A 144,179-nucleotide genomic window follows, 5' to 3' on the forward strand; every position below is an offset into this window, starting at 1 on the left:
TATCGTTTATGCAGCTTTCATATAGTTATAAAACAGCTCTGTCTGAATTAGCAACAAAGCTTATCGGTTAAGAGCTCATGTATGTAACTGAGTTGCTTGTTAGCAACTTCCTATATCACGGTGGGTAGCATTCACAATGAAATCGTTTTCGCTGTTGTTATAGCACTAACAATATAGCGTAATGGCTCTATAAATGAACTAACGAAGCTTTCAGGCTACTTCTGTATCTTTGAAGATTACACAACGTTTAAGGTGATTATAGAATGAAGCCAGAAATCGGCCATTTTGTAAACCACGTGCTTTTCCAATATTTTTTTCAAGGGCACGAGATGAAAGAACCATAACGCGTATGGGGCTGAAATAATGGAAGATCGTTTGCTTAGTTATGCTGAACAATCATAATTTGAATTTCGGCACTGTACGAAAACTATTACGCCAGATCTGGGCTTTTGGAAATGAATGTAGATAAACGTGTGGTGAATTTGAAATTCACCACGGGCTTCATTCTATAATCACCTTAAGTAAACCTTATACTGCTTCTTTTAATAGCTTATCAGTATGGAATGTCAAAACCGCAATGTTTACATTTGATTTTTGTTGCCGGAGCTGTGTATGAGCTATTGGTTTCTGTAATGCAGCTACAAAGGTATTTACCTGCTCTTATAGCTTCTGACAAAGCGCTGTCATTAATGCTAGCAGATAGCGTAAGAAAACAAGCCATTTAGAAGCGATATTTCTGTTGACGGCTACTGTTAAACGATTAGCAGCAGAGTAGCATCTATACAGGTGAGAAACAGGTGAGAAAAGTCGAGTCAAATACAAGACACTGAAGACGACCACACAGTTGTGGTCGAAATACGTATCTGCAAAGATTACGAAAATTAACTAGTGGAATTAAATGGACAGTACTTAATTCGTCTTAGACGGTTTAATACATTCCACTAAAAGAGCTTAATATATTTTTCTGAGAAAATGTTGCCTAAAAACAATTTGAGCGATTGATGATGCATAAAAGTTAGCCAACAGAACATGCTGATAGATGTTTGAATAATGGTTAAAAAAAATGCTGAAAGCATAGTTTTTAAGCTTTTGTGCTAAAAGCAGCATGTAGGCCTCTTTCTAACGTGTATACAGCATGAATCTGAAAATAGCGTTAGTAAAACAACCTATAGGGTATGCGAAGAAGCACATCCATAATTTTCTTTGTTATTTACATATGTCTAAGTGACGGTGATGATAGAGCAGCGGCCATTGAATCAGGAGATCAGGAGTTCGAATCTAGGTAGCAACAAAATTGATATTTGAGTTTCCACAAAAACACATTGAATAAACTCTAAAACTTACTCTCCTCTCAAATAATATTTAATCAAATTGAATTCAGTGGCTGTATAAAACTTATTTAACAGATTCAAAAAGTCTGAATAAGCGCTAGTGAAGCAAATTAATATTACTAAATAGTTCGGTATAGATTGAGAAAAAGTTATGTAATATGCTGTAAAGTAGTTGTGCAGGCACGTTAAAAACAGCTAAATGAATTAGCCAGATTTGTTTTTGAAAGGGTTGAATAGAAGTTCTTGATCATATGTACAGCACATATATTCAGCTTGAAGCCGTATAGAAGAGTTGAAATAACATTTACAGTGACATTAAATGTTAGTTGGGTAGAGACGCGTGCTGCAGATATTCGCGAACAACGTGCAGATTAACGTCACTTTTCTTGGATTATTTTAAAAGGAATTCTATTGTGGATGAAAACTATGGTTTATTTAATTTACCTATTGCTTTTTGTAGTGTGGGTGGGAATCTATTAGAAAAAAACTATTGATTTAAAGTGTGGAGTGGGTGGTTTATTGCTGATTGTGGGAATTGACGTACCGGTACTGCTGCTGTTGGAGTCGCGTTGCCTGTTGAACTCGTTGATGACGGTGGACGACACAGAAAAAAATATGAATAGTAATCGACGCGTAAATAATAAAGACGTGAAAAATTACATTATTCTGGCCGTACATCAATCTTTTCCAACAAGTTCGCCCTAAATGTATGCAATTTACATAGCATTATGACACTTATTCGTATAAAATGTGACATAATGCAATACAAATTGCATACATTCAGGTGTAGTGGCCAGCTAGGGACCACTAGGCAGATCGCGTTTCTTGCCAACCTTAGGTCGTCAAACAAAATGGCGTTGTACCTTGAGGTACCACAAAAGGTCCTGTGAGGGTAACGGGCGGGAAACTTTTAGCAAATTCCGTACTAAACCTGTGAAACACTGTTACTTAGTAACAGTAAATAAATGTTAAAACAAATATAACAACAACAAAATTTAGCGAGTACCTTTATCTGTATGATGTATAATCTAATTTTTTTGGTTGATATTTTTTGTTTAAAAATTTTGATTTTTAACCCAGATAATTCCCGTAGTGGTGGAGATGCCTTTCTCGAAACTATCGCGCCTTAGTGTAAAAGATTCCGACTGTAATAGCCTACCTTAAGGTCACTCCTGACGGAATACAAGTTTAAAAGTGCTCGCGTTTTCGGGGGCACATCACTCGATACGGAAGCAACGCACAACTGTCGTTTTTATTATTTCACGCATGCTGCGACGCAGCAAAGCTAAATCAACAAAAATGACAGTTGTGCGCCGTTTCTGAATCGAGTGGTGTGCCCCCGAAAACGCGAGCACTTTTAAACTTGGATTCCGTCAGGAGTGACCTTAAGGCGTTTACAGATGCTTGTTTTATAGATAAAATATCGATGATGATCAAAGTTACCCCAAATTGAAATTCAACAAAAAAGATTTTTAAAAAATAATTCAACAAAAAAGATTTTTCAAAAAAAATTCAACAAAAAAGATTTTTAAAACAAGTTTCAAATTATAAAATAATCAAAACAAGGAACAGTATTGTACGTTTACTTGCTAGGTGGACACGGTCGGTTAAAGTAGCCGTTCCACCAAGTGTTCGTTAAAGTAGTCGCTAGAGTATTCGCTGTCGGTTTGAGCGAGACAAAGTAAACGTCAAAAAAATTCCAACCAGCAATCTGAGTGAAAGAGCGAATATTTGTTTACCGGCAACCACGTGCTTTTTGGCATTTGCAATCGCGAAGTCGAAGCAAATTCTGCTCTTCCCTCCTATGAGAAATCCCATTGCTATCTGTCAGAGTTTGAGTGAAACATGGCCGCCATCTCCTTCTCTCTGTTGCTCTACTGTAAAAACCCATACAGAACTGTCATTGTTTGTGTGAAGAATTTTGCTTCGACTTCGCGAATTTTTGGCGGACAAAAGAATGAGCACGTGTCCCAGTAGGTGAGGGGTAGTTAGATGTATTCGATATTTATTACCTGATCGTAAGATATAACATGTTTAATACTTGCCCTAAAAAAAACGCGAAAAAAATACCTACATTATTTCATAAAGTTCTGCGACTGTAATATTGAAGAATTAATTTCATTTGGCTAAATATTTGGAATCTTTGAAATTAAGCTTTATAAGACATTAACATTGCCGATTTTTTGCGCTTACTCGAAGTAGCTGTAAAAGTAATCGGGAAAATCTTGATATCGAGTAAATCCACAATACTCGTTTTAAAAATATGAAAACGGTATTCATATATGTACCCATATACGGATGCTATTTACGGGTGTTATTTCCATGCTGGCCTCATACAGGTACGAATGTGGAGAGCAGTGGAGATATTCAAAAGGGGAAAATGAATCAAAATAAAATTTCGGAATACTTACCTGTATCGGATTTGATGATTCATACCTACACACTTGGCGGCATCGGCATAACCTACCCGATGGTTTTCATACCTTTTCATCTGATACATACCTGCCATGACAACAAAAGTACTATAAATAGCGAAAACGAGCTTGGGTTGGGCAGATTCGATCTGTGCTGTGGATTGAAGTAGTTCAATTGAAGTACCTCCATCCGCAGACCAGATCTAGGCGGAACACACTTCTGTTAAACATTTCTTTATTCCTAATCTTTGGATAAACTTCTTTATTATACATAGGGTATTTATGTACTTAACTGAATATAGTGTTCTCATAGCTTCCTCGATTTCATCTCTTTCATAAGACACCAGTTTGTTGTTTTCCTTTTTCTCTGCACAATTGCATGCCGCACATTTCGTTTCTGGTTAGCTATTTTGTAAGTGGGTGCATTCAAATCGCTCTCTGTATTGTTTATTCCATTCTTTTTTAACTAACGTTTATCTCTATACACAATGCTTGTATTCTTTTTCACGTTTTTAAGGTAAACTCAGAAAACAGCTACTACAATACAGCTTTCGAGAGCATGCAGCTACATTTCATCTTTCATGGATTTAAAGCGTTCTAGTAACACGACCAATCCAAACTTTGTTATCAATTCTTTATCATTCTAACGTGCTCATAGTCTCCTCTGTTGTCAATGAATATAAACTTGTGTTTAACACACATACGACTTTATTCTGAAGTATTAGCGTGAGGTTTTGATTATCTTTACAATTGGTTTATGAATCTAGGCTAGTAGGGTCATGATTATGATCTTTCCATCAAATAAATGTTCAATACTAGATTTACACAATTTGCACCTAAAATTAAAACATTTTTGATCTGTTATCATTAAAGGGCTGTCAGATCTAATATGCTTTTAGATTTTTTGTCAGGATTCACCACTCAAGTCTTGAATTTTCTAATCTCTCAAAATGTGTTGGGGCCTTGTTCTTTAGATTAGTTCGACTGTTTTTATTCTAATTTAGTTTTACTGTTCTATATTGTAAAACCATTACTTTTCTCTTGGACAACGAATAATGAATTAAAATTTCGTTTAAAAGTCTGCAATCTTTTTTCGTCTGATGTGGTAAAAAACTTAAACACTGTGAAGAGTGTGGTCGGTCTATATTAGCGACAATCATGCAATTTCGGGTCGCTATTCAATACCTTGATGCTATTCTTTCTATTGTATTAGTTACAATTGTGGTCGGAGGGGTTTGATTTTTTTTCCTGGAGGCAGCGTGATATGAAGGGACCCGTTCAGTAAAAGTTTTGGCACCATGATCCATCTGGACTGTGAAGAACGTCCGCATTAGCCGGTTTGACTGCAATTTGCGCGATCGGGTTTGGCTGACTGATCGGCAAGCATTGGAAAACATAGTTCATATCATAGTTATTGTCCCAAAACTGCTGTCCTCGACAATGGAAGCGTATCGCCATTTCAATACGCTGCCCTATCTGGACCGAGCTTCCATATAAGGTGAAGGCGAACTTATCGGAAAAGCCATCACACGAGTTTTCAACATAGCTGGCTTGAAGATCGGAGAAGCTTCTCCAGCTATCTGTACTGTATCGCACGTAGACTGACTTATGGAAGTCAAGATTTCGGACTCGAACTGTGCCGGTGATGGTCAGGGTCACTGGATCGGTCACGGCCGCATTCTCCAGATTTACTTGTTTATCACGAATTTTATCCAAAAAGCAAGGTAAGGCACCTGGCTGCTGGAAGAGCGGCACCAGTACTCTATCTGCTTTCGGACCCAAACTAATCTGTTGAGCTACGGGAGGTTCCAGGCAAAAGTCCAGATCCTCGTATGCCGATTTCGGCACTTTAGGAACTTCATCGACGAATGTCTTTACATCGGCTAGGTCAAGTCCGAGCACATCTGCGAATCGAACAAACTTTTTCCTCCCGGGTGTTCCCGGTGGAGTTTTGCCCGTTTTCAGTGACGAACTTCTCCGCATTCGCTGCGGTCTGACAAAATCTTCGTCTTCATCGCCAGACGATATGCCTCCTCTTCTGTGATCCTCCTTTTCTGCCTTCGATTTCTGTTCTACACTGCAGTCTTGGAGCAACTTTTCCACTTCGGCCATTTCGACCTTTGGACTGCTTGACTCATCTTCTGGTTCATCCACCGCATCTCCGTTGACAAACTTCAGTATATCAACGTCTATTGCACTTACTTCAGCTTGACGGACGAGACTTTCTCTCGGCATTATGGCATGACCGTTCGCTAATACTTTGCCGTGATCTGTTTCATCCTCATCTTTGTGTTGCTCACTACTACTTTCGGGCACTTTTTGTTTTACCTCTTCGATATCTTCACCTTCCATTGTGACGTCCTGCAAAGTGCTGTTCGAGTTATTCGAACTCAGTCCTGTGTAAGTCGAATCGTGTGATTGTGATTCTGTGGATTGTGAAGGAGGTAGAGACTCGGAGCAACTATCGCTGTCGATGTTTGTTACTCCTAGGCCACTGGGTAGGTGACCATTTTGAGACTTGCGTCTAGTTTGTCTTGTTGCCGTTGCAGTAACTGTTGCCGTTCCTTCTGTTATTGAGGTAGATGCCGCTTCTAACGACCTTTTCAACGTCGCAGATTGATCAGAGGTAGTACAGTCGTAGTAATCACAGCCACTGGTCGATTTCTGTTCGGGATCTGAGCTCTCTGGATCATAAAACTGGCAGTCGGACGAACTCTGACTGGATGGACTGTGCTCCGGGCTAACCTGAGGTGTAGAGCAGGGTGAAGCACATACGTAGCCGGACTCGGGCGCTATTTCGGCGGGGGTGGCTGTGGCCGTTTCGATAAGCCGCGTATACTCGCACTCCTCGATAGGGGATCCAGGGCTATCGTTCTCGAGGCCAAAGTCGTAGAAACCGTCGGCCTCGCTGGTTACCATGCGGAGAGGCTGAAGACGCGTTACACCCGTCGCTTCGTCCTGTGATAGCCATGTGTTCTCATTTTCGTGGGGGTGGTCGGTGATCTGAGCAGCCTCGTCTGCAGTTCCCTGCAAAGAGTATTTAACCCTAATTAGTTGCGACTAAAGGCTAGTTGTTGTTCTATTCTAGGATGATACGTGAGTGGTTTACTTTTTGGAATATTCGGTTAGTACTTCTACCGCAGAATGGTTTGGTATTTGGTGGTTGTGGTAGTGGTGGTGAGTTGGATTATGCACACAGTTAAGACGATGGCGTTCCGACGGTAGTTCGCGGTGTTGGGCGCCAAGATTGGCGATTTCAGGACAGCCCAGAAGATGGTGGCAGAACATAGAAAGCAGTGCGAACATGCGAGAATATTCAGCGGTTTGGTTCAATTTTGAAAGGAATCACCGCTTATCTCGAACCAGAAAAGAAAAAGAGAGACAGTAAAAGAAGGAACATCAATTCGCTACAATCAATCTGATCGACTTATTGTTCTCGGCTTGAACCGGTTGGAGGTCTGAGCTAAGGCACTGCAAAAAAAGCAACCAGGTAATGTTTTTACGAGATGTGGATTAATTGATCTGTATTATTGTTTCAGATGAAGATAGCGAGAGGAAAGGCAATGATTGAACTAGCGGGAACTATGCACGAAACTCCCAGCAGATTCAGGTCTCACCTGTGTGCCGAGCGTTCGTAGGCGTGACTGTAGACTACGGGCAAATGCTTCGGCCCGGCCGCGGCACGACATGCCAATCGGTAGTAGTGATGTAATGCCGCACGGTCTGTCAGGTCCTCCACCGGATGCCGACGGATCGCCTGGCGTACTCATAGAAGATATACAGTTTCTGTTGGGAAGAGAGAAAATAATGGAATGAATTAGTCTGACAGAATTTTAAAAGTTTCTTCAATAGAATATGAGAAGGTCAAACGCAAAGGGGTGTAAGTGACAAAAAGTTAGTTTTGAGAAAAACGGGAGCAAAGTTTTTCAATATTTTTTCGATTCATACAAATTGTATGGAAGTTCAAAAAATTGCTGATTTTCTGTGAATTTTCATATTTTTCTAAACAACGTACAAATTATATCAACATATTGCCGTAAAGCTCTAGAACCAAAGCAATGTTTGCTGTATTCATTTATTTAAATTACATATAAACAGATCACAGTGAAGTTCAACAATTTGACGCCACAATACACGCTTCGAGGCCGCATCACTCCATCTTCGAATGCGCACACGCTCGCCGAGTCGTTTTGGGCCTGGTGCCCACCTCGCTCGCTGCGCTCCACGCCGTCTCGTAATTGCCGTATCGGAAGCGAACACCATCTTTGCAAGGTTGCTGTCCGCCATTCTTCCAACATGCTCTGCACATCGTAACCTTCCGGCTTTAGCAACCTTCTGGATACTGGGTTCACCGTAGCGCTGGTTCATACTTCGCCATCACACACCGTCGTCTTGCACACCGCACCCGTCTCTCGAATACTCCGAGGGCTTGCAAGACCTCCTCGAGCATTGTCCATGTTTCATGTCCGTAGAGGACTACTAGTCTAATCAGCGTTTTGTACATAACACATTTGGTGCGATGGTGTTTTTTTTGACCGCAGATTCTTCTGGAGTCCGTGGTAGGCCTGACTTCCACAGATGATGCGCCTTCGTATTTCACGACTAACATTGTTATCAGTCGTTAGCAAGGATCCAAGGTAGACGAATTCCTCGACCACCTCGAAGGTATCCCCGTCTATCATAACACTGCTTCCCAGGCGGGCCCTGTCGCGCTCGGTTCAGCCCACAAGCATGTACTTTCTATTCGATGCAATCACCACCAGTCCAACTTTTGTTGCTTCACGTTTCAGGCGGGTGTACACTTCAGCCACCTTTGCAAGCGTTCGGCCGACAATATCCATGTCATCCGCGAAACAAATAAATTGATTGGATCTGTTGAAAATCGTATCTCGCATGACTCCTTCTCAAAACAAAACCAAGCGAAATGACAGCAGTGTTCGATTGTATTAGTGAGAGGCAACTGGAGTACAAGTACATGGAGAGCATGAAGAGTGTTTATCATGGCAAGTGCATACGGTTGGTCATTGACTCTTTTGTGTTTAGTGATTGTTGCGATTACCTATGAAGCAACCAGCAGGAAGCCGCCGTATTCTATTTTATCTCGAGATGCATAATACCATCCACCGTTGATTAAGCTTGGTAAGTTTGGTTCTCTTCCATGATTTTCCTCAGCTCTACGCGGTCTATACTGAACTTTCCTCAAGGTGGGGTCTGGTTGGCTTCCATCGTCAGCTGAACTGACGTAGTCATCTCCTGCGCCGCCTTGACTTTCACTGCCTGTACCGTGAACCCCCAGTAATATGGCCGTTTTTAATCGGAACACTTTTTAATTTGAACCCCGTTCGTTTGAGCATCGTTCAAATTAAAAATGATTTAAACGTCATTTAGCACGTGGGATCGAGGAAAGAAAAATGGAACATCGTGAAACGGAACGCAGAATGAAAACAAACCAGCAAAGAGAGCAGCCAGAAACCAGTTTTTCTGATGCAAATAGAATAACCAGAAGTTCAAATTAAAAACGAATCCCGTTAATTTGAATAAGGTACCGTTCAAATTAGCGGGGGTCCACGGTACTCTCAGCGCCATTTAAATGTTCCTCGTAGTGCTGCTTCCACCTTTCGATCACCCACCACACGTTCGTCCGTCAAGATGCTCCGATCCTTTTAAAAAAAGACAGAAACACCGTCTTCGACCAGAGGTCGTACAGACTGAATACTTAACATCTAGACAATCGACAGGACTGGTGTAGAATTTTTCGATCACGAAAAGCTTCCTCCTTACCGGGGCGGGAATCGAACCCACACTCCAAAGCCCATGCGTCTAGACGATTGAAGTGTGGGCTATGGACGTTGATTATGCTGAAATTGAAGAACCGGCCTTTGATCCTCAACCTGCACATTCTTCCATTGATCGGCCACCACCCGATCACACGCCTTTGCATATCGCCCATCACTCGTGTGTGTTGCCGCAGCTCTGGTAGATGGTACGATTACCTCTAAACGTGCGCACCATTGATCCCTTTCAACAAACCTTCTGCAGCGCTATGATGCCGAATCCACGGCCCTTGAGCACATCGGCGAGTATGCGTGTGCTCCCGATGAAGTTGAGAGATTTGCAGCTCCACGAACTGAGTTTTCAACCGCTAGTCACTTTTCGTCGCAGTGGTCTCCGCCAATGGTTCCGGTCCGTACTCTCTTGTTAATTATTCGTTGCGTAAGTTTTTTTTAAAGGCTGGCTTGTAGAGCCTGACACCAAACCCCCTAAAATTCCGGAGGATCATTCCTCCTTATTTCCGGTGGACCATGGTGCGTAGTTTCAATTAGAATCTCTCGCTGGCACTCGGACGATGATCAGCCGCCCCTAACATGGTGACTTGTGAGCCGTTCCTAACATGGAGAACAGATGCTCAGTAAGATTAGCAAACCCCCGCTTTCCTGTCAGCATACGACCATAGTACCCACTGGGGTGGGGGGGGGAGGGGGTTTACCCGATCTTCCCTAAGGTTGCTCGTATCCCGGCCAGCAACACGAGGAGGTAGGGATAGGAGTTGCTGGGTAAGAGGCTAAGGACCGCGAGATGGGGTCTATTTTATTCCTTCAGGTACTCTAAAATCATGAATACATACATTTTAGGTTGTTCTGATTTTATTAATAGTGTAAATTAATCATTTATTTAAATACAAAATAAGGGAGAACAAAGCGAAAATCTTCACTTCTCTGTGGGGGCTGGCTATCTGATTCTGTTTTTTCACTTGTATACAAGTTTGATAAAATTGTTATCATGGCTTGTTATGATTCGGAACAGTTTTTGCCTTTCTTGTATCACTTGTCATAAGACGAGTTTGTAGGGGAAGGAGGGGCAATATGCCCTAGCTAAGCAAACACTGCTTTATTGTCTTATTTGTAACGCTATTCATGGGTATTTTTACATTATGCATTAGTTAAGCAAGATAGCTAGTTGATGCCATTCAAAAATTGTCAAAAATCTCAATCATATTGATAATATTCACATTTCAAAAAAGTGGTGAGATTCTGTTGCCGGAAAACTCATGAGGCAAAACGCCTTTTAGCTGGCAGCTCCTAGGGAACAAAGCATTCTGGTATGGATAGCGGGTGGAGACGCAAGTACATTGTAGGTTAGTGCCACTAGGGCGTTTTGCCTCGCCAAAATGTTAGATGTTTCTTCAAAATGTGGAAATTTTCGGTTTTTCCGACCTTCCCATACACCAGGGCTGCCCAACGTACGGCCCGCGGCTAGATGCGGCCCTCGGCACAATTTTTTGTGGCCCGCGCGCCGTGGCAGAAAACACTCCATACCCGGCCCACGAGCTTCCCTATACGGCTCGAGAAGCTTCTTTTTCATAATTTATTATTAAATACCGGCTTAAAAATAATTAAGTCTGTTAATAACTGTGCTTCAATAATTCCTTTTTATTTGAAACAAAACATAATATTTTACATACTTTGTTTAAAGATAATGTGCTCATTATATTTAAATTTCCATTATTGATTCAAATTATTGGACAGTGGATTATCGAAGTAACAAACTCTCTTCACTCTGACCTCCGACAAACACGACAGGAAGCCGGAAAATGCAGTACGGGTTAGTTTTGCTGTTAGTGAGATTTTGGCAAAACGAATGAAACTATTCTAGGACGAAGAACTTGTTAAAGAATGCAAATCAGATATCCAGCTTGCCACGCTTGGTAAAGGCTACCTTACACCTCGGGAAAATTTTCCCGAGATGTAAGGTAGCCTTTAAGTAGCCTTCAAGACCAAATTCGCGAGGTGTGAGACTACCTTAATGGCGGCTTATCGGAGTGTAAAAACCAATCGATCACCGTATTTTTTGACACTAGTTGGAGGAAAACTCACTGGAGTTCCTGGGTGAGGTGAAGGGAAAATAGTCCTTTTCGCCAGTGAGTTTTCTTCCAGATAGTGCCAAAAAGTACCGTGACAGATTGATTTTTACACACCGACGCCATTACCGAGCATTGAAAGCTGCATTGTCGGCTTCATGAGCCCTAACGGAAAAGTCTTCTTCCGTAGCATTAGTTTGCCTCGGAACACATTGCGTACAAGCTCTTGCAGAAGATTTGAACACTAGTTACGTGAAAATGCCGTCTACTTCAGATTCTACTCTCTCGCCATTGATGGCAATACTGATTTTGAAAACATGGTGCAGGAGTCTTCATAAGAGGAGTTGATGATCATCTTTTAATCACAAAGAAATTGGCAGCTTTGATCCCAATGAGTGTAACGACTACCGGAAAAGACCTGTTAGGACCAGTATGAAGGAGCTGGTACGTTCCTCTAAAACTTAAGTGGCCTTACAACTAACACTGGCATTGTAAGATTCACATTGTAATAATCTAAGAAAGGAAAAGCAATTACGGTGGTAGGGTTATATTTCCCTGCGCATTGCATTATTCACCAAGAAAATCTATGTGCGAAAACGATCAATATTCTTGAAATCTGACGCTCGTCATTAATCCAATAAATTTTATCATCGCGAGGGATCCACAACCTCCAATTCTAAATTATTTTGACGGAAATGGAAGCATGGAAGAAAAATGAGGAATAACATTGATTATTTTTAAAATATATAAAAAATGCTTGCCAAATATTTGCTGGCCCACCAGCAGGTGTTAATTCTGAAAATTGACCCATGGCTTGAAAAGGTTGGGCAGTAGAGTTTCCATTTCCCGGCCATTTTCGATGTCCCGGGATTCGGGATGAACTTGTTCGTATATCCCGGGAATTCCCGGGATCCCGGGATTTTTCGATGTTCCCTTAGAAAACTTATTTTTTGATTTAAAAACGATTTTATTCAATGTACAGGGGTAAAGTTCATATTTTAGAAAGGCCAGGTAATACAGATTTCAAGTTGGAACTCAATTCAATTCAAATTTGAATCGATTCTTTCAAAAAATAACGACTTTGACAAGCAAATAATATTCACGTTTTTCTTGGAAGGTAGAGTACCCTTCTGGAATATATGATCGCCGAGTCCAAGAAGAAGGGTTCGCTGGCGGTTAAAGTCGGCCTGATTGTTTGCATTGTTTTGAATATGCATTGGGTTCAATACCCTAGTGACGAAAGATGGAAGATGCACCGTAGAATCGTACTGGGCCCATAACCTATTGGATATACGGAAACTCCCTCACAAAAAAAAATAGAGTATCCTCCAACCCATGGCAGGCTACTAATTGATACTTTTGCCAAGATCTGCAGCTCTTCCTCATTTTGAACAGATCGCTTCCTAATCTTGATGTTAATCGTTAATTTATCGTTATCGCCTAAAAAGTTAATTGTGTTCAACGTAATCGCTTGCTGCGATAAAGATGAATTACTTCATTTATTATCGGAGTTTGATAATTTAACGTAAGTTAACTCGATAATTTAACGATAATGGGGTACGCGATTAAAGCTGGTATACAATTTTGACAGAAGCCGAAAATTGGACAAATTGATTGCAGCCTGTTGACCAAAGTTGATTTTGATCGAAGCGATACACCAAAAAAAAAAAATAGCAGACCATCGGGGTCGGACCACTTGTACTTGCGCATGTGCTGTTTGTTGCACGAACGTCGATTGGAAGGACATTAATTGGATCAAGAATTGTTTTGGAGGCAAGAAGTTCAGGAGGGCTGACTTAATGTTGGGTGGCACGAGGAGATTAGCAAGGCGAATATCAGCTAGTGTACACAACCTCGCTGTAGACGAGAGATGGGTAGGCAGCAGGCGCCAAATAGATGTAGCTGATCTTGTACTGTAGATACTTGTCGTTTAATTAATAGAGAGCTGTAGCTGCTGGAAAAAGTATCAGTCAGTAGCCCTCCATTGAGTGGTATAGGGGAATTTAATATTTTTGTGAAGGTGTTCTATTAACTATCTCCGATATTTTCATGTCTGTTCTTTTCTTACTAATTTAATAATAAGATGATATCGATTATGCATCACAAAGAACCTTGGCTCCGTATACATGCCTGAGCCTACCAAATAAACGAACTAGTAAAAAATCATGTCTGATGGAAGGTATAAAAATATGATATGAGTTTATCACCTAAGTTGGGTTTCTCGTTCAAAACAAATAACTTTTGTAAGAAGAAAAATTACACTGTTTGCGAACCGGAAATGAAACAGTATTTTTTGTCCCGGGTATCCCGGGATTTTCGGGATTTCAAAATAATATCCAGGAATCAGGAAATCCTGAATTTTCCTAAATCCCGGGATTTTTTGTCCCGGGATGTCCCGGGATGGAAACTCTATTGGGCAGGCTATCCATACACTTTTTTCGCCTAACCTACACAATTTTAGATCTAGTTTTGTTACGGACATCTTAATGACGGTAAATATGAGGGAAACCACAAAAGGCGTTTTGCATCGGGGGGCGTTTTGAGGCCTCTTCCCCTATACTATTCAATTTAATTCCACTACTTTATTTTACCGCCAGACATTCTAAATACTCACGCTCCTCTAATGTGGACGTGTACTATACACATGTGGAAGTGTTGGCTTGAGAAATGGATTGCGAGTGATTTGACTATGCGTCCTGTTTGGGAATCTCGAGCTCGTTCAGTAGCCGCTAGGTTGCGAAGGCCGACGGAGGTCCTTCATAGCTTAGTTGGTTAAAGCACCAGTCTACCGTACTGTAGGGTCATGGGTTCGAGTCCCATCGAAGGGAAAGTGGTTACCTCCAATACATTTTCCAAATCAATATCTTCCACATAACGTACATATTCACATATGAGTTTTCATAACATTGTAACATTGTCTGTACAATTCAGTTTATGATTTAATGTTCCTCAATTATTAATTATTCTATTTTTAGTTTATTCATTTGGACTGTTCTGGGCTGTTCTCATACCACGTGGACAGAAGTCGCTATTGCTCCGATATACTTATTCAAAGCCAGACTTTCGTCATGGGACGTTTTGAGAGAGCCTCTCTTTTCTTTCTATTTTGTTTGCGCGCTCTTCATCCAATCGCGCATTGAAGTGGAAAAGGTACCTACTCGGTAGACACCAAATCGATGTGCTTTCCCTTTCCCACATCGGCACCAAACCGTGCACTGCCAGCGATGAACGCTTTGACTACCTATACATCGCCGATTGTGGTTAGAGCGGGTGACCTGCACATACAAAATAATGCGTGTATGATGCATGGCAACCTGTTCTCGGCTGAAAATGCACGTGTTGGATAACATGTGGCGGTGCGTCGCGTCGTTTCGGTATCGTAATAGAATATAACGCGCCCCCATCGTAACATTTCAGTTGACTTCCTCATATCACAGGCCGCCTATAAAAAATCTGTAAATATTTTACGATTATGTATTTATTAATCGTTAAATTTGTACAAAACATATGATAAATGCACATAATACAAATATATATTTAGATTTGAATGACAAGAAATCTATCGAGAGTTTAAATGTTAGGGAGAAAATTGCTACCTGTGCAGTGCACAGGTTGCACATGCGGATGCGACGCCTCTGCATTCCACTTAAAGCTTAAAATAATGTTCGTATCAAAATTTCTTTTATCGTTATTTGTTATCTATTGATAGCGATTTCTGCAAACCCTGGGCTAGCATGATAATACTTTTATGCCCAGGTAAGTCGAGACAATTTCCAATCCGAAAATTTCACAAAATTTCGAACCCAGTCCCCCTCGGCACGATCTTGTTTTGAGGCCGCGCTTCTAACTACTAGGCCCTATTGATGCTGGGTCATTAAGCCGAAACTATTTATATATTGACCGAATGATCGTCAGGCCGAATAGTCATTAGGCCAAATTAGAGAATTAGCAGTGAGAAATAATGAGTGAGAAGAGCGTTAGACTTAAGAAGTAGAATAGTAAGAAGAAGGAGGAGAAGAAGAAGTAATCAACAAAAAGAGTGAAGAAAATAAAAGATGGAAAAAGTAAGAAAGCAGAAAAAAGAAGAGAAAACAAAAAAGGGGAGAATTAAGAAAGAAGAAGGAAGGAAGATTTAAGAAATAAGGAAGGAAGAAGCAAAAAGCATGAAGGAAGACAGAAGTAGTAAGTAGGAAGAAGGAAAACTATGTGATCTAATGATCATTTGCGTCTTACATGCATTCATATTGGGGGCAGCAGGGACTATGTCCAAGGGCTTGACGATCCCTCCCCAGGCCATCTGCGAGTTGTGGCGCCTGCCTAGGATGTGGTGGGGTTTGACAGTGGGCCCTGTTAAACCTCTATAAAAAGCTGCATGTATCCGCAAGTAGGCTCCGCCAAAGCGACCGTGTGCCGTTCAAAGCGCACAAGCCCAAGTCCTGGTGTTAGGTGGGACGCTAAACAGCCCTGACACGAGGGCCCTCCGACGAGACAGGAGGTTTGCGCAGGCCCAATAAGCCGCCTTTAAAAACAACTATTACGAACGACATAGAAGATAATACGACTCGATACAATCGGCAACGACCTAGGCGACGAATAGAGGATCACGATTGGAAGCTTGGAACATGGAACTGCAAGTCGCTAGGCCTCGCAGGTTGCGATAGGATAATCTACGATGAATTACATCCCCGCAACTTCGATGTCGTTACGCTGCAGGAAATCTGCTGGACAGGACAGAAAGTGTGGAAAAGCGGGCATCGAGCGGCTACCTTCTACCAAAGCTGTGGCACCACCAACGAGCTGGGAACCGGCTTCATAGTGCTGGGAAAGATGCGCCAACGCGTGATTGGGTGGCAGCCAATCAACGCAAGGATGTGCAAGCTGAGGATAAAAGGCCGTTTCTTCAACTATAGCATCATCAACGTGCACTGCCCACACGAAGGGAGATCCGACGACGAGAAAGAAGCGTTCTATGCGCAGCTGGAGCAGACATACGATGAATGCCCACTGCGGGACGTCAAAATCGTCATCGGTGACACGAACGCTCAGGTAGGAAGGGAGGAAATGTATAGACCGGTCATCGGACCGGATAGTCTGCATACCGTATCGAACGACAACGGCCAACGATGCATAAACTTTGCAGCCTCCCGCGAAATGGTAGTCCGAAGCACTTTCTTCCCCCGCAAGAATATCCACAAGGCCACATGGAAATCACCTAATCAAGTAACGGAAAACCAAATCGACCACGTTCTAATCGACAGTAAATTCTTCTCCGACATCACGAACGTACGCACTTACCGCAGTGCGAATATTGAATCCGACCACTACCTCGTCGCAGTATGTCTGCGCTCAAAACTCTCGACGGTGATCAACACGCGTCGGAGTCGTCCGCCGCGGCTTAACATTGGGCGGCTACAAGACGGTAGACTAGCCCAAGACTACGCGCAGCAGCTGGAAGTGGCACTCCCAACGGAAGAGCAGCTAGGCGCAGCATCTCTTGAGGATGGCTGGAGAGATATTCGATCCGCCATTGAAGCACCGCAACCGCTGCACTAGGCACGGTGGCTCCGGATCAGGAGAAACGACTGGTATGACGGCGAATGTGAGCAGTTAGTTGAGGAGAAGAATGCAGCATGGGCGAGATTGCTGCAACACCGCACGAGGGCGAACGAGGCACGATACAAACGGGCGCGGAACAGACAAAACTCGATTTTCCGGAGGAAAAAGAGCCAGCAGGAAGATCGAGACCGTGAAGAGACGGAGGAACTGTACCGCGCTAATAACGCACGAAAGTTCTATGAGAAGTTGAACCGTTCACGTAAGGGCCACGTGCCACAGCCCGATATGTGTAAGGACATAAACGGGAACCTTCTTACGAACGAGCGTGAGGTGATCCAAAGGTGGTGACAGCACTACGAAGAGCACCTGAATGGCGATATGGCAGACAACGGTGGCGGTATGGTAATGAACCTAGGAGCACACGCGCAGGACATACGAATTCCGGCTCCGAATCTCCAGGAAATCCAGGAGGAGATCGGCCGGCTGGAAAACAACAAAGCCCCTGGGATTGACCAACTACCAGGAGAGCTGTTTAAACACGGTGGTGAGGCACTGGCTAGAGCGCTGCACTGGGTGATTACCAAGGTTTGGGAGGATGAGGTTCTGCCGCAGGAGTGGATGGAAGGTGTCGTATGTCCCATCTACAAAAATGGCGATAAGCAGGATTGTAGCAACTACCGCGCAATCACATTGCTTGACGCCGCCTACAAGGTACTCTCCCAAATTTTATGCCGTCGACTAACACCAATTGCAGGAGAGTTCGTGGGGCAGTACCAGGCGGGATTTATGGGTGAACGCTCTACCACAGACCAGGTGTTCGCCATACGTCAGGTATTGCAGAAATGCCGCGAATACAACGACCAGCTATGGCAGCTAATGCACGAAAATGGATTTTCGGATAAACTGATACGGTTGATCAAGGCGACGATGGATCGGGTGATGTGCGTAGTTCGAGTTTCAGGGGCATTCTCGAGTCCCTTCGAAACCCGTAGAGGGTTACGGCAAGTTGATGGTCTTTCGTGTCTGCTATTCAACATCGCTTTGGAGGGAGTAATACGAAGGGCAGGGATTGACACGAGTGGTACGATTTTCACGAAGTCCGTCCAGCTATTTGGTTTCGCCGACGACATTGATATCATGGCACGTAACTTTGAGAGGATGGAGGAAGCCTACATCAGACTGAAAAGCGAAGCTAAACGGATTGGACTAGTCATCAACACGTCGAAGACGAAGTACATGATAGGAAGAGGCTCAAGAGAGGTCAATGTGAGCCACCCACCACGAGTTTCTATCGGTGGTGACGAAATCGAGGTGGTTGAAGAATTCGTGTACTTGGGCTCACTGGTGACCGCCGATAACGATACCAGCAGAGAAATTCGGAGACGCATAGTGGCTGGAAATCGTACGTACTATGGACTCCGCAAGACGCTCCGATCGAATAGAGTTCGCCGCCGTACCAAACTGACTATCTACAAAACGCTTATAAGACCGGTAGTTCTCTACGGACACGAGACCTGGACGATGATCGTGGAGGACCAACGCGCACTGGGAGTTTTCGAAAGGAAAGTGTTGCGTACCATCTATGGTGGGTTGCAGATGGCGGACGGTACGTGGAGGAGGCGAATGAACCACGAGTTGCATCAGCTGTTGGGAGAACCATCCATCGTTCACACCGCGAAAATCGGAAGACTGCGGTGGGCCGGGCACGTAGCCAGAATGTCGGACAGTAATCCGGTGAAAATGGTTCTCGACAACGATCCGACGGGAACAAGAAGGCGAGGTGCACAGTGGGCACGGTGGATCGATCAGATGGAGGACAACTTGCGGACCCTCCGCAGACTGCGTGGTTGGCGAAGTGCAGCCATGAACCAAGCTGAATGGAGAAGTCTTTTATGTGCAGCACAGGCCACTCCGGCCTTAGTCTGATGATAAATAAATAATGCATTCATATTATCGAGTTCTTAATTATTTAGTCAAGACTTAAGTCTTATATGCGAAATAGGTACCGTGATTGCCATCCCTCCAAAAAGTTGGCTGCTTTGTCTACTCACACGTCGACGAGTGTTTGCAGAAATATTTTGTTTTTTATGTCCTTCAACATTTTTTTTATTAAAACATGTCCAAACTGAGTGGCTTCGATTTCCAATCAGTTGCTTTCTTAAGATGTAATTTCACACAACACAAATTCAAGCACAACAGACGTTTTTAAAACAACGGAAGCAATTTAATGAAAATACATGACTCTTTGACACTCGTCGCACTTCGACGAACCGCCAACAAATTCCAATCATGTCATATTGTCATCAGTAGGGCATCGCAGTTATGCTAGATGATGAAATTGTTTCAAAAAAGTTGCGCTCAAGAAATGAATTCATTTTGGTTTTTGTTGAAATTCTTTTCACGTCACAGAAATTATAATCTCGACTGCAATGTCAAGCTCAGTAGGGGCTTGTCAGCTAAATTCCTGCGAACAAACGGGCACGTACACAGTGGTTAAAATAAACCTGTAAGCAACAGGTTTGAAAATGGCAATTCGCATCATCTGCTTCCCGATCATCATGAAGCCAATTTCACGTTCTGCTCTTATTCTGCCGCCATTGTTAGTATCATTATTTATTCGACCTAATGCCGGAGTGGCCTCTGCAGTACATAACCGTCATCTCGATCCAAGCACGGTCCATGGCTGTGCATCACCAGCCACGCACTCTTCGGAGGGTCTGTAAATTGTTTCGCACCTGATGATCTACCTCGCTCGCTACGTACCTCGTCTTCTTGTGCCCGTCCCGTACCACACGTGTCCATATCTGCCCTTCGAATTACTTCCTCCAACGCGCTGTTTAATAGCAGGCGCGAAAGACCATCACCGTGCCGTAACCTTTGGCGCGTTTCAAAGGGACCCGAGAATGCCCATGAAACTCGAACTACGCACATCACCCGGTCCATCGCCGCCTTGACCAACCGTATCAGATTATCCGGCAATCCGTGTTCATGCATTAGCTGCTCTAGCTGGTCTCGATCGATTGTATCATATGCGGCTTTGAAGTCAATGAATAGATGAAGTTGTATTCGCGGCATTTATGCAATACCTGGCGTATGGCAATCATCCGGTCCGTGGCTGTGGCACGTGTCCATTACGTGAACGGTTTAACTTCTCATAGAGTTTTCGTGCGTTATTAGTGCGGTAAAGTTGCTCCGTCTCTTCTCCTGCTGACACTTTTACCTCCGGAAAACCGAGTTTTGCCTGTTCCGCGCCCATTGGGGTCTCCACTAGCCTTGCGAGCAAAGGCGTAGGATTGCCAATCCGGAGATGGCGAGTTCGATTCTTAGTCCGGTCTACGATGTTTTCGGGTTGGAAACTTTCTCGACACCTTGGGCATAGTGTATTGATTGTACTTGCCACACAAGATATATACTCATGCAATGGCAGGCATACACCCAAAAAAATCTGCACGTTGTTTCCACCTGAAAAAGTACGTAGATTTTTTCCACCTGAAATTCACGTAACTTTTACCTGATTTTCTGATAGAATTTTCATTCTACGTAAAAATCAGGTAAGTTCTACCTGAGTTTTGGATAGAATTCACCGGACACGTAAGTTTCACCTGAATTTTTCTGAAGCATTTGCAGCTACGTGTGCACGTAAAATGTACCTGAAAATTCAGGTGGAAACATCGTTTAGATTATTTGGAGTGTAGAAAAGCTTTCAATTAATAACTGAGGAAATGCTAATAGAATACTATGTTGAAAAGCAGGCCATGTCCCAGTTGAAAAGTAGAGCCATTGAAGAAGAAGAAGAACACGACAATAAAAATGCGGTGATGATGTGAACACAAAACGTTGGTACACAAAATTCAAAACGTTGGTACATAATCGCAGATGTGTATTATTCTGATCTGTCCTGTGTTTCAGAGGGCGTATTAAGGATCGAGTATGTGATCCCTAGCGTATTGCACGTGATTGGGATGTTTATTATTGATATCTATGCTCAAAACTATAAGCTCCAAATAGGAGCCAGAAAGTCGCCGTCGTCATTTTATTTCTCCAGATTCATTGTACAAGAAAATGTATAGAACAGTTTGCAATAAATTTCGAACGTCCATCTCCATGATCATTTTACCATTCCGTGTTTTCGCAATGGCTGTTCTGTGGCCAGTCATGTGAGCATTTCTCTTTTTTTATTTCTTATTGAAAGATCGCCTCTTTGATTCACACACAAATAATGCATTCTGAAAATAGAAAACCTACGCCAACGCAAATTGAAAAGGTTATTATGGCGTACGAAAGAAATATCCCTAACAGTTTTGTGATATGATAGCTTTTCCGCCGCAACCGTAGAGACAATTCAGTCCCATGTGGGTAGACATTAGAAGCAAAGATTGGACTCACTTGTATTTCATCATGTTATAGGAGTGCCAAAATTGTGCGGAAAACTCATGGAAACAACTCGTAAAAAGTAAAGCAATCGTGGTACATTCATGAAAAAATGCTCATCCGGTATAGTATCCGTTTAAGCAGGGGTGACTTTCAAACTGTTTATCGAAAAGCTGACTAAAAGAAGGCACTAGCGTGTAGGAATGGATCTAGTGAGTGTGAGACGCAAACGTGCACTTGACATGAACAGAAACGGAACAACGCGAACGGACAAACAGTAATAAGGGGAAAAAAATAAACGAAATTATAAAAACCTGATCACGTAAACCCACCACTAGACGACGTACGGGCACCAGGCGTCATGGAATCTAGAAAAGAAGAAAGGTCGTAGAAGAATGAGGAACTTGGGAAAGGTAATTAGAAAACTTATGAAAAATCGTTTAATGACGCGAAGGACAATTTATTAGGTAAAAAGGCACGGCTAAGCAAATCGTTTGATGGCTTTCGATGAAGTACCTATTACTTAATGATTAGAACAACTGATATGAATTGTCGAGAAATTCCGCCGTCTGTAAACCGCGTGTATCAAAGGTAGGTATGTATAGTATGTACTAACAGACAAGACTGCAGCAGACTGAAAGTAAACAAATGTCCACTATGGGTAAATCTTGACGAACACTTAGTTATTTATGAGTGGATGAGGAATGGAAACAAAGTACTGCACCGCGTGGTGACAATTAAGTACATAGTTTATAATTAGAAAGTCATATAAACAATTTATTTACGATTAGAAAACGTGCAACATATAAGTGCTTCGTAAAACACAATATTGCACAGGTTTTGAATTTTATGAGAACATGTTTCGATATCCAAAAAGTTCGTTTTTGGAGTGAAATGATAGCCTTTCGGTAAAACTTTGTTATACGAGAAATGCAAAAATGTAGGATAGTTAGGTACACTGCGGTATCAGTCTCAAATCTCAATGATGTGTGATGTCACGATTTCTATACAGCCGTGGACACCGTAGTCAAGTAGTAACCGTTGCATAGCAACTTCCTAACAATGTTCAATAGAAATATAGTCTGTATTTTCCGTCGATTTAGTTGGATGTTTAGTTTAATACAGAACAATTGCCGACGGTTGCAGTTCATATCTGGAAACTAAAATGGAAGTTGGTCAAGACCGCATCGTGCTTTCGTGCTGTGCGGTTCTTTCTCTCTTTGCGGAAGGAAGTTTTTAATACTACCCGAAGCTATTTTAATTTCAACGGTGCTTCTTAGCGCTATTTGTACCCACTGATCCCGTTACGATCTTTGCAAGGATCCGTGCCTTCGTTTTACGTTGGACCCGTTTGCGGAAGTAAAATTCCGACAAGCGGTGGTAATCCTGCAGGGGCGCCGTTCTGGTGAAAGCCCTCTTAGAAGGTCACGTCTCCACGCTCAGCAATGGGTATTAACAAAAACAAGAGGAAGGGAGTCTCTGAATTCTCCACTTCCTTCAAAGAAACAAGGTTTCAAGACCGTCCTGCCCAAGCGCGGAAAAATAGAAGGAAGCTGGAGAATTCAGATATTCCTTCTAACTCTAATATCGGAAATAATTCTTCTCCAATCGAACTGAGCAATCAGTTCGATTTGATTAATGATGAAATTGAGCAAATCGAATCTACCTCTAGCCCAGGTGATTCGATTCATGCGAAAAAGCAAAAGATTCCGCCAATTGTGGTATCTGTTGCCGAGTTTTCTGGCTTCCGGAATGAGATTTTGAGTAACCTTCAGGGGATCAAGGTTTCATTTCAGATTGCTAGGAAGGGTGACTGCCGCGTTTTGCCGGGATCCTTTGACGATCCCAAACGTCTTCTTCAGTATTTAACTGAGAAGCGCCATAAATTCTTCACATACGACGACAAAACTGAGCGATTGTTCAAAGTCGTCTTGAAAGGTCTCCCCAGTGATGATAAATCACTGGATGCGATTAAAATTGAAATTTCTCAATTACTTGGATTTTCACCAGTCCAAGTAATTAAGATGAAAAAGAAATCCCACTCTGGTACTTCCCAGAGGGGCATTTCTCAAGAATTTTATTTAGTTCATTTTAACAAAAGTGAACTAAATAATATGAAAAGTTTGGAAAAGGCCTGTATTATGTCTCATGTCCGTGTTACATGGGAACATTTCCGCAGGCTCGGGGGAAATTTCCAAAACCCTACCCAGTGCCGTAAGTGCCAAAAGTGGGGTCATGGAACCAAACATTGTCACATGGATGCTAAATGCATGATTTGTGGTGGAACCTCTCACGCCAAGGACGCATGTCCTGTGAGAGAAGATTCCAATAAATTTAAGTGCGCAAACTGTGGGGGCAATCATAAATCCAATTTCTGGGAATGCCCTTCACGCAAAAAAGTTTTGAATTCCCGTGCAAAATTGATGACGGGAAATTCCAATCGGATTACAGATTCGACGGGTAGAAATTTTTCAAACGCTCAAATTTCGAAACCGGTTACCGGTCGAGCAATTCATACCCACCACAATTCACAAACAAATTTTGCCGCTCGTCAACGGGTAGCAAGCACTTCAGTAAATTCCAATTTTTCCAATGTACCTACGTATGCAAACATCGCTGCTGGTAGACCAAATTTCTCTTCTCAAAATGAGGTTTATACCCATGTCCCAACGGAAAATAACGGTCATGTTGCCGATTCAGGTAGCATGACTGCTTCCGATTTTGATTTTTTAACTAAACAATTGCATCACATGATTGATGCCATGCTCAAAGCAAATACCATACCCGAAGCTGTTCCGGTTGGTCTAAAGTACACAAAAAAAAATGTTCTTGGAATCAGTTTCAATGGATCCAAATAATTGTGTGAAAGTTCTAAATTGGAATGCCCGCTCTCTAAAGGGTAAGGAAGATGAATTATTCAACTTCCTTTCAGTTCATAATGCGCATATTGCCATTATAACTGAAACGTATTTAAAACCAGGACTCTCCATTAAAAGAGATCCAAACTATTTTATCTACAGAAATGATCGTCTTGACAGCGCCTGTGGTGGGGTCGCCATTGTCATTAATAGACGTATCAAACATAAATTATTTTCTTCGTTTGAAACCAAAGTTTTTGAAACCTTGGGAGTTTCTGTTGAAACAAATTTTGGACAATTTTCCTTCATTGCACAAGTAGGCTTGTCTTTTCAATGCAATGGGCAGCAAAAGAATTTGTTGAAAGCTGATCTTCAAATTCTGACTCGCAACAAATCAAAATTCTTCGTAATTGGTGACTTCAATGCCAAACACCGGTCATGGAATAATGCTCAAAGCAATTCCAATGGTAAAATTTTATTTGAAGATTGTTCTGCGGGATATTATACTATTCAATATCCCAATGGACCAACTTGTTTTTCTTCCAGTCGAAATCCTTCGACAATTGATTTAGTTTTAACGGATTCAAGTCAGCTGTGTGGCCAATTTGTAACTCATGCTGACTTTGACTCTGATCACCTTCCTGTGACATTTGAAATCTCACAAGAAGCCATTTATAATCCAATCAGCTCTACTTTTAATTATCATAGAGCTGATTGGGATTTATATAAAGCGTATATCGATAGGAATTTTGATGTTGATATTCCTCTCGATACCAAAAGTGATATTGATAATGCTCTCGTATCTTTGACAAATTTAATTGTCGAAGCCAGAGGCATTGCAATTCCGAAATGTGAAGTTAAATTCAACTCCATTATTATTGACGACGATCTTCAGCTACTGATCCGTCTTAAAAATGTGAGAAGAAGGCAATACCAAAGAACTCGCGATCCCGCGTTGAAAGTTATTTGGCGAGATTTGCAAAATGAAATTAAAAAACGTTTCGCTATTCTGAGAAATACCAACTTTGAGAATAATGTCTCGAAGTTGGATCCCAGTTTGAAACCCTTTTGGAAATTAACAAAAATTCTTAAAAAACCTCAAAAGCCAATTCCAAAGCGCTTAAAGAGGGAAATAAAATTTTATTAACAAATGGCGAAAAGGCTCAAAAACTTGCTCAGCAGTTCGAGAGTGCCCATAATTTTAGTCTAGGTCTCACTAGTCCAATTGAGGATCAGGTTACACGAAGCTTCGAAGACATTCTCAACCAAGATAATGTTTTTGACCCTTCGTTGGGAACTAATTTGGATGAAGTGAGATCTATTACTAGAAAATTTAAAAATATGAAAGCCCTGGGTGATGATGGTATTTTCTACATACTTATCAAAAACTTCCTGAGAGCTCTTTATCCTTTTTGGTTAATTTTTTTAACAAATGTTTTCAATTGGCATACTTCCCAGATAAATGGAAAAACGCCAAAGTTGTCCCAATTTTGAAGCCGGACAAAAATCCAGCTGAGGCTTCTAGTTATCGCCCAATCAGTTTGCTTTCTTCAATAAGCAAACTGTTTGAAAAGATTATTTTAAATAGAATGATGGTTCATATTAATGACAATTCTATTTTTGCTGATGAGCAATTTGGTTTTCGCCATGGGCATTCAACCACTCATCAGTTATTAAGAGTTACAAACTTAATTCGGCTCAACAAATCTGAAGGATATTCGACTGGAGTTGCTCTTCTTGATATAGAGAAAGCATTTGACAGTGTTTGGCATGTAGGTTTGATTGTAAAATTGATGTATTTAAATTTTCCTCTGTATATTATTAAACTGATCCAAATTTATTTATCAAATTGATCACTGCACGTAAACTATCAAATATTAAAATCTGATAGATTACCTGTAAGAGCTGGTGTTCCCCACGGCAGCATACTGAGGCCATATTGTGTAACATTTTAAATTCTGACTTACTTGATTTGCCACCAGGGTGTCAAAAATCTTTGTTTGCAGATGACACAGGTCTCTCAGCCAAAGGGCGTAGCCTTCGTGTCATTTGTAGTAGATTGCAAAAAGTTTGGATATTTTCTCCACTTACTTGCAAAATGGAAAATTTCCCTGAATGCTTCCAAAACTCAGCTTATAATTTTCCCACATAAGCCGAGAGCTTCTTATTTGAAACCTTCTAGCAGACATATTGTCACTATGAATGGGGTTCCAATTAATTGGTTAGCGAAGCTAAATATTTAGGACTTCTGCTAGATCAAAAATTAACTTTTAAAAATCACATTGAAGGCCTTCAAGCCAAATGTAACAAATATATTAAGTGCCTATATCCACTTATAAACAGAAAATCAAAACTTTGTCTTAAGAACAAACTTTTGATTTACAAACAAATTTTTAGACCTGCCATGTTGTATGCTGTGCCAATATGGGCTAGTTGCTGCAATACCAGAAAGAAGACACTCCAGAGGATTCAAAATAAAATTTTGAAAATGATTCTGAAGTTGCCTCCGTGGTATAGTACCAATGAACTTCATAGAATTTCTAATATTGAGACATTGCAACAAATGTCCAACAAAATAATTTCCAATTTTAGACAAAAATCGTTGCAATCTTCTATTGCAACGATTAACTCCTTGTACCTACCCTTAGTATAAAATAAGTTAAGTTTAGTTTAAGTTGAAAACATTGTAATTCCTACATGGTTCAATTCAACCAGAGGAAAAAATTCTAACTGCCAGAGGCAATTGAAATGTATTAATAATAACTAAAAGCGTAACATAGCAAATAAGGATGATAGTGTTAAGAAAACACGGAACACCTAGTCTAAGAGATGAATGCATGTATTAGATAATTAGCAAATAAAATTAGTTAGTTTATGTATGACCTACAACGATTTACCTTGGGAAATAAATGGGAGTTATACTAAAAACGTTTCAAACAATACATCATAGCTGTAGATCTAGAAGAGGAGCCTAAGGGTCTGTCTCAATTGGATAATTAAACTGAAATTAAACTTAAAAGTGACATTTCAATAATTATCAAATAACCCTGCTCGCAGAGCAAGATTACTTTTGACAGATATCGAATCATTTTGCATCGATGTCTTATTGGAATTGCTGGATAGCACCAGCCATTTTTATGACTGGGTTATGTGCTTATTTTCGAACTGTCACTTTTAAGTTTAATTCTCCAAATGAGACAGAGTCTAAATACCCCATACTTTTGCATGATGTTGGGAATTGAGATCTTGCTGATTTTACCCCACGTTCTCTTATTCCTTAAATTGCTTACTAATAACCTCACATTAGTAGTCCTATCTAGAATTTCCAGGGAATCGAATGTAGTTATTTTTGCCCACCGCACGACAAGCTAAAATATACTCATTTTACTCCACGTTCTTTTATTTTCTAACTATTACCCTAAAAGCCAAGGTCTTCCGGAAGCATAACAAGTAAGGGACATTAGGGTAAAACCAGGTCTTGCAGCTTCAGTGAATTTGACCAGCTATGCACGATTTCCCAGAAAGTTCTACGATTTGTGTCAGAATTTCAACGCAATCCGTCTGTACAGAACCGAGATATTGAATGTATTCGCGTTATGGACAATTTTGTTTCCCATTGTGCGCTGTGTTAATGGAAATATCTTATTTTAAACATTTCTTTATGATCTTGATTTTTTCAAATTTATGAACCCTATAAAACGAAGATTCATTAATTATTATTCATTAATACATACAAAAAGCGTGACATAAGGAGGGAGGAGGAATTCCCTCCTTATGTCACGCTTTTTGTATGAAACATCTAAAACAAATAGTATAATTTCCATGTTTGGGAAATACATTTTTAAACAAGCTGCAGTTTTGCTGAAAACTTCGAGCTTATAATAAACATTATTACTACAATACTGTACTGCCATTTTACGCATAATTGTCCCATGTTACATTTGATGAGCTCGAGTCAATTTGTCCCACTAATCATGATTTCATAGTTGACGTAACAACCATTGCACTTTCGCATGAATTTCGAATGATTTAAAGACAAACATCGAAAATTTAAACATTTCAGCCCGAAAATAGGGAAACGGTTCGGCACTTCATCTCATAGTGCCATCTCCATTTCCATCCCATCAAAAACAAAGCAATGAAAAGGAATTTGGTTTGATTTTTATTGAGGTGATTTTTTCAGCAGTGAGCATGCATGTTGGCAAAAAGAAGCGACAAGATTGGTGCTGTATTTCTCTGTTTTGGGATGAGATGAATATATGTTCAGTGAGATGGAAAATGGAACAGTTCCCCTACTTAAATGAGGTTTGGAACATGCAAGGTATTGATGTGGCAGCGATTAAATTTCTCTAGTAGTCAAATTCGTTGAAATGTTGAACGGTAGAAACGTGAACTATGTGATCACGGGCAGTAATTTCAGAAGCTATTAGATCTGAAAATGTTACCAATATTTTTGAAATTTTATGAGCGTATGCAACTCTTTTTCAGAACATAATACGGATAATAAGTTTCTACCAAAAGCGGTACTACTCATAATTATGAGTAATCCCGCTTGTGACGGAAACTGAGTAAAATTTCCGTGAAAGGAAAAGATATAGTAATACAATTTTACTCAGTCACTGAGTAGATGAAAGTTGGCGTGAAGCATCCTTTTACGCTTCTCGGAAGCCTCCATCCAAGCAGTTCGGAGGCCTCTTTTCAAGAGGTTCGGAAGCCTCCTTTCAAGAGGTTCGGAAATCTCTTTCAAGAGGTTCGAAAGCCTCCTTTCGAGAAGCTCGTAAGCTGGAAAGCCGCCTTTCAAGAGGCTCGGAAACTTCCCTCCGAGTGGCTCGGAAGCCTCTTTTCAAAAGGCACGGAAGCCTACTTTCAAGAAGCTTCTTCTTTTTCTTCTTCTTATTGGCATTTCATCCCCACACTGGGACAGAGCCGCCTCGCAGCTTAGTGTTCATTAAGCACTTCCACAGTTATTAACTGCGAGGTTTCTAAGCCAGGTTACCATTTTTGCATTCGTATATCATGAGGCTAACACGATGATACTTTTATGCCCAGGGAAGTCGAGACGATTTCCAATCCGAAAATTGTCTAGACCGGCACCGGGAATCGAACCCAGCCACCCTCAGCATGGTCTTGCTTTGTAGCCGCGCGTCTTACCGCACGGCTAAGAAGCTTAGAAGCCTCTTTTCAAGAAGCTCGAAACACTACTTTCAAGAGGGCCAGAGGCGTTCTTTAAGATGCTCAGAAGCCTCTTTTTAAGTGGCTCGAAAGTCACCTTTCAAGAAGCCCGGAAGCTTATCTTCAAGAAGTTAGGAATTCTTTTTTCAAGGGTCTTGGAAGCGGACTTTTAAGATGCTTAGGAGAATCCTTTTAGGTGGCTCGAAAGCTGCATTTCAAGAAGTTTCGAAGCCTTCCTACAAAATGAACTTCAGCCTCCCTTCAAGAGGATCGGAAGCCGCCTTTCAAGAGGCTTCTTTCAAGATGCTTGGAAGCCTCCCTTCAAGAGATTCGGACGCCTCCCATAGACAAAAAAATCCTGTATGAAGCTTGATTCGCATCATACACAAAACACGTTCAATCGCACAATTATTCACAGAACCACACACTCGTGTTACTGGGCAGAAACACGAGCAAACAGGCGGATGATCATGGGTTTGATTCCCAAGCACTTTGAAGGTATTCCTCCTAAAAATGAGATGAAAAATTTATTTTTCCACTTTAGGTTTTTGTCTTCACAAAAGTTGAAGCAAAACTGATCCTTAAAACTTTGTCCAAGACGCCAAGTTCGTAATTTCATTGCTATTGTAGATTTTTATGTGGACAAATCTTTAAAAAAATCATTTTGTCTTCTTTGTTTTAATTTCATCATTTTTTGCGTGTTCTAGAAAGTTCTAGATAATAAAAGATGCTGTTTGGTGACTATAGGTAAAATTTTTATGATTTTTTAGTTATATTTGATATAACTGCAACTTGAGAAGCGGCAAGTTGTGGCAGACAATCTCATTCGCATAACAACATACAAGTATTGACTTTTATTTAATACCTGAACTTTTTGAGCGAATGTACGATATGTTTAATTAAAATCCATTTTCTATTATGCCAATCAAAAATCAATCTTCCACAGGGAATCATCTTTTCTTGGATGCAAAACAAGCGACAAAAAAGGGCCAACGACAAAGCTTTGTTTTTGTCGGAGATAATAATGACAAATATCCGAACAAACCTGTCTGCAACAAAAAAGAAAATAATTTTGTTGAAATTGTTTTGAAAACTTTTCATTCCGCTATTTTGCATTATCTCTACGGCAAATTTCGGGTTTATACTATCATAGTTTCTGCCTTCATGGAAATATTCGAGAATCTAACTTTGATTACAAAAATAGCATCGTATTCTCGGAAATATCAGAGCATGCAAGGCAAATGATTCTTTTCTTATTTTGTTTGGGTTCTGATAAAGGCTTGTCGCGAGGTGCGTTTGTCAACTCTGTTCATGACAAAAGGTTATATTGTTAGGCGTTGCTCGAATATTGCTTCTCTGATCTTCCGTATTTTGTCATTACTCTAGAGAAACTTCAAGTAGACCTTGACCTCAAACCAGGTTGGTTTTTATGTGGCCTAATTCCGCCGAACTTGTGTGCTGTCTTCTCGAGCGTGCCCGACGAGGAAAGAGGCAAAGTCATGGCCTGCTATTCACTAGTCAATGTTGGCAACCGAATCGTTATACGGATGATGGATTGCCCAATTTCTATTAAATCTCACCCTCACAGTTTTGATCGAAACTTGATGCAAATGGCTCTTGGTATGCAGAATATTACAAACTTCTAATTTTTGCTCAAAAAGCTTAGTCACAAGGAGTTGATGGACCAATCCACCATGCGTCTCCATATGATTGTATGTTCATATGAAGAACATATTTAAAGCTTGCTGGCATAAAAAGTAATAAATCTCTAAAAATAATAAAATTACGATCTTGGTGTCTTCGACAAAGTTTTTCAGGAGCATTTTAGCTACAACTTTTGCGTAGCCAAAATATTTTTGTATTTTTTTGGAAAGTGAAGAATTTTTTTTCATCTCGTTTATCATTAGGTTGAATACCTACCTTCAAAGAAACCTTACTGATGAAATGTCTGGAAGACATCATTACGCTACATCGCATAATAAAGGTTTGAGGATTTTAGCCACTGTGTGACTAAGAGAAGATATTGCAAGATTCCTCACTGAATATTGAAGCATTTTCTTTTATATGGCTGTTTGGCCATATAAAAAAAAATCCGTGTTCAAACAGAATCGGGTGTAATCACAATTGTATATTCACCATTAGTGACGGATCAGGCAACACGCGCAAGACATAAGTTTTCCAGCACCAAATTTAACGAAAAACCATGTCGGCTGAACAATCTCTGGGATTGATCAACTACTAGGAAAGCTACTAAAATACTATGGTAGTTCACACCGCGAAAATCGCATCATTTTGAAAATCGAAAATCGATTTTTTTTGCAAAGATTTTTTTTTAATTCGTTATTGCCCTCATCCGATTTTTTTTCTGGTATGGAAAGTTTCTAATTCAAAATTATAGTTCAATCATCCGTTCGATACTCCAAAAATAGTAAATTGGAATAAATCAATTTCTATCGCAGCATGATGCGGTTCGACGCCATGAGGCGAATATTAAATCAATTTAGCTTGATTCGGTTGATACATTATTAGGCGCCATCGCCAGTTTTCGCTTTTCATCAGACGTGAAGCCACATGGTTCCCATATCTCGTTATATTGTCACTATTTGTCAAGCCGGTGCGGTCATTTTTATATTTTGTCAGTGTGTTCAGCCTTGCGTGTTGCAATGTTAAATGCTTTCAGGCCAAGTTCAACAAAAGTGGAATCGTTCTATATCTAATACATACTAACCTTCGATTGACATTGTATGAAGAGTACACACAAAACCACCAGTTAGTCTACGCTTTGTGGTCCGTGAATATTAAACTCGTCTGATTATAGATCGTTGTGTCTATGCCAATATGCTATGAATATTCTGACGGAACAACTTCCGCAGCTACTAAGAATTTCCCCATCTGGTGGCTTGGGTTCACAAATTCGGTACGTGACGATGAAATTGCCGTGCGAATGTCAGACAACCGACCTCAACAGTAAAACCGTCTTCAGTGTCTCGGATTGTGGAATTAAATGGAATAGTATTTACTAACTCGTATTATGTCAGTTGAAGACATTCCAAAAAACGTTTTTTTATTCAGATATTTTATCAAGCTTAATGTAAGGCCTCTTTAGATTAAGGTACCAAAACGATGGAATGTTTGTTGAGTGAGACGTCTGTTTCTCTGTGCTATGTCCATTTCACCCGCATACTTTTGAGCCGGGATTTCCGCATCCTTATTTGCATTGTCATAAAACTCACAAAATTCGATTGTTTTCGACTAAATTGACTTCAAGCCATCGCATCCAGTGCTTCAATTTAAGATTCACGTAAGTGGTTTAGGTCCCCAATATTATGACATTTTCCGTGTGAAAATGATGCGATTCCTTAGGGCGTCCATATTATCCGGCGACTGTTGGATTTTCTAAAAATTCTGTATAAGAACCTACCCAAACCTGTTTAAGAATAAGAACTGGGCATATGCGTCATTGTTAGATTTTCATACAAAATATGTAAGCTCACAAAAAAATGTTGTAAAATGTTTGTAAAATTGTAAGGTCTCATACAATATTTGTATAAGAATCTAGCACTCGCATATGCCCAGTTCTTATACAGATTTTGGTAGGTTCTCATAAAGAATTGTTAGAGAATCTAACAATCACCCGGTTAGGTGCATGCATGTTGACCAACAGTTTTCATATTTTGTTTCTATAGAAGTACTTTTTTGCTCGATTGTTTGGCGCCTCCGAATCATCGTAAGACCTACGACGAGCATCCAATTGAAACACGCTCGCACCACAGAAATCCAAGACGCAACAGCATCACGGGAAAATCACGTGAATTTGCTACCGCTGGCTGGCTCAGTTTTGTTTCGGACGTTTGTCGACACCATTAAATTTGACGATTTTTACATTTTATTTATAGAGCACATTTTTTTTATCGAATAAAATTGCCATTGTGACGATTTTCACTTTCGATTTGGTTCCTAGTCGTCCAACTCTTTCGACGGTGTTGGCGTCAAAAGAGTTCGCATGAATTAACAGGCGCCAGATACAAAAAGCAGGATGACTCTAATTGACGTCGGATTAATTCACAAAAAAATGAGCACTGAAACAGCTGTTGATTGTATTGGCGATAAGATCCTAAATCCCATTATGTTTTATTTTGAATTCCAAAATATGTATAAAAATACCTGTCGAATAATTAAAATTAAAATGATTCTTTTCTCAAAACACAAATGTCCCATCTTTACTTGTTTTAATTAATTTGGGACAGGTCTGCTTTCATACGTAGCGGATATCATTGCTAAATTAGAACTGCGAGCGGTTATAAACCGGTCAGATAACTTTCAACCGAATTCACGGAACAAAGCGCCGATGTAAATGTGCCTCAATGGGGGCGCTTGGTGATTTGCTGTGTGTTGTAGAATCACGTGGAACTTGAAAATAGCTTAGCGAGATGGGAGAAAATAGACATTAATATTTAGCTCAATCTATAAAGCCATCATCGCGTTAATTGGCCTTTCACAAGGCACAACAGTTTATGGCGGCTCTGTTCAATTATCATAAGTGTGGAGGTAAATTCAAAGAGATGATTTCTGATAGGGGGAAACATCTGTTACAAACAAATAATCTGAGTAAATATGAGATGGCAGAGGTTCATCCTTTCTAAGGATCATGATAACCAATGCATACGAATTATATTTATTTACTGTATACTTTAGTGAGCGCGATTGTGCTCACTGTTTATAAACACAATGATGACCGTGTATAGATGGAGCTCATTAGCACCGTTGATTGAACGAGTTTCCGTCAGATGCATGTGATAATCATGTGTGAACGGCATGCGATGTCGCATGGCGCCCTTCGCTTGGCTGAAATTAGTAACGATTTTATTTCAAGATAATGAGTGGAGCCAGTTTGCTCAGCCTTTAAGGTAAATAAATAATAAATCCTCTTGGCAGCAATTGGCTTCCTTTCTGAGTTCTACTAAAACACGAGCTAGGAGTACCAATAATCGTCATTCTTAGGAGAATAAAGTCGCACCTTTAAGCTAGGACCCATTCAATTACCAGGAAAAAAGCAAAGGTCAGAAAAAGGAGGTGCCAAGGCACAGTGGAGGGTATCAAAACAACAATAAAATTTGCATTTTATTGCGATTTAGTCGTAATCTACGTAATCAGCTACGCTTCGATTACGCCATTTGTTGAAGTTTTTGTTAATTAGTACCGTAATCTGGGGGAGCATAGATCATTTTTTTGATTAGTTTGTAAATATTTCCTCCGTAAGTGAAATTATGCAGCTGATGAGTAGCGATTTGTTTGACATCAGTTCTCATCCGGTAGGCGTAAAGGTGGATGTACGGAGGCATTCATTCCACTCGAATTCGGATATTTATTTTTGTTTTATCTGTTTCCTTAATTTCCTATAGAATCAGCATGGAAGCAATGATCCAATTGCTCCAAGAATCAAAGGGACATAACTGCAGTTAACTGAATGATATTCGTTGGTCTTCTTTTTGCTTATATATAGCTCGACCAAAAATACATTTTCCTTCGAGATTAGCAAAGTTGTCGTAAGATATAACGATTATTTATCACAAGTTGAACGTATTATTGAGCATTCTGTAATTTTTTGAGTTCATTGCAGTGCTACACTCTAGATCATTGTTTGTGCGATTGGGTTTTCTCACCCTAATATTGTTAATTGACATTTTTCCGTTAGAGGTGAGCCAGCCTTGGGCTGCAAGCCTCTTTATTAAAGAAAAAAAAAAAACATTTTTTCAACTTCTCTCGTCAAAAAAACATACTATTCCTTTCCAGTGCGCTCATGGAGATGCAGAAGACTCCTCGTTCTTTTGTAGCAATGAGTGACGAACTAATTTTCCTCCCCATATCCTAATTGACAGTGAGGACGTGGCCGGCATCGTTATTGGTCTTGAATTTAAGAAACTACGAAGCATGTACAGTGAGAATCACTTTTTAGTCCCGAGAAAGCTATTCGATGCTATACGATGCTATACGATGCCAAATAACCATATTGAAAACTTTCTTTCCAAGAAGGCGATGAATGTTAAAACGCTGTTTTAAATGTAAATATTAGTTACAAATTCGTTCATACCGTCAGTGCAATTTACGCAATAAAAAACAATTTTGCTTTCATCGTGGATGTCGACATAAAAAATGATTCAAAAGCGATTTATACAGGAAAAATTAAACTGTTCCATAACTGTTGGAAAATATTACTGTGATCACAATAATGGAACACTGATTAAATTAAATTTCTTCAAATAAATCAAATTTAAAGCTTTTTAATCATGCAAAGCAGTCAAAATTATGATGGGTCGCTATGGTTTCATAATTGTGAGAGGATTGTATCTCAGCAAGATGAAACAATTTAGTTGGAATCCTTAGTCCAAGAATAAACAGTTAGACGAAGTATAACAAATAAGTAAGTAAAAATAGTAAAAAGAGACAGCTGCTTGGGTATCGAATTTGGATTCAGATCAGAATTACATAAAATGTTTAAGGTGACACGGGAAGCACAAACAATCATCAAATCGTCATCATTTCATTATTGAATGCTTAATTTTTTTCTACAACAAATATGAATTCTTAAAAGTATCACCGGCGTGTGCTTACTCGCAATCTACATGCTGATACATTTACAGTTACATCAAACAACTGAAAACCGAAATAGGCCGCTCCAAAGTTGCGAGGTGGCAATGCTAGAAAGAGACAAACGATACGAAAAATAACACGGTGTGTAGTGCCTCCCCGAGTCACCTTAACAAATTATGATTACTATTCAAATCATGAATCAAATTTATCAACGCCACATAATTAGTAGTAGAAATTTTCAAGGTAATATGAAGATGAACTGTTATTTAGTTCTAGAGTTGAATTCTAATAATAAACATATTCTTCTAATGAGTCGCGACCACGCTGAGGGTAGTCGCCTGCCGCGCCCTTTCAAACAAAACAAACCAACGCGGAATTGAATGTTTTATTATATCATCAGCATGTCGTCTGTATTAACCCTTTCCCGCCTATTGCTTTTTTCAAAGATTTCAATAGGAAGGAATCATCTTTGAGAGAAATACTAGAACAAAAGTTTTTAGGCGTAGCTAGAATTAGTGGAAAACGAGTGTTTGATTGTAAATCAAAAGTTATTTGATTGTTTTCAATACTTTAACATTTCGTACTCAAAATTGATTATAAAACGGAACCATAAAAATATACCAAACAATTCGATGAAGGTTAGAAGTTGCAAAATTTGATGATTTGATGGTACTCCCCAGACACGAAAGGCGGGAGAGGGTTAACCAGGATTTTTTTAATGTCTAATTCATACTAAACATATATAAAAGACGCATAGTGGCTGGAAATCGTACGTACTTTGGACTCCGCAAGACGCTCCGATCGAATAGAGTTCGCCGCCGTACCAAACTGACAATCTACAAAACGCTCATTAGACCGGTAGTCCTCTACGGACATGAGACCTGGACGATGCTCGTGGAGGACCAACGCGCACTTGGAGTTTTCGAAAGGAAAGTGCTGCGTACCATCTATGGTGGGGTGCAGATGGCGGACGGTACGTGGAGGAGGCGAATGAACCACGAGTTGCATCAGCTGTTGGGAGAACCATCCATCGTTCACACCGCGAAAATCGGACGACTGCGGTGGGCCGGGCACGTAGCCAGAATGTCGGACAATAACCCGGTGAAAATGGTTCTCGACAACGATCCGACGGGCACAAGAAGGCGAAACCAGCAGTTTCCTAAGCGTCTTCGGGAAATCTTCTGAAATTCCACGGGGAAGTCCTCTGAATTATCGCTAGTAATTGCTCCGAAGACCAACAAAGCCGCTGGTAAGGATGGTATCGGAGCTGAGCTCATCAAGATGGGCCCGGAAAAGCTGGCCACTTGCCTGCACAAACTGATAGTCAGAATCTGGGAAACCGAACAGCTACCGGAGGAGTGGAAGGAAGGGTTTATATGCCCCATCTACAAGAAAGGCGACAAACTGGAGTGTGAGAACTTTCGAGCGATCACCATCCTTAATGCCGCCTACAAAGTGATATCCCAGATCATCTTCCGTCGTCTGTCACCATTAGTGAACGAGTTTGTGGGAAGTTATCAAGCCGGCTTCGTTGACGGCCGCTCGACAACGGACCAGATCTTTACTGTACGGCAAATCCTTCAAAAATGCCGTGAATACCAGGTCCCAACGCACCATCTGTTCGTTGATTTCAAGGCGGCATACGACAGTATAGACCGCGTGAAGCTATGGAAAATTATGGACGAGAACAGCTTCCCTGGGAAGCTTACCAGACTGATCAAAGCAACGGTGGATGGTGTGCAAAACTGTGTGAAGATTTCGGGCGAACACTCCAGTTTGTTCGAATCGCGCCGGGGACTAAGACAAGGTGATGGACTTTCGTGCCTGTTGTTCAACATTGCGCTAGAAGGTGTCATGCGGAGAGCCGGGTGTAACAGCCGGGGTACGATTTTCAACAGATCCAGTCAATTTATTTGCTTCGCGGATGACATGGACATTGTCGGCCGAACATTTGCAAAAGTGGCAGAACTGTACACCCGCCTGAAACGTGAAGCAACAAAAGTTGGACTGGTGGTGAATGCGTCAAAGACAAAGTACATGCTTGTGGGCGGAACCGAGCGCGACAGGGCCCGCCTGGGAAGCAGTGTTACGATAGACGGGGATACCTTCGAGGTGGTCGAGGAATTCGGATCCTTGCTAACGGCTGACAACAACGTTAGTCGTGAAATACGAAGGCGCATCATCTGTGGAAGTCGGGCCTACTACGGGCTCCAGAAGAAACTGCGGTCGAAAAAGATTCGCCACCGCACCAAATGTGTCATGTACAAGACGTTAATAAGACCGGTTGTCCTCTACGGACATGAAACATGGACAATGCTCGAGGAGGACTTGCAAGCACTCGGAGTATTCGAGAGAAGAAGAAGACGGTGTGTGGCGGCGAAGAATGAACCATGAGCTCGCCCAACTCTACGGCGAACCCAGTATCCAGAAGGTAGCTAAAGCCGGAAGGGTACGATGGGCAGGACATGTTGCAAGAATGCCGGACAGCAACCCTGCAAAGATGGTGTTCGCTTCCGATCCGGCAGGTACGAGACGGCGTGGAGGGCAGCGAGCGAGATGGGCAGACCAGGTGCAGAACGACTTGGCGAGCGTGGGGCGTATCCGAGGATGGAGAGATGCGGCCTCGAACCGTGCATTGTGGCGTCAAATTGTTGATTCAGTGTTATCTGTTTAGATGTTAACTAAATAAATGAAAAATGAATGCTCCGAATTTGATGCGGAAGGTAATGTTTCCGTTAATTGTAGCATTGCAGCCGAAATAGAACCCCCTGTCAATCTTAGCTATGACAACACTCTCTATGGGTTTGAGAATGACTTCTAGACCGAAAGCCAGCGTGTTGTGCAAATAACCACAATCCTAGACTCGTCAGCCTCCCAGTTGTCGTTATTGTCAAGGACGCTGTACGGATCGATCGAAGAGTGGCGTCTACTGCCACAGCGGCTGCTGAGCAGATGCACAATAGATGAGATTCAGTTGTGATATTTGCACGGCGTCTTCTTATTATTATCACCGAAAGGAAGTGCAGATCCACGCAAAATATGATTACGGACTTGCTTCCTAGTGGCACAGATAAGACTCTTAGGTGTCTTATCGCGGGAAGGCGCCTTGTGTCCTGTTCTACCGCAACGGCGGCAAAGGTTGCCACAATCAAGCCCCTTACAGTTTCAAAACTAGTGGCCGAACCAGAAGCACATAAAAAAATCTTTCAGTGAAGGTGCACGAGGGTGGCTATAATGTGCATGGGGAAGGGTCGTTTGGCCGAAAGCCTTTTGGCCAAATGCCTCTAAGCCGAACAAACCATTAGGCCGAAACCCATCTGGACGAAAGTCATTTGGCCGAACGAATTATCCGGTCGAGTAGGTCATTTGGCCGTATAGGACATTTGGCCGAATAGGACCTTTGGTCGAATAGGACATTTGGTCGAATAGGGCATTTGGCCGAATAGGACATTTAGCCGAATAGGACGTATGGCCGAATAGCACATTCGGCCGAATAGGACATTTGGCCGAATTGGAAATTTGTCCGAATAGATCATTTGGCCGAATAGGACACTCACTTCTCACTCCTAATGTCTCACTTCACTCTGTCAAAAGTGAGAAGCACGGAGATAGAAGTGAGACGTTCCACTATCCATATCGCACTACTCACTTTTCACACTGAGAAGTGGAAAATAATTAATGACAAGTGAGACATCTCACTTTTTACACCGCATTTCTCACTTTTCAGCAGACCTATTCGGCCAAATGACATGTTCGGTCAATTTAGTATTCGGCCAAATGTCCTCTTTGGTCCAATGTCCTATTCAGCAAAATGACCTATTCGACCAAATGACCTTTTCGGCAAAATGACCTTTTCGGCCAAATGTCCTATTCGGCCAAAAGTCCTTATCGGCTATATGACACTTTCGGTCTAATTCTGTTCGGCCAAACATTTTTGTCTTAGTGGCCTTCAGCCTAATGGCGTTCGGCCAAACGGCCCTTCTCCAAAAATATTACCTGCGTCTCAAAGAGTTCTCCTCGAAGACGTACATAAATCCGCTTAACTTCTGCCCGCATTGCGAACTAACGGCAGAAATGAAGTCATCCACCTCCGTTACCTCGGTAAGTTGTTTACAATGGAGAGTTACTTCGGTGCTCAGCGACATAACTTCAACAACCTCATCCAGCCGATACCACCTGCTTGCACTTTACGCTCTAGTACCAAGATCGGTCCCGGGCCCTGATGCGTCCGATGCTTCGCACGCCTTCACCCAGTGTCGCCTCTGTCCCTCAGTTTTCTTGCAAGGTGAGGTGCGTTCACGTTTCACTTTGCGCTACTGACAAGTTACCTAGTATTTCAGATACTCCAAGTACTCGTAAGCTCTCTTCTCGTAGTAGGCCCGATTTCCACGGATGATGCACCTTCGTATTTCACAACTAAAATTATCATCTACCGTCAGCAAGTATCCAAGATAGACGAACTCCTCGATCACCTCGAAGGTATCCTTGTCTATCGTAACACGGCTTCCCAGAAGGGCTCTGTCACGCTCGGTTCGGCTCACTAACATGTACTTTGTTTTCAAAGCATTCACTATCATTGCCTCACGTTTCAGGTGGGTCTACAGCTCCGCCACCTTTTCAAATGTTCGGCCGACAATTTCCATATCTTTCGCAAAACAAACAGATTGACTATCCGATGAACATCGTAGTCCGACTGTTACACCCGACTCACCGCATAAAACCTTCTAGCGCAATATTTAAAAACAGAAAGTTCATCGCCTTCGCCAAAATCTTTACACAATCGATGCGACGATAGATGCTCTGGTGGTCTAGTTGGTGGCTTTAGTTCTCACACTCCAAAAAAGCAAAAAAAAAAAATGGTAGATGGGCGTATAATCCCAGTTGTTTTACTGTTCTTCAGCTATAGGATGGCATCATTTACAGCCCTCAAGGTGGGGGCTTGTTGGTTTACATCGTCCGCTGCACTGACGTAGTCGTTTCCTCCGCTGCTTTGATCCTCACAGCCTGTGCTGACAACGCCATTCAAGTGTTCCTCGAAGTGCTGCTTCCAACTTTCGATCACCAAACTTTTGTTCGTCAAAGTGCTCCTATCCTAGCAGCACACATTTTCTAACCTAACTGCAACTCATATGTGACCGGATTCAATCACAATCAAGTTGCTTTAACCATTTTTATCTGACTGCTTGTGCATCTCGACGCGCGGAACGAAGACTTCGGAATACGTTGAGCTTCTGATAGAGCTTACGTGTTTCTTGAGAACTAGCTGATCCAACTCCTTGAACTCCGCTTTTTTCAGGCGGCGTTTCTTCTCCTGAAAGGGCAGGTCTGCTATCTCCGTTTCCATCTACAGCGTTCCATGTTCCGCTGGGTCCATTGCTGCAGCGCGACCTCCTTTTATCCCAGAATCTGTCTGCAATCTTCGTCGAACCAGTCGTTCCGTTGACTTCGTCCTGCATACCGGACGTTGCTTTCCACAAGGTAGTTAATGGCTGCTTAAACTTTACTCCAGCAGTCCGCAAGAAGGGCTCTATCGAGCTCACCCTCATCCGGCAACGCTGCCTCAAAATGCTGCGCGTATGCAGTGGCGACATTAGCTTGTTTAAACCGCTCTAGGTTTTTCGTTTCCAGTAGTTAACTATGGTTGACATGGTAGCTCATGACAACGCCTCTACGTCCTATTTCATCAATTTTGTTTTTCAATCAAATGATCATTTATATTGCTACTCAAAGAGACACAATCCCGCAGAGGATTACCACCACGAAAAAATGGCGGCTTCTTGCACCACGGCGATTTTTTTTAATCACACGATCCATAATCGTGATTGAAATCCACATTTGGCCTGATGCCCAAGTAGTGGCTTAGGCCTTAAGGTATTGAGTATCAAAGGGAATCATGGGAACACAGTTGCAGTGTCATCGGTCCATTTTTCCCCCTAGGCACATACATATGCGTCTTTTTTTAACAGCGACGAACACATAAGCCATTTAACGAAAAACTCTCTAATGACGGTCGTGCGGGGCTTCTGTTGACAAATTGGGACAAAATGTTTTGGACATTTTGATATATACAAGAATTATAACGTAAATTACCATCAAATTGTCCTTATCACCGTTCCGGTATCTTGTTAATAGTTAGATGGCAGCTTTCGGTTTCAAATTTGGTTTTTTTTCGTTTTTTTAGGAAATCAAAAATTTAAAGTACATACACCAGCAATAAATCTGTTTGCTGAAATCCAGCAATCGTTAGAATGATTTACTGAAAACCAACAAAAGTAATGGTGTTGCTGGAAATTCAACAATTCTGATTGTCTGTCGGAGGAATTCCAGAAGGAACTCTTGGATGAATTCCAGAAGGTACTCCTGGAGGAACTTCCGAAGGAATTGCTGGAGGAACTTCCAAAGGAATTCCTGGAGAAACTTACGAGGATATTCTTGGAGAAACTTCCGAAGAAATTCTTGGAGAAACTTCGGAAGAAATTCCTGTAGGAACTTCCGGATGAATTCCTGGTGGAACTTCTGGAGGAATTCCTGGAGGAATTCCTAGAGAAACTTCTGGAGTCATTCCTGGAGAAACTTCCGGAGGAATCCCTGGAGGAACATCCGGAGGAATTCCAGGAGGAACTTCTGGAGAAATTCCTGGAGGAACTTTCGGAGGAATTCATGGAGGAACTTCTGGAGGAATTCCTGAAGGAACTTCCGGGAGAATTCATGGAGGAACTTCTGGAGGAATTCACGCGGATGTCACGCGGTACAGTTAGAAATACGCAAAAAGGAATCCTCAGGAATTCCTGAAGGAACTTCTGCAGGGATTTTTGGAGGAACTTCCGCAGGGATTTTTGGAGGAACTTCCGCAGGAATTCCTGGAGGAACTTTCAAAAGAATTCCTGGAGGAACTTCCGAAGGAATTCCTGGACGAACTTCCGAACGAATTCCTGTTGGAACTTCCGGAGGAATACATGGAGGAACTTTCGGAGGAATCCCTGGAGAAACATCAGGAGGAATTCCTGGAGCAATTCACGCGGTACAGTTAGAAATACGCAAAAAGGATTTCTCAGTTTCCGCGAGTTTGCGTTTAGGTAAGCTGCTTTTTTATTTCGAACATATAAAATGATTCTGAAATTGCCGACCGCTAGCAAGACCCTGGAATCAGGTACCTATGATCATAAAGAATTAAAAGAAAAAGACGCATTTGGATTAAATTGATTAACATATGAAAAAAAATTGTGTATAAAAATGACAGGTTCTTGATAGTATTTTAAGCAATGTCGATAATTGTTTACTGAACGGTCAGCAAACTAAAATTTGCATATTGTAATACAAACCTTCCAAAGTAAGGCGAAACATCAAAATTTTGTGCATTATTGTTCAATTTCGAATTCTGTACAAAGTTTACAACATAAGGATCTGATATTCCATGTAGATAAAGGACTTTTCAATAGCTTCCATTTGTATCGTGATGGAGGGACCTCTGCAAGTGTCGCTTTGAGGAATGTCCGGTATTGTGAGGTGTCCCGCGCTAAGGGATCTTCCCCTACTGGATCTCGGTATTGAATAATGGAGACTCCTACAAAATATAACCTGTGGGATTAATTATTAATCCGCATAATGAAATTTAATAAAGATGTTTACATATTTCGCATAATTTACAAATCTACATTTAAATTCAACCAAACCAAATTCAAACGTTGATATTAATTAACTTTCGAGGACCGAATGTTTATTTGGTCTGTTTTCTGAAGGATGCATGCCAGAAAGGTTCAAAGTATGTGACTTCTCATTCATTAAATAAGTAGTGGTCAGTTTTGTTTACATGTACTGCGTGTGCAAACCGTCAAGCTAATGGCTTTTTGTTAGTTACTCAATTGAATCGAATTACAAATTAGTATTAAAACATTTCTAACGATGCATCGCCATGTGCCAACAAGCTGAATTTATGTGAATGGTAGCCACCTTCTTCTACTTACTTTGTGTCTAACCCTGAATCACATGACATGGTTGTATGTCGTTTTTTACATTTACACTCTGAATAAGCAGGTGTAGAATGATGACGGGGAATAATTAAACTTTCTTCCTCGCCTTTAGTATACGAATTTACGAACAACGTTTTCTTATCCTTCCACTTGGTGTAAAAAAGAACTCATTTCCAAGCCGACTAAGAGTTTGTCGCACGATCATTGGATCCATCCTACTCGATAACATTTACCAAGCCAAACACAGCAGACACAGTCAAGATCATTGCCACGAGTGAACCGTGCCACTCTGGGATGGTGAAGTGATCTTCGTTATTTTCGCGGTGTGGGATTCGCCTTGATCGCAGCGTCAATTATATAATTAGAACTTCAAATGCCATATATTGTAAGCAAAGTGTCGCGACGAGGGCTATAATTAGTCGGATTGGAGGTGTTTTGGTGATCGACAGGTGAAAAACATACTTCGAATACCGAATCTTTCATCAACAGTGCATGTGATTGATCGCGTCGCGATCGATCCCTAAGGGGTGTGTGACCGGAGACGTCATTAGATTCTCTACAAGTGGCGACAGCCAGGCGGCCGCAAGACGAAATTGATTCTTTTTATCGTTCTTGTACAAGAAAGTAATGTCGAAAGGCTGAAGACTCGCTCCAACCATATGGACATTTTGAATAAATGGGTTTCTTAAATTTGAAAAACACAATAATTAGAGTAAGGAAAGTTGTATATTGCCGCATTTGGCTTTCGTGTAAAATTTTGCCTCTGTTTTTTTGAAAGAATAGTATAATTAATAATAAATATTATTTTTTTTTAAATTGAAAGCTCCATCACTACTAAGTGGATCGATCTGGGCTTCTTAATATCGAATCACCCCTGCGGGGTTAATTGACACAATTTGTTCGCGCTAGTGAAACCAGAAGCGACAAACAGTATCGGATTTTTATTTGGACTAGAATTACTATAACGACTCTTCATGGCAAAACTCATATTTTCATCCTTTAAAAAAAAGGATGAAAAGAGAATAAGCTTGTTTCTGATTTTTTGGGTTTATTTAACCTCATGTTTGCAAAAATATCGAATGAAACTGATGAGCATTTTGTTCTTTTCTTTCCAAATTTGATGAATTTGTGGAAAGGAATAAGAATACACCAGGTTCTTTTTTTAAACGGGGGATGCGTTCCGTGTAAAAAGTTTTCAGTTCAAAATTTGAAAATGCGTGTAAAAAAAGTATTTTTAATTTTTTGACGAATCATGGAAAATGGAGCAACTTTGCAAAAGTTTTTTCACGTGTGAAAACAGAACCGGGTGTATTTGGATATTTTAAAAAATGTTTGAGTGGGATGCACTTTGTGCAGGGAGCAGAGGAAGTTTCCTTCCCGAAAAGAACATAAATCAGACAAAAACTCAACTTCTTTGAATTGGCTTGATACTTTAGCCCGCATGGTTAACAGAAGCTTCTAAATTTAGTTACGCCTTTTTTATCACAGAGACAAGCATATTAATATTCATTTCCACATTTTTATTTCAGTTGCATCACATGGTGCAATGACCCATTTATTTATATCGGTGTAGTTATTCAACAGCCATAACGGGAGACTCTCTCACTGTATTTTCCGGAGCCAGTTTCTCACAGTATCCTAGAAAAAGGACATTACACTATGCGCCGTAGCAGAAAGCTTTTCCATTGGTACATTTTCACTGAAGCACATCCCTTTGTGTGTGCTTCTGCAATGCACTTGATCCCAAAATTGCACACAAGGAAGATTCTATTTTTCCCCACAAACACACCATTAACCATTGCACCACAAAGCCGAATCTCCGCAGCTCCGAAGGAAATGGAAATTCACTACATCCAACAAACACCACCCACTCGGACGATGATACGGTTGATGATGCGAATGACAAACCCGCTGAGGTTAGGAGGAGAGTTGCATCGCATCATGTGGTAGGGCAGTGACGGCAGTGGACACCAGGAGGCAGGATTGGCGTCGTACATTTTTTGCCGTTCTGTTTTTCTTCAACAATTTTAATTGATTGTATACGAATCGCTGACCCCCAATGGGATGCACCAAGAAGGCGATTATTGTCTCGCGTGTGCAAGCAAAGCAAATGCAGCGCAATAATCGTTATCTCCTCGCGCGGTGTGGATGGTAATTTAGCGATGAGTGTTGTTTGAGAAGATATGTTTTTGATGTGAGCTCGGTATCCAAAAGTTGGTTTGCTTTGATTTTTTTTGGTTTCGAGGCTAATAAAAAAGGTCGTTAAATTACCATATAGGGTATATGGTCCTAACCTTGACTTGATATGCTACTGTCCAGTACATTATTATCGTTGTAAAGCTTCTCATTTATGTAACTTCCAATCAAAAGTATGCCACTGAAAGGATTGCCTTTTGGCAAAAAATGGTTTTGATAGGTTTAGATTAATTATTAGTTTCTAGTTTCACTTCAAAGGCTGGATGTGTTGAACGTGGAATGAAAGCGCAAATAGCAATAACTTATACCAAATGATGACAAACGTTAAATTAGTTAGTAAAAGCTACTGTAACTAGTGATTTAACTCCGTAACTAGTAGACAATAGAAAAATCATTGCACTAAAAGTCCACCATACAACCCATTTTGAAAATCAATAGTTATGAGTTATTGATAAACTATTGAATGGTCGGACCTGAATTACTGCATATTCTCATACAAATTCAAACGTCGATTAATGCACATCCTTTATTCGGGTTTTGTTTTTATTGAAAATTAATATAGGGGAACTGTAGCTGGAATTCATCTCATCGCTCCGATATTCATCCCATCAAAAACAAAGCAATAATGGAAAGCAATTTGATTTGTTTCTTATTTTTGTGATTTTTTTTTAGCAGTGAGCATGTATGTTGACAAAAAGAAGCAGCAAAATTGGTGCTGTATTTTTTGTTTCGCGATAAGATAAATATATGTCCAGTGAGATGGAGATCGGAACAGTTTCCCTAGGTAATATAGACAAATAACAGCATGTGTCTCGCAAGAATAACCTTTTTGAGCAGCTTCAAACATTTTTCTAACCCATGGCAAGCTTCGACTACGGCTTTCAATTTAGCCAAAGTAGACAATTTATGCTCGTTTGTTTTCTCGACAGCATAAATGATCATATAAAAGAATCCAAGAGGTTTACACCAGGTGAACTAGGTGGCCATTCGCCAGTTCTGTTTACAGAAAACGTACGTTTAAGTTAGAAATAATTATAAATTCATGCGGTATGGAGTTTCATGTAAAAGTAGTGGCTTTATAATTATTTTCAACTAAAACGTTGCTATTCAGTAAACATGCATACAGAAAAAAAATCATTATTCAAAATTTTAGGCCATTTTAGGCTGGAATGCCAAAAATGTCTTCAATATAATCGTTATTTTGATCCTCAAACATGACCATTTAGTATGAAAATCATCTTTATAACTATTTCCTGCTTGCTTTATAACTATTTCCGGGGGTGTATATCCTATAACTGTGTCTATCAGACCGTTGTTCTAAATACAAAGTGTTAGATATGAAAGCAAAATTTCAAAAAGTTACGCTGCCAATTGCATCTTTAGAACATTGTGTCAATGCATCTTTGAAACATTAAAAAATCAAAAACATTGAAGTCGCTTAAAACCAAACTGACATTTCTCAGCATTTTGTAGCGAAGAACATATGTTTTTTTTGCACTATGAATGAAGATAGAAAGTTTCTATAGATAGAGAGATATCATTTTTAAAATAACTTAGATTTTAAAAATTGAACGAATTCAATTTGATTTTATGAAAGTACGCACAATTTTCAATGAAAATAGACACCGTTTTTTACTGTCTGCTATCGTATCTGAAAATTTCAAATATTCTGTCTTTATTCGAGTTTGTTTAACCCTTTCAGGACGACTTTTATTTTTAAGAATATTTTGGAGTACCTTGAGTATCCCGTATTCAAGACAATTGGATTTGCATCTTGCGTATATGCTTGAACCGTATTGGGTGTATACCGACGATGAGGAAAGGCTTTTTGCAATGTTCTCATCGTTGGTATACATTCCTTCTGGTTCAATAGGCATATACGCACCATGCAAACCCCTTTTTTTCTTACTTATCAAGAAAATTGGATTTGCATGATGTTTTTATGTTTATTGAACCAGATTGGGTGTATACCGACGATGAGGACATTTGAAATGCCTTGATTGATCTGATAGATATCGTGAGCATCACGTATTCAAGAAAATAGTATATGCCTTTTGAACCGGATAGGGTGTATATCTGCGATGAACTTCATACATAATTCATAGTATGAATTCATACTAACATGATCTTTTCCACTACATACTTGGTACTTCATGATGTCTACCGGGCCAAACGTGTTTTGTAGATAATGCTAGACAGAAGAATCGGCTCGGTCCATGGCTACACGTCGCCAGCCACGCAGTCTACGGAGGGTCCGCAAGTCATCTTCCACCTGATCGATCCACCTTGCCCGCTGCGCACCTCGCCTTCTTGTGCCCGTCGGATCGTTGTCGAGAACGATTTTTACCGGGTTATTGTCCGACATTCTGGCTACGTGCCCGGCCCACTGCAGTCGTCCGATTTTCGCGGTGTGAACGATGGATGGTTCTCCCAACAGCTGATGCAACTCGTGGTTCATTCGCCTCCTCCACGTACCGTCCGCCATCTGCACCCCACCATATATGGTACGCAGCACTTTGCTTTCGAAAACTCCAAGTCCGCGTTGGTCCTCCACGAGCATCGTCCAGGTCTCGTGTCCGTAGAGGACTACCGGTCTAATGAGCGTTTTGTAGATTGTCAGTTTGGTACGGCGGCGAACTCTATTCGATCGGAGCGTCTTGCGGAGTCCAAAGAATGTACGATTTCCAGCCACTATACGTCTCCGAATTTCTCTGGTGGTATCATTTTCGGCAGTCACCAGTGAGCCCAAGTACACAAATTGTTCTACCACCTCGATTTCGTCACCACCGATGCCAACTCGCGGTGGGTGGCTCACATTTTCTTCTCTTGAACCTCTTCCTATCATGTACTTCGTCTTCGACGTGTTGATAACTAGTCCGATGGCTTCCCTCTTCAGTCTGATGTAGGCTTCCTCCATCTTCTCAAAGTTACGTGCCATAATATCTATGTCGTCGGCGAAGCCAAATAGCTGGACGGACTTATTGAAAATTGTACCACTCGTGTTAATCCCTGCTCTTCGTATTACCCCTTCCAAAGCGATGTTGAATAGCAGACACGAAAGACCATCACCTTGCCGTAACCCTTTGCGGGTTTCGAAGGGACTCGAGAATGCCCCTGAAACTCGAACTACGCACATCACCCGATCCATCGTCGCTTTGATCAACCGTGTCAGTTTATCCGGAAATCCGTTTTCGTACATTAGCTGCCATAACTGTTCCCGACCGATTATATCATATGCGGCTTTGAAGTCGATGAATAGATGATGTGTGGGCACGTTGTATTCGCGGAATTTTTGCAGTACTTGGCGAATGGCGAACACCTGGTCCGTGGTGAAGCGTTCGCCATAAAACCCACCTGGTACTGCCCCACGAACTCCCTTGCAATTGGTGCTAGTCGACGGCATAAAATTTGGGAGAGTACCTTGTAGGCGGCGTTCAGTAATGTGATTGCGCGGTAGGTGCTACAATCCAGCTTATCGTCCTTTTTGTAGATGGGACACACTACACCTTCCACCCTAGCAGCACAATTCACGTTGATATGGTTGAAATAACTCGTATATGACCAAATTTAGTTGTATATGAGTATAATAGACTGATTTACAACATGTGTGTTGCTCGGGCATCCACTCCTGCGGCAAAACTTCCTCCTCCCAAATCTTGGAAATGACCCAGAGCAGCGCTCTAGCCAGTGCCTCACCACCGTGTTTAAATAGCTCTCCTGGTAGTTGGTCAACCCCAGGGGCTTTGTTGTTCTTCAGCCGGCCAATCTCCTCCTGGATTTCCTGGAAATCCGGGACCGGTAGAATTATGTCCTGCGCGCGTTCCTCCAGGTCCATCACCATACCGCCATCTTCGTCTGCCACATCGCCATTCAGGTGCTCTTCGTAGTGCTGTCGCCACCTTTGGATCACCTCACGCTCGTTTGTAAGAAGGTTCCCGTTTATGTCCTTACACATATCAGGCTGCGGCACGTGGCCCTTACGTGAACGGTTCAACTTCTCATAGAACTTTCGTGTGTTATTAGTGCGGTACAGTTGCTCCGTCTCTTCACGGTCTCGATCTTCCTGTTGACGCTTTTTCCTCCGGAAAATCGAGTTTTGTCTGTTCCGCGCCTGTTTATATCGTGCCTCGTTCGCCCTCGTGCGGTGTTGCAGCAATCTCGCCCATGCTGCATTCTTCTCTTCTACTAACTGCTCACATTCGCCGTCATACCAGTCGTTTCTCTGATCCGGGGGCACCGTGCCAAGTGCAGCGGTTGCGGTGCTACCAATGGCGGATCGAATATCTCTCCAGCCATCTTCAAGAGACGCTGCGCCTAGCTGCTCTTCCGTTGGGAGTGCCACTTCCAGCTGCTGCGCGTATTCTTGGGCTTGTCTACCGTCTTGTAGCCGCCCAATATTAAGCCGCGGCGTCCGATTACGACGCGTGTTGTACACCGTCGAGAGTTTTGAGCGCAGGCATACTGCAACGATGTAGTGGTCGGATTCAATATTCGCACTGCGGTAAGTACCCGAGAAGTGTCGGAGAAGAATTTACCGTCGATTAGAACGTGGTCGATTTAGTTTTCCGTTTCTTGGTTAGGTGTCTCCATGTGGCCTTGTGGATATTTTTGTGGGGAAAGAAGGTGCTTCGGACTACCATTCCGCGGGAGGCTGCGAAATTTATGCATCGTTGGCCGTTGTCATTAGATACGGTGTGCAGACTATCCGGTCCGATGACCGGTCTATACATTTCCTCCCTTCCTACCTGCGCGTTCGTGTCACCGATGAAGATTTTGACGTCCCGCAGTGGGCATCCATCGTATGTCTGCTCCAGCTGTGCGTAGAACGCTTCTTTCTCGTCGTCGGGTCTCCCTTCGTGTGGGCAGTGCACGTTGATGATGCTAAAGTTGAAGAAACGGCCTTTAATCCTCAGCTTGCACATCCTTGCGTTGATTGGCTGCCACCCAATCACGCGTTGGCGCATCTTTCCCAGCACTATGAAGCCGGTTCCCAGCTCGTTGGTGGTGCCACAGCTTTGGTAGAAGGTAGCCGCCCGATGCCCGCTTTTCCACACTTTCTGTCCTGTCCAGCAAATCTCCTGCAGCGCAACGACGTCGAAGTTGCGGGGATGTAATTCATCGTAGATCATCCTGTCGCAACCTGCGAAACCTAGCGACTTGCAGTTCCATGTTCCAAGCTTCCAATCGTGATCCTGTATTCGTCGCCTAGGTCTTTGCCGATTATATCGAGTCGCATTATCTCTTATATTGTTCGTAATTATTGGTTTTCCAGGCGGCTTATTGGGCCTGCGCAAACCTCCTGTCTCGCCGGAGGGCCGTCGTGTCAGGGCTGTTTAGCGTCCCACCTAACACCAGGACTTGGGCTTGTGCGCTTTGAGCGGCACACGGTCGCTTTGGCGGAGCCTACTTGCGGATACATGCAGCTTTTTATAGAGGTTTAACAGGGCCCACTGTCAAACCCCACCACATCCTAGGCAGGCGCCACAACTCGCAGATGGCCTGGGGAGGGATCGTCAAGCCCTTGGACATAGTCCCTGCTGTCCCTCTCTACGAACTAGTTGAATCTATTTTATCAAGTATTCAAACTTTGAACAATTATTATGTTTTGCGATAAAAATGTTGAAAACGAAGGATATTAGGCTTCTTTTGATTATCCAGCACCAGAAATTATTACTTATGAAGGTATAAGTAGGAACAGTGATTTTGAGCTGATTCAATGCTAATTGAATAAATAATAGAAGTAACATAGACTGAAAAAAACCTACACCATATCTGAGATTTTAATTGAATGATGAATTAATAATTTTTTTGGCAAATTGACTTAGATTCAAAGAGACATAGGATGCTTAAATTACCGATTTTTTTTTAGCAAACTCTGATTTTCATTGAATTTTTGCAGCAAATGATTAATCATTGAATATTTTAAAGTTATTTTCAGAATTAATGCTTGGCTGTGGATATACATAACGGAGCGTGTAGTTACAGTCTTGTAACGCACGGTTTCTGTAATTTATGACGGTTTCTGTAATTTATTTTATCATTTTCAGGGATTAGATGTACAAAAAAAAATCTTCCAGTCCTAGAAAAAAGTAAAATAGATTATCGAAACCGTCGGAAGAAGAATTGAACTCTTTTTTGCCGCGTTACAAAACTGGAACAGCCAAAAACTACCACTTTTTTTTACAAAACTGGAACAGCCAAAAACTACCACTTTTTTAGTGTTTTTTACTAACCCGAACGTGTGACCTTTAGCTTTCTGATATGGTCTCAAAAGATGCATGGCCTTTCCAAAAAGATTACCAAGGCATCCCAAAACATTTCAAGGAGAGGCAACGAAAATTTAAATGTGGAAAACTTAAATAATTCTTTCAGATGAATTTATTGCCAAGTTCCTTCAAAACGTACCAAAGTTTCCGAGAGTCCTAAGACATCTCTAGTTTTTTTAAGTCAGCGCTAAACCTAGATGAATATTATTTGTAATGTTCAAGTCGTCAATGGATATGTTGAAATAGCTGAAGGCCAGTTTGCGAACAGTTTACATGATTTAGGTCGACTTTTTTATGTTTATAAAATTAGAAAAAAAAGTTAGCCCCCCCTAGAATTTTTCGTTCTTCTTCTTCTTCTTCTGCATTATCAGCTAAGCTTGAAAGACGATAAATATATAATTATATATTCATCGTCTTCCAAGCTTAGCCGTATATGTTCAAAATAAAATAAGAGGCGAAAGTACAGATTTGATAGTTCCGTTAGGATACGGCAGGCATGACGAATGCTTTATAGAAGATTTATATCATCACAAATATTGCCTGCTGCTTATCGTGTAGCGAAGATAGCGAAGACAAATTCAAGGTACTATGTTGCCATGTATGTCTCCTAAAGGCAAACATGATAAATTAGACAAACTATAAAAAAATTCCTTTACAAATAATTAAAACCAAATCATTCATAAAGCTGAAGCGCCACAAGGCCAAACACTTAAGCTGTAAGAAAATTGTTACACACTAAAGAAATGAAAATAAATTGAATTTAAGTTAAAAAAGTAAAGTGTTGCAATGTATGTTTCAGTGATGCCCTCGGAGAAGTTCAATGACCAAGACAAAACCTTCACAACCTGGAATAATCGACTAATAATTATTGGAACAACCAATCTAAATGCGATCCCTGTTGAGTGAAAGATCCTGAATATAACCCTCAGGCTCTCCCTTGGCCAACGCTCAGTATGGAAGCGCCACAGAATATGGAACAGAATCGACTGAGCGTAGCGAAGCCAAATTATTTTTTGAACCACCCTAATTTTTAGTTCGATACTACTGGTTCCTGTGTTTACATTTGCTCAATTTTTAGTATTTTCTTCGGGCATTAATCGCGATTAGTGGTAAGTTTCTATTTCATAGAAGTGATTTTAGATAAGCATCCCATCAATATTTCGGGTTGCTTCTGTGCGAAAAAGTATTCGAAAACTTATTTTTATTACGCTGTGAGAAGAAGTGAAGTGCAGTGATAATCGCGTGGGGATATTAAGCTGGCACGTAACTACTAATTTATCCCAAAGTTTGAGCTTAAGTACATAGGATACAATAAAGAAATATGTTCATTATGACGGGAAGTAAAATCATAAGCTATGAACAGGTTAGTAATTTGAATATTGAAGTTCTGCGTGCAATCAAAAATATTTATTACGCCTGACGAAATAATTACTACAAGGCTACTCGAAATTAACAAGCGTGCTCTGAGAACAATAGCGGGATTAGTATAACTGGGCACTGTTCGAATAGATATTATAACATGATCCTGAAGAAGAAGAAGAAGAAGAAACGCCTGATTTAAAGTTATGTCTGTCGCTTCTGTAACATAGGACGTGAAAAAACATTATGTAAGCGAATGCCCAAATTCTTAAATGGTGCATGCAACCAACCTAAAGAGCTTTGAACAGTAAAAGGGTAGTTGGTTTCATCAATGGCTTATCAATGCAATATATTGAATAGGGATTCACCACAAAAGTTGAATTAGTGAACACAGTGTTTGGTGCGATTCAGTAGATACTTTGTACTTTATTCCCAGAAAAAGAAGCACGCGATCATTTATTGAAAACTATTAGATACAACATCTAAAGTAGATTGATACGGCGTCATTCATTATTTTACTGGAATTCAACTGAAATTCCGCTAAACCTACAGAACTTCATATTTGAGATCAAGAATAATTCTAAAAGCCATGAAGACCTGCCGTAAAATACGCGGCTATAAAATAGATTATGCTCTGGTGTTTCTCAGTTTAAAAATTTAAAAATATCTGTTCACCCAACCGGCGGCTGTTAGATTTTCCAACAATTCTGTATGAGAATCTACCAAAACCTGTATAAGAACTGGGCATATGCGAAATTGCTAGGTTCTTATACAAATATTGTATAAGAATCTAACAATTTTGTAAGCTTTTCTTACATTTTTTGGGTAAGAAGCCAACAATTTCGCATATGCCCAGTTCTTATACAGGTTTTGGTAGATTCTCATACAGAATTCTCATACAAATTTCTGAATATAGTTTGGTTTGGCCCTCTCATGTGTGTATTCACGAATATGTCGTTACACAATTTGAAAAAAAAAATAGATCAACTTTCGCTATCTTTCAGAACATATTTGAAACATTCTGGGAAGTTTTGTATTGCTCTAAGTAATGCCGAGAGACATAAGAAACTTTTAGGCTTCCTGTAAAAGCATAATCCAAAAGCTATGCAACTCAGTTTACTTAATACTTAACTTTACAACTCAGTAGTTTCAACCGAAACGAATTCCCAAATCGATAAAGATATCAGTGTGTTACGCCTGAGCCAGAAAAAAACACTTACCGTAGCTCAATGAATAATCCGATAAGAATTGCAGTCACGGTGATGACGGTACTGTGCACCCAGGCACCGAACAGTTGTCCAGCTAAACCCAACGATGATGGCGACAGAAGCGAAGCTCGATCCTGGTCAGCGGATACCCGGCCGGGAGGTTCGTATTCAGGAATTGCGTCGTCGTTTAGGTCCTCGTCGAGATTAGAACATTGCACTTTTTTTTCGTTCAGTTCAGCGTACCGGGCGTTAGCGATGTGGTCGTTCGAAGCATTATCAACACAACGGCACAGATGGCGTACAACACATTTCGTGGGGATTTCAACAAAACACAAATAACAAAAGATTTAATTAGATTATTGCTTGGGACTTCAGAGTTGTGATCTCCTATTTAGGTGGGCTGCTTCAGGAAGCTTCCACAGCAACTCTTGCGTTTTCCCAGCGGAACAGACAGCGAGAGTCGCAGATAGAATGAATAATTTTGAATTTATGGCCTCCACTCGAGGTTTCACTTTCTACCGAATTCGGTTGCTTCAATTTCGGATCTCTGTCTCTGCTGCTGATTGATTCTATTTTTAATAAAATATCTCACTTTTTGCTCGGTTGGTTTGAAATTCGTTTGCGTTATTCGATTATAACATTCAATCAATTTGAATTCGTTGTTTCAATATACACTTGTTTGTATAGTTTCCTCAATTATTCCTCTTTTGAAATTGGAACATCTTTACACCACTTTTTCGGGTTTTATTGAATACACTCTCACTCTGTTATGCGTGTTCGGATGGACTGTTGTTCTTAGATGCTATCAATTCTTTCACGGTGAGTCGAATCTGTGTGAGATTGAGAGAAAATTTGAAGATTCTGACAGATCTGTCGTGCTTTTACGGGCGGTATCGACTGAAAATTCCGACATTTTCCGTAAGGATTCCTCAAATAATGCCCAATTAGTTCACACACACTCGTATCAACCGTAACCTGAATCGCTCGTAACTAGGTCGGTCACAGAACTTCACACGCAACGATAAACACTTTTCCCCCGCACATGTAGGTGGAGTACCAATAATGCCGCCACCAGTTATAACACTTTACAATCCCTACAATAACTGGGGAATTTTGCTACATCTCAGATATCACACGCGACACTACTTACGAAAATCGGTTCTCCGAACTGGTCCAGGCACAGTTCTGGCCCTGGATGCCGTATCAACGGAACTACAGATATAGTGGAACCTCCAAAACTTGGACGCGCTTCCGATCCGGACGTCGTTCTGTGAAGAAATTTTTCTCTTCTGTACCAGTGCCAGTGCCCAAGTGTCAAGAGAAGGACGTAGCAAGGTCGTTGAATCGCTTGGTGGTTAACTACGCGAATCTCTTTCTCTCGTGAACAACGGCGGTCCGTCCATCATCGCGGTGTGGTGGTTCGGTCCATATGTCCAAGTTAGTATAAAGGAGCTCGCTCACTTGCCGGTGTGTGGAGCGCATGCGTTTCGCTCTCGCTACAAATGCTATGCACGCTCTCATGTGCTCTCCGCTGCCCCAAAATTCACCCACCTTGGCTACTATCACTGACTATCCAAAGCGTTTCGATGTGTCCCTTGGAGCGAGCGTACAGTAGTTCACAGAGTATTGTGTTTGATGGGGACGCAAACGGAATCATAGAATATTATGCATTATGCCGGTTCCTAGCATAACGGTACATATTTATAAATTGCAAACTTATATTTAGGATTCTTTTTTGAACAAATTTTGAATGCTTATCATAAGTGACAAAAAGTTACTTTTGGGAGCAATGGGTGCAAAGTTTTTCAATATTTTTTCGCCTCATACAAATTGTATGAAAGTTCAAAAAATGAACAATTTTCTATGAATTTTCACATTTTTTATCAACATTACACAAACTGTTGCAAACCTCGAGAATCAAAGCATTTTTTGCTGTAGTCAACCTAATATTCACCAAAATGTCACTTACACCCCTCTGCTCCAGACAATGTAGACCAGTAAACAAAATAAGGATTTTAGGCAATTAAGAATCCTCTTGATAATATGCAACTTGAATATTATGTTATCAAGAGTCCTTCCAAGTCCACTCTTAACCACTCTTTGAAGTGTTTCACCCGATAGGATACTCATAAATAAATGGTTCGTGTTTGTGCTAAAAAGATAATATGTACTACATTTTCAAAATAAATTTGTTTCAGGGTTAAAAATTTACTCAATAAAGACAACATATAACACTGCATTTGATTATGCAGAGCATCAATTAATTTGAATTGAATTCCCACCAAATGTTTTGTAGATTTTGTTCTTAAATGTCATAAAATTGTAAAACAAATATGATATATAGGTATGTCTCATTGACAAAATTAGTACTATTCGTATTCAAATACTTCTCCTGTGGAAAAAATACGAATTACATATATCGTGTGAAGCTGAACGCACTCTTGTGGGTGATGCTGTGCTCGTACCTTTTCGAGTTTAAAATTTTCGTGGCCAGAGACCAATGTGGCGTCAAAGCTTCCCCAATTTGATTTTCATTAATAAAATACCTCTGTAGGGTGGGAACACGCTCTCTGAGCGAACGAATCAATACGCGCTCGAGCTTGCCGCCGTCATCTGGTCCTCAGCACCCCACCGGTTCATGCCCGCAAATCTCCGTACTCACCGCCCGACGAGTTCTTTGCTTTTGGTTGTGGTGAACCAAAACATTGCGCGGCTCGTCTCGGGAACGTACATTCACGGTGGACTGGACACACACTCTTGCCTGCCTGTAGCTCTACGTATATGACTAGAAACGAGAGACGTAAATACGATGGGCCACTGACTGCACTTTCGGGAAGACTCACCAGTTTGGACAGCAGAGAGTGTGTGCAGTGCGATGCACTTAGAAAGAAGTTAGGTGGAAGATGGAGCGATAATTCTTGATAAATGCGATACAAATCGAGAGAATGAGGCCAATGAAATTATTCGTTGATTGTGTACGAGGTAACCCTGCAGCCAAGGACTTTCCTTTATCGTAATGGAACAAGGATTTCACAATTTGGTAAAGAATCATTCGGTACTTTCTGCTTCTATAGACATGACTGCAGCTATTATTTATTGTTGATTATTATTCAGCTTCATTCATTTGTGATATCAAAAATATCGACATCAACATTGTCCATATATTAAAGTTGATGTACGAAGAACGTTTCAACGCGCTTCAATATATCCTGTAACATAATTTCACAGCAGTTGTATTCCTTATAGAACGCATCGAACTTTTGATAGAAGGTTCGGAGACCATCTTAGCTCTTCCTCCTATTATTCATCACTGAGATAATATCTCGTCCACTACTACAGACCGGACTCGATCATCCGGAGTGTTGAAAAAAATTTCACTCCGGATAATCGAGCCATTTTTTGTTTTGTTCTGAAAATTTAACTTTTGCTCAAATAATCTTTATTCTAGTTATAAAATCTAATGAAATATCCCGTTGGTCGGTTTTTGGGTTCTGTCTACCGTTAGAGGTCAGCGCCGATCCGAAAAACGACGGCGGCCGCGTTTATCATAATTTTGCTCGGCGAAGGCTTTATTATTTATTACGTTCGTAACGTAAATTTAATTTTTCCTGGATATTTTAAAGACATTAACGGGAAAATCTTGTTATTTCGCCGGAAAATCTAATGAACAATCCCAGGAGATTTTTCCAAGTTTTTCGAATTTTCAACAGGAAATGCTCTAAAGTTTTCACCGCAATTTATTTAAAATTTTCACGGGAAATTGTTTAGAAGTTTGCCTATGCCACCGGGCATGCATGCTTCGAATTTTTTTTCTGGTCGAAAATTTTCCGGAGTTTCCACTAAACAGTGATTTTTTTTAAGTTTCACAAAAAATGTTTCCAACGGAATTTCAACTGGATTCTTCTCATAATTTCTTTGGATTTCCACGAGATTTTTTTTGACAGTACGACCAAACTAGTCATTTGGCTGAAAAAGCCATTTGTTCTAACAGGTCGTTTGGTCGAATAGGCCTTGTCGTCGAAAATTCCATTTGACCGAAATGGTAGTTTAGCAGAAAGAGCAATTTGGCCGAAAATGTTATTCGGCTGATCGGATTATATGGCGAAAAACGTCGACCCGTTCGGTCAAATTATTCACCTGGGAAATTTCTGGAATTTGCACCTGGTGGGCTTAATGGCCATGTGCGTCAGTCGTCTAAGCATATTTGCAAGCCATGGAGTGTGAGTTTGATTCCCGCCCTAGTAAGGAAAAAACATTTCGTGAAGCGGAAAATGCTCCGCTGGTTCACTGTGTGCTGTGTGAATGTCCTGTCCGTTGTCCAATGTGTTAAGTATTCAGTCTGTGCGACCTCTGGTCAAAGACGGTGATCATGTCTTCCTTACTTTTAAATTCTACAAAAAGATCTTCCAAATTTTTAAGGAAATTTACTCAGAATTTCAACAGTAGTATTTTCGAGATATCGAAGGAAATTCTTTAGAATTTCCATTGAAAGTTCTTAGTTATACGAAAAGCTTTTTCGATTTTTCAACGAAAAATTGTATAGAATTTTCAAGAAAAATAGCTTTTTTTCACAAGAAATCCTTTGGAGTTTCAACGGGATTGCCATAAACTGTCGGCGGCGGCGACGGCGCACACCTCTAACCACCTTTAGTCCTCTGGGAAATCTGGAGGATCCCAAAAGGTAAAAACTTCAAAATTTTATCGTTAAGCACCAAGATTTTTCAGATGCACTTGATGTTGTGGCTTATACATGTCGCCACGACATTCCATAAAATGGCCAATGTTCTTGATTTCCGTTTCCTTAGAGTTCTTTCATAAAATCTGTAACGTCGAATTTGATAATTTCGATAACCCACCCTCCCTCTTGTAACATATGAAAGGTTTATTTTTTTTGTACGGATCGTAATGCTTGGTCTGACTTCCTTATTTCCCCAAAAGCGTTACGTAATTTGTGAACAGTCCCTTAGGAAAGCGAGAAAGTCACTATAATTACTAGGTGTCTTGCACATATTGGATACGTTACGGATAGACAAGAATAATATTTCTATTTTTGTAAGATGGGTAAAAATATTACTCCGGATAATCGAGCCATTTTCTCCGGTTAATCGAGCCCCGGATAATCGAGTCCGGCCTGTATTCTAATTCAAGTAGAACAGCGTATTTTTTATTACATTCCAATACCAATTTTGGTACCTTCTTCTTCTTCTTCATTTGCATTAAATCCCCACACTGGGACATTGCCGCCCCGCAGCTTAGTGTTCATCATTAAGCACTTCCACAGTTATTAACTGCGAGGTTTCTAAGCCAAGGTACCATTTTTGCATTTGTATATCATGATTCATGAGGCTAACACGATGATACTTTTATGCCCAGAAAAGTCGAGGCAATTTCAAATCCGAAAATTGTCTAGACCGGCACCGGGAATCGAACCCAGCCACCCTCAGCATGGTCTTGCTTTGTAGCCGCGCATCTTACCGCACGGCTAAGGAGGGCCTCCATGTTGGTATCTACAGATTGATTAATTTCTATACTTGCCGATCGTAAAAGTGAGCATCACACTTGCCTACGCCGCCGCAATCCGGTTGTCCAGCAAGAGTAATTCCAGATAATATGTTGTAGTCCGTTGTGTAAAGAAATGGTTTGGCTGCCATTGTTTGTATCTGTCGTATATGTAGATTTACTATATATTCAGATGTCGGGGGCCCTCCTTAGCCGTACGGTAAGACGCACGGCTACAAAGCAAGACCATGCTAAGGGTGGCTGGATTCGATTCCCGGTGCCAGTCTAGGCAATTTTCGGTTCGGAAATTGTCTCGACTTCCCTGGGCATAAAAGTATCATCGTGTTAGCCTCATGATAAACGAATGCGAAAATGGTAACTTGGCTTCGAAATCTCGCAGTTAATATCTGTGGAAGTGCTTAATGAACACTACAGACGGCTCTGTCCCAGTGAGGGATGTAATGCCAACGAAGAAGAAGAAGACATCTGAGTGGGGATTCCAGGCAGAGTTTCAGAAAGAATTCTAGGATAGGTTCCATGGTAATTCAAATAAGAATTCTTGTTGAAATTCCAGGAGGAACTTTAACCCTTTCAGGACGGATGGGTTATATATGCCCAGCGTTTTGACTGGCTGTGAAAAATCACAGAAAAGAGCTAGGTCCCCACTTTTTTCAGCAAAAATGTTCATCAGGATGTCGGCTTCACAGGAAAAATATCGGAGGTCAAGTTTGACTATACCCCCGAAGACGCAGATATCCAAAACCTTGGGAAGATTTCGCTTCTGAGAGCATGTAGATGAATCTGAAATTTTTGGATCCTATACCCCATTGTTTGATAATTATAAACACTCAATCAAGTTAAGTCATCCTGATCGTTAGGGACAGGAATACGAGATGCTCAGATGTTCTCGAGTGCAGCCCACGGTGTCTACCAGATCAATCAAGGCTTACGCAAAGTCCTCATCATCGGCATATACGCAATCCGGTTCAATAGGCATATGCTCATGATGTAAACCCACTTTTCTTGAATACGAGATGTTCAATGTACTCTAAAATCTTCTTAAGTTCATTCCAAAGTATTTAAAATGTAAACCAAGGCTTTTGGCAATGTCCACCATATACTATAGCGGCGGTGACAGGGGTAATGAGGATAAATAAATAAATAAATAAATGATCAGCATCTATGCTACAACAAACGATAAGCCTGATGACGTAAAGGATGAGTTCTATGAGAGCCTTGATAAGGCCTACGAAGAGTGCCCAACAGACGATGTTAAGATTGTCATCGGGGATGAAAATGCGCAGATCGTAAGAGAAAATTTCTTTCGCCCTCTCATTGCTACGGAAAGCCTTCATTCCGCTACCAACGATAATGGTCTGCGACTTCTACCCTTCGCTGCTGCTCGAGGGATGGCAATCAGCAGTACCTACTTCGCACGTAAGAATATCCGCAAACACACCTGGCAGCATCCGAGTGGAGACACTTGCTCACAGATAGACCACGTGTTGATCGACGGACGACATTTCTCGGATATTATGGATGAAAGGTCCTTTAGACTTTTAGAGGTCCGAACACTATCCGAATCGGATCACTACCTTGTAGTTGCAAAAATTCGAGCGCGACTTTCCAGCGTCACGAATTCACGAAACAACAGAACGATGCGTTTCAATATCCAACGCTTATCAGTTGAAGGAGTTGCTGAACAGTACCACCAGAAGCTGGACCAGCGGATGGGAGATGTCACTAGATCTGGCGACGTCAACAGATTGTGGGAAAATATCCATGAAGTTGTGGATTACAACAATGCAGAAAGTGTTAGGCACTGTAAAGCGACGCCAACGAAATGGTCGGATTGACGAAAAGTGCCAGCGAGTGACGGACGAAAAAAAAAAGGTTGCTTTGAGTAGGCTCTAAAGTTGCTGAAAAACAGTAAAGCTGCTGGGGAATTCCACACGCTGTTCTTTACCATAGACAAAATAGAGTCAATAATCCAATGTGTAGTCTGTGTCCAAATGAAGAGGAGGATTTTGAGCACGGCCTGCGTACGAGTGAGTCATCTATGGCATCATCTTCGTCCAAAATTGGAAACAATAATGAACAGAAGAACAAATTATAAAGTGTTTGCTATCCCAGAATTGAAAAACATTCTGGAAAATTCGAGCAACAAGGCTCTAAAAATGTTTATGGTTTATGTAAACTTTATATTACATGTCAATTTTTGTTTTACAGCAGAAGCACTCGAGTTTGTTTTAGATGTACTAAATAAACGTTAAAAAAAGAGTCGAATGCTAGTGGTTCGTACCCGTTCCAACAGAGAGCGGTACAGTGTAGTAAGGGCAGTAGAGGAACGAATCCACCGCAGAAAAAAAAAGCCAACACGAAGATATTGTGATAGCTGAAGCGCAGGAGAACATGGATAGGAACGATATGCGATTTAACCTTGGGTTTAACGCAATTGTCAGTGGCATAAGTCAGTGGCAAGACTATGGTGGCAGCCAGGTGGAAGGAGCACTTCAATGATTTCTTGCTTAACTTTTCAAAAGGACCTAAGTAACATTTTTTTCACGAATTAATTTGAATAGCGCAATCAATAGAACAACATGAAAGCTATTGATTGCTGTATTCAAATTAATTCATGAAAAAAATGTTACTTAGGACCTTTTGAAAAGTTAAGCGAGATTTGTTGAACGGTGAAAATGAAGGTGTATTAAGGAGCAGGATGGACATAGTCGGCGACGGTCAAGCTGTGGAACCACCAACGCTGGACGAGGTAAAGAAGGTTTTAAAGGTTGCTACTCCATTATGACCAGATCAGCTGTTCTTGCACAGGGAACCAACAGAGATGTTTGCTTGGGACTAGCACACATATCTTCAATGTACAAGTACTGGCGATCTCACCCTTCTGAGCTTGGCGTACACAATCATGTCGCTTATCCTGTTTAACAGACTGAGACCGCTTGAGGAATCCTTCGTGGGCGAATACCAGGAAGGTTTTCGTGAGGGTCAATCAACGACGGATCAGATGTTTAGCCTGCGGGTGATCATTGACAAATTCCGGGAGTACAACTTGCAGACTCATTATCTGTTCATTGATTTCAAAGCAGCGTACGATTCAGTGAAAAAAAATGAGCTGTGGCAGATAACGAAACTGATTAGACTGATACGTGCAACGCTGGATGGCTCGAAATCAAGTATTCGGACTGTAGACGCAGTGTCAACCTCGTTTGTGACCTTAGACGGATTGAATCAAGGAATTCGAATTTGTTGTTCAACATTGCACTCGAAGGCGCTATTAGGGGATCTGGCGTGCAGGGTAACGGCACTATCATCACACGGTCGCATATGCTTCTGGGCTTTGCGGACGACATCGACTTTATTGGAATCGATCGCAGAACAGTAGTGGAGGCTTTTGTCCCACTGAAGAGGGAGACGGCGAGGATAGGCTTAACAATTAACTCTATTTTGTTGAGGAAATTATTTTGAGCTTTTTAGTGGAATGTGTTCACTTGTCATACGAGTTTGTACAATCCCATTGAATTCCACCAACTTAATTGTATCTTGACAGATACGTATTTTGACCTCAACAATAAGGCCGTCTTCAGTGTCTCGTCGTCGTCAAGTACGAGACACTGAAGACGGCCTTACTGTTGAGGTCGAAATCTGTATCTGTCAAAGTACATGGTGGCAGGTAGAGATAGAGGAAGACCTAGTGGTGTTGGTGCTGAGGTAGTGCTTGATGGGGATGTGTTTGAAGTTGTTGAATAATTTGTTTAGATTGGAACGCTTGTGACATGTGACAATGACGTTTCCCGTGAAGTGAAAAGACGTATTGCTGCTGCGAATAAGGCATTTTACGGATTACGTAACCAGCTTAGGTCCCGCAACATGCAGACAAAATTTGCTCTACATATACAAAACTCAGATTCTAACAGTGGCGCTTCATGGACATGAAGCATAGACGTTAAAAGAGGCGAACCGGAGAGCTTTCGGGGTTTTCGAGCGAAAAGTGCTGCGTACAATACTTGGAGGGAAGCTAGAAAATGGTGTGTGGCACAGACGCATAACTCATGAGCTGTATCAAGTATACAAAGAAGAAAATATTGTGTATCGTATAAAATACGGCAGACTCCAGTGGGCTGGTCATTTAGTGCGAATGTCGGAAGAAAGAATAGCGAAAACAATACTCAACAAAGAACCATATATTGGCCGGCGACTTCGTGGAAGGCAACGAACACGCTGGCTGCGAGCAGTGGAATCGGACCTAGGGACTCTTAACGTTCGGGGAAACTGGAGGAACATCGTACAAGGCCGATGATTATGGAGCTCTACAATACGCCAATAGGTGTATCGACGCTGTAGCCAACCAGGTATCCGGGTAGGTAGGTAGGTAAAGGCCTGAAATGGCTAGTACAACTGATGATTGAAGTCATATTAGCTCAATTGACCAACTGGGATATCATATCATAAGTTTGATCGTTGGATAGGTCAAAAGAACCAAAAAGGATTTGCAATACAGTCGACCCTCGAGATGTAATACAGTCGATATCGTGATGTGGAACAGAAGTTTATTGAAAAATTGTTCGGAAGGAATATTTCAATATGGCATCATTCACAGATGAAAATATGTGATTTTAAATTTATTTTCATGCACATATTTGGAGCATGCAAATAAACGTAACATTCAATCGATCTCACTATTCTTTAAAATCGAAATGAATGTAAACGGTGCTTGCTTGTAAAATTCAATCAAATTTAATAGAATATCATATGTTAATTCGTTTGATGGAATAAGCTGCAATTTTACATGTCGTTGAATTTTAAAAAATATTTGCTGTGTTTGTTTCCACGAGTCGATATTGAGTTTTAGAACATCGACTCATGGAGGGTCCACTGTAGCTTGTTAAAGAAGTGAGTAAAATCCTACCAACTCGATTGAACTGCTGGGATGTTTAGCGATGCACGCATACACCTTCAATGATTTCGTTTATAAGGTAGTTCGCGTGTTTTGATTCCAATGACGTTTTGTAGAACTGAAAATGTCTGTAGTAGCTTGTAGAAGTAATGAGCGGAATCATATCGGCTCAATGGACTTGCTGGGATGTTTTTTTCAAGTTCGTTTATTTGGTAGGCTCAGGCGTGTATAACACTTTACGGAGCCATGGTTCTTTGTGATATATACAATCAATATCATTTTATTATACAGTTAATAAGAGAGGGGAAGGAGCCAGCGTACTCGTGGTGACTCGAGGTTAGTTTACAATGTTTAGGGATGGACGGGGCTTAGGATTTGGGATAAGGAAATTTCAGCTTCTCATCCGGGCATTAGGCGTCAGTGACGATGTGGCGTGTCGTCATGCTCGAGGAATGGTTCGACTGGGAGCATCTTCCGGATGGCAAGAGCTATGGAGCTCTACGGGACAAAAAGGCAGAGACTAAACAAAAAACTTTGAAGAAAGAAGAAAAAACAAAATATTAAATTTTGATGTCAGAAGCACAAAGAAAACTATAAATGGCCTGCATATAGACAACATCACGATCTCCCAAAACACCGCGAACTTCCCTGAAGGGTTGTTTACCTCAGGCCACAAGGGTATCCAATAATTGCTCTCTGGAGGCGTCAGTTTCCGAGCAGGACCAAACTACGTGATCGATGTCATCATAACCGGCTCCGCACCTACATAAGTTGCTATCGACAAGGTTTATTCTGTACAGATGTGCGTTTAGTGAATAGTGATTAGACATAAGTCTCGACATCATGCGAATGAAGCCTCGACTTAAGTCCTCACCTCTGAACCACGCTCGCCCAGAAACTTTTGGAACTATAGAAAATAGCCACCGTCCAAGTTCGTTGTGTGTCCAATTATTTTGCCAACTTTGAAGAGTACTCTGACGGACTAATGGGAAATGCTGGGATGTTTAATGATGCATGGATACATCGTTCAGGGCTTGATTGATCTGGTAGATCACATGTTATGAACTCCAGAACGTTCTGGAGAACCAAAAAGGCCTGTAGTAGCTTGTAGAAGTAATGAGCGAAATTTTATCGGCTCTACGAACCTGATAAGAAAATTATTTGAGCTTTTTAGTGGAATGTCTTCACTTGTCATAAGACGAGTTAATACAATCCCATTGAATTCCACCACTTAATTGTATCTTGACAGATACGTATTTTGACCTCAACAGTAAGGCCGTCTTCAGTGTCTCGTACTTGACTCGAGTCAAGTACGAGACACCGAAGACGGCCTTACTGTTGAGGTCGAAATACGTATCTGTCAAGATACAATAAGGTGGTGGAATACAATGGGATTGTATTAACTCGTCTTATGACAAGTGAAGTCTACGAACCTGTTGCGATGTCCTGAAGATATCGTTCAGGATTTGGTTGATCGGATAGATCGCATGTTCTGAGTTCCAGGATGGTTTGGAGACCCTGAAATAGTTTACGTTTATTCAAAACTCAATTTTTGTCTTCTGATCTTGAAGAATTCGTTGGTTTGCTCCAGAATATTAAGGACCGTGACAATACGGTCAACATATGACTTTTTTTGTTCGGTTTTGAAACCGAAACACACTTTCAAGAACGGACTTGTATCTGTTGAATGTGAGCGAAATTATTGTTTTTAAACTGTTATAGTAACTTGATTAATTTATCTGAATTATCTGGGGGCGATGAAAGGACAAAATTGATTTCAATATTGTTGCGAGACGTTCACTTGCTCAGTTTGTCGAGCTAAGTTGATTGGTATATAACACCATGGTCTCCAAGGCTTATATTAAAGTTTTGAATTGATCCTATAGCCTCTTCGTACACTATGAGAAAGGCAAATAAATTTTTTTCGTAGTTGCACTAGAGAAAGCCCCAACGTTTATGAATTTTAAAATTGAATAAATCTAAGCAATTTTCGAACATTTGTTATAATATAGCCGTCAAGTCAAGTGAAAGAAATTGTCCACATACGCCAGGTCACTGGTGAGAACAAATTCGATGACGCAAATCAGTGGCGTTCTGTCGTGAGTGCGTTAATCAACCTTAATAGGAGCCAATTGATTGCAGTGGCAGTTCGGTGGCAATTGCTCCGTCTTTCTAAAATGAAGTTTAAACTTTCTTCCCACGAAACTAGATGCAACAAAATTTTTAAATGTGTGCATATAAAACATTTATGAAGCAATGAGTACACTTTCCACTCTATACATGTTACGCAATATTTAAACTTTGAATACAAGGAAACACGTTGTCAAGACCAAAGACCTTTCCGCCATATCGAGAAGTCATGTACCTTGTACTTCGGAGCGGTTACATACCATGTGCTTTCCCGTACTACTATTTGTGATCAGTCGACCCCAAGAGAATGAAGCCAGACTAACAGTGAGAGAACTACTAGGTATCTACCCTTGAGAATGAACCCAACTAACTAAATCGCATGCGCGCGTTCTATTCTGTTTCTCTCAGCGTTTATGTCACTGACGTATGTTCTGCCCTTCACATAGGAAACATAAAAACCGTTATGTGACGTCACTGTTCAAAACAAACCTTACACATGAGAATCATCTCTATAGATCTATCAATAGGTCTGCGTTCGTGTAATAACGAAGAGAATATGATATGAGTGAACATTTGAAGCACCGGCCTAGCTCAGTTCGGTATCAGTGGGAGACAGCTAATGTGGCTGGTTCACTTTCTATTTCACTGAGCACATACCTACTGCTCTTATTTAGCATCTGCATGAAAGATATCTGAATCCGATCGATCTACCTATGTGAAGTAATAATCGGAAGACCACAAGACTGGTCTCTAAATGCCTACAAGATAGCTTGTGAAATGTTCATCCTATCTAAAGTCGAATGGGCTTTGGGCTTCTTCAAACCATTAACATTTGCTGGAATGGGCAATATTTTTCAGGTCCTTCTTCAATATGGGAGAGAAAAACTTGGCATACTTGGCCGTTCTGAAAAAAAACCTCATAGAATATCAAGTATCCACGCTCAGCAATAAGCATTAACACAAGAGGAAGGGGGTGTTTCTGAATTCTCCATTCCTTCTAAGAAACAAGCGTTTTACCGGGATTATTTGATGATCGCAAACTTGTTCTTTTTCACAACGATTGTTCAAAGTCGTCCTAAAATATTTACCCAGTGATAATAAATCACTGGATGAGATTAAAATTGAAATCTCTCAGTTACTTGGATTTTCACCAAGTAATTAAGATGAAAAATAAATCTTTCTCTGGCACTTCCCAGAGGGGTATTTCTCAAGAATTTTATTTAGTTCACTTTAACAAAAGTCGACATAATATGAAAATTTTGGAAAAGGTCTGCATTATGTCCCATGTCCGTGTTACATGGGAACATTTTCGCAGGCCTGGGGTAAATTTCCAAAACCCCACTCAGTGCCGTGCCAGGAGTGGGGTGATGGAACTAAACATTGCTACATGTATGCTATTGCTATATGCATGATTTGTGGTGGAACCTTTCACGCCAAGGACGCCCGTCCTGTGCGACAAGTTTCCAATAAATTTATCATAATTTATCATATTAATCATAAATCCAATATCTGGGAATGTCCTTCACGCAAAAAAGATTTGAATTCCCGTGCAAAATTGAAGACGGGAAATTCAAATAGGATCCCAGATTCGATAAAAATATTTCGAACGCTTAAAATCCGCAATAATTTGCCGGTCGAGCAATTCATACCCACCACAGTAAACGAACAAATTATGCTCTTATCTCTCACCCGGTAGCGAACAGTTCGTCGATTTACTACTTATGCAAGCATCGCTGCAAGCAGACAAAATTTCGCCCCTGTTGAATGATTTTCATTCCCATATTTCAACGGAAAATGACGGTCGCACTCACGATTCAGGTAGCATGCCTGCTTTCGAATCTAATTTTCTATATAACTCTCTTACAATCTAAAAAGCGCAAGAGGTGGAGCCTACGGAAACATCCTTCGATTGCAGTAAAATTGCAAAAATATTGCAAAATACTACAGCGGAAAAAATAAAATAAAAATATAAAACTGGATTCGATTTATAGATCTATGATTGATAGTCCTTCACTCTACCACAGCACCATTCAACACTTCGAAGGGACTGCATGATGACTCACCATAAAAACCATATAATTATGCAGTTTTGTACTCGGGTTTTCTGTTACTTGATTGCACCATCACCGGAAAAGAATGTGAGTTGTCAAAACGTTGAATGATGCTAAATTAAACATGAAGACAAACTCAACTTATCTGCAACTTAATTTAAACAAACAAATATATTTTGAAAGACGCATTGAAGTTACATTGTAAAAATATGCAACTTGATGATTTTGTTTTGTGTTTGCAACATAAAGTGCAGTACTCTTTGGTTGTTTGTTTCCAAATGTCAAACACGTACTGCATTGCAATGTTAATGAAACATTGATCACAACTCGAACATTTTTGACATCTTGATGCAACTTTTTCGTGCTTTGATGTTTTTCCAATGCCTTTAATGAAACTGAATAGAAACAAGGCCAATTGGAAACTCATGCTGACTTTGACTCTGATCACATTCCTGTGACGTTTGAAATCTCACAAGAAGCCAATTATAATCCAATCAGCTCAACTTTTAAATATCATAGAGCTGATTGGGATTTCTATAAAACGTATATCGATAGGAATTTTGATGTTGATATGCTCTCGTATCTCGTATGGGCTGCAAAATGGTGGGTTGACATCAAGGAAGGGGCGCCCAACAGAGCTCTGGTCCCCACAAGTCCCTATCTCACGCTTCCACGGGTCGTCCGATGACAAAAGACCGCCAGCTAAGGGTTGTGTACTTAGCTGGTAGTGCAACCTGGGCACTTTTGTCCTTCTGACATCAGCTAGAGTGAGAAGGTACGCCTCGAGCGTCTGTTCACCAGGAGGTGCGGCTCAAGCAGCGTCTGCCTGGTACCCAGCGGCTGATTAACGAAATGCTGTATCGCTTCAGCTATACCTAAGGTGGCAGCCCCATCATCGCGATGTAGGTAACGCGACCCCGGTAAGGTAGCTTACTGAAGCCTCTCAAATACCACGAAAATGGAGATAGAAGAAAAAGAGAACGTTATTTTGGCAACCGACCCGGCAACGAAATAAGGACTATGATTGGAAACTCGGTACCTGGAATGTCAGGACCCTAAATGAACCTGGACGAGTGAGCCTTCTGGCTCGTGAACTGCAGAAGGTTGGAGCTACGAGGAACGTGGCTGCTATTCAAGAAGTCCGATGGCCTAGATCCGGAGAACGTGAATTCCGAGCCGTGGACCCCACGACCAACACTGCATTCAAGTATAACATCTATCACAGCGGCGGTGAAAAAGCAGAGCATGGAGTTGGTTTCGTAGTGATGGGCAAGCAGATGAAGCGAGTGATGCGGTGGAAACCCATTAGCGAACGAATCTGTGTGTTGAGGATACGGGGCAAATTCTTCAATTACAGCCTAATCAACGTTTACGCACCGACAAACGATAAATCCGACGACGTGAAGGACACGTTTTATGAATGTCTTGATAAAGCCTATGGAGAGTGCCCAAAGCATGTCGTGAAAATTGTTATCGGAGACGCTAACGCTCTGGTCGGTAGAGAGGACTTTTTCCGTCCCATAATCGGTAGGGAGAGCCTTCACTCCGCCACCAATGACAACGGCCTACGGCTAGTAAATTTTGCTGCTGCCAGAGGGATGGCCATCAGTAGCACCTACTTTGCACGAAAGAACATCCGAAAGCACACCTGGAGACACCCAAATGGTGAAACTTGCAACCAGATAGACCAGGTTCTGGTGGATGGGCGCCATTTCTCGGATGTTATCGATGTGCGGACATTCAGAGGTCCGAACATTGACTCTGATCACTATCTCGTTGTCAGTAAAATTCGATCACGGTTGTCAACTGTATCGAACGAAAGATCACAGCGAACGATGCGTTACAACATCCAGCGATTGTCGGCGGAAGGAGTATCGGCTGAGTACCGCCAGAAGCTCGACGAACGGATAAGTGCAATCAACGTTAGCGAGAACATCAACGATCTGTGGGAGTCGATCCATGGAGCGGTGAGTACAACAGCACGAGAAGTGGTAGGCACTGCACAGAGGCGACCCAGGACGGGTTGGTTCGATGTGGAGTGTCAGAGAGTGACAGACGAGAAGAACGTTGCCAGAAGCCGGATGTTGGCGTCGGGTACCCGATCGAATAGAGATCGGTACAAGGAAGCAAGAGCAGCCGAAAAACGAACCCACCGCAGGAAGAAAAAAGAGTACGAAGAACAAGTTATTAATGAGGCGCAGGAAAAAATGGAGCAGAACGATATGCGGAGGTTTTATGAGTCTGTCAATGGCGTGTGGAGAAAGACAGCGCCATCTCCCGTCATGTGCAACCAACAAGGGAATTTGCTGACAGATAAAACTGAAGTGGCTGCCAGGTGGAAGCAACACTTCGAGACTTTGTTGAATGGAGGAAGTGACGGTGCATCGGTGAACAGAATAAATATTAGCGACGATGGACAAGCTGTGGAGTCACGTACACTAGATGAGTTTAAAAAATCTGTTAAAGAGCTGAAAAACAATAAGGCTGCGGGGAAGGACCAGCTCCCGGCTGAACTTCTCAAACATGGCAGTGAGCAGCTTTATGAAGTTCTGCACCATATTATGTTAAAAATATGGGAAGACGAGGAAATACCTGCTAGCTGGTTGGACGGCCTCATTTGCCCTCTCATTAAGAAAGGGCACATACTGGAGTGCGCCAATTACCGAGGAATAACCCTCCTTAATTCGGCGTACAAAATTATGTCCCGTATTCTGTTCAACAGATTGAGACCGCTTGAAGAGTCCTTCGTCGGCGAATACCAAGCAGGTTTTCGTGAGGACCGATCAACGACGGGTCAAATGTTTACCCTGAGACAAATCCTTGATAAATTCCGGGAGTACAACTTGCAGACACATCATCTGTTTATTGATTTCAAGGCGGCGTACGATTCAGTGAAATGGAATGAATTATGGCAAATTATGCTTGAACATGGTTTTCCGGCGAAACTGATACGGCTGATTCGTATAACGTTGGACGGATAGAAATCAAGTGTAAGGGTTGCGGATGAAATATCGACGTAATTTGTTACCTTAGATGGATTAAAGCAGGGTGATGAACTCTCGAATCTACTGTTCAATATAGCGCTCGAGGGAGCGATTAGGAGAGCTGGTGTGCAAAGAAGTGGTACCATTATCACAAAATCGCATATGCTCCTGGGATTTGCGGACGATATCGATATTATCGGAATTGATCGCCGTGCCGTGGAAGAGGCTTTTGTGCCTTTGAGGAGGAAGACAACGAGGATTGGACTCACGATCAATACCAGCAAAACGAAGTACATGGTCGCTGGCAATCAACGTGGGTTCATTAGTGGTGGTGGTAGCGAAATGGTGCTGGATGGTGAAAAATTTGAAGTGGTAGAAGAATATGTGTATCTTGGAACACTAGTGACGAGCGATAATGATGTTACCCGCGAGGTGAAAAGGCGTATTGCAGCTGCAAATAGGGCTTATTACGGACTTCGTAACCAGCTTAAGTCCCGTATTCTGCAAACGAAAACAAAACTCGCGCTGAATACTACTCTGATTCTTCCGGTGGCTTTATACGGCCATGAGACATGGACGTTAAAGGAGGCTGATCGGAGAGCTCTCGGAGTTTTTTAGCGTAAGGTGCTGAGGACAATACTCGGTGGTAAACAGGAGAACGGTATCTGGCGGCGACGCATGAATCACGAATTGTACCAGGTGTATAAAGGGCTGGATATTATTAAGCTTCTACAACACGGCAGACTACGGTGGGCTGGTCACGTTGTTCATATGCCGGAAGAACGTCAAGCGAAGATAATATTTAGTAGAGAACCAGGAAGAGGCCGCAGGCTTCGTGGAAGGCCGCGTACACGATGGATTTTTGCAGTTGAAGAGGACCTGAGGGCGCTCAATGTTCAGGGCGACTGGAAGCGATTGGCCCAGGATCGAGTCCAGTGGAGAAGGATACTCCATTCGGCGTAGGTTCATCGAAGAGCTGTAGCCCATCAAGTATCAAGTAAGTATGCTCTCGTATCTTTGAAAAAATTAATTATCGAAGCCAGAGGCATTGCAATTCCTAAATGTGAAATTAAATTAAACTCCATTATAATAAACGACGATCTTCAGCTGAAATTCATTTTTTCACGACTTAAAAAAAACTTTTTTACGTGTTCTCCGGAGGTTCGGTTGTGGGCACTCTTTTGTCTTTGGTCTATAACTTTGGCCCTAGTTGATCTTATACCGACATTTGTATCCAGTTTTCCGCGAGCGGTAATGGCCGCCTGCTTGCCTGCGGGTTAGTCTCTGATTTGACGTTTCTGGAGGTCAACTGCACCCATCGTTCGAGCATTTTGATCAATGTGGTATATACGAAGGCTTGAATTAACTTAATCAGCAACTTCTTATTCGCGAAGTCGAAGCAAATTCTGCTCTTCCCTCCTATGGAAAATCCCATTGCTATCTGTCAGAGTTTGAGTGAAACATGGCCGGCATCTCCTCCTCTCTGTTGCTCTACTGTAAAAACCCATAAAGAACTGTCATTGTTTGTGTGAAGAATTTTGCTTCGACTTCGCGAATATGCCAAATTGGTCAGAATGCTCGGAGCGGTGGGTGCAGTTGACCTCCAGAAACGTCAAATCAGAGACTAACCCGCAGGCTAGCTGGCGGCCATTACCGCTCGCGGAAAACTGGATACCAATAATGGAAAGCTAGACAAACAACCCTACTATTAGCGAAGAAATTATATTGATTTCAACGATTTGGGAAATTTTATTGAGAATTTCGCAAATTTAACATTTTTGGACATTTCATTTTTGTGGTTCGGTTGTGGGCACCCTTGAAAACTCGTCAGAAAATAAAGAAGAAAGAATCAAACCCGCCTAGATTTAAGGTGGTTATACAACAAAGCCACAAATCGGCCATCTTGGAAACCACGTGCTTTTTTCTAGTGATTTTTCAAGAGCACGAATTGAGAAAACCACAACGCCCATGGGGATGAAACATCCGTAGATCGTTTGGTTACTTATGCTGAACAATCGACTTTAATTTCAGCATTGTGCAAACATTACTACACTAAATTTGATCTTTTGATAATAGGAGTAGAAAGCCGTGTGGTGAATTTGAAATTCACCACTTGGCTTGATTGTATAATCACCTTAAAGAAAATGAATAATTTGTTTATTCTAATAGGCAGGATGCTTTAAAAAAATCAAATCAATCCACCTAGCAGTGTTCATGCCTTTCTTGTGCATTAGGAAGGATATTGAAAACAATTTCATAAGAAAATATTAAAATTGATCTTTAGGTAAATGGATTTCTTTTTTTCCATTGATTTACGTATATTGCATTAAAATTCCGTGAATTATCACCCTAGCGGTAATGTTGCCTTTCTCGTTCATTATAAAAAAAAATATTTTGAACATAAATTTTGATACCATAGTCCGATTTGACCAATATTGAACAGAAAGCAATAGGACAGGATTCCCCATCGCAAATCGGTAAACGTTTAGTTCCAAAAAGTATGTGTACAATAACTAGACATGTCCAATAAATAAAAATATTATTTAAACTCATTATTGCTATCAATTACTGTACTGCCGTGAATCGCATATTTGTCCCATATGCATAGGAAACCCAGCAAAGATGGGACAGATATGCGATTCACGGCAGTGTATGTCTAAATAATTATAAAAACGGCATGAAAACGCCATTAAAAATAAGTTAGGGGACAACTACAGCAGCATTGATTGAGTTGTTATTAAACTGAGGGTGCCCAGGCCCACAAGCGAACCAATAAGGGTACCCAGAACAGAATTTCTCAGCCTTTTTGGAATGCGAAGAAAAAAAATCCGCTCTCAAATTTTGATGGCATTCATTATTGATCCTCAAAATAGATTGAATTGACTGTATAAATACGCATTGAAACTCATTTTTTCAATTGAATCACATTAATTTATGGCACGTTGAAAAAGTAAAAAAAAAAACTTTCGTATTGTTTTTCTTGTAAATTTTGATTTGTTCGTAGTTCAAAGTAGAGATGTCTGTTTCATTCATTTATTTAGTCTACATCTAAACAGATAACACTGAATCAACAATTTGACGCCACAATACACGGTTCGAGGCCGCATCTCTCCATCCTCGGATACGCCCCATGCCCCATGGACCATGCCGGATCGGAAGCGAACACCATCTTTGCAGGGTTGCTGTCCGGCATTCTTGCAACATGTCCTGCCCATCGTACCCTTCCGGCTTTAGCTACCTTCTGGATACTGGGTTCGCCGTAGAGCTGGGCGAGCTCGTGGTTCATTCGCCGCCACACACCGTCTTCTTGCACACCGCCAAAGATGGTCCTAAGCACCCGTCTCTCGAATACTCCGAGTGCTTGCAAGTCCTCCTCGAGCATTGCCCAGACAACCAGAATGCATGCATAATAGAATTGTTTTTCTGTTATGCGATGCCTATGCACACAAATTTCATCGCTTACCAGTCGCGAAAACGCTTTTTGCGTACAAAAGTGGAGGCGATATATGTGTATTTCTTATCCGACGTTGAACAGCAGTGTATGCGATATGCACGATTTTTATGCGAGTTTGTTCGTTATACATTGCGATGTAGTTTGTGATAACAAACTCTGTTTGATAGATAATCCGATTTCATTTGAGTTTGTTTGCAGGAATATGCGATGTCAACATATGAAGCTGGAATAAACTCGCAAAATAGCCTACTGTGCGGGAAAGTTTATAAATAAACCGATGAGCTTCGCACCACAATGCGATTTTGATGAAATTTGGATCGATAAACGATTTTAATCGTACATTCTTATGCGATGTGTGGTTGTCTGGGTGTCCATGTTTCATGTCCGTAGAGGACAACCGGTCTTACAAGCATCTTGTACATGACACATTTGGTGCGGTGGCGAATCTTTTTCGACCGCAGTTTCTTCTGGAGTCCGTTGTAGGCCCGCCTTCCACAGATGATGCGCCTTCGTATTTCACGACTAACATTGTTATCAGCCGTTAGCAAGGATCCGAGGTAGACGAATTCCTCGACTACCTCGAAGGTATCCCCGTCTATCGTAACACTGCTTCCCAGGCGGGCCCTGTCGCGCTCGGTTCCGCCCACAAGCATGTACTTTGTCTTTGACGCATTCAACACCAGTCCAACTTTTGTTGCTTCACGTTTCAGACGCGTGCACAGTTCTGCCACCTTTGCAAATGTTCGGCCGACAATGTCCATGTCATCCGCGAAACAAATAAATTGACTGGATCTGTTGAAAATCGTACCCCGGCTGTTACACTCGGCGCTCCGCATAACACCTTCTAGCACAATGTTGAACAACAGGCACAAAAGTCCATCACCTTGTCTTAGTCCCCGGCACGATTCGAACGAACTGGAGTGTTCGCCCGAAATCTTCACACAGTTTTGCACACCATCCACCGTTGCTTTGATCAGTCTGGTAAGCTTCCCAGGGAAGCTGTTCTCGTCCATAATTTTCCATAGCTCTACGCGGTCTATACTGTCGTATGCCGCCTTGAAATCAACGAACAGATGGTGCGTTGGGACCTGGTATTCACGGCATTTTTGAAGGATTTGCCGTACAGTAAAGATCTGGTTCGTTGTCGAGCGGCCGTCAACGAAGCCGGCTTGATAACTTCCCACGAACTCATTCACTAATGGTGACAGACGACGGAAGATGATTTGGGATATCAATTTGTAGGCGGCATTAAGGATGGTGATCGCTCGAAAGTTCTCACACTTAAATTGTCGCTTGTCGCCTTTCTTGTAGATGGGGCATATAACCCCTTCCTTCCACTCCTCCGGTAGCTGTTCAGTTTCCCAGATTCTGACTATCAATTTGTGCAGGCAAGTGGTTAGCTATTCCGGGCCCATCTTGATGAGCTCAGTCAGCTCCGATACCATCCTTACCAGCTGCTTTATTAGTCTTCAGCTGTTGAATGGCATCCTTAACTTCCCTCAAGGTGGGGGCTGGTTGGCTTCCATCGTCCGCTGAACTGACGTAGTCATCTCCTCCGCTGCCTAGACTTTCACTGCCTGTACTCTCAGCGCCATTAAAATGTTCCTCGTAGGGCTGCTTCCACCTTTCGATCACCACACGTTCGTCAGTCAAAATGCTCCCATCCTTATCCTGGCACATTTCGGCTCGCGGCACAAAGCCTTTGCGGGATGCGTTGAGCTTCTGATAGAACTTGCGTGTTTCTTGAGAACGGCACAGCTGTTCCATCTCCTCGCACTCCGCTTCTTCCAGGCGGCGTTTCTTCTCCTGAAAAAGGCGGGTCTGCCGGGTACCTTGCTGCAGAGCGACCGCCTGCGCTGCGTCCTTCTCCTCCAGAATCTGTCTGCACTCTTCGTCGAACCAATCGTTCCGTCGACTTCGTCCCATATACCCGACGTTATACTCCGCTGCGTCGTTAATGGCTGCTTTAACTGTATTCCAGCAGTCCTCGAGAGGGGCCCCATCGAGCTCACCCTCTTCTGGCAACGCTGCCTCGAGATGCTGCGCGTATGCAGTGGCGACATCAGGTTGCTTCAGTCGCTCTAGGTCGTACCGCGGCGGTCGTCGGTACCGAACATTGTTGATGACGGATAGTTTTGGGCGCAGTTTAACCTTCACCAGATACATAGTGGTCAGAGTCGATGTTAGCGCCACGATATGTCCTGACGTCGATAATGTCGGAGAAGTGCCGTCCATCAATCAGAACGTGGTCGATTTGTGATTCTGTCTGCAGTGGTGATCTCCAGGTGTACCGATACGGGAGGCTGTGTTGGAAGTAGGTGCTGCGAATGGCCATATTCTTGGAGGCGGCGAATCAATTAGTCGTAGGGCGTTTTCATTCGTCAGCCGGTGAGCGCTGAACTTCCCAAAAGTCGGTCTAAACTCCTCCTCTTGGCCAACCTGGGCGTTCAAATCTCCTATGATGATTTTGACGTCGTGGCTTGGGCAGCTGTCGTACTCACGTTCCAGCTGCGCGTAGAATGCGTTCTTATCATCATCAGTGCTTTCGGAGTGTGGGCTATGGACGTTTATTATGCTGAAGTTGAAGAACCGGCCTTTGATCCTCAACCTGCACATTCTTTCATTGATCGGCCACCACCCGATCACGCGCCTTTGCATATCGCCCATCACTATGAAAGCTGTTCCCAGCTCGTATGTGTTGCCGCAGCTCTGGTAGATGGTATGATTACCTCTAAACGTTCGCACCATTGATCCCTTCCAACAAACATCCTGCAGCGCTACGATGCCGAATCCACGGTCCTTGAGCACATCGGCGAGTATGCGTGTGCTCCCGATGAAGTTGAGAGATTTGCAGTTCCACGAACCGACTTTCCAATCGCTAGTCCCTTTTCGTCGCGGTGGTCTTCGCCGATGGTTCCGGTCCGTACTCTCTTGTTGACTGTTCGTTGCTTATGTTTTTTTAAAGGCTGGCTTGCAGGGCCTGACACCAAACCCCCTAAATTTCCGGAGGACCATTCCTCCTTATTCCCGGTGGACCATGGTGCACAGTTTCACATGGAGAACAGACGCTCAGTAAGATTTGCACCTCCGGAGAGGAGCAAACCCCCCCTTCCATGTCAGCCTTAAGGTTGCTCGTATCCTGGTCAGCACCACGGGGAGGTAGGGATAGGAGTAGCTTGGTAAGAGGATAAGGACCGCGAGATGGGGTCTATTTTATTCCTTCAGGTACGCGAAGTACCAATGGTACGCTTTACCCAGCATTTGCCGTGCCAAGAGATGTATATTTAGTTTTATATTTAGCACAAAACATCTTGTTACTATAGCAAACAAATGACGGTTGTAAGAATGTCAGTATCTGTAATCTGCCAAAAGATACGTAGGGGTGCAAATAATCAAACGGTGCCCACAACCGAACCCCTTTTCCTAATATTTTTTATATTACTACTCACGACTTTTTGAACTGCTAAATAACACAAACTTTGCATAAATTGCGTTGAAAAGTAAAAAGTTAAGTAAAAAGTATTGCCTCAGCGGGGGGCGGTGTCATAGTAAACCGTCCTAGATGGATCTATTTGATATTTTTCTTCATCTTTCCTATTCCTTCTTTTCTATTTTCTATATGCTTTTTTCTTAAAGGTACTCCAAAAAGACCTAAAAAGGCGTCTAAACAAGATACATTTTCACGATGAAGATATTTGGAGCGCAGCCAGCCATTGCAATGTGGCGGATATTTTCGGTATAGTCTTCCAAAATTGACATCAAACAAACTTGTAATGATGCTTCTTTTGGCAAACTCAGAAAACCATCCTTTCTTTAGTTGGATAAGTTAGTAACACCTTCTAAAGGTAGGAATGACTCTTCTAAAGGAGCCATCACAGAACATGTTCTACGGAACGCCCCGACAAAATTGTTCACGCTTTCTCAAAAGCATGCGGCGAGAAGCATTCATTTCCCACATAGGTATATCCGCTAAATGTAAACAGCTGAAAACTGAGAGAGTGGAGAAAATCTTGTTTACAGTTAAAAGGATAACTGAAACGAGCCAATTCGTACTCACGGCTCTTCCGCCCTAGTCGCCCTTATCCACCGCAACATGAACCCACATTCACGCTGTCTGAGCCTGGACTGGTAGGTGGCACAAGTGCGTCCGAGCCGAGCCAAAGCCCACAAAGTGGAAAACCGTGAGATCGCTTTTCGGTAGTGGGAGGTGTCGTCTGGAGTTTAAAAAGAAAATTTATCGAATAATTCAAAGATTTCTTAACTCTACCCTGTGTAACTGTATATTATTGTGTTCCTCGATCGCTCTGGAAGCGGAAGCTTAGTCGAGTGTGTGAAAAAACGTGCCATCAAACAGATATCTACGCAAAACCAAAATTTAGCCTTGAAAGAAGCAACAACTGCGAAGGAGTGAAAAGTCTGGGTCTTGTTTGTGCGAATACAAAATCCTACCCCACCCCATAACGTAGCTTGCACGGGATGATGTTCCTGACAAAGAAGGAGTGGAAAAATCTAGCCCGAAAGCTGCGCTTCTCCCCGAGACGTCGCTACTATGTCATCACGGCAATTGCCCTCACTGTGGTCTTCGTACTCGTGTACTGCAGCATAACATCGTCCTATTACTGCTTCGACACTGGGGTCGAATGGAAGGTGACCAAATTTGTGAGTATCTAACACGGTCTAGTAAATATGCTTTCAGGTGGAATTTCCCGGAAGGTACACTTTGTGGAATGGGAGAAGGCTGCTTGGCAGTGTGGCAATTGATGGGGCGGTTTGTTTTTCTTTCGCTTCCGGAAAAAAAATCCTTTCTCTTTTACGCATATAACAGATCCATTGAAATTCTGTTTGTGCGCGGTTGGAGGTTGTTATCCTTGAAATGAATTCCAAATAGATACGATGTTTGTCACTGTTTACAAGAAGCCGGTTATCTTGTACCTTATATCTTGGCGTGCTACACACGATGAAACTTCTTGAAAAGGCGTTGTCCGATGACAATATGTTCAAATGCAACTATCGTCAATGTCATAAAAGTATGATTGCGCACTAACCATTCAACACGGAATTAGTATTATATGCATAAGCTATTTATCTTCCTTTAAACATTCGAACTACGAGTGTTTTTTTTTTTTCAATTTCACAAATGCGCAGTATTTTTTTAATTTGGATTTAGATTTATACTGTATTTGGTATCTGTGAAATTTGCAACGTAAATTTGTGTGTAAATACGGTAAACACCTGTCATGTATAGATTTTGGCAGTTCAAACAATAAGTTCCATCATTGTTGTTGCCATAGGCCGACGTTTGCGGAGCCACAGTTCTGGTAATAGTTGGGCACCATTAATTTTGGCGTAATCGATGCATTGATAATTTCGCGTCAGCAATAAGAACTATATTAATTAGTTAAAACGTTTTCGAGCAGTTTCAAATACTTTATTACGAAATATTAAATGTATTTGTTTAATTTCGTAATAAAAAAATATCACTATATGATGTTTGCCTTTCTCGTACAACAAAGTTGTACCGAAAGGCTATCATTTCACTACGAAAACGAACTTTTTATAAAAGCCTCGGAGACCCATAGTGTTATATATCAATTCATTCGACAGGGAACAAAGCCTAGTTGATCACTATTGAATTTGATAACGATCGGCCGTTGCGTTTTAAAGTTATAAAGAAAATGGTACATCGAACCATATTAGCACCATATAAGGTTGGTGTCTTGGATAAATGCGAGAAAGGCAGTATCACTAATCGGTGATTTAAGTTGGGTTTTATATTTAAGATTTAATTCATCACTTATTTTAATTGTATTTCATCGTTTTGAAAATGCTAAGTAATTCATTGGAAAAGCCTCTACGAATTTCTTGAATTCCTTGGGAATTTCCTTCCAGACAAATAGTCTCGTAAATCCCTCCAGAGATTCCTTCGAAAATTCCTCTAGAAATTTGTTTGGAAAATTCTTCGAAAATGAATTAAGAAATTTCTTAGAGAATCCCTCGGAAATACCTTTGTAAAATACATTAGAAATTTCTGCAGAATTTTTTTCCCCAAAGAATTCTTTCAGATTTTTTTTAAGATTTCCTTTGGATTTTAATTAGTTAAATTCTCAAAAGAAATTTTAGAAAACTTTGTACGGATTCCCAACAATCATTGGGAGGTGGCGGTGAAAATAGTCTTCGACTCAAAAACTAGCTTACTTAGCTAAAATTGTTTGTTGGGATTGTTCCGGAAATTTAATTGGGAATTCCTTCTGAACTTCTTACGAAAATTTCTTCAGAAAATCATTTGGGGATCCCTTTGTAAATTTCTTTAAGAATTCCTTTTTTTTGCTTTGAAGCAACAGCTTTGAAGAAATGTGAACGTGGTTACTCGACTGAATATGTTGGAAAGGCTCATGGAGTTTCAATTTCAACGTCGGTGTTGAATGATAACAAGGCGGTTCGTCTGGCATCGTCTTTCGTAGGCGTTAAGTCAAGAACTACCAAGGATGATACTGACATCGTTTCCCGCTTCGTTCGATCTACTAAACGCCGAATCGATGTTGCTTGTCCACCTATGATTCGAATACAATCGTCACATGGGAGGTGTTGACATGGCTGATGGTCTGATTGGACGATATCGCATCCGGATAAAAACGACGAAGTACACGAATCGTTTGGTGTACCATTCACTGGATTTGGCTATGGTAAACTCGTATGAATTGTTCAAACGTTTGTATAAAATTGATACATCCTCTGTTACCGAATTTTCGGGCTGAAGTTGCAAGGGCAATGTGCACCTTAAAGCTCCGGCGGCTCCGAGACCACCCGGATGGCCACGAATAATTTCCCTTTCTCCCCCCGCAAAAATATCCACAAGGCCACATGGAAATCACCTAATCAAGTAACGGGAAACCAAATCGACCACGTTCTAATCGACGGTAAATTCTTCTCCGACATCACAAACGTACGCACTTACCGCAGTGCGAATATTGAATCCGACTACTACCTCGCTGCAGTATGTCTGCGCTCAAAACTCTCGACGGTGATCAACACGCGTCGGAGTCGTCCGCCGCAGCTAAACATTGGGCGGCTACAAGACGGTAGACTAGCACAAGACTACGCGCAACAGCTGGAAGTGGCACTCCCAACGGAAGAGCAGCTAGGCGCAGCATCTCTTGAAGATGGCTGGAGAGATATTCGATCCGCCATTGGAAGCACCGCAACCGCTGCACTAGACACGGTGGCTCCGGATCAGAGAAACGACTGGTATGACGGAGAATGTCAGCAGTTAGTTGAGGAGAAGAATGTAGCATGGGCAAGATTGCTGCAACACCGCACGAGGGCGAACGAGGCACGATGCAAACGGGCGCGGAATAGACAAAACTCGATTTTTCGGAGGAAAAAGCGCCAGCAGGAAGATCGAGACCGTGAAGAGACGGAGCAATTATACCGCGCTAATAACGCACGAAAATTCTATCAGAAGTTAAACCGTTCAAGTAAGGGCCACGTGCCACAGCCTGATATGTGTATGGACATAAACGGGAACCTTCTTACAAACGAGCGTGACGCGTGATCCAGAGGTGGCGGCAGCACTACGAAGAGCACCTGAATGGCGATATGGCAGACAACGGCGGCGGTATGGTAATGAACTTAGGAGCACGCGCGCAGGACATGCGACTTCCGGCTCCGAATCTCCAGGAAATCCAGGAGGAGATCGGCCGGCTGAAAAACAACAAAGGCCATGGAGTTGACCAACTACCAGGAGAGCTGTTCAAACACGGTGGTGAGGCACTGGCTAGAGCGCTGCACTGGGTGATTACCAAGGTTTGGGAGGATAAGGTTCTGCCGTAGGAGTGGATGGAAGGTGTCGTGTGTCCCATCTACAAAAAGGGCGATAATCTGGATTGTAGCAACTACCGCGCAATCACATTGCTGAACGCCGCCTACAAGGTACTCTCCCAAATTTTATGCCGCCGACTAACACCAATTGCAAGAGAGTTCGTGGGGCAGTACCAGGCGGGATTTATGGGTGAACGCTCTACCACAGACCAGGTGTTCGTCATACGTCAGGTATTACAGAAATGCCGCGAATACAACGTGCCCACACATCATCTATTTATCGACTTCAAAGCCGCATATGATACAATCGATCGGGACCAGCTATGGCAGCTAATGCACGAAAACGGATTTCCGGATAAACTGATACAGCTGATCAAGGCGACGATGGACTGGGTGATGTGCGTAGTTCGAGTTTCAGGGGCATTCTCGAGTCCCTTCGAAACGCGTAGAGGGTTACGGTAAGGTGATGGTCTTTCGTGTCTGCTATTCAACATCGCTTTGGAGGGAGTAATACGAAGGGCAGGGATTGAAACGAGTGGTACGATTTCCACGAAGTCCGTCCAGTTATTTGGTTTCGCCGACGACATTGATATCATGGCACGTAACTTTGAGAGGATGGAGGAAGCCTACATCAGACTGAAAAGCAAAGCTAAACGGATTGAACTAGTCATCAACACGTCGAAGACGAAGTACATGATAGGAAGAGTCTCAAGAGAGGTCAATGTAAGCCACCCACCACGAGTTTCTATCGGTGGTGACGAAATCGAGATGGTTGAAGAATTCGTGTACTTGGGCTCACTGGTGACCGCCGATAACGATACCAGCAGAGAAATTCGGAGACGCATAGTGGCTGGAAATCGTACGTACTTTAGACTCCGCACGACGCTCCGATCGAATAGAGTTCGCCGCCATACCAAACTGACTATCTACAAAACGCTTATAAGACCGGTAGTTCTCTACGGACACGAGACCTGGACGATGCTCGTGAAGGACCAACGCGCACTTGGAGTTTTCGAAAGAAAAGTGCTGCGTACAATCTATGGTGGGGTGCAGATGGCGGACGGTACGTGGAGGAGGCGAATGAACCACGAGTTGCATCATCTGCTGGGAGAACCATCCATCGTTCACACCGCGAAAATCGGACGACTGCGGTGGGCCGGGCACGTAGCCAGAATGTCGGACAGTAACCCGGTGAAAATAGTTCTCGACAACGATCCGACGGGGACAAGAAGGCGAGGTGCACAGCGGGCAAGGTGGATCGATCAGGTGGAGGACCCTCCACAGACTGCGTGGTTGGCGAAGTGCAGCCATGGACCGAGGTGAATGGAGAAGACTTTTATGTGCAGCACAGGCCACTCCGGCCTTAGTCTGAAATATTATTATTATTTCAAGACAAAATTTTCAAAACGACTTATCTGCTTTTGTACACAAAGATTCAAACGACGATTTGAGGAATCTGACAGCTCTCCCACGCAAACCAACACCACCAATAGGTAGGTGAAGGTTTCCGCTACCTGTTGATGGTGTTGGTTTGCATGGGAGAGCTCTCAGATTCGCCGAATCGTCTTTTGAATCTTTGTTTACAAAAGCAGATAAGTCGTTTTGAAAATTTTGTCTTGATTTGTAACCCTATTCAGGAGTTCCTTTGAAAATTTCTTTAGAAACTCATTCGGAAATTTAGAGGGGAAGAGGAAGGGGGAGTCTCTGAATTCTCCACTTCCTTCTAAGAAACAAGAAGACGGCATTTTTCTAAATATTACGGATTCCAAAATATCCAACTCAACGAACATTCCCATATGAACTACCGCCGCCAAGCGGATGAGTTCTGAAATAATATGATCTGCGAGAGTTACGTATTGACCTCTTGAACAAGTTTGTGGAAGACTGCAACTTTCTAAATCTCACGGATTCCAAAATATCATACTTATATCACCATTAACATCGAGCTGGTGAGCACCAACCACGCAATTGGTATGAAAATCACGACTTGCTGCTACGTTTTGAGATCCCGGTAGGTCCTATTGGAGGTCTCAATAACTCCCAAGTTCCAAAATTGTTCAAATCGGTTCATTAACAGCTGAGATTTCTTCTTCTTATTGGCATTACATCCCACACTGGGTCAGAGCCGCCTCGCAGCTTAGTGTTCTTTAAGCACTTCCACGCAGTTGCGAGGTTCTTAAGCCAAGTTACAATTTTTGCATTCGTATATCATGAGGCTAACACGATGATACTTTTATGCCCAGGGAAGTCGAGACAATTTCTAATCCGAAAATTGTCTAGACCTGCACCGGGAATCGAACCCAGCCACCCCTCAGCATGGTCTTGCTTTGTAGCCGCGCGTCTTACCGCACGGCTAAAGAAGGCCCCAGCTGAGATATAGTGATTTGAAAATCGTGTTCCGACTTTTTTCGAGGCATGGTCGTTCGTGTAAGTAAAACCTACCTCGGTAGGAGGAGACACTTCTGCTGACACCGGTTCACACCGGTTGAACATCATACCTTGAGCTATGTTTGCAGATATTGCGTTTCCAAAACAGTTTGTTGCCAGTGATGACTAAACTTCCATGAACACAAAACAATACAATATACAAGTAAAAACAACTGAAAAAACCGAAAAAGAAATGTTTTTGCTGGCCATCAAATCAACACTGAAACCCACTGAAACAAACGGTTATGATTGTCATTAAAGGTTGCTATCTGCTAATCGGAGATAACGCAGCGCAGTAATTAGAAGTCAAGAAGTCTACATGAGTTGCTTATCTTGCATACTAAGTATAGGATACGGCTTCAGGATCACCCAAACCTAGGGTGACCATATGGTATCCTAAAGGAGGACATGTCTTCCTTTTTTAACTAAAATGTCCTTCTTTTCAAGACATTTTGAGAGCAATGTGTAATTGAATCCACTGTAGAAATTTAATCTATTTTATTATAAAGGAACCAATGGTATAATATAGTATAATTAATAAGCAAACGATACATATTACGCTTCCATATTTAATAAGCAAAAGATACTTATTCAGTTTTTGCTATTCATACGCAAAGAAGTATGAACGCTTAGCAATATTTTTATTGGGAAGACAAGTCATAGATATTAAGTTGAAGAGTTAGTCTTCCAGCATATTAAGATTTTGTTGCGAACAACCAGCAATATTTTGTTTGATTGTCAATCATGCTGAAAATGTTCAGAATAGAAGATAACGAAATTCGTTCTTTTCTATATAATAAATTGTCTAATTTTTATTTTGAAGATATACATTTTTCGACCGCTGTTTTGTTCTTGAATCGACTATTTCCATTTCTGAAAATTTATTTTATATTTTTCAATTAACCTGTCCTCCTTTTTCTCATGATTGTGAAAATTCAATATGGTCACCCTACCCGAACCAAACAGAGTTTTCGACTTCTAAGAACTGCGCTGCGTTAAATATCTGTGAACAGTTTCTAAGAATTAATTAATGCAACCGTTAATCAGGGTCTTTTCGGAACTGATACGGACGTCATTTTTTATCTGGGTGCGCACTAATTTTATTTCGCTGGAAATCAGCAAAACTTTGCTCTGTCATAAGACGAGTTTAGTACAATTCCACCAAATCGTATTAATTTTACATATACGTATTTCGACCTCAACTGTAAGGTCGTCTTCAGTGTCTCGTACTTGACTTGACTTGAAGAAAACAATCCCAGCTTATGCTATTTATACTACGCTAGGTACCTAATCTAATTGCCTCATATACCTACACTAACTAATTATCTTATTGCTTAGGTAGAAACTTGAAGAGCCAAGAGCTGCCGTTTCCTTGATCTTTATTCAACAGCGAGGTTTGTACTAGGCGGTAGATTTCCAAGCTCTCAGCCACATCAAGTTTCCACGGTGTAGAGACGTTTCCTAACATTCTAATATTTGATGTCGTAATTGGGTGATTTTCCTTATATACATCACAGACAAACAGACGTAACACTAGAGAAATTACCATCGACCATGGCTTTAACGATCAATTTGAATTTGATTGATTGCGCGTTTCACAACTAGAGGCGCTGGAGTCGTAGTCCTTCGAGTTTGACACTTCACTCCAGCGCCTTTCGTCGACCGTCGTACGTGTAACATGCTCGCAAGATGGTGGTAGATGAGTTGAACGATAAATTTTTCAGAAAATGTTAAGGCTTTTACGTCTGTTTGTCTGTGTATACATGTTCTGCTACCTTAGATCTAAATTCGCAATGCAATCCCTTATCAATTTCCTTTTTCGCCTTGCTTACTTCCGCCATATGCTCTGTGAACCTTACCGCACGGCTAAGGAGGCACACTAGGTCAAATTGTTCAAAATAATAGCAGTTTTTGTTTTGAAAATATCTGAAAAATAATTGGTTGAAATGTTATTAACTTGTATGAAGGTACTACGTACTACGTACGTTATAGGAATAATAATTAACTGTGGAATATGACATTTGAATTGCCCAATATATCCATTCTAATTCCATTCACAGTGCCAGCGGCAGAGCCTCTCCGGAAGCATGTGTCCAGAATTTTGCAGTCGCAGCGGCGTTTTCTGGGACCTTCGCTGCCCTCAACCAAGCCTTGAGATTCATCATCCTAACCGGTTCCAGGTCAAAAGGCAGGACACTCCCCTAACTGTGATTGTGAGTGTATAATCCACTACAGCTCGAGGCGGAAGCATATTCGGTTAACCTACTTTGTAACTTTTCAGCAAGCAGTGCCCAATGAAAACTATGAGAAGCTATTCTGGGTGGACAGCTACTACCACAAGGAACACTATCCCACGGAGATTGAGTACGAGAATATTGTCAAGCGGTACATATCGAATAAGTACAACCTGCAAGTGCCCTACGAAAAAATCCGCACCTTGATGCGACTGACCCATAAGGAGAACTTACCGATGTTCCATCACAGCATGCGGGACAGCTGGAACCTGATTCAGAATCACGAGTTCGTGATGGCAGTTATGTTCAACGAGAACGATCTTTTCCCGTACGTGGAAGGAAATTGCGCAGAGATGTTTGCCTCGGAGAAGTTGAACGCGGTAGAGTTCGATGAGAACCGATCGTACTTTGGGAATCACATTGCACTGGACCGCTGGCGGTACCACATCAAAATGGCCGTGCTGATTCTGGATTATATGGATGAGTTGGACCAACATGGAATTCAAATGTGCCACGTTGATTTGAACCGGTTTGGGATTAACAACAATCGATTAAAATACGATGACCTGAGGTTCGTCTTCACCGAGTATACAATCAATAGGAAGATTTCAAGCGGAAGTTATTGCACGCGCGATGAGCATTGCAATTTTATGCACTGTAAATCTGAGTGCAACGTGGAAAAAAGTCGATGCGAGTCTCCGGTGAAGAACAATAACGTGCAGATTGTTTGTGATAAGGTGGGTAATGGAGTGTTATAATTGTTTAAATAGGGCCTACGGCCTAGTATAAAATGGTAATGGTAACAATTATTTAATTGAAAACAAAGTTTATTGAAAACCGTTTTTTTGCAGATATTCCTTGGATCGAAACGCTATCCTGGTATTCTGATAACGCAAAAGACACCAGATCGGCTGCATATGCTGCTGGAGCGTTGCGCGAATCCAACCCAGGACCGGGATACATCTCGATCGCGTCCGCTGGGAACGTCCGATGAGCTAAGAAAACAGTTGTACAACGAACTAACCAGTATTTACGAAAAGCTGGCGTTGATCAATGCTCCATAATTTGGATGTTTGTTTGTCATGTTGTCTGTCGATTGATGTTCGTTTGTATGAGCGATGTGAGGTTCACTTTTTCGAACCACGGACAGCTTTTATAGTGTTGTTGTAGGTGTACAAAAGCAGAAAGAGATGGTGATGATCAACGCTAATGAAACTTTTTAAAGGTTTCGGATCTGAACTCGGTATTATTTTTGTAGGCTTGTAGTGTAAAATGCGGTAAGCAAAAGTCTTGTCGTAATGTAGGTAAGATTCGAGGTTAAATCCAAATTTGCCAATAACACAATCACTTGAAATTTTGAAAGTTCAACAACTTTTTGTCTGGTAGAAATCAAATTTAATAGAAAAACCATCAAGACCAAACTGGAACTATAGACACGAAGGAATAGCATTTAGTAATTGTAACAATTTTTACTGCTAACAATAAACTGGAATTGAAGTGCAAACTCTTGGCTTTCGGACTAAATTATTTCATTCATTCATCAATTCATTCGTAAAAATTAAACTTATCTTATTCATCAAAAGTAATAACTTACGAGTAGTCGTAGGAAACTTCGCACAATTTGGCCAACAATCCAGACATTTGAAGCAGCGAGTTAAGTCCATCCACGATTTTCATGTGCGCCTCTCCAATCTCCCGGATGAAGCACAACTTTAGCTTCTCGTTCATGTTGATTCGTTTGCAAACCCTGAACACATTTCCGATAATATCCTCTGCGGCATATCCCAGTCGCCACAACTTGGCCATGACTTTGTATGCCTTATGGATATCACCCTTAATGCAATGCTCCAACATATCTTGCACCAACATTGGATGCGGTTCGTCACAGACCTTGAATACATTCACTCCACTGATGTGTCCGAACCCGTTCGCCGTGGATTGTAGATTGTTGAGCGCCTGTCTCATGTCACCCTGAGCTGTGAACACAATTGCTTCCAACCCATCCTCATCGTAACTCAATCCTTCCTTCTGACATACTTCGATCAGCTTGGCCAGAACCTGTGCGTCCGAGAGCTTGGAAAATCTCAACATGGCGCAACGAGACTGGATTGGTTCGATGATCTTCTCACTCGTGTTGCAGGCCAAAGCAAAGCGGGTCGTATTGCTGTAGATTTCCATGGTTCTTCTCAGCGCCTGTTGGGCGCCTTCTGTCATGCTGTCAGCCTCATCCAGAATCACAATCTTATGTCGTCCCCGGGGCAGTGTCACCTTTTGCTGAGCGAACATTTTGATCTTGTTTCGCACCACATCGATGCCACGTTCGTTCGATGCGTTGAGTTCAAGTACTGCCTCCCGGAAGTTCTCTCCCAGAAGGATTCTTGCCAGACAGAGGATCGTGGTTGTTTTGCCTACCCCAGGAGGGCCCTGTCAGAGATAACAAATCGAAACAAGCAAATTTTATTTAACTAGTCGGTAAGAAGAGAATCAATTAATTAGTCTTTAGTTAACCGTCATTCGGTTCAGTTGTAAGTTTGTTGGTCTTCCCAATGAATCACATACAGCGGCTGGTTTCCTACCCGTCGCACCGCTGTCAGCATCCAAACGCTATCGTATATGTAAAAATAGCCTGCCATGAGTTAACCACCTGAAGTTTGTATGGCGAAGGACATCTAACGCGGGTTTTCTCAACAGTAGGAACTTTTCACGAAAAACTATTTGGTTATGTAGGAAGGTGTCCGCTACTACGCCTACCAAATATTTTTTCGATTAAGGCGCTTATTGTCGAGATATTAAACATTATGCAACGTACACACCAGTCAAGCAGTTTGACGAACATTGACTCCGCCCCCACGAAAACCCTTCGGTTGCTGCTTTGTTTGAACGTGTGTGAAGTTGTTCGAACAACCATTTGACAGTTGGCGGCTCGGTTGGAAAAAATTAAAATGGTTTGATTTTGGTTTGAGTTGTCGGGGGTGGAGTCAAGGTTCGCCGAACATGTTTGAGCATTTGTAGTGAAGTTGCACAAACCCCCATATATTTTTTGATGGTTGATGCTCAAGTTGGCGCTTCGGTCGTTCGTGTGTGATATTGTTGGTCGAATAAATTGATTGTTCGTGCCGCTGTTGGTAAAACTTGATGGATGTTTGAACAAACGAGAGGTGGAGTCAATGTTGGTCTAACTGCTTGACCGTGTGTACGTTCCATTAGATGCCTTTCGCCATACTGATTTCCAAAAGTTAACGCCTAGTGTGCCGCTGTAAGCACGCTCAAAGCAGATGATCACCAGTCTGCTTTCAGCTCTCGACAGAGTAACAAGTTGTTTGTTCGGTACGAACCACGCGGTAGCGGTCTGTTATTTTTCAGTACATTGTCTTTGCCATCAATGAATCGCCTGCGTGAGCGTGCTTACAGCGGCACACTAGGTGTTAACTTTCTGAAATCAGTATTTCTCAAAACTAAGCACCTTAATCGAAAAAATGTTTAGAAGGCGTAGGAGCGGACACCATCCTTCATAACCGGTACCAAATAGTTTTTCATAAAAATTTCCTAATTTTGAGAAAACCCACGTTGGATGTCTTTCGCCATACAAATTTCTGGCGGTTAACTCACGCTGGCTATTTGCGCATATACGATAGAGCCTGGATGTGGCAGTGGCGGGAAGAAAATCAGCCACTGTCAATAATGAATCATATACAGTGGTTGGTTTCCTACCTGCCGCTGCCGTATCCATGCGCTATCGTATATGTAAAAATAGCCAGCATGAGTTAACCACCTGAAGTCTGTATGGCGAAAGACATGTAACGTGGGTTTTCTCAACAGTAGGAACTTTTCACGAAAAACTATTTGGTACCAGACATGTAGGAAGGTGTCCGCTACTACGCCTACCAAATATTTTTTTGATTAAGGTGCTTATTTTCGAGATATTAAACATTAGATGCCTTTCGTCATACTAACTGATTTCCAAAAGTTAACTCTTAGTGTGCCGCTGTAAGCACGCTCAAAGCAGGCGATTCATTAATTGACCTCCGTCGGCCTTCGCAACCTAGCGGCTACTGAACGAGCTCGAGATTCCCAAATTGGACGCATAGTCAAATCACTCGCAATCCATTTCTCAAGCCAACACTACCACATGTGTATAGTACACGTTCACATTAGAGGAGCGTGAGTATTTAGAATGTCTGGCGGCTGTCCCATGGGTTCGAGTCCCATCGAAGGGAAAGTGGTTACCTCCAATACATTTTCCAAATCAATATCTTCCACATAACGTACATATTCACAAATAAGTTTTCATAACATAACTGTTACCAAATAGATTTTCGTGAAAAGTTCCTGCTGTTGAGAAAACCTGCGTTAGATGGGAAAATATATTTAGCTCTTTTAGTGGAATGTATTCAACCGTCTAAGACGAATTAAGTACTGTCCATTTAATTCCACCAGTTAATTATCGTTATCGACAAGTCGAGTCAAGTACAAGACACTGAAGACGACCACACAGTTGTGGTCGAAATACGTATCTGCAAAGATAACGAAAATTAACTGGTGGAATTAAATGGACAGTACTTAATTCGTCTTAGACTGCGTTAGATGTTTTTCGCCATACAAACTTCAGGTGGTTAACTCATGCTGGCTATTTTTACATATACGTTAGCGCCTGGATACGGCAGTGGAGGGTAGGAAACCAACCACTGTATCTCATTCATTGAGGCTGTTTATAGAATATCTCAAGAGAAAGCCGTGTTCATCGAGTAAAACGGAGGAAGCAATGCTGCGTGTATTGACTTCCAACTCGGAGGATCTAATTTTTCATTATGCGGATGGAAAAGACGCCGCTGTATGCATGTCTCATGCGGGGGACTACATTCAATGTGTGCGCGTGCACGACCTACCCCCTGAGGTTACTGCTCATGAAGTAGCTATAATAGTGCTGGAGAAATATGGCGAAGTGAAGAATGAATCACATACAGTAGTTGGTTTCCTACCCGCCACTGCCATATCCAGGCGCTAACGTAGGTATATGTGAAAATAGTCAGCATGAGTTAACCACCTGAAGTTTGTATGGCGAAAGACATCTAACGCAGGTTTTCTCAACTTTTCACGAAAATCTATTTGGTACCAGTTATGTAGGAAGGTGTCTGCTACTACCCCTACCAAATATTTTTTCGATTAAGGTAATTATTTTCGAGATATTAAACTTAAGATGCCTTTCACCATACTGATTTCCGAAAGTTAACTCCTAGTGTGCCGCTCAAAGTAGACGATTAATTTTGTTCGCGAAAAATTTCCCGCTGAACTTTTTGTTGGATAGCAACCGAAGAGTAGCAGCATAGCAACCTAGAATAACAAATTATAGTAGGCATAAGTTTTCTTCAATAAAATATTTTCACCACTTCCAATGTAACACTTAACAAATCCAGACGTGTTTTCATTACCACTGCCTAATCAATACTTTTTTGTGTGTCTTTATTAGGGAGAGCTGTTACAACATCATCAAGCATCATCTCCGGGGTGACAAATGGTGTTGAGAATAGGTCGCTGTTTCAATAACTTAGAATGTTTTTAGTAGAAAAGAAACTAAACTCCTTTTGAACGATTTTGTTTATCAACCTCTTGGCCGTCAGTAACAGCAATGACTCATTCATAACTCATCGTCACTCCCGATGGTGGTATTTGAATCAATTTTCGATTTTACATGTTTTCAAATAAATATAAACAAATAATATGATTGGAATTCAATAACTTTTCCACGGATAGATTTTATAAATTTCTAGCATTTATAATTTATCAAATCCTACAAGGGCCCTTTGTTTTTTAAAATATTTTTCTACATTTAAATATGTTACTAACAATAAACAAAACGCATAAGAAACCATTTTTTGGGGAACAAGGGGCAATATGGACACTTCTTCTTCTTCTTCTTATTGGCATTACATCCCCACACTGGGACAGAGCCTCCTCGCAGCTTAGTGTTCATTAAGCACTTCCACAGGTTTCTAAGCCAAGGCACCATTTTTGCATTCGTATATCATGAGGCTAACACGATGATACTTTTATGCCCAGGGAAGTCGAGACAATTTCCAATCCGAAAATTGCCTAGACCGGCACCGGGAATCGAACCCAACCACCCTCAGCATGGTCTTGCTTTGTAGCCGCGCGTCTTACCGCACGGCTAAGGAGGGCCCTAGGGTGGTTCAAAAAATCGATTTTGCTCCACAGTGCTTATCTGATTCTTTATCATGTTTCAAGTTTGCATGCAAATTAGTATGGGGAAATTTAATTTTTCCCCATACTTTAAAATACTGTTAATGACGCTTGCCTATTATGCGCAGGTTAAAAGAAAACCTACATAGCTAAAAGGAATACTCAACAGCTTTCACCCAACGGAAAACGCATGTTGATTAACCGCCTCAGTAATAAGTAATCGATTTTAAGACAGGTTGCGAATCTTTAGTCATGCTCGTTAAACTTCACTGAAATGTGCAGTGCAACATAGTAGCCTGAATTTGTGTGTGCAATCTTTCGCGCCACGAGCAGCAATGTTGCCTGTTGAGGAGTTATGCAATTAGCTCCAGAAAACCACGGTACAGATTAAATTCGATTACTAATTATTGGAACGATTAATTGAGATGCGGTTTTCACTGAGTGAAAGCTGTTGAATACAGTCAAACCTCCATGAGTCGATATTGAAGGGACCATCGACTCATGGAAATACCGAGATGTGGAAAAGAAATTCCTTGAAAAGCTGTTCGAAGGGACCATCACAGTAACCCAGAAAATATTTTTTAATATGGCATAATTTGCTTCCTTGAGTCGATATCGAGTCATAGAACATCGACTCATGGAGGTTTGACTGTATTCCTTTCAGCTATTTAGGTTTTCTTTTAACCTGCGCTTAATGGGGAAACGTCATTAACAGTATAATGAAAAAAATAATTTCCCGATACTAATTTGCATGCAAACTTGAAACGGCTTGTGCTAAATCAGTTTTAATCCAAATGAGCTCAAATTTTCAGAGGACACTCAGAACATGGTAAAGAATTAAATTAGCGCTGTGGAGCAAAATCAATTTTTTGAACCACCCTAAGGTTTCAATCAATGGCTTGAATCGTATTGAAAATAAGGCAATTTCAATCAAATAGGAAGATTTTGTAATAGTTAATTTATAATAACTCTCGGGAAGGTAGCGGGGCAGATTGGACACCCCCATGGGGCGGAAAATTATCTTACTCGTGAATATATGCCATCGTAACCTATTTTATGGATCATCCAACAGAAATATTACCCAATTGTTTGTCATGTTTTTGTATGAGATACCTAAAATTGTGTTTGGATCATTAACATCCGAAAATCTATTTCCCTCTTCTTAAGCGAGGTCATATATGGTCGTTTTCTATTTTAATTCCATGGTGAAAAGAAGAAGATTGATTACGTAACGCCACATTTGCCACTTTCAGCCGGCCTCATACATATATGTATTTTTTTTATATGGAAGCTCTTATCCACGCTATTGGCATCGCCAATCCTTCCAATGGCTTGTACCGATCAACTTGCCAACGAGATTGCCAAATCTATACAAAACACTTCCTTTTTTGTTGCACTTTCAGCGACTTCTATGGTATATATGTAAATACTGAAACTTGTATAGCGATTTATAATACCGCCCATGATAACACGAAAATAACACGATATGAAAGCCCAGTTCGATGAGTTTGAGGTTATGTTTTTAATTTTTAAGGTGTTTGTTCTACCCCCATATAGAGTGTTCAGTTTGCAGCAACAGGTGAACATATTTAAAAACTGTTGGAAATTTTGTATAAATCAAAGATAAATTGTCACAAATGCATGCCAGAGCACTGTAAATAACAGAATTTTGCTGTGGGATGACCAATAATTTAAAAATCATCTTCTATGGTAAAGTAAAGCTTATTTTATGGGAGGTGAAACTTATAAGTTTTAATCATTTGGAAGACATTCTAACTTTTTCGTCAAATTCATGCGCTAAGAAAATAAAACAATGGTAGAGAAATGATTGAATTAACAAAAATATTGGGGGTGTCCAATCTGCCCCGGGTCCCCTACGTTTTCAATTTGCCGAAAACATGTGTTGACACTTTGGAAGTCAAAAAGTTGCACCCAAACCATTCGTATTTGCGGTGGCAATTGTTGCAACGCCGGTGTACACCTTTCGAAATAAACGAAAACGACATAAGTCATCTCTTATTCAGGCAGAATCATCAAAATAGATTTTTGAAATGCTTTTAAGGGTTGGCGACTATTGGCAATACCGCTCCAAGTCGACGTATGTCTAAAGATTTATATCCTATCGATCATAATTACTGTTAATCTCCTCAAATTATCAATGTGTATAGGCTATTGTTATATGGAAGCCTTGGTAAATATAAATTTATGCTGAAAAATGAGTAATTTTGGCTTTAAGGTTTAATTATGTAGACTACAAAATTATAAGAAAATTCAAATTTTAACTAAACCATCCTAAAATCAATATTAAATTTTCAAGAACATGTGAAGTTCTCTAAGTGCGTTTTTTAGTATAGCCCTTTTACATTATTGTTTACCATCCCTCGTAATAATAATGTAAATATAATGCTCACTTAAGTCATAACGTTGGCCCATATGGCGATCTTGCCCCAATTTTCCCTATGTTACAAAAAATTATGTGCGAAGCTTATGTGTGTGGCATTAGACTGGCCCAGTAGAGTGATTCAAATTTTGACTTTCTTGCCCCCCGATGCTTAAACGATTGCATTTGCCTTTTTATTCACCCTCCTAAATTTTTAGCTAATTTGGATGTAAATTGAGTGAGCACGCGCGGTTTGAAGTTTGTATGAAAATTGCTATGAAAACAGTAACTTTCATGAAAAACCGTTCCCCAACACTACCATTAAAGCTCTAAAAACATATGAGTACATCGGCAGCATAAGAAATTTTACAAGGAAACAGGTCGTCTTTGTTGCGAAACGATTTGATGCTCGCAAGAAAAGTTATTAAAAAAAAATACTGAATCGTGGGAAATTCGATTTAACACGTAAAAGAATAACATCAATATCAATAATGAGCATTTTTGTTTTCTTCATAACTTTGCCTCCAAACGAGAAATCGCTTCGCAACAACAACTGCCTTTCAGCTTGAGAAGTACAGTATTGACCCGATTTTGTCACTCCCGATTTTATCACGTTTTCGACCCGATTTTGTCACGTTTTCTACCCGATTTTGTCCACCCAAATTTTTTTGAAAATTTGAGTCATTCTTTTTATTTTCATAAATAATACTGCAAACATCGTTGATTTCCATGAAATAACCGCTAGTAGTTTATTATGAATGACTTCTGAGTACCTGGGAAGGATTCTATAAGCATTCTCGACAAAAAAAAAAACTGGTACCGTTCACACATTCTGCCTTTCCACACTGAAATAATTCTAAACCACTATTCCACATGTCACACACGTTATTTTTCACTACTTGTGTCCCTTTATGAATCAACTAGTATTACACGTTAACATATGGTGGGCGATTTGAAAATTTACTTCTATTTTCTCCAATGACAATAACGTGGATAACATAATAAATCAATGTACGAAAATGTAACTTTTCCACAGTTTCAATCAATAAAATTATATTGCGTAAAAGTTATATTTAAAAGAAACCATTTTTATCTTTTTTTCGTTTTCTCAGTTATTCTCATCTTAATACACCAATGAACAACTGATTTTTAATTTTTATATAACATGTCTGTTTATTCTCAGTTTACAATTTATTGCCAGAATAAAACATTTCCTGAAAAAAATATTCTATTCTTATTTTACGATTGATGAAAGAAGACCCTGGCTGTCGGGTGATTGCTGAGTTTTCCGGGGTCACGGGTTCGGCAGCTGGCAATTCATGGTAGTTTATTTTGCGAGCTAAAGCTGGAAAAGTTTCACTCTATATTATAATAGCATTAGATTACTTGCGGTATTACCTGTTATGGTTTTGGTCTCGGTTTTTGTTGAAACTGTGCCAGAAATGATTTCCACTGGCCTGGCCTACAGCTGAGGACAATCATTTTGCTGTGAAGTGAATACATAATTTTGAATTATGAATACACATCCCAATGTAGTTCAAACACTTACCTACTTAAAATTATTGGACAATATTTTTCAGCGAATGAATTCCGAGGAGAAATTAACATTTTTATTGTCGAAATTAGTTTTATTTTGAACTTAAACTGCGAGTAAAATGGAATTAACTTCTCAGTTCGCCGCTCAAATGTCAAGCTTCAACGTAAATATCAAAATAAATATTACTTTGTTGGTTGTAGCAAAATCGACATGCCAAACACGTTCGATTGTTGTGGCTTTACATTTAGTAAGAATCGTCTTGTGTTACACGTTAATGTCCCATGGATTTCCAAAAGAAAATTTATTTGCTCAGAGCGTTGCAAATTCATTGTAAATTGCAGTAAACAAAATGTGTTAGATCTATCGAAGTGATGGGAACTTCATCAAATAATTTGTATGTCAAGGAAACTGAGTTCATCATGTTTTTGCATTATGTTCGATCGTGTGGATTATTTTCAGTGAAAGGCATAAAATCTCGCTTAACTTTTCAAAAGGTCCTAAGTAACATTTTTTTCATGAATTAATTTGAACAGCGCAATCAACAGAACAACATGAAAGCTATTGATTGCAGTATGCAAATTAAATCATGAAAAAAATGTTACTTAGGTCCTTTTGAAAAGTTAAGCGAGAAATCTATATACATAATCTTAATTCTTCTATATACATAAAAATGAATTTCTGTCTGTCTGACCCTTATAGACTCGGAAACTACTGAACCGATCGGCGTGAAAATTTACATGCAGAGGTTTTTGGGGTCGGGGAAGGTTCTTAAGATGGTTTGAGACTCCTTCCCCTCTTTGGAAAGGGGACTCCCATACAAATGAAACACACATTTCTGCTTAACTCGAGAACTAATCAGAGAATAAATCAATTTTAGGCGAAACAAAGTTCGTCGGGTCTGCTAGTGATTCATATTTGTGAAATGGAATAAAAAATTTAAAATATTTTTTTTTACCCATATGTTTTCTCCATATGTTTCACCAGGGGAGGTGATAAAATCGGGATATTACTGTATTCTGTGTAGGCAATGTGTTGATTATATTTAAATAGGGTAAAATGGGGTAGCGGAATTTTGCTCTTCCTGTCATACGGCTTAGAAATTTTCAAAATAATAACTCTGCTTGATATCTAACAACAAGCTCTGCATCCCCTCTTTACGATACATACATAAAACACCCAAATACACGACGTTATTCGTTGAAATAACATTTTAAAGTCTAACTGAATTCGTCCTTTAGTAGACCCCTGGGGGTCCATAATAGGAAATTGCTTCCCTATAGTCGACACATCATTTGATTTTCATGTCCCGTTTCGGGACGTTCTTCTTTCCTATTATGGACCCCCCAAAATATTCCTATAATGGACACTCTCGTGTTTATTTTTTATAGAATTGTAAAAAATCATCTAATTTGACTTTCCATAGCATTTCCAACGAATGTAATCAAATCATAGGACTGTAAGGTAGGTTCTCCCGATAGAATTTCATAGCGAAAAGTTGACATTGTGCAGTAATAATGCAAAAATGGCTGGAGGGTCCACTATTGGTCACTTTACCCTAGTTCATGGGCCACCTCACGGAACGGTCTTCCACATAAGGGTCAGTTTTCACAGTAATTTCCATACAAACTTCAAATGACGTGTGCACAGTCAAATTACATCCAAAGTTGCTAAAAATTTAGGAGGATTATTTAAATGGCAAAAACGATCGTTTAAGCATCGGGGGGCAAAAAAGTCAAAATTTGAATCTCTTTACTGGCCCAGCCTTGAATGGGAAAAAAACATTGTCGAATTCTACGGGGCACCCCCGATGATTGTAATTTTACCCAAGTAAACGAAATTTCCATTAAGAGTACGTTTTTCACTTAAGCAGCTTCTTGCATTAGCTGGCGCATTTGATTTGAAGTTTGTATGGTGGTTTCAGCCAAAATGCATATGAAAATACACCTCCGTCACTGTCTCGTTCAGGAAATTGGTTCGGTATGCCCGATTGAGCTCAGAATTGCTACAAAGGCAATTGATATGTTTAATTCACCAGAACATTATACAAAGTTCGTTGTAGATTTCGGCTGAAAAAGTTGGGTTGTGCACTTTGGAATTCATTGATTGTCTGTCATGAATAACGTGCGCATGTTATCAAAGTTGGCTTAGATGTGTGTTGATGCGCCCGTTCCTCTCCATATGTTTGAGCGCGCGCGAAACCACACATCGCAGAATTCGATCTTTTGTTTTCTGGGCCAGTCAAGTGTGGCATCAACTAACATAGGTATAGGTAAAGTGAAAATACTTACGGCTATGATGATGTTCGGAGCATTCCCTTGGGTGGCAAAAACACCGAGCCGGCTAACGGTGTCCTCGTTTCCAACGATTTCCTCGAATTTTTGTGGTCGGTACTTCTCGATCCTATACAATATCAAACCGAAGGATGAAGCGATTGGGGATATGTAAGTTCGACATTGTTGCTTACCAGGGCAGACTTTTCTTTTTGCTGGCAGCAGAGTCCTTCGAAGAACCGGAACCAGAAGCGCCTTCGTTAATACGAGATTCAGGCATTTTTTGAAGCTTTAAGAAAACAATGTGATTATTTAATTTTACCTAAAATACAATCTGCGGACCAAAACAGTTGGTTCTGTTCTGCGAGTTGTTTTTGGCGGCACCCGGCAATTTAACAACTTTTGTTCCTGTTTGATGAAGGCGACAAGTTAGCTCATACAATTTAGAGTCCATGCACACTAGTTCCGCGGTAGTCAATATAATTTATGTCGAAGAAAATACTGAAATTTTATATATTGGAGTGTTTAATTTTGAGCATGTTTTATGATCAACTGAGAGTGTATATGTCTGCGCGTTACAGCCTATACAAATTTTAAGCCCCTTCCATACAAAAAAAATTGTCGCATTGTGTTAAAAATGGTCAATTTTGGCGTTAAATATGATTTGTGAATGCCCGTTCAATTTAATTGACCTTTCCCGTCAATTTTTTTATTCGCTCAATCGATTATTTCTGGTGGTGTGAAAAGAATCGATTTGGTTGTCAAACTGAAGCCAAAATTTCCTTTATTGTGCCGGAGCCAAACACTGAAGATTGTTATTATGTTCGTTTCAGATATTATATTGAGAAGTATAGTTTTAATGGTTTTAATTAAGGGAAACAATAAAAATAAACTTGGATTGAGTTTTGTATTCTTTGTAACAAATTATATCACCAAGGTTTTAGAGGCGTCAAAAATGTGGGTTCTTTTAGACGGAAAAGGTCAATTATTTTGACCACACTCAACTAAAATATCTTAGGAACATCATAAGCATCATCTTATGAAGCGAGAATAAAATATATTCCAATTCTCGCGCTTAGTTTCATAGGGGCGTAACTGTATTGATCGATTTCTCTTAATTGATTTTATATTTTGTTAATAACTCAATTGTTTCAAAAGCTACAACCGTGATTATTGTTTCTGGTGTAAGATACAATCATCCTTTATCACACCAAACCATTAAATCATCAACAAACGAGCGAAATTCCGTATAATAGTAAAAAGAAAACATCGACGAAGAGAAATCGATCAATACAGTTACGCCCCTATGAAACTAAGCTCGAGAATTTCATTGTCATTGTGCCTCTTATGATAATTATTGCCCTGTTATGGAATTCATTTTTGTATCTTATGAAGTTCGTAGGAGTTATTTAAAGAAAACAATAAAACATAAGACTTCTTATGATTTTCATCAATATTCTTGATGTGAAAAACTCCATAAGGGGCCGTGCATTAATTACGAAAGCAAATTTTCTGGGTTTTTCAACACCCCCTCCCCCCATGTAAGATTTTTCCCATACAAATAATTTTTTATTTATATGGGGCGTAAGAAAATGGCAGACCCCCCTCCCCCCATAAGTGTTTACATAATTAGTGTACGACCCCTAATACAAAATCTGCAGATGAGGTGTGAAGCTGCCTTAAATCGAGACCTCTCCCGCGCGTGTGCTTCTTCAAAGTGAACTTAGGTCGATGAGGCAGTGTTTCGCTTGCTCACAATATTGACAAGAGGAACGAAATTCCGCCAAACGTCAAGAGCTAGATCCGTCATTCATCAAAAGTCATATAGCGAGCGCCTTTGTTTCTGTTCGCAGCCTTATTGGATCAGCTTAATTCCTATTGGATGGGATCGAATTCTAATAATTCGCGAAGGGAAAATCCAATTCCGGTTCCAGTTGGACTCAGTTCTCATTGTTTCCCCGCTACTGCTGCTGCCGTTTGGTAAGCACCAAGAGTGTTGATCCCTCGTGCTTGGTGGAAGCAATAATTACAAGGCCCGCCACCCGCGCTGTTCACTCACCAATCGCAGTACTGTTGTGGAAATCTTCGAGTGCGGTTGTGGATTCAGTGGTGATCGACAGGGCCGTTCGTTGCTACATAGAAGTTGATCCAGCATTCTTCGGAGAGTGCCGTATGTGTTCATGAATTTTCAAGAAAAAGATTCCTCGACATTGAACCGTGTGATCTTTCATTCGTGGCTGCAGTCAAAGTGCGTTCATGACCATTTTGGATCAGTTTATGTGGTTGTAGCAGATTTCTATTAAATTAACTACTATTAACGGTAAGTGTTAACACAACAAAGCATTTTACTTGAGTAAACCTGTGACAAAGTAAGCTATTTAGATTAGGTATTTCTTAGAATTGTGATAAGTTGTCGAGATTAATGACGAACAGCGAAGGTCAGCAGCTACTTCAATATATAGATGTTGTGTTGATAAAGAAGGTCTATTCTTCTACGTGCTTCAATGGCATTATTGGATCTAAAATCGAAGCAGACAACATTCTAGTTTCGTTACTATGGAGATTGAATCAGAAGCTGCTGTGTTTGTTCGATACAAATAAACAGCGAATACCATAGCAATGCTTATAGGCGTACGTTGCTACTTTGCCTCACAGTATTCTTCTGGCTTATCGCATATTTGGGTCTCTCACGCAAAGCGTGGTTGTATCTGCGCCGTCTGCCCTGTGGCGTCGACGTCTTGAACATGCATAGTAATGTGTGATTGAATCTGATTCGCTACATTTATAATCAGTTTATCTTCCACAATTGGACTCCACACTAATAATTCAAAGTCTTAACGTTAGCGTGCTTAATCTTTACAATGTACACATGTCATACGTGCGAAGGCGCGATTGAATGCAATGCAGCAGTAAAATGCATTTTATTACAATCAACAACATCAGCACCATGAGTGACGAAAAATGAACTTCTATCATTCCACTAGAGTGTCACGTAGATTCCACATTACTTTCTGGTATCATTCATATTTTTGTAACTTTTCGAATTTTTAAACTAATGTACTTTACATTCTTCACTATAGTTTTTATAATTATAATTAAATGTATTTTCTGCCCCTGAATGAATGCCCCTGAAACTCGAACTACGCACATCAACCGATCCATCGTCGCCTTGATCAACCGTATCAGTTTATCCGGAAATCCGTTTTCGTTAGCTGCCATAGCTGGTCCCATGCGGCTTTGTAGTCGATAAATAGATGATGTGTGGGCACGTTGTATTCGCGGCATTTCTGCAATACCTGACGTACGGTGAACACCTGGTCTGTGGTAGAGCGTTCATCCATAAATCCTGCCTGGTACCGCGCCACGAACTCTCTTGCAATTGGTGTTAGTCGGCGGCATAAAATTTGGGAGAGTATCTTGTAGGCGGCGTTCAGCACGTGATTGCGCGGTAGTTGCCACAATCCAGCTTATCGCCCTTTTTGTAGATGGGACACATGACACCTTCCATCCACTCCTGCGGCAGAACCTCATCCTCCCAAACCTTAATAATCACACAGTGCAGCGCTCTAGCCAGTGCCTCACCACCGAGTTTAAACAGCTCTCCCGGTAGTTGGTCAACTCCAGGGGCTTTGTTGTTCTCAGCCGGCCGATCTCCTGGATTTCCTGGAGATTCGGAGCCGGAAGTCGCATGTCCTGCGCGCGTGCTCTTAGGTTCATATTCATACCGACACCGTTGTCTGTCATATCGCCTTTCAGGTGCTCTTCGTAGTGCTGCCGCCACCTTTGGATCACCTCACGCTCGTTTGTAAGAAGGTTCCGGTTTATGTCCTTACACATATCGGGCTGTGACACGTGGCCCTTACGTGACCGATTTAACTTCTCATAGAACTTTAGTGCGTTATTAGCGCGGTACAGTTCCTCCGTCTCTTCACGGTCTCAATCTTCCTGCTGGCGCTTTTTTCTCCGAAAAATCGAGTTCTGTCTGTTCCACGCCCGTTTGTATCGTGCTTCGTTTGCCCTCGTGCGGTGTTGCAGCAATCTCGCCCATGTTGCATTCTTCTCTTCAACTAACTGCTCATATTCGCCGTCATACCAGTCGTTTCTCTGATTCGGGGGCACCGTGCCTAGTGAATCGGTTGCTGTGCTTCCAATGGAGGATCGAATATCTCTCCAGCCATCTTCAAGAGACGCTGCGCCTAGCTGCTCTTCCGTTGGGAGTGCCACTTCCAGCTGCTGTGCGTAGTCTTGGGCTAGTCTACCGCCTTGTAGCCGCCCAATGTTTAGCCGCGGCGGACGACTCCGACGCGTGTTGTATACCGTCGAGAGTTTTGACATACTGCAACGAGGTAGTAGTCGGATTCAATATTCGCACTGCGGTAAGTGCGTACGTTCGTGATGTCGGAGAAGAATTTACCGTCGATTAGAACATGGTCGATTTGGTTTTCCGTTACTTGATAAGGTGATTTCCATGTGGCCTTGTGGATATTCTTGCGGGGGAAGAAAGTGCTTCGGACTACCATTCCGCGAGAGGTTGCAAAGTTTATGCATCGTTGGCCGTTGTCGTTCGATACGGTATGCAGACTATCCGGTCCGATGACCGGTCTATACATTTCCTCCCTTCCTACCTGAGCGTTCATGTCACCGATGACGATTTTGACGTCCCGCAGTGGGCATCCATCGTATGTCTGCTCCAGCTGTGCGTAGAACGCTTCTTTCTCGTCGTCGGGTCTCCCTTCGTGTGGGCTGTGCACGTTGATGATGCTACAGTTGAAGAATCGGCCTTTAATCCTCAGCTTGCATATCCTTGCGTTGATTGGCGCATCTTACCCAACACTATGAAGCCACAGCTTTGGTAGAAGGTAGCCGCTCGATGCACGCTTTTCCACACTTTCTGTCCTTTCCAGCAGATTTACTGCAGTGCTACGACGTCGTAGTTGCGGGGATGTAGATGTGCCATATTAAATAAGATTCCTGGATTTTTTTTCTTCCAATCATCATAAAAAAACTAAGGGGGGATCGATTATTACCAAGTTATAGTCTAAATAACTTGTTTATTGGAGCTGAAGCGTCAAAGAGCATAACGAAGCCGAACTCGATAAATTTATTAACAGCTAAGAAAGGCTTAGATGGAGATTATGCACTGCATCATAATCTTATGCACATATACAATACACCCAATTCTATCCCAACACATACTAAAATTAAAACTTGTTATGTGAATGAACAAGTTTAACTGGTGTCACAAATTGGTTCAAAACGATTTATCATTGATCATGTTAAACAATAATTTACCTTGGTAATATAAGGGCCCTCCTGGAAATGGAAGTAAATAACAAGCGTATATGGGGGGTCTCGTAGCGTAGTTGGCTACACGTTCGTCTTACAAGCGAATGGTCATGGGTTCGATTCCCAGCCCCCTCCACCAAAACCAGCCGCAGCCTATACGGTGGCGTATTGGGGAAGCGCCCTTACCGTTACGACTGCCTGATGACGACTGACAAATTGTTCTTCTCGGAGGCATTCCTCCAACGTACCCGGATAAATGGCAACCGAACAATACGCAACGATCATTGGATTCACGACACGGACAAATGAACACAATGGACTCACGGTGAGATGGACCAGCAACGACAACAACAATGAATAATGGAATATCTAAAAATAGATTCTGTGAGGATTCTGGCAGCAGAATACCACAGTAGATGTCGGCACAGTAGCGGTTAAGTAACACAGAGTGCCTGTTAAATAAAGGAAGGAATAAAAAAAACAAGCGTATAAAAATCTAATATAGATTTTTACGCATTTATTCCTTCACTGACATATATCTAAAAAATGCTCTATTTTGTCCTAGAAATCATATCGCTGCGATGCGTAGTTAATGAGAACGAATGATTCATTCAAAAAGAAAATTCTTTTCACTACGAATGATGTGGCTCTTTCAAATAGCAGCTTAGTTTTCACCCTATTTTTATAACAAATATTATAATGCCAGTTTTCTATGATATTGCAAAGCGTAAGTTTGGAGAAAAGAAATTCATTACCAAATCGAAATTTAGTTCACTTTTCATTTTATAGTCGCATTATTGGTATTGGCAATCACTTTAAATAACATTTAATTATTTGGTCAAGTCAAATACTACCAATAGAATACGCAAGCACAAAATCTGGACGATCGGAATCAGGGTAGTTTTCTGTTTCGGATTTCAAAAGTTTGGATTTTGTGTCAGAAAATCGTGCTGAAGGGATGAATTTCATGAAAACAAAATTGTCCCACAGTTCAGAACAGTTAATCAATAAACGTAAATCATACTCCAAATGCATTTTCTTCTAAACGACACTTATTTTCATGATTCTTGGTACAACCAGCAGAGTTTGAAGCAATCGATGAGCTTTATTTTCATTAATCTATCTGAAGGAAAGAATCTAGAGAACAATGCTTAGAACCCTAATTTCAATAATATTTGTCAAAACTCAATAAAACAAATGTGTTCCTTACTATCAAAACCAAAAAAATCATCCCACATAAGAATTCTGAGAAAACAATCAATTAGTAAATTCTCATATATCTGGATAATTCTCTACGAATTTTTCTAATTTACATTTTATATTTACATTTACATTTACATAAATTTTAACCATTCTTTTCTCTGTTTCAGTATTATCGGTATCTTTGAAAGCCATGGAAAACGGGTGGACGATCTGTGATTCCGTGCACGGCAAAGTAACGTACCCAGCATACGTACAAGAAATAGTCGATACGCTGGAATTTCAACGCCTTCGAAACCTCAAACAGCTCGGGACCAGCTCGAAAGTGTTTCCCTCTGGCACCCACACTCGGTTCGAGCACTGCCTAGGGTAAGTTCTTAGTAGGTTGATGCCTCGGCTAGGGTCGGTAATTGTTTTCATATGATATTCATCTTCATCGTAGGGTTTGTTATTCCGCTGATAAGCTTTTGAAAACGCTGGAACGAAACTCCGGTGTGCAGATAAGTCTCATACATCGAAAGTGTGTTGTCGTAAGTAACCAACGTCTACAATTCTTGCATTTTGTTTGATCCAGGAGCTAATGATGTTTCATGCTTACAGTTGGCCGGTTTGCTACACGACATTGGCCACGGGCCATTCTCTCATATGTGGGAGGAATTTGTAAACAGAGGCAGTGATAAGCATTGGACGGTATGATGAACGTCGTTGGACATTACATATTTTAAAATAAATAATATCAACAAAAATATTTTCTCTTATAGCACGAGCAATCGTCTATCGAAATGGCGTGTCAGTTGTTCGCGAACAACGGAATCAAATTGTCTCTGGAAGCACCTGAGCATTACTACGCCGAACAGTTGATCTGTGCTTTGATAACCGGTAATCAGGAGGCTCTCAACACTTTGCTGACGCCGGATACTATGTACCTCTCGGAGATTGTACACAATAAGCGCTTCAAGATCGATGTGGACAAATGGGACTACTTGTTACGAGATTTGTTTTACTTGGGTAGTGCCGTTCAGATTCGGACGGACTTTGTGCGCCTATTCGACCATGCACGGGTAGTACGAGATGATTCAGGTACCACTCATATTGGTTACCGGGCTAAGGACTATCGTGCGATAGTGGCTTTGTTCGAAGCACGTACCAAACTGCACATCGAATGCTATCAGCATCCTACAATACTGGGTTTGGAAAATATGTGAGTCACAGACCAGAGTGATCGAATTACATTATAATGAATAAGCTTTGAATGTATTTTTAGGGTGATCGACGCTTTAACATTGGCGGAAGAAGCTGGATTCAGATTGAAAGGGTTAGTAGAATATTCACCCATACTAGATGCAGCATATTTTTCTTTTCAAATTTCAGTGTCCCCTTTGTTATTTATTTTTGCGACAACATAAAAACTGTTCTCCATTCATTTACCTTCCAGAACAAAAATCTCCGAAGCCCACCAATCGCCGGATGTTTATCTGTACCTGGACGACAGCATCGTTAACCTGATAGAAACCAGTAGCGAAAGTTCGAACCTCCAGGCCGCCCAGCAATTGTTTGCGCGCATCCGAAGTCGACAGTTATATTCCCGAATTCACGAATCGACCGATGGATCATGCGACGAAGAAGTCGAAGAACTTAACAAACGTTTTGGACCAGAGGGGTTCTTCCAGGTACGGAAGCGAATTCCATTCGCCAGCCAGATGGCCCCGCGGAATGTGCCACTGTATGAATTGGTTGATAACGAACCTCGACTGATTGAAGGAAACGAAATTGTCGAAAATGTCATGTAAGTTGTAGCTAGCTAATATTTAATCTCATGTAAAATAAAACACCACTCTCCTGCAGGAATAATCTCGATGAACAAGGATTCTACGAACAGTACATTGTGTATTGCAAAAGCACAATTCCCAATGTGATCAATAGCGCTCGCGAGTACCTGAATAGCAAGTCGACAAACCAACCCGTGTAGTAATAATAGATATTAATGAGCTTAGCACGCGTTTCGAGATTTTATAAGTATTTTTTATGTCTTTTTGGATGTTGTTTTTTATTATTTTTATTTTTCACATTAGTTTGAGATATTTTGTTTTATTTGGATGAGTTCTGAATGTACTTAATTTTCAGTTATCAAATTTTATGTAGTGTTGATAAATAATTCAAGTAATGTCATCAGGTACCGTGTATCATTAATTTCAAAACCGATACCAAAGGTTTTTTTTGTTTAAATATTTTTATTTAGTTTTAGCTGTGGTATGTTTACGTGTCAATCAAAATAAGCTATATAAGGTAGATTACATTGTTTTGAATCGTATTCAAGGCAATTTGTTGATTTTGGTCTCTTTCCGAAATCCCTGACATACACCTGTATTCAGAATAATAGCAGCGGAGGAAATTTTTCATACAAAGTGCCCTACTTTGACAAGCAGTAACATTGTTCCCCTGTAACGTTTTACGTTTATTTCGATTAAAATTTAAATAAAAATCTTGAATTTTGTTTTAATTTATGATCGTGTGTCGTGTTTCTTTTGCGTTCGTAAAATCTGTTCGTTCCTGTATCAATTTCAAGTTTATAGTATTTGTTATGAAAGCTCAATTCATTATGGCTCGCATGTGAGCTGCAAATAGGCGGCAAACAGGCGCCATGCCTCCGATCACCATGCTAATCGGTTGGCGCAATTTTATTTGAATATGCTTTAGAATCAAATTGAATGATAGCTCAGATTTGAATAGTTGAACAGTAGAATGATTTTTTTTGTTAAATATCTTGGCTGTGCATATGCACAGCACATGTTTCGAAATTGATATGCAATTTGCGAAAAAGAATCCACGTGTCTTGGAGGGACTCGAACCCTCAACCTCCTACTCTCTAGATAGGCGAGATAACCCCTACACAACAAGACCACTTAAAGGTCCCGTTTGCGGAAACGCCATCAGAATCCGAGTACCAACCTCCACCGCGGTTAGCTCTCTTTTTTGCAAATTGAATATCTTTCGGATACTTGATTTGTCCAATCTCCACATGTGCTTTACTGTTGTATATCCACAGTCAAGCGAGTGCACATTGTTTATTAAACGAGAGGATCGCACTCCATGCCGTGTAGGGGTGTAGGGGTTATCACGCCTATCTAGAGAGTAGGAGGTTGAGGGTTCGAGTCCCTCCAAGACACGTGGATTCTTTTTCGCAAATTTCATATCAATTTGTCTATTTCGAAACATGTGCTGTGCATATGCACAGCCAACTTATATAACAAAAAATATGGTTTTCGTACGGCCGAGTTGCCGAATAATATGCAATTAATAGTAGAATGATTTCAAAAGATTCAAATTTCTTTGGCGCAAGTACGACTCAGACTCGCTCATTTCGTCTACGAATCGGCTGGAGAGCAGAAGTGCGCGAATAAAATACTAACGTTCAGTTCTTGAAAGTTTAAGATTTTGCTTGAGTAATTTTAGTTTAAAATTAGTGAGTGAGTTTAAAAAAAATAAATGGTCACCTGTCATAAGACGAGTTTAAACAATCCCATTGAATTCCACCACTTAATTGTATCTTGACAGATACGTATTTCGACCTCAACAACCTCCGGCTGTTCGGCCACATTGAGAGTTGACGTAAAGTCAATGTCAACTTCTCTCCGCGAACAGCCTAGATAGCCGTGTGGTGTCGGCAGCTGGTTATCTGGCTAAGAATAACATTACGGATTGCCTGTTCCAGTGGTAGAAGTCCACCATACAGGTGACCCCTAATTCTCGGTGTGATGCGGCTTTATGCTTACCGTGCCTACGAATGAATGGTTAGGGGGGTCTAATAAGAACCTAACCGCAAACGGAGCCTGTGAAGCACCAGTACCTTCACAGTATTTTAGCCCTCGCTGCGCTATCCGGAGCTATGGCGTAGTTGACTTTTTACTTCTCCGAGATAATCGGCTACTCTTATTCAACCTCATCGTGAGGTTAAATAAGAGTGGGGTTATGAATATGTGTTTTACTTAGTTTTCAACAAATTGTCACCTATATGGATTCGCATTATGCCATTTTTTACAATGTGCTTTGTGTTTGTCACCTATATGGATTCGCATTATGCGCTTTTCACAGTGTACTCTGTGTTTCGTCTTTGACGTTCGGCTTCAGCTACTCTTGTTTAATCTCAACTTGAGGTTGAATAAGGGTGGGGTTATGAAAATGTTTTTTTACTTAGTTTTTTTCAACAAATTGTCACCTATATGGATTCGCATTATGCGTTTTTCACAGTGTACTCTGTGTCTCGTCCTTGACGTTCGGCTTCGGCTACTCTTGTTCAATCTCAACGTGAGGTTAAATAAGAGTGGGGTTATGAATATGTGTTTTACTTAGTTTTCAACAAATTGCCACCTATATGGATTCGCATTATGCGATTTTTACAATGTACTTTGTGATTGTCACCTATATGGATTCGCATTATGCGTTTTTCACAGTGCACTCTGTGTTTCGTCTTTGACGTTCGTCCATTGTTACGTGTTTTTGTGACACCTTTCTTTAGTCCCTAGCTGAATGCGTGTGAGTTTACATAATTGGCTTTCCTATAAATGGTTCCATTTTCCTTTCCAACTTCACTTCCTCTTCCTTTCCTCTTTTCACTTCCTTTTCCGTCAGGTAAATGATGAGAAAGGCCAGTGAAGGCGATGGCACAAATCTCCCAAATTGAGGGGAACGTGCCTCCTGAGCCAACGTTCTGATTGAGGGTGCGAGTCCCTCCAAGACACGTGGATTCTTTTTCGCAAATTTCATATCAATTTGTCTATTTCGAAACATGTGCTGTGCATATGCACAGCCAAATTATATAACAAAAAATATGGTTTTCGTACGGCCGAGTTGCCGAATAATATGCAATTAATAGTAGAAATGCGCGAATAAAATACTTACGTTCAGTTCTTGAAAGTTTAAGATTTTGCTTGAGTAATTTTGGTTTAAAATTAGTGAGTGAGCTTAAAAAAATAAGTGGTCACCTGTCATAAGACGAGTTTATACAATCCCATTGAATTCCACCACTTAATTGTATCTTGACAGATACGTATTTCGACCTCAACAGTAAGGCCGTCTTCAGTGTCTCGTACTTGACTCGACTAAGTCGACACTGAAGACGGCCTTACTGTTGAGGTCGAAATACGTATCTGTCAAGATACAATTAAGTGGTGGAATTCAATGGGATTGTTTAAACTCGTCTTATGACAGGTGAAAACATTCCACTAAAAAGCTCAACATAATTTTCTTATCAAATAAGTGGTGTAAATCTTAAACTTTCAAGAACTGAACGTTAGTATTTTATTCGCGCACTTCTGCTCTCCAGCCGATTCGTAGACGAAATGAGCGAGTCTGAGTCGTACTTGCGCCAAAGAAATTTGAATCTTTTGAAATCATTCTACTGTTCAACTATTCAAATCTGAGCTATCATTCAATTTGATTCTAAAGCATATTCAAATAAAATTGCGCCAACCGATTAGCATGGCGATCGGAGGCATGGCGCCTGTTTGCCGCCTATTTGCAGATCACATGCGGGCCATAATGAGTTGAGCTTTTATAACAAATACTATAAACTTGAAATTGATACAGGAACGAAAAGATTTTACGAACGCAAACGAAACACGACACACGATCATAAATTAAAACAAAATTTATTTTTGTTCTGTCGGTTCTAATCGAATATTTTTATTTAAATTTCAATCGAAATATACGTAAAACGTTACTTTTTCTTTGAGAGTGGCGCTAAAGCCACCGTTTAGCAAATCCTCGAGAACATTCCCCGATGACCGATTGAGCTGAAATTTCGGCAGTAATATGTGGAAATTTACATATTAGGTATCATTTTTTCTAACCACTCGTTTAAAAATTACACACTAGGTCAAATTGTTCACAAGTGAGCATCGGTGTAGGTTTGATGAGATAGAATAGACTGGACAATAGAATTTAACATCTATTTTAAAACATATGCAGCTAATGGCAGCTAATGGACTATAACGAAGGGCAAAATAACAAAGTCCCTTGGTTGATCAACTAAAAGGAGAGCTACTTGAGACGATGGTGAAGCACTGGCTAGAGCCAAGGCTAGAGCGCTACACTGGGTTCAAGACAAAATTTTCAAAACGACTTATCTGCTTTTGTAAACAAAGATTGAAACGACGATTTGACGAATCTGACAGCTCTCCCGCGCAAACCAACACCACGAATAGGTAGGTGAAGGTTTCCGCTACCTGTTGATGATGTTGGTTTGCGTGCGAGAGCTATCAGTTTCGTCAAATCGTCGTTTGAATCTTTGTTTACAAAAGCAGATAAGTCGTTTTGAAAATTTTGTCTTGGGTTATTACCAATATTTGGGAGGAAGAGGTTCTGCCGCAGGAGTGGATGGAAGTCCTCGCCTAGAAAAAGGACGATAAGCTGGATTGTAACAACTATCGCGCAATCTCATTGCTGAACGCTGCCTACATGGTACTCGCCCAAGTTGTATACCATCGACTAATTTTCATTCATTTAGTTTACATCTAAACAGATAACACTGAATCAACTATTTGACGCCACAATACACGGTTCGTGTCCGCATTTCTACATCCTCGAATGCGCTCCACGCCGTTTCGTACCTGCCGGATCGGAAGTGAACACCATTTTTGCAGGATTGCTGTCCTAAGCACCCGTCCCTCGATCCCTCCTAGTGCTTACAAGTCCTCCTCGAGCATTGTCCATGTTACATATCCGTAGAGGACTACCGGTCTTATCAGCGTTTTGTACATGACACATTTGGTGCGGTGGTGAATCTTTTTTGACCGGAGTTTCTTATGGAGCCCGTAGTAGGCCCGACTTTCACAGATTATGCACCTTTGTACCGTGAAGTACCCTAATTTCACGCACTTAAGATCTGACAAAGTTAAAACGTTCATTAAAAAACATGTAGTGGCCATTTGGAAACATTTGCTACTGCATCACGTAGTAGAAGGATTCTAGGTTCTCAAAAAAATGTTACTTGCAAATTTTGCAGCTATTTAAAAAAAAATGGAGTATGAATCCGAGACCGTTGTATGCTCCTTATTTCGCGCAAGAAAATAGGATAGTTCCTAATTTCGCGCAAAAGTGTTCCTAACTTCGCTCATGTTTGGAATTGAATATCGTTATTGGTTTGATGAAATATAATCAATTAACCAATAGAAGCATTCATCCATTGTTCAAAATATGCAGATAACGGTATCAGACAGCCGTCCGTGACCCATTCTTTAGTCGAAATGGTATGTGCCTATATTTCGACCCTGGTGCTTTGCTTAGATTTTACTTCATGTATTTTAGTTGACACAAGTCAGAATTCCTAAAATATCGTTTTCTTCTGAAACTATAAACCATATTTTAAGAAAAAAGCCATTGTATGAGCAATGTTTAGCTGATGTATAAAAAAAGTTTGAAGTTTCAAGACGTCATGAAAGAAAGTCTTAAATTCCGCTATGTCTTACGTGATACATCTTCAAATATGTGTTTTATACGTAACATATTCAATATTTTATACATTATCGAAAAAGCTGCTGTAGTTTTATCTTAAGTTTAGCATCATTTTACACATCGCACATTTTAACATCATTTTACACATCGGATTTGATAGCTATTGCAGGCACTGATCAATAAGATTTTCAAGTCAACGTTAGTCGATCCGCCTGAAAATTAGATAAAAACCGTATGGGAATGAACTCTTCGGGTTCTATTCAGTGTAAAGCTGTCCTGTGTATTATTTTTCTTTTGTTTCATTAGAAAACTACGCAACAACAATAAACGAAATTAGGCACCATAATTACTCTCATATACCTAATTTCGCGCACAAAGCGAAAGTCTTAATAAACACAAAATACATAAAATTTTACACTTTTTAATAGTAATGACGAATAAACATATCCAACAGAGCATAATGGATACAAATATTTCCAAAAAGTAGCCAGTTTTGTACGGTAAAATCATTTGTTTACTTGGGTCATGTTCTTCGTCGCTGTGCTAAGCACAAGCAAATATGGCGGTCGATGGGAGGATCAAATTAAAATAATTTTATTTGGTGTACTAAACCAAGTTTGTTTTTCAAATTTTTTCGTGAAAAACATTCAACAACAATGATATTTTGTAATCCTCCAGATTTTTCAATTTTGACTGACACCTAAAATTTGAAAAAAATAAATGATTTTATAATGCGCGAAGTTAGGGCGCGCGCGAAATTAGGGCACATCACGGTATTTAACGACTAACATTGTTATCAGCCGTTAGCAAGAATCCAAGGTAGACAAATTCCTCGACCACCTCGAAGGTATCCCTGTTTTTCGTAACACTACTTCCCAGGCGGGTCTTGTCGCGTTCGATTCCGTCCAACTTTTGTTGCTTCACGTTTCAGACGGGTGATCTGTTGAAAATCGTATCTCCGGCTCTCCGCATGACACCTTCTAGTGCAATGTTGAACAACAGGTACGAAAGTCCATCACCTTGTCTTAGTCCCCGGTGCGATTCGAACAAACTGGAGTGTTCGCCTGAAATCTTCATACAGTTTTGCGACTAGCACCAATTGAATCATTCGTTTGAGAAACTGCATATCTCGGGTACTTATTCAAAAGGACGTATGTGTTTTTGTAAACAAAGATTCAAACGTCGATTTATCGAATCTGATGGCACTCCCATGCAAACCAACACCACCAACAGGTAGCCGAAGGCTTCCCCTACCTGTCTGTGGTGATGGTTAGCGTGGGAGTGCTATCAGATTGGACAAATCGACGTTTGAATCTTTGTTTACAAAATCACATACGTCCTTTTGAATAAGTACCCGAGATATATCCATTTTACAGAATTATGAGAGAACAACAAAAAACTCTGAGAAAACAACAAAAAAAAATTTTAGCCTTTTTTTAGTGGAATGTATTCTACCGTTTAAGACGAGTTTAGTACTCTCCATTTAATTCCACTACGTTTTGTTATCTTTGTTATCAAGTCGAGTCAAGTACGAGACACTGAAGACGACCACACAGTTGCGGTCGAAATACATATCTCCAAAGTTAACAAAACGTAGTGCAATTAAATGGAGAGTACTAAACTCGTCTTAGACGGTTGAACAAAAAACTGTTTTTGAAATAATTGGCACCGAATCTTTAGATTTCTTTGATACAGATCGATAGTTTTTGGCAAAACTCAACACCTTGGGGCACTTCCAGTGCGAAAACTGCAAGCAGTACTCCATAATTTCTCTACAAAGAGACTTGAAGAAGCTGTTCGAAGTGCTGCAACCAACATTTCAGCTGCCGAAGTTAGTGAGTAATTGAGGCAATATTCTTATCTTTGGTTGCCGCAGCCATGCTTTCTCCATGAGTCAAGAAGTCCACCCATTCCCGCCTGTCCTGTCTGCAGCAGCGCCCGACTTCCACTTACGACGATACATACCGTTGACTCCGGAGCATCCACTACCCGAGTTGCAAGCTTTTCAACGAAGGATCTCTTCACAGCTGGATCTTCTAGTTGCTGTATATTGATTCGTCGACCGAGCTGAATCCAATTAATGCGTAGTCGGATCTCGCCAATTAGATGATCGCGATGCCGCCTTGAAATCAACGAACAGATGGCGTTGGGACCTGGTATTCACGGCATTTTTGAAGGATTTGCCGTAGGGGAGACTGGGTAGACTTGATCCCCTTTTCTGATTTCCGATGTATCACAGCCAAAAATAAATAAACATACGCGATTTCCACACAGACTCTCTAAGAAATATACTATTTAACTTTACTGATGTATGACAGTCCTTAAATTATTGTTGTTGTTGATACACAATCGATTTTTTGGAGTGCTGTCAAAAATCGACTTTTAAAATTTTCGGGGGAAATTGATCCCTCTCCAAGATCTTGCTTTGATAAATTTTAAAAGGTGCTCTCAGATTTTTTAAATATTTTTCCTTCAAAATACGCAGAATTTTCGAATTGCTGTGCGTATACATGAACGATTTTTGTTATTGAATTCGACAGCACATGTTATTTTAAAATTTGGGGAGACTTGATCCCCTTTTTATGATATCTACGCAATAAATATTTTTTCCTGCCAAACCTTCATCAAATCTGTCGAATCTACAAAAAATTAGAAGCCTGAGAACAGATTTATATTTTTTGAATTTTTTCGCCAAATTTTTGTATGGGTGACTAATGGGGGATCAAGTGTCCCCATATTGAGGCAATAACTTCAAATCCAAATATCCTAAAACTTTGATGGAATGTTGACATTTTTATCAGTACAGATCATTAAGCATATTATGGCCTTGTGCTGTGAAAAAAAAACGAAAGCATTTGGCCATTGTTATGAAAAGTTGTTCAAATTTTGCGTGGCCAATAAAAAAATCTTTAGAATGGGCGAAACATACAACCGCAGAACAAATAAGGTTGTCAATCCAAAAAATAACTCATTTGGTCATTTGTCTAGAGGATTCATACTGAAAATAGGCTAGAACAAAACTACTTTAGTTCTCGATAAAACAGGGGGTGATCAAGTCTCCCCGGGGATCAAGTCTACCCACCTTCCCCTACAGTAAAGATCTGGTCCGTTGTCGAGCGGCCGTCAACGAAGCCGTCTTGATAACTTCCCACGAACTCATTCACTAATGGTGACAGACGACGGAAGATGATCTGCTGCTTTATTGCTCTTTAGCTGTTGGATTACATACTTAACTTCCCTCAAGGTGGGGACTGATTGTCTTCCATTTTCCGCTGAACTGACGTAGTCCGCTGCCTTGACTTTCACTGCCTGTACTCTCAGCGCCATTCAAATGTTCCTCGTAGTGCTGCTTCCACTTTTCGATCACCACACGTTCGTCCGTCAAGGATGCTCCCATCCTTATCCCGGCACATTTCGGCTCGCGGCACGAAGCCTTTGCGGGATGCGTTGAGCTTCTGATAGAACTTGCGTTTTTCTTGAGAACGGTACAGCTGTTCCATCTCCTCGCACTCCGCTTCTTCCAGGCGGCGTTTCTTCTCCTAAAAAAGGCGGGTCTGCTGTATCCGCTTCCGTCTATAACGTTCCACGCTCTGCCGGGTACTTTGCTGCAGCTCGACCGCCCGCGCTGCGTCCTTCTCCTCCAGAATCTGTCTGCACTCTTCGTCGAACCAATCGTTCCGTCGTCTTTGTCCCATATATCCGACGTTGTTCTCCGCTGCGTTAATGGCTGCTTTGACTGTATTCCAGCAGTCCTCATGAGGGGCCCCATCGAGCTCACCCTCTTCCGGCAACGCTGCCTCGAGTTGCTGCGCGTAAGAAGTGGCGATATCAGGTTGCTTCAGTCGCTCTAGGTCGAACCGCGGCGGTCGTCGGTACCGAACATTGTTGATGATATGTCCTGACGTCGATAATGTCGGAGAAGTACCGTCCATCAATCAGAACAGTAGAAACATAAGTGCTAGAACGCTAGTGGCGCTGTAGTCATTCAAATTATTATGCCAAATTATGCTTCAACAAGCTTCATTTTCATTTATTTAGTTAACATCTAAACAGATAACACTGAATCAACAATTTGACGCCACAATGCACGGTTCGAGGCCGCATCTCTCCATCCTCGAATGCGCTCCATGCTCGCCAAGTCGTTTTGCACCTGGTCTGCCAACCTCGCTCGCTGCACTCCACGCCGTCTCGTACCTGCCGGATCGGAAGCGAACACTATCTTAGCAGGGTTGCTGTCCGGCATTCTTGCAAAATGCTCTGCCCATCGTACCCTTCCGGCTTTAGCTACCTTCTGGATACTGGGTTCGCCGTAGAGCTGGGCGAGCTCTTGGTTCATTCTTCGCCGCCACACACCGTCTTCTTGCACACCACCAAAGATGGTTCTAAGCACCCGTCTCTCGAATACTCCGAGTGCTTGAAAGTCTTCCTCGAGCATTGTCCATGTTTCATGTCCGTAGAGGATAACCGGTCTTATTAGCATCTTGTACATGACACATTTGGTGCGGTGGCGAATCTTTTTTGACCGCAGTTTTTTCTGGAGCCCGTAGTAGGCCCGACTTCCACAGATGATGCACTTTCGTATTTCACGACTAACATTGTTATCAGCCGTTAGCAAGGATCCAAGGTAGACGAATTCCTCGACCACCTCGAAGGTATCCCCGTCTATCGTAACACTGCTTCCCAGGCGGGCCCTGTCGCGCTTGGTTTCGCCCACAAGCATGTACCGTGGGGCATCGAAATCCGTACACTTAAGCACCTTAGTATATAAAGAGCACCTCTTGACTTGGAAGATTAGAGTCAAGATGAACTGAATAGAATATTTTTTTAGATTCATGAATTAATCGATTTACTTTATTGCGAAGACGCCCAAATACACAGTGAGCATTAGCAGACTTCGAAATTCTCCACATTTTGTATGCCAATCATGTATATCAATCATGTTTTTTCTGATAGTGTTATTAAACCATCGATTATTTCTTTTCGAAGCATTGGAAACGCGAATAGGTACAAACTCGTCATGTAATCTTCTCATGTGAAAGTTGAAAAACTCAAGAAATTGATTCGTGTTATTTGTTCGATAGAAACTAGTCCAAAAAGCTACGCAGCAGTCCGTTGCTGTGTTGTAATCACGGAAAGTGTACGAATTATTGACTTCTACCATATTGAAATCGAGCGATGCAAATATCATGTCATGCTTTGAGAACACTGGTGCATCAATATGAGTGAACCTTAGAATTTTCGTCTCGTCGCTAAACAACATTAAATCTAATTGAGAAGATCCGTACGAATGGAAGAAGGTAGGCTGGTTACCCAGACTGTGCATGTTGACCGTTGATAAAACAGACCTGAGTCTGGAGGTTTTTCTGGAAAAAGGATCAAGGAGGTTTGTATTAAAGTCACCGAGCAGAAGGGAATGTTCATACAGTCCCCCAAAATTAATCAGAACATTATCTACACTTTCAACGCAATCTACTTCAGAAGGATTGTAGAAACAAGCCAATAAAATTTTATGTATGGAAATGTATGGAAATATCAAACGCCAAATGTTCTGTATGTGGGGTAGTCGAATTATTTTCCGATTTGGAAACGACAGTATAGCCAATACCTTTTTTGATATAAACAAGAATTCCTCCTCCTAGTCTACCCAACCTATCATGTCTGATGATGTTATAGCCATCGATTAAGAGAATACTGTTTTCAATTTTTTCATTCAGCCAGGACTCCGTTACACAAACAATATCGACTTTAGCTATCATTAACATTTGCCGTAATTCATCGAGCTTGGAAAGGTTGCGAGCACAAATGCTCTGGCTATTAATGCAACACACTGAAAGCTTTCCTTGAAGCATGACAGATTTCATAACGACTCCGGGCAAACATACATTCGTAGAGATGTGAACATCAGAATCACTAGCCATTTGGTAAAATAAGCAAAAAAACAATTAGGAGGAAATAATATTTGAATACTATACTAAAAATGACAAATGAAATAACTAAAAAAAAATCATTTTTTAAATTCACACTTGTGACGTGCCGCAAATAACCAAATAATTAAGCTTTCACCCTACAATAGTAGCAGCTCATGCCAGTCCTCAAAACACTAGCAGTCCCAATCAGCACAGCAGCCCCAAACAGCCCAGCAGCTCCAATCAGTTCAGCAGCAGAAGACGGCCTTACTGTTATGGTTGTAAGGGAACATCCATAAATTACGTAACGCTTGGAGGGGAGAGGGAGGGTTGCCCGAAGTGTGACGACTCATACAAAATTTTCAGATGATTCATACAAAAAGTGTGACATAGGGGGGAGGGGGGGTTTGAAAATGGTCAATTTTTGCGTTACGTAATTAATGGATCTTCCCTAATACGTATTTGTCAAAGGTACATTCAAGTGGTGGAATTTAATGGAATTGTACAAACTCGTCTTATGATAAGTGAAGACAGTGGACTAAAAGTTCACAATAATTTTCTTATCTTTTTTATCACAATATTTTTTCTTATCTTCTTCAACGCCTTACCATTATTAGATCTTTATTATATCAAAAAAACAATAAATAGGTATGTGGTATATCCAACCAGCATATTCTTCAGTATGAGAAATATAAATAACATCGGCGTCGTATGATGCAGGAGACGTTTTTCCATATTAAAAACCTCATAAAAAGTAACTGTCACTTCAGTTCAGTCAGTGTCTTCTGTTTGTGCTTGACAAAAAGCAACCGTCAAATTGAGAAATAAATGTGCACACACGTTCCGATCGTAAATAACCCATTGCATAGTGCCGTATCTCGCAGAGCCACAGACAAGAAAAAAAGAATGAAGAATGAGCTGTGTGGGAGTTGCATCTATCGGAGTATAAAAAGAGCCATAATTATAAATGGCTTTGGATGAGAGAATAGTTCAGCAAACCATAAATTTCTTCTCGTTGTCCCCGGGCCGGTAGCTTTTTGATTGATGTTAGCTATTGCCAAATGGACGCTAGAAGCAGCCTGGTCTCTCAGGATGTTCTTTGGAGCGCTAATAAAACCGGTGATGATAATTAGGCAACCTTAAGAAGCAGGTCAAAATGATGGATTGCAATTTTGCCGCATCGTTCATGGCAGCTCTGAAATGCCATGAGTTGCTTAATTTGTTCATTTGAATTCTGAAACTATTGAAAATATCAGCAAATCTTTTCGGTATAATTATGAACTTCAATCAAAACAATGCTTGGAAGAGTAAAATTGAGAGGAGTTAGAAATTTATGTAAATATGAATAATATTCAATTCAAATATAAAAATAACAAATGATAATAAAATAACAAAACATAAATAACTATAAAAAAGTATTCAAATTCAGGCTAAACTGTTGTTTGCTGTACATATCATAATAATAAAATACAGACAAACAGACATTACAATCGTAAAATTATCATCGTTCACTGATTTACTGATCAATTTAAACAATCATTATTTGGCAAATCGTTCCCTCGTGGCGCGCAACGGATTTGCTCGAATTTGACGTTTGCTCACTAACGCCATCTGGTACGTGATTTGCCCAACTTAGTGGAAACAACAGATGTCGTTAGTGTGTGGAAGACGATGAATTTGATGAGTGAATGTTCAATGTGTTATGTCTGTTTGTCTGTGATAAAATCTTCATCTTCTATATAATCGGGGTTCAGCCAAATCACACGAAGCGCCATCGAAAAATTACCGATTTTTCTGCTCAAACTTTCGTTTAGCAGATTTAATTGATCGCAAATCGCATCGAATATCTCTCAACCCCATAACTGATGATATCCTACACTGCCAAAAATATCTATATAAGATATATGTGTCGCCGTTATAATTTTTTGTAATAGCTCCACCCTAATATAATCGATATATAACCACACATAAATTAAATAATTGCTGTTTCGAGACCACACATGAAGTTTATTTGCATATATATTTTATTAGTAGTTCGCGTGGAGAATTGTTATGTGTGCGCTGATAAACATCATAAGTTAAATCTATGGATTTTTGCCAATAAATATGTGTGGATTTTTAGTAGTGTACTGCAAATGTATGCTTAAATTGATATGAAACTATTTCCGTTGTCCTTGTGCGAACAAAATATCGCAAGTCAGTCGAAAAGCCGCTTGGTGCGGTTTGGTTGAACCCAGACTATATATAACAATGAGCTTGTATTTCGTTTGAGACAATATAACTCACGAACGGCTGGACCGATTTGCAAGATTTACTAACTATTCGATTCGACTTGGGATCAGCTGTGTTTGTATGTATAAATGAAAAGACAAAAAAAATCCACCGGGAAGAATTGTCAAAATTAAAAGTTTTTTGAGTTCTGAAGGAAGTCAACAAACTCGATCTTAATTCGATCTAGAAGGCGACGCTACAGTCAAATAATAAAAAAAACAACCGGAGCAAGATCGAGAAGGTACGACTAGTATAATATAATTTACATCTCGCGCTTAGTTTCATAGGGGCGTAACTGTATTGATCGATTTCTCTTAATCGATTTTATATTTTGTTAATAACTCAATTGTTTCAAAAGCTACAACCGTGATTATTGATTCTGGTGCAAGATACAATCATCCTTTATCACCCCAAATTATTAAATCATCGACAAACTAACGCAATTCGGTACAATAATAAAAAGAAAACATCGACGAAGAGAAATCGATCAATACAGTTACGCCCCTATGAAACTAAGCGCGAGTCATATACCTATTTAAAACTTAGACACTTACGATAAAATAAAAGTGAAAGATAAATACATCATGAAAAGCTTAGAAATATAATCTCTCTTCTATTCATATGAAAAATCTCCAACCCATTACCATCCGAGCCCAGTAAAGCATCATCATCGTTTCCTTTATCTTCTTGCAACTTTATTACAGAACCACTTGGCAGTAAACAAGCATACAATCATCAGTAGAACAGCATAAACGAATTGTTTTCTTGCATAATAAAAAGAAAAAAAAGACATGATGCACCAACGCATCGTACTTCTGTACACCAAAACAGCATCCTACAACGAGGACGACAGTTGGCAAAAAAGAAAAGAATGACGTTGCTGAAATCTGGCTGAAATAGGTCCTATATGTAGGAGGGAACAGTGCCAAACGCAGCCATGGAACAAAACGGCCTAACTTGTAAACATTTCCGAATTAATATTACCATTGTAATTAAATATTAGTTATTCATTATCGAGCTTCAATGAGTAAAATCTCTTCATTTTCATTTAAATTTAACGCTTTGCGATTTTTTTACCTCACCCGTAAACATTTCGTTCAATCCGGGCCCTCACAAATCTTATGTACCAAAGCCAACCTTTTTTGTACATTTTGGGGCCCCCTCAACTTGTTGGCCCCGGGGCCCCCTTCCGGCTAAATCCGGCCCTGCTTATTATTATTGGCATTACATCTTCCACTGGGTCAGTTCCTCGCAGCTTAGTGCTCATTCAGCACTTCCACAGCTTTTAATTAGCCAAGTTACCATTTTTGCATTCGTATATCACGAGGGAAGTCGTGAAAATTTCCTAGGCCGGACCGGGAATCGAACCCAGCCACCATCATAATCATCATAATCTGGCTTTGTAGCCGCGCATCGTACCGCACGGCTAAGGAAGCTCTCATTTTCAATGCGTTAGAAAGTCATAAAAAGGTTGTTATTTTGAATCATAGCTTAAACATAGCTAGTTTTGTAAATTTTGCATCTGCACGTTGAAATGGTTCGTTATTCTTGTTTATATTGGTGAAAACATAGAAGACGTGACAACCATAGAATATCTTAAATGTCTATGCGAACGAACGAAAGAATATCTCTTGCGAACTAAAAGTACCTTCTTTTCATTAAACATATAGGGTAAAACGACCTATTATGGAGGGGTTAAGCACCGTTTCAAAATGAAATTAATTACAAAAATTCTTCAAAAATTACCTGTTGGTCGAATTCCATATTGTAGTAGTTGAATAGGATGCTCGTTAACTATAGTTTCGTAAATATTACGTGAATTGTGCTGAACTTATGTTGTTTTGTTTTTATCACAATAAAAACAAACTACCGCAATAATAGGACGCAGTTGCCTATCGTTGCGATATATTTTGAAGGTCAGTCCTATTGTTGCGGTATTGCATGTAATTCTTATGGAGAGCGTTACCGCAACAATAGGACCTTAGCACTACCGCAATAATAGGCTCAAAGGATTCAAATTTTTAACGAAAAATGTTGATTTTTCATCATTTTGAACGAAATTTTGTCAAACAAAAGCTGTTCTAGTCGTTAATTCGAAGAGTATTAGCGTACCCACAATTGTTTTCAATGGTATTATATCCAGAATGGACTACTTTAACACTACCGCAACATTAGGGCATACCACAACGATAGGACGTTTTACCCTATCGTTTTAAAAGTAGTGAGTATGGGGAATTTGGTAAGAGAACTGTATTTATAAAGTCAGACTTTTCTAAAACTATATATAATTATATATTCTTTACCTGAACCTGTGTCACTTAGAGAAGAAGAATTGCACATTGTTGTTACCAACTGCTTCCTAAAATTAGTTTTCTACCGTCGAACTACGAACAGGTGCATTTTGGACTGTTCTCCTCCACATGCCAGTAAATCGAGCATTTGTGTATACTGGAGAAGTGATGAATAGCTGACTGCGTTGGATGAGCGAATCGAGTTTTGTCGAGCATGTTATACGGGAAGCTTGCTTACTTTTTAGGAGAATGGCTTGAAAATAACCCGTTGAGAAGAATGTCTCAACACAAAAATTTGCTCGTAGAATCATTCGTTAACTGAATGCAAGGGAGAATGGTAGTCGTGTTATTTTTAAGAGAATTGAACATTAGAGGCCATTCATCCCTATAAGATGATCTCTAGTATTCAATAATTCCAACATGCAAATCACAAGCCTAACTGACCATATATTACAAATCTTTAGGGGAAGGTGAGGAAAAATGTTCCCTTGGGAGGCTTGATGCACCTCTGTTTTTATCGAGAACCAAAGTAGTTTTGTCCTAGCTTTTTTTTAGTATAGATCCTCTAGACAAATTGGACAGCTTGTGTGTTTGGACCTTTCTAGAGATCTTTTATTATTATTATCTTTATTAAAGAGGTTTTCGGCCCTGAGCCGGTTCACCTCGTATATTCTAGAGATCTTTTTGGTGGCCACCCAAAATTTGAATAACCTTATTTAATGTTGATTAAATACTATACTTTTTTCACAGCTCAAAGCTATAAATAAGCCAAATCTTCTTCTTCTATCTTCTTTATAATAAAAATGAAATGGTCTGTGTTCGTATCTGCATAACTCTAAAATGGCTGGATGGATTGGATTATCTTCATTTCTTCAGCAGAAACGTTCGTTATAGTTTCCGACGGGTTTATATAATATTTCCTTATTCGAAAATCACGAATAAAGTTGAGATAATCATCAAAAACTTAAATTTAGATTCGTATGGAAATTTCTCATTGGAAGTTTACAGCGCCCTTTTTTGCCTACTATGCAGGACAACGTCTGCCGGGTCGACTAGTGAGAGATAGAAATAACAGGAAATAACAACATTCCATCACATTTTTGGAATTTCAAGTTTTTGTCTCAATATAGTAACACTTAATCCCTAATTAACAAAAAAATGGTTTTCGTACGGCCGAGTTGCCGAATAATATGCAATTAATTGTTAACTTAATCCCTTATTAGTCACACATTACAAACATTTGGTTAAAAAAAATTAAAAAAATTATAAATTTGTTCTCAGGTGGCTAACTATTTGCAGGTTCGAAAAAATATGTTTTGTAAAATATTTAGAAAGTCAGAGAGCATCTTCTACTTTTATTAAAGCAAGTTTTTGGAGAGGGATCAATTTCCTTTGAAATTTTTTAAATTAGATTTATGACAGCACTCCAAAAAAATCGATTGTGTATCATTAACAACAACAATTATCGGGCTGTCACACATCAGTAAGGTTAAATTAGTTAGTTCCACTTGTATTGCAAAATGCTGAAGTTTGATACCCATATAAGGCTAATATGGAGCGAATATATTAAACTGGCCATTGCGAGGCCGGTTCCCAAAGGGTTTCTTCGAACAAACCTCTTATTGACCAATTCTGGAACAGGTTTCACCATGATTTTTGGTTCTGATATAAATCTACAGTTCTGTTTAACTGTGTAATAAAAATCCTATTCGACTAGATGCTGATGTCATATTAGAAATTTAGAAACAGTACTCGTCGATAGAAAATCCTTCCGAACGCGATGGCATATGAGCAAATCAAACCACCTTCCTTTTGCCAGTGGAGATATATCAGCTTCCCTCCCCCTTCATACGGGAGTTTGACAGAAGGAAGGTCGTGCGATATGTGCCATCACAAATATTGCCCGCTCGCTTACAAATCGACTTCTATAAAAACTATTATTCATACCTGCCGGTATCCTAACGGATATCAATTCTATACTTTCGCCTCTAATTCTATCATGAACATGTACGTCTAAACAATCTTTAGCTTCTACTTTTTTCAATTCAAATTATTTTCAAAAACTGTCAAAGCATCGCTTCACGGTCTTTGGATTGCGCATCTTTTGGTTATATAATATGGTTGCTAGCTTCATTTTCAAACATGTTAGGGGGAATGGCGGCTTTGGCCGGTTTTGTTCTATTATTGTCAGGAGGGTTTTTTATGACTGATTATGTTCAAATTTGGCCTCAACATTCTTTGCATATCAAAGAATATTGGGGCCAAATTACATAAAATTTGGTCGATAAAAACGCCTCTAACAGTAATAGAACAAACCCTGCCAAAGCCGTCTTTTCCCCTATTTATTTTTGGATTTATTTCACCAAGTTATTGTGAAAATCCGGTGGGTAATAAATGTGTTTTGCATGGAATTGCGGAATTTTCATACAAAAACTTATATCACAGACAAACAGGCGTAACAGCTTGAACATTTTTCTGAAAAATCCGTCGCTCAACTCCTTTACCACCATTGTGCGAGCATGTTACACGAAACAATGTTTCGTATGACATTGTCGCTGGAGTGAAATGTCAAACTCGAAAGATTATGATGCTAGCGCCTCTAGTTGTGAAATGCGCAACCAATCAATTTCAAATCTAACGTTAAACACAGAGAACAGACGTTCATCTTCATTCGCGTGCTTGAGTAAAAGTTTGTACTGGTCATTTTAAAGTATGTCGTTATGCCCCGTTGCGCGGTGCTAGTGTGCTGATAAATATGGTTAAAATTTGCCGTGTTTTACTTTTTAGCAGGGAGAGGAGGTGGAACACTGAATCCCTACCCCAACATGTGCGACATCTGGATTTGGTTCTAAACTGTAAACAACAGTTTTAATTCTCTACCACCTTTTTGTTATGGCGAGGCAATTTTTATGCACACTTTTGTTTTCGATATTTTATCAAAATTAAACACTCAATCATGCAGCAATACAACGATGTGGTATGCTTGAGATACCTGCTTGATTATAGGGACTCGAAAAAGAATTTATTTGCAGTAACTAACCGAATATAAAAATGTTCACATTAACGATTGCGCCCTAACACCGGTTCTAAGCTTCGATGCAGAGTACACGAGCTTTGTTCGCCAGTGACAGGCGTATGAGGCCCTTGCTTTTTAGCGCTAGTGTTCATTCCGAAATGCTCCTAAGCTCGCTCCTAGGTGGCAGCACTACATTGTTTATGAAGTGTATGCCAACGCCATCACTTAGTGGAATTGAGTTTTTATGTCGGGCAGCCTGCGTTGGTGGCGCTGAGGTGCGATTTAAATCTTTACACACGTTTTTAACAAAATTCTGTTCGAGCATCCATGTCTGTTCTCTGTGCGTTAAAGTCATAGTCCATGGTAATTTCTTTAGTGTTACGTCTGTTTGTCTGTGCTTATATGATCATCAAACAAAAGTGACCAAAGATGGACAAATGAGATATTATGGATTTCATTGGCCTGAATGTATAGTTTCAGAAGACGATTGATTTGTTTGCTAATATTTGCTACTAACTGCAGTATAAAGCTCAGAAAAATGATATTTTACGTAAAAACGCTCATGAGCGATTCCAAGCAACAGCATCAAAATTTAAGAAAATTTTTAATTCATGATTTTCTATTGAGTTGAAACTTTGCACAGTTTTTCAATTTCATCTAAATCGTCATTTTTCGATATCAAGTCTTCATATTGAGTCACGACTAACTTTTCAAAAGGGTGTATGTGAAAATGGTTCAAAAATATTTAAAAAGCTGCACAGCAAAAACGGAATGTTCGATTGTTATGATTTTTTCAGCAAAGTTAGACAACTAAATGGTGATTCTTAAGAAAATGCGCACAGTAAAAAAAAAATTTTTTTGCCTTTAAAAATATCATTTTTGTCACAAAAACTCAAATATCTCAAAACCCTATCTTTTTCGAACGTAATTTTTTAGGGAAAACGGTCCATTATATTAGCTATCTACCATAAAAATTTGGTGATGGTAAACTAATAAACAAAAAGTTATGACATTTCAAACATTTCACAATTTTCACACATAGTAAACAAAAAAAATAATTTCCGTGTATTTTTTTTCAAGAATCGCAGTTTGATGCTGATTTTATTGTTAAGGGCCTTGCGTGAGTTAAACAAGTTGTTTGTATGATATTCCATATTTATGTATTCATCGATATTATGTATATTATATGTATAAATATTATATGTATAAATAAATAAAAATGAATTAATATTATCCTAAGTATTAAATTAAATGTGGCAGTTACACAATGTTGTTATAGAAACTCTAAGAGTTTTGGGTTTGAATTTTGGTATGGGTTATGATATCATGAAAACAGTTTATTAATACTTATTTTTATTTATTTTTATTCAAATTTTTTAAAATATCGAACACTTTTGAATTATTATCAGCACAGTTTGAGTATAGTTTTGCTTTAATTTTATTTTCCGACAATGGAATGAAACAGTGAAATTTTTAGGTTCCTTGGATCGTTTTCGCGTTATTAAATTGCTCGCTGAGCTCTGAAGCCTTTATTTCGTACTCTTCAGTAGTAGTAAAACAAAATGATAATTTGGTTAAATCTTTTTCTTTTCTACGATTTGCCCAATCAAAAAGTTCTTTCGCAGTTTTAATTGGATGCTCACGTTCTTTGGCTAAACTTGCTCTTGTGGCCATGCGCTTTATTGTTCCTCCAATAGCATCACAACCCAAGTAACATTTCAAGTTTTATAACGCTCTTGAGGACCATCATTTACTCTTCAAGAATGTTTTAAAATCAGCATAAAACCAAAATGTTACTAGGGCAAGGACCTTTGCCATGTGATGTAGCAAAAAAATGCCATTCTGCATCAATTCCGTACATTGATTTAAATTGACATAGGCTCGAAAAATTCTTACGATTTTTGTACTGCGACGCTGCTCCATCAGACATGAAATATATCTTTTTGACTTCTTTATGCTTATCAACGCGTAAAAAGTTAATCATTTTTTCAATGAACAAGTTTACGGATACTGAATCGTGCCTTAAATCTTCGGAAATTATAATAAAACTTAAGTGTTCAATTTGCGTACTTCCATTAAAATAAATAACGAATGGATGAATTGTAGCTTGTTGTACGTTCCAGTGATGGGACTGCACTTCATCTTGCAATACAAAGCTGTAATTTTCAGAAAAATCACAAATGACTAAAAATTCACCATTTTGCAATGTATTTTTCGTATTTTTTAAAAAGCTGGATTGTTCTGTTTTAATGAAATCGTGAGGGATTAAACTTTTTAATTTCAAGCAAAAATATGACACAAACTCATCTACAGGTTTTACAATAGTTTCTATGTCACACCTATCCGTGGTCACCCATTGCTCAAATGATAACTGATCAATATATTTTTCTTCAAACTCAGCGAATAAAGTATTTTCCAATGAATCTGGACAATCCGAACAAGATCGTAGATAGCAATTTGATGTTGTATTTTCACACAAAAGACTACCAGTTAACATTTTAATATCCTTTGTTAAATTGATTCTTTTCAAACTATGTAAAATAAGATTAATATTCTCATGGGTTGTGCACACACACACATTATGTGTTCCTGAATTGGAAAGAAGCTTACATTGCCTTGGCCGAAGGCTTGCAAATGAGGAAAAACCTATTTTAATATTATCGTGAATTTCCTTGAAGCGTGTGTACGCTTCTTTCAAAGTCGTCATCATTAATCGTTTTTGGATTGCTTGACGCTTTCCATCTTTTTTTACTGATACATAATCTTTTTGACCAGGCATAGCTCGACTTACTTCATCATCTTCAAAATATTGAACTACTATTTCTTTTGTCTCATCTGTTAACCCGTTTCGGTCTGACCTAGAAATCAAAATTGAAATAACCCGTGTAGGCTCATTTTTCGTCCGATTGCCATGAAATTTTCAGGGAAGAAGCGTCATCATGTCTAGTTTTTGGTACATGACTTGATTTGACCATGGTGCCAATCCGGCCGGATTTATTAAGGGGGGGTCCTGGGTCAGGTGCAGTCAAAAACGGGTCATTATTTAAAACCATTAAAAATGAACGAAAGTGCCCACAGTGTTGATGCAAACATGGTCAATCATCATTGACCAGCATCAGAAGCTAGTTTTGATACAATTGAATCACCAGGACATGGTTCCGGATATTCCGGGAACCTGGTTCCCTTTTCAAGTGGACACAACCCAGTCTTGCGACATATCGAACTTCATGGTTTTGGAAGACAATCCTAATAGATGAGTTTTTGGGAGGTTTTAGACACATTGGCCACATCCGGAAGTGTTCCCGGGATGCTGGTTCCCTCAAGGAAGTGGACAAATTTCGATTAGCACCGAAACCCATCTTGCGACATATCAAACTCCATGATTTTGATAGACAAGCTCAATAGATGAGTTTTTGAGAGGTTTTAGACACAGTGGCCACGTTCGGAAGTGTTCCTGGAGCCTGGTTCCCTCAAGGAAATGGACAAATTTCGATTGGAACCGAACCCCTTCTTGCGAAATAACAAACCCCATGTTTTTGAAAGACAAGCTCAATAGATGAGTTTTTGAGAAGTTTTGGACACAGTGGCCACGTTCGGAAGTGTTCCCGGGATGCTGGTTCCCTCAAGGAAGTGAACAAATCTCGCTTAGCACCAAAACCCATCTTGCGACATATCAAACTCCATGATTTTGAAATACAAGATCAATAGATGAGTTTTTGAGAGGTTTTAGACACAGTGGCCACGTTCGGAAGTGTTCCCGGGAGCATGGTTCCCTCAGATTAGCACCCCCATTAGCAGATCCCCTTTGATTAGCACCGAAACCCATCTTGCGACATATCAAACTCCATGATTTTGGAAGACAAGCTCAATAGATGAGTTTTTGAGAGGTTTTGAGCACATTGGCCACGTCCGGAAGTGTTCCCGGGATGCTGGTTCCCTCAAGGAAGTGGACAAATCTCGATTAGCACCAAAATCCATCTTGCGACATATCAAACTCCATGATTTTGAAATACAAGCTCAATAGATGAGTTTTTGAGAGGTTTTAGACACAGTGGCCACGTTCGGAAGTGTTCCCGGGAGCCTGGTTCCCTCAGGGAAGTGGACAAATTTTGATTAGCACCGAAACCCATCTTGCGACATATCAAACTCCATGATTTTGAAAGACAAGCTCAATAGATGAGTTTTTGAGAAGTTTTGGACACAGTGGCCACGTTCGGAAGTGTTCCCGGGATCCTGGTTCCCTCAAGGAAGTGAACAAATCTCGCTTAGCACCAAAACCCATCTTGCGACATATCAAACTCCATGATTTTGAAATACAAGATCAATAGATGAGTTTTGAGAGGTTTTAGACACAGTGGCCACGTTCGGAAGTGTTCCTGGAGCATGGTTCCCTCAGATTAGCACCCCCATTAGCAGATCCCTTTGATTAGCACCGAAACCCATCTTGCGACATATCAAACTCCATGATTTTGGAAGACAAGCTCAATAGATAAGTTCTTGAGAAGTTTTGGACACATTGGCCGCATCCGGAAGTGTTCCCGGGATGCTGGTTCCCTCAAGGAAGTGGACAAATCTCGATTAGCACCAAAACCCATCTTGCGACATATCAAACTCCATGATTTTGAAATACAAGCTCAATAGATGAGTTTTTGAGAGGTTTTAGACACAGTGGCCACGTTCGGAAGTGTTCCCGGGAGCCTGGTTCCCTCAGATTAGCACCCCCCATTAGCAGATCCCCTTTGATTAGCACCGAAACCCATCTTGCGACATATCAAACTCCATGATTTTGAAAGACACGCCCAACTCATGATTTTTTGAGAAGTTTTGGACACATTGGCTTCGTCCGTAAGTGTTCCCGAGAGCCCGGTTCCCTCAGGGAAGCGAACAAATTTCGATTAGCACCGAAAACCCATCTTGCGACATATCAAACTCCATGATTTTGGAAGACAAGCTCAATAGATGAGTTCTTGAGAGGTTTTGGACACATTGGCCACATCCGGAAGTGTTCCCGGGATGCTGGTTCCCTCAAGGAAGTGGACAAATTTCGATTAGGGGTCGTACACTTATTACGTAAGCATTTTTTCTGGTTTTTTTGACACCCCCTCCCCCCTTGTAAGATTTTTTTCATACAAAAGATTTTTTATTTATATGGAGCGTAAGATATTGACCGACCCCCTCCCCCATAAGTGCTTACCTAATATGTGTACGGCCCTTAGCACCGAAACCCATCTTGCGACATATCAAACTCCATGGTTTTTGAAAGACAAGCTCAATAGATGAGTTTTTGAGAAGTTTTGGACACAGTGGCCACGTTCGGAAGTGTTCCCGGGAGCATGGTTCCCTCAGATTAGCACCCCCATTAGCAGATCCCCTTTGATTAGCACCGAAACCCATCTTGCGACATATCAAACTCCATGATTTTGAAAGACACGCACAACTCATGATTTTTTGAGAGGTTTTGGACACATTGGCCTCGTCCGTAAGTGTTCCCGAGAGCCCGGTTCCCTCAGGGAAGCGAACAAATTTCGATTAGCACCGAAAACCCATCTTGCGACATATCAAACTCCATGATTTTGGAAGACAAGCTCAATAGATGAGTTCTTGAGAGGTTTTGGACACATTGGCCACATCCGGAAGTGTTCCCGGGATGCTGGTTCCCTCAAGGAAGTGGACAAATTTCGATTAGCACCGAAACCCATCTTGCGACATATCAAACTCCATGGTTTTGAAAGACAAGCTCAATAGATGAAATTTTGAGAGGTTTTGAGCACATTGGTCACGTCCGGAAGTGTTCCCGGGAGCTTGGTTTCCTCAGGGAAGCGAACAAATTTCGATTAGCACCGAAAACCCATCTTGCGGTATGCCAAACTCCATGACTTTGAAAGACAAGCTCAATAGATGAGTTTCTGAGAGGTTTTGGACACATTGGCCACGTTCGGAAGTGTTCCCGGGAACCTGGTTCCCTCAGAGAAGTGGACAAATTTTGATTAGCACCGAAACCCATCTTGCGACATATCAAACTCCATGATTTTGAAAGACAAAATGAATACATGATTTTTTTTTTGAGATTTTGGACACATTGGCCACGACTGGAAGTGTTCTTGGAAACCTGGTTCTCTTTTTTTTTTATTCCTTTATTTATTTGATAGGCACTCTGTGTTACTTGACCGCTACTGTGCCGAGATCTACTGTGGTATTCTGCAGCCAGAATCCACACAGAATCTATTTTTAGATTTTTCCATTATTCATTGTTGTTGTCGTTGCCGGTCCATCTCGTCGTGAGTCCATTGTGTTCGTTTTGTCCATGTCGTGTATCCAATGATCGTTGCATTGTCCGGTTGCCATTTATCCGGGTAACGTTGGAGGAATGCCTCCGAGAAGAACAAGATGTCAGTCGTCATCAGGCAGCCGTGACAGTGAGGCGTGCACCCCAATACGCCACCGCATAGGCTACGCATCCGGCGACTGACGAGGGTTTTGGTGGAGGGGCTGGGAATCGAACCCATGACCATTCGCTTGAAAGGCGAACGTGTAGCCAACTACGCTACGAGACCCCCTAAACCTGGTTCTCTCTAGGAAGTAAACAAATTATAATTGGTACCGAAGTTCATCTTGTGACGTAACAAACTCCATGATTTTGATAGTCAAGCAAAATAATGAACTTTGATATGTTGTAAGATGGGTTTTGGAGCCAATCGAAATTTGACCGCTCCGCTGAGAGAACCAGGCTCCCGGGAACACTCCCGGACGTGGCCAGTGTGTCCAAAATCTCTCAAAAATTCATGTATTGTGCTTGTCTTTCAAAATCATGGAGTTTGATATGTCGCAAGATTGGTTTGGGTGTTAATCGAAATTCGTCCACTTCCTTGAGGGAACCAGGTTGTGGTCAATGTGTCAAAAACCTCTCAAAAACTCATCTTTTGAACTTGTCTTTCAAAATCATTTAGTTTGATATGTCGCAAGATGGGTTTTGGTGCTAATCAAAATTTATCCCGGGAACTCTTCCGGACGTGACCAATGTCCAAAATCTCTCAAAAATTTATGTATTATGCTTGTTTTTTAAAATCATGGAGTTCGATGTATCGCAAGATGGGTTTTGATGCTAGGCAAGATTTGTCCACTTTCTTGGGGGAACCAAATTTCCGGGAACATTTCCGGACGTGGCCAATGTGTCCAAAACCTCTCAAAATTTCATCTATTGAGCTTGTCTTTCAAGATCATGGAGTTTGATATGTCGCAAGATGGGTTTCGTTGCTAATCGAAATTTGTCCACTTCCTTGAGGGAATCAGGTTCCCGGGAACACTTCCGGATGTGGCCAATGTGACCAAAACCTCTCAAGAACTCATCTATTGAGCTTGTCTTTCAAAATCATGGAGTTTGATATGTCGCAAGATGGGTTTCGGTGCTAATCGAAATTTGTCCGCTTCCCTGAAGGAACCAGGCTCTCGGGAATACTTACGGACGAGGCCAATGTGTCCAAAACCTCTCAAAAAATCATGAGTTGTGCGTGTCTTTCAAAATCATGGAGTTTGATATGTCGCAAGATGGGTTTCGGTGCTAATCAAAATTTGTCCACTTCCCTGAGGGAACCATGCTCCCGGGAACACTTCCGAACGTGGCCACTGTGTCCAAAACCTCTCAAAAACTCATCTATTGAGCTTGTATTTCAAAATCATGGAGTTTGGTATGTCGCAAGATGGGTTTCGGTGCTAATCGAAATTTGTCCACTTCCTTGAGGGAACCAGGTTCCCGGGAACACTTCCGGATGTGGCCAATGTGACCAAAACTTCTCAAGAACTCATCTATTGAGCTTGTCTTTCAAAATCATGGAGTTTGATATGTCGCAAGATGGGTTTCGGTGCTAATCGAAATTTGTCCACTTCCTTGAGGGAACCAGGATCCCGGGAACACTTCCGGATGTGGCCAATGTGTCCAAAACCTCCCAAAAACTCATCTATTAGGATTCTCTTCCAAAACCATGAAGTTTGATATGTCGCAAGACTGGGTTGTGTCCACTTGAAAAGTGTCCACCGCCCCAGGGATACCCCAGGGAACCAGGTTCCCGGAACATCCGGAACCATGTCCTGGTGATTCAAATGTATCAAAACTAACTTCTGATGCTGGTCAATGATGATTGACCACGTTTGCATCAGCATTCTGGTCACTTTCGTTCATTTATCAATGGTTTTAAAAAAATGACCCGTTTTTGACTGCATCTGACCCAGGACCCCCCCTTAATAAATCTGGCCGGATTGGCACCATGGTCAAATCATGTCATGTACCAAAAAATAGACATGATGACGCTTCTTCCCTGAAAATTTCATGGCAATCGGATGAAAAATGAGCTCACACGGGTTATTTCAATTTTGATTTCTAGGTCAGACCGAAACGGGTTAATGCAGTACTAGACCTAGTATTTTTGGTTGAAAGACAGTTATTCTTCAATTGTTTTGCCTCTTTTACTGTATTTCTATTGGTTTTGAACTCATCAATGGCATCCTGAATAGACCACGAACTTGGCAGCATCGACAAGGTCCTAATTTGAAGAGGTTTCTTCGTACAGCTTCGTTTATTTCACGGTATTTTTTCTCCGGGTAATAAACGTAGTCCATCTTACTCCATTTAATCAGGTCACTTTTATCCCAGCTATGCCCTCGTTAAAGCGTTCGATGTTGACCTTTTGGATACACTCATCTTCCGATTGATTTGTTGAAACAGATTTCGCTGATGGTACGGTGGCAAGGCTCTCAGCACTTAATACTTCTGGTAATTCCTCAGTTGTTGTCGATACATCTGGCAATTCCTCAGTTGCTGTCGTTTTCGAACTTCCAGCGCTCTGCTCAACCGATGATATACAGATTGCTCTTTTGTCAACGTTTAGACGGCAGGACGTGCAAATGCGTAAATTTGTATTCAATGTGGACATTGGAGCATAACCAGTCGCTTTCAGTTTATCTATGGTGCTTTCGGTGAGATTTCGTAACTCTTTTGAACACTTTTTTCCATCAAACGGCCTACAACAGTTGAGAAAGCGGCTACTCATGTTGTTCGTAATATTCCAATTAACAAAATCACTTTTAAGTTTTTACTGACTAGTTTGGTGTCATTTGTTTGACTAAAGAAAAAATTACTATAAGATCTTTAACAACCTTAGTAGTAGTAACTTTTTGCTTTTTCGTGAGCATTGTCATGGTATGTACCTATCATGCATTTGTTGTTGTTGAAGATACCCGTTTCCTCCCGATCATAAAGTCTATTCTCTAAGAGGTATATTTTTGCAGGTAAACTATAGACGTACACGTGTATATAAATCTTTGATTTTGCAGCTTTTGTCTTAAAAATAACATTTCTGATATGTTTCTATCAACGTTATTATCAACAGGTTTCAACACTATTAAAAGAATTTTTCGCCAGTCACGTGCAATGAAAATTATGACACTATCAATACTTTTGATCACAACACTGGATCCTGTCTAAGTTTCTTATAGATGCTATGAATAATTAAATCAAAATATCATGAAAACAACTTGTTTAAATCACGTCCCTTAACAATAAAATCTGCATCAAACTGCAATTCTCGAAATAACTTACACAGAAAAAAAATTTTTTTTACTAAATGTGAAAATTGTGAAATGTTTGAAATGTCATAACTTTTTTGTTTATTAGTTTACCATCACCAAATTTTTATGGTAGATAGCTAATATAATGGACCGAAAATTACGTTCGAAAAAAGATAGGGTTTTGAGATATTTGAGTTTTTGTGACAAAAATGATATTTTTAAAGGCAAAAAAAAATTTTTTTTACTGTGCACATTTTCTTAAGAATCACCATTTAGTTGTCTAACTTTGCTGAAAAAATCATAACAATCGAACATTCCGTTTTTGCTGTGCAGCTTTTTAAATATTTTTGAACCATTTTCACATACACCCTTTTGAAAAGTTAGTCGTGACTCAATATGAAGATTTGATATCGAAAAATGACGATTTAGATGAAATTGAAAAACTGTGCAGAGTTTCAAATATTTTCGAAATGGTCGCTCAGGATCGACTGACATGCCCCCGTGGAATGCCTCTCATAACATGCTTGAAAATGAATCTAGCAACTATATTATATAACCAAAAAAACGCACAATCCAAAGACCGTGAAGCGATGCTTTGACAGTTTTTGAAAATAATTTAAATTGTTAAAAGTAGAAGCTGAAAATTATTTTTTTCGGGGCCACCCTATCTATATTTAGTAATTTTGTCATAAAACATTACCTGTATGAGGTAAAATTAATATTATTGCAGCAAAAATGCTCAGAATTGAATTTTCTACGACTTTGTAGAACGACCACCTAATTTGAAAGATTAAAAAATACATTTTACAAAATTTGTCACAACGGGGCCACCCTAATGACAACTAACACCAAAAATAGATATTTTCTTGTAGATTATTTTCTTCTGAAGACGTAAAAACTCTAGCACTGATGGTTTTCGAGTTATCGAGTTATGTCGTGAAATTTGACGAATCCGACCATTGTGCGCTGTCGCCACCGACGATTTTCGGACCGGCGCTCACCTATACTGCCGTTCTACGCATAATTGCCCCATGTATTATTATATAAATATTCGTATGACGTTTAGGACAGTTGTGATTTCAATATTTGCTCAGAAAAACAGGATACCACTTGGTGCAAGAACGCTGCCGACTAGAACAATAGCGTACATGCGACAATTGGTGGAACCGGTATCACGGATTTCACGGAAACGGCCATATCTTAGGTTTTTGTTGTCCGATCTGTGACATCAATATATTATTCAACTCAGGAAGAGCTCTAGTTTATGTAAAAAATATAAAAAGAGCACTCAAAAATAGCATTTTTACATTTATTTATTATCAGACTAAGGCCGGAGTGGCCTGTGCTGCACTTAAAAATCTTCTCCATTCAGCTCGGTCCATGGCGCCACTTCGTCAACCACGCAGTCTGCGGAGGGTCCGCAAATCGTCCTCAACCTGATCGATCCACCTTGCCCGCTGTGCATCTCGCCCAGTGTTGTAAAATGTCATTTGCATTCGTTTGTATAATTTTTCCAGAACTTGTTCAGAAATTAGCTATCGGTTCCTGAGGTATGTCGAACTTATAGCCCTTAAATGTGCCTTCAACTTTGGCTAATAAGGCATTGCTGTAAATATGCAATCTGGGGCGTGGGAGGCAAAATGTCATTCAAATGATATTATGTCAAATGACACGTGACATTTTGGAAAGTTTTCACTCTCCAGCCTCAGATGTTATATTTAGAGCAATGTACCCTTGGCCAAAATTATAGCCCTACTCAAGCGTTATGAGCACATTTAAAAATATGAAGTAAATTTTTCGTCTGAAAAAAGTTATGAACAAATTAGTCAAATGACATGCAGATGACAAGATTACAAGCCTGATCTCGCCTTCTTGTTCCCGTCGGATCGTTGTCGAGAACCATTTTCACCGGATTACTGTCCGACATTCTGGCTACGTGCCCGGCCCACCGCAGTCTTCCGATTTTCGCGGTGTGGATAATTTTTTAAATGACCAGAATATTTCCGGTATCCGGCGGTCTGAACATGGATTTGAAACAGTTTCCCAAAACTTGATTAATTTTCCCGCCGAACACTGTAAGAACCAAAGAAATCGGTTGATTTTTCACAGAGTTATGGTCATTTGAATTTCGATAAAATTTTGTCTGTCCCGATCATTCTGTCCAACCCCTGTATATTTCCTTGCCCATTGACTAGACTTCTGCTGGACCAATGGGACTTAGGTGCCGTACACATATTACATAAGCACTTTTGGGGGGAGGGGGGATCTGTTGTTTTCTTACGCGCCATATAAATAAAAAATCATTTGGGGAGGGAGGGTCGGAAAACCCAGAAAAATTGCTTACGTAATAAGTGTACAACCCCTTAGGCTTGATGGATGGATGAGCTCTTGCCGTTACCTAACGAAACTCTATCCCTATCCCTCTATCTAGTAGCTTGAAGAAGTATCCCATCGATTTATATTGTTCTTCTACGTACGTAACGCATCTTTCCAAGCGCTGCAATTTTTTTTTGATAACAAATTTCCTTCCCAGCAAGTATCTCCGGAACCGTTAAGTTGGTTACACAACAAAGCCACAACTGTACACCAGCTGACTCGAGTTACCAACGTCCTCGTACGGAACAAGTTTGTCTCAAAAACATTCGCCATGGCCTTACTCGATGTCGAGAAGACATTTGACAATGTATGGCATGATGACCTGGTGTACAAACTACAACGCTACAATCTTCCCAGCTATCTGGTGAAAATCATCAACAATTACCTGTCGGCAAGGACATTCCGGGTCTCAATCAGCGGAGCGAGTTCCAATACGCACAACATCGTCGCAGGCGTCCCCCAGGGCAGTATGCTCGAGCCCTTGCTTTTCAATCTGTTCACCTGCGATATGCCAGAACCTCCAGAAGGCGGCATTCTGTCTCTGTTCGCAGACGACACTAGTGGCAAAACTCTAACGAGGCCTGGATGCCCTGACAGAGTACCTCACCAGATGGAAGATCTGTATCAACGCGGCGAAGACCCATGTCATCATTTTCCCTCAATCTAAATCCCCTAAACATGTTCCGCCTGGGTTGGTAAGTGTAAAGAAAAGTTTAGGGTCCGTTGCTTGCATTCGGATCAGGCTCCAATTAGGGCGCCAGTTCCAATCTAGATTATCAAATTTTTAATGTAAATATTAGTGTACATAGTAGATAGGTTATCAAGTTTTAATACACACTAGCGCCTCTTAAAGGCCGTCATGATACATTAAAATTAAAAATTAAACATTGTTCATTAACATTGAAATTATTTAAAAGCAAAGTTGAAGGGCCAAGCCAGCCGATAACTTTATATGTAAAACAGATAAATGTAGAACAAAAATGTTTAAATAAAGAATAATTTTACTACTACTACTAATGAAGGGGCGGGACTAATGGATTTTTTTTTATTAGATATAAGGAATTTGCTTTCCGGTGCGCGTGAGCCATTTTGATAGGTATTCCGCAGACAATGGGCCGTTTGCCACTGCCTTGCAAGCGGGAGAATAGACAACAACAAAAATAAATAAAAGATTTAAAAATAGGTTTTACGTAAAACAAATCAAAACAAGGCACGTTACATTTTTTTGGGAGCTGAAAAACACATGATAAGTGGACTTTTTTTTGTTTTGCACTTTTTTCCCCAAGCAATTTCGTCAAAAAATCTAGAAACCAAATATACAAGAAAGGCAAAGCATTTTTCACGCTAATCACGCCATAATCTAATACATGAGATTCAAAATAATTATTGCCCATGGGAAAAAGTGTATCTTTGTCGTCTTTTTTCAACGAATTATAATTGAAAATCCTTCTTCCACTCGAAACTTACGATCTGTTCGTAAAAAAAAGTTCTCAAATTGACATTTCAATATTTATGGCTCAAATTTATTTGAGGGGTTACTAGGTAGCATATATAGCCACTACATGGGAAATAATAAGTAGAGCTCTTGGTAATAAACAGAAAAACATATAATTTGTTGGTAGCAATTTAGTTGCCACTGCCTTATAAATGGTTAAACCACTCTTTGCGGAATCCCGATCAAAATGGCTCGCGCGCCGGAAAGCAACTTTTTTATATTCAATAAATTAAGCCCGTAAATTTGAATGGATGGAATCACTAACAGAAACTAAGCTTCCTGAGAAGAACCAATTTTCTTTCCCCAATGCGCCTTTCCAAAAACTAACTGGCATAACAATTTGTAATCATTTTTCAGCATCGCCACTGGCGGCGCGGGATCGCAACAGTGCTATTTTTGTAGTCTACCCTTTCTTCATATGCTAAAATGCTGGTTCGTTGAGGTTGAATGATCTGCAGCAACACACCGAGGACCACCACCAATGCGATGGATTTACGTTGAAAATGTTACCAGCGCCTCTATGATGCTGTGTCCGCTCCGCTGCGATCGCTTTGATGCGTCCGCTCTACGTGAAATCTTGTTCAAACTGAGGATTAGATCCAAATCCGCAAGTTGCTTGATTTTGATGTCTGAGCTAGTGATGCATGTACAGTCGGGATTCGCTGGTTGGGATTTTAATACTTGGGTCACTTTTTAGTTGGGCTTTCGCTGGTTGGGTCATGGCCCAACTAAAAAGCAACCGTACGTCAAAATTCAATGTAAACACGGAAAACGGGATTGGGCGTCACTGGACATCATTTGTGATGTTCAAGTCAAAATACACGTGTTCAAATGGCTGTCAGTTGGCCCAAATAAAAACTGAATTCGTTAGTTGGGTCGAGGTCGTGGCCCTACTAGCGAATCGCGACTGTACGTAATTGGTTGGTTTACCTATTTCTAAACTTTTTATCAATTATCGATAATAAATAGTTAAAAATCAGTATCTTGTTGACTCATCCTTGATCGAATGGTCCAAAAAAACTGCAAATCCATCGAGAAACGGCTGAGTTATTAAAGTTTAAAGTCTATCATATTTTCGTGACGGTCCTCGATTTTCGCAATCGTAAAGTGTCTTCTTCTTATTGGCATTACATCCCCACACTGGGACAGAGCCGCCTCGCAGCTTAGTGTTCATTAAGCACTTCCACAGTTATTAACTGCGAGGTTTCTAAGCCAGGTTACCATTTTGCATTAGTATATCATGAGGCTAGCACGATGATACTTTTTATGCCCAGGGAAGTCGAGACAATTTCCAATCCGAAAATTGCCTAGACCGGCACCGGGAATCGAACCCAGCCACCCTCAGCATGGTCTTGCTTTGTAGCCGCGCGTCTTACCACACGGCTAAGGAGGGCCCCCGAGTGTACCCCGTAAAGTGTACCCCAATTTAAAAAGTTTCTGTGCAAATTGCAATATAGCCCTGCCGGTCTTTTGTTAAAGGCTGGATGATAACTTTTTGTCATTAGAAAACTTCAAATTCAAAGTAGCCACCGGGGTAAAATAAATCCCCGTACGACGGTAACCCAATACCTTGAGCCCTTCCGGCATTCAGCTCAGCTGCTTGTTCCATCGCCGATGCATCAGTATGTAATTCCAGATTTCGGCTTGGATCGACTAATGCCGACAGTGGCCTGCTAGTCAGTATAGATTGGATCGTTTCAATATCAAGTAACATTTTGAGTTTTAAAACGGTTTTAAATACTATGATTTACTCTACAAGAGTATTTTAAAACCAGAATAAAACCAAAATGATACTGGGGAATGCTTCATGCTGATCCTTCTTCCACTCAAAAATTGCATCTTTCTTTAGAAGCTAGTTTAGTGGCGCTGCAATAATGCTGTAACCTTTGATAAATCTACAGAACACCCAGACAGGTCAATAATTTGCTGGACCTTTCCAACTGAGGTGCGGGCTGGAATCCTGTCAACAACTTCTGACTTCAAGAGACTCGGTTTAATTCCGGCTTGATTGATCTTAAAGGCCAGAATCTGCACCGTTTCTCTTCTGCAGGTTGATGGTTAAACCGAGTTTCTTGATTGGCCACCCCAAACTATTTGATTGTTTTCAAACAACTTTGACGATATTCGTTCATAGTATCCAGCAATTACCTTCAATGCAGCCTCTGAAGCAGTCAAATTTGTATGAAACATGTTACGGAATCTTCACTTGAACGTGTTTTAGCCTTTTTGACCGCTCTTCTTTCCTATTCTAACTGGAATTTCAACCCAGCACTACTCACCA

General features: G+C 40.7%; 4 protein-coding genes across 9 annotated transcripts; 2 read left to right on the forward strand and 2 right to left on the reverse strand.

Moving 5' to 3' along the window:
* Window positions 1-3,963: 3,963 nt before the first annotated feature.
* Window positions 3,964-56,556, reverse strand: LOC134218563 (glycogen-binding subunit 76A). Of its 5 annotated transcripts, none has more exons than XM_062697713.1 (5): window positions 56,301-56,556; window positions 55,163-55,367; window positions 21,863-21,898; window positions 7,363-7,531; window positions 3,964-6,772 (listed from the first exon to the last, which is right to left on the reverse strand). In XM_062697713.1, the coding sequence occupies exons 4-5, from the start codon at window positions 7,513-7,515 to the stop codon at window positions 5,024-5,026; spliced, it is 1,902 nt and encodes a 633-aa protein (XP_062553697.1). In that variant the 5' UTR covers window positions 7,516-7,531; window positions 21,863-21,898; window positions 55,163-55,367; window positions 56,301-56,556; the 3' UTR covers window positions 3,964-5,023. The 5 variants fall into 5 exon arrangements, with proteins under 5 accessions (XP_062553697.1, XP_062553693.1, XP_062553696.1 ...); XM_062697709.1 differs by lacking the exon at window positions 21,863-21,898 and adding an exon at window positions 55,743-55,980; XM_062697712.1 differs by having other exon boundaries at window positions 55,163-55,980.
* A 1,517-nt stretch (window positions 56,557-58,073) lies between these two features.
* LOC134218564 (divergent protein kinase domain 1C) lies at window positions 58,074-90,163 on the forward strand. 2 transcript variants are annotated; one of them, XM_062697716.1, is made up of 4 exons: window positions 58,074-58,190; window positions 88,486-88,638; window positions 88,707-89,396; window positions 89,511-90,163. In XM_062697716.1, the coding sequence occupies exons 1-4, from the start codon at window positions 58,167-58,169 to the stop codon at window positions 89,721-89,723; spliced, it is 1,080 nt and encodes a 359-aa protein (XP_062553700.1). In that variant the 5' UTR covers window positions 58,074-58,166; the 3' UTR covers window positions 89,724-90,163. The 2 variants fall into 2 exon arrangements, with proteins under 2 accessions (XP_062553700.1, XP_062553699.1); XM_062697715.1 differs by lacking the exon at window positions 58,074-58,190 and adding an exon at window positions 80,263-80,839.
* A 40-nt stretch (window positions 90,164-90,203) lies between these two features.
* LOC134218566 (replication factor C subunit 2) lies at window positions 90,204-101,443 on the reverse strand. Its single transcript, XM_062697717.1, has 3 exons — window positions 101,239-101,443; window positions 101,063-101,174; window positions 90,204-91,083 (listed from the first exon to the last, which is right to left on the reverse strand). The coding sequence occupies exons 1-3, from the start codon at window positions 101,322-101,324 to the stop codon at window positions 90,250-90,252; spliced, it is 1,032 nt and encodes a 343-aa protein (XP_062553701.1). The 5' UTR covers window positions 101,325-101,443; the 3' UTR covers window positions 90,204-90,249.
* A 1,422-nt stretch (window positions 101,444-102,865) lies between these two features.
* LOC134214374 (deoxynucleoside triphosphate triphosphohydrolase SAMHD1 homolog) lies at window positions 102,866-109,841 on the forward strand. Its single transcript, XM_062693762.1, has 8 exons — window positions 102,866-103,364; window positions 107,701-107,899; window positions 107,973-108,060; window positions 108,131-108,220; window positions 108,292-108,731; window positions 108,795-108,845; window positions 108,966-109,316; window positions 109,376-109,841. Exons 2-8 carry the CDS (start codon window positions 107,724-107,726, stop codon window positions 109,497-109,499), a joined length of 1,320 nt encoding a protein of 439 aa, XP_062549746.1. The 5' UTR covers window positions 102,866-103,364; window positions 107,701-107,723; the 3' UTR covers window positions 109,500-109,841.
* Window positions 109,842-144,179: the final 34,338 nt, after the last annotated feature.

Source organism: Armigeres subalbatus, chromosome 2 (assembly GCF_024139115.2).
Source record: "Armigeres subalbatus isolate Guangzhou_Male chromosome 2, GZ_Asu_2, whole genome shotgun sequence".
Classification (NCBI taxonomy): domain Eukaryota; kingdom Metazoa; phylum Arthropoda; class Insecta; order Diptera; family Culicidae; genus Armigeres; species Armigeres subalbatus.

What these genes read in the sequence shown, in the direction of transcription:
- LOC134218563 (XM_062697709.1), bottom strand. An exon ending in GGATTATTCATTGAGCTACG is followed by an intron (nt 7,532 to 55,162) that starts GTAAGTGTTTTT and finishes TCTTCCCAACAG; the next exon opens with AAACTGTATATCTTCTATGA. An exon ending in TACGAACGCTCGGCACACAG is followed by an intron (nt 6,773 to 7,362) that starts GTGAGACCTGAA and finishes TACTCTTTGCAG; the next exon opens with GGAACTGCAGACGAGGCTGC.
- LOC134218564 (XM_062697715.1), top strand. Translation starts at nt 80,657, where the DNA reads ATGATGTTCCTGACAAAGAAGGAGTGGAAAAATCTAGCCCGAAAGCTG. An exon ending in AATGGAAGGTGACCAAATTT is followed by an intron (nt 80,840 to 88,485) that starts GTGAGTATCTAA and finishes TTCCATTCACAG; the next exon opens with TGCCAGCGGCAGAGCCTCTC. An exon ending in ACACTCCCCTAACTGTGATT is followed by an intron (nt 88,639 to 88,706) that starts GTGAGTGTATAA and finishes GTAACTTTTCAG; the next exon opens with CAAGCAGTGCCCAATGAAAA.
- LOC134214374 (XM_062693762.1), top strand. Translation starts at nt 107,724, where the DNA reads ATGGAAAACGGGTGGACGATCTGTGATTCCGTGCACGGCAAAGTAACG. An exon ending in CGGTTCGAGCACTGCCTAGG is followed by an intron (nt 107,900 to 107,972) that starts GTAAGTTCTTAG and finishes TCTTCATCGTAG; the next exon opens with GGTTTGTTATTCCGCTGATA. An exon ending in GCTGGATTCAGATTGAAAGG is followed by an intron (nt 108,846 to 108,965) that starts GTTAGTAGAATA and finishes TTTACCTTCCAG; the next exon opens with AACAAAAATCTCCGAAGCCC.
- LOC134218566 (XM_062697717.1), bottom strand. Translation starts at nt 101,324, where the DNA reads ATGCCTGAATCTCGTATTAACGAAGGCGCTTCTGGTTCCGGTTCTTCG. An exon ending in AAAAAGAAAAGTCTGCCCTG is followed by an intron (nt 101,175 to 101,238) that starts GTAAGCAACAAT and finishes GATATTGTATAG; the next exon opens with GATCGAGAAGTACCGACCAC. An exon ending in CTCCGAACATCATCATAGCC is followed by an intron (nt 91,084 to 101,062) that starts GTAAGTATTTTC and finishes TATCTCTGACAG; the next exon opens with GGCCCTCCTGGGGTAGGCAA.